Consider the following 144179-nt stretch of genomic DNA (forward strand, 5'->3'; position numbering starts at 1 on the left):
GATGTAGGAGGGTAGGGTGGTAACAAAAGGTCGTAGAATTTGATCAATATATTCACTTACAGCCTGTGTTAGATTGTCATTGCCAGATACAATGGGTCTACCTGGTACTGGCTTTCTATTCTTGTGCACCTTTGGTAATGCATAAAAGGTAGAAATCATAGGGTTTTTGTTATAGAGGTATTGGTATTCTTCCTTAGTTATTACATTAGTCTGGAGGGCTTCCTGTAGTAGGCTTTTCAGATCATTTAAATATTCCTTTGTAGGATCATTAGGCAGAAGTTGGTACGTCTGCTTGTCTCTTAGGAGTTTCAATACCATATCTATATAGTCGTTTCGATCTTGAATAACAATATTGCCACCTTTATCGCTAGGGTTTAATTATAATTCTATCATTCTTTTTTAGGTTTTCTAGGGCTTCCTGTTCTTGAATGTTTAGATTTGGTTCGATATGTTCCTTCCTCATCCGTAATGATTTAATGTCTTGCGTGACCAACTGTATAAAAGTCTCTATTTCTTGAAATTGTGTGAATTGTGGTGTAGTTTTTGATCTTGGTTTCAGCGTAGAGAAGGGGGGGTCAGGAATGATCTGATGACCTTCACTCTCCTTCTGTAATGCTTCCAACATTTCAACACATCTCCTTTCGTTCTCATATAATATACGTGCATCCTGTTCTTCTTTTTTATGTACTTTATGTAGGGCCAATTTTCGTGCGAAGAGGTTCATATCTTTAATCCAAAGGAATTTTTCGCATTGGGGGACTGGGGCAAAGGTAAGGCCCTTACTTAAAAGTAATTTTTCTGGCGATGTTAATGTGTAATTAGACAGATTAATAATTGTTTTTCATCTGGTTCTTCATCTGGTATCCTTACAGCTATTTGCTGTATCCCCATTTCTCTCGGTCCCTCGGTTGAACCCCTGTTTGTCCTAAAAAAAGGGGGGCAATATTTGTGGTCTTCTCTCCCACATTGATTGGTGGAGGATGTGCCTGGGTAGATACTTGTGATGTTTGTGTTTGGAACATAGTCTGGCCTTGAGCTAGATTCCCAAAGGAAAAGGGTTGAGTAGATGCAGATGGATAGGGTAAGGTAGATATACCAATGGGATTGGTTGCTCTGGTGTTTACGTCTGTTATGCCCTGTTTTGCTATTACTCCCCTTGGGCATGATTGAGGTTGATCCCGTCTCTCAAGGGATAATTTTCTAGGGGGATATTGTCTTTTTTTAGTTTTGCGTTTAATGCCCGTGGGACGGTTCCCTTGTCCGGTGGAGCTATAGCCTGAGCCCTCTGTCCCAGAGGTTTCTGTTTCTGAGTTCTCCCTATGTGTCCTGCGTGGATTGCGGTTAATAATCCTATTCCTCCAGATATACACTCTGTTACTTTCAAAGTCAGTACGATCTCTTAAGTACTTCACGTGTTTCCTTTCCTTTATTTCGTGTTGCAATGTTTCAATGTTTTTCTTTATTTTTTGTTCAAGGTCAGGGAATTCTGGATGTAGCGCAAACTCCTGTATCTCTCTGATCTCCTTCTCAAGTTGTTGGTCCACTTTATTGAAAAAACTCTCGTATTCAGCCAGATATTTTAATAGTCTGAGGGAGCACTCCGTTAGGAGATCTTCCCATCCCTTAGTGAACTGGGTGTCCTCCAGGTGTACGTTTGGTCTCAGAGGGATACGTAGTCCTCTATATACCATACCCTGTTGGATATATGTTTTCAGACTTGCTATCTCCCACCACGACCATATATGCTGACTATAGGTTTTATTTAGGTTCCTAAAGGCGATGTTAATATCCGTTTGCCCTAATGGAATGTGTGCATTGGAAAAGACCTGACTTGCTTCTATGGTTAGGCTTTCCAAACTCAATTTTTGTTTGAGAAAACCTGCCATTATATTTCAGGGCCAGTTTTCAAATTGCCATCTCCTATCTGTTGCAGTGTAAGCTCAGATGTATAGGCTCTGCAGGGACTAATCTATAGTGGATCAGGATAAAATGAGGTTTCAAATGAACGGCACAATATGACCTCAACTGCACCCTTATTAAACAGTAGCCAGGGAGTATGGAAAGCCCTGATGAGACGAGAGGCCTTAATGTCCGTCACTGGGACCCACATCCTCTCATAAGGACCATAAACCTCCCAATGAACAAGGTACTGAAGAGAACCGCGGACAAGACGAGAATCCACAATCCTAGAGACCTGAAATTCAAGATTCCCATCAACCATAATCGGAGGAGGAGGCAAAGGCGAGGGTACAATGGGTTGAACATAAGGTTTCAATAAGGACTTATGAAAAACATTATGGATCTTCCAAGTCTGAGGAAGATCAAGACGGTAGGCAACAGGATTGATGACAGACAGGATTTTGTAAGGCCCAATAAACCTAGGACCCAACTTCCAGGAGGGAACCTTCAATTTGATATTCTTGGTAAACAACCACACCAGATCACCAACATTCAGGTCCGGACCAAGCACACGTCTCTTATCTGCCACACGCTTAAATCTCTCACTCATTCTCTTTAGATTATCCTGAATCTTTTGCCAAATAGATGACAAAGACGAGGAGAATCTGTCCTTATCAGGTAAACCAGAAGACCCCTCTCCCGAGAAAGTCCCAAACTGCGGATGAAACCCATATGCACCAAAAAATGGTGACTTATCAGAGGACTCCTGACGACGGTTATTTAAAGCAAACTCAGCAAGGGACAAAAAAGAACACCAATCCTCTTGATTCTCCGCCACAAAACAGCGCAGATATGTCTCCAGATTCTGATTGACGCGCTCTGTCTGGCCATTCGACTGCGGGTGAAAAGCAGAAGAGAATGACAACCGAACCCCCAAGCGAGAACAGAAAGCCTTCCAGAATCTGGAAACAAACTGTGTGCCCCTATCAGAGACTATGTCTGAAGGAATACCGTGCAATTTGACAATGTGATCAATAAATGCCTGCGCCAGCGTCTTAGCATTGGGCAAACCAGGAAAAGGGATAAAATGCACCATTTTGCTAAAACGGTCCACCACCACCAGAATCACAGTCTTCCCCGAGGAACGAGGCAGGTCCGTTATGAAGTCCATGGACAGATGTGTCCAAGGACGGGAAGGAATGGGTAAGGGAAGGAGAGGACCTGATGGCCGTGAATGAGTGACTTTGGCACGAGCGCAAGTCTCGCAGGCTGCCACAAAACCCTCAACCGACTTACGAAGCGCAGGCCACCAGAATCTCCGAGCGATGAGATCCAGTGTGGCTCTTGCCCCCGGGTGCCCAGCAAGGACTGTATCGTAGTGTTCCTTAAAAATCTTGTGTCTTAAAGCAAGAGGCACAAACAACCTCCCAGGAGGACACAGATCAGGAGCCTCTGACTGGGCTGCCTGCACCTCTGCCTCCAATTCAGAAAAAAGAGCAGAGACCACCACACCTTCAGCCAAAATGGGACCCGGGTCTTCAAAATTCCCGCCTCCCGGAATACAACGTGACAGGGCATCTGCCTTCACATTCTTAACTCCAGGGCGGAACGTGACAACAAAATTAAACCTTGAAAAGAACAAAGACCATCTGGCCTGTCTCGGGTTCAGACGCTTGGCTGACTCCAAGTAAGCCAGATTTTTATGGTCAGTAAATACGGTAATAGGGTGTCTGGCTCCCTCTAGCCAATGGCGCCATTCCTCAAAAGCCAACTTGGTGGCCAACCATTCCCTATCTCCCACATCGTAATTTCTCTCTGCGGAGGAGAGTTTTTTCGAGAAAAAGGCACACGGTCGCCATTTGGCAGGAGAGGAACCCTGAGACAAGACCGCACCCACACCCACCTCAGAAGCATCAACCTCAACTATGAAGGGTAAAGAAATATCAGGTTGCACCAAGATGGGAGCGGAAGCAAAACTCTTTTTGATATTAGAAAAAGCCTTACGCGCCTCTACTGACCAAGAAGAAAAATCTACCCCCTTTCTGGTCATATCAGTGAGTGGTTTAACAATAGAGGAATAATTCAAAATAAACTTCCTGTAATAATTGGCAAAGCCCAAAAAACGCATCAGCGCCTTATGATTCTCAGGAAACTCCCACTCAAGCACAGCGCGGACCTTCTCGGGGTCCATGCGAAAACCAGAAGCGGAAAGAAGAAACCCCAGAAATTGAATTTCTGGAACCGCAAACACACATTTTTCCAGTTTCGCATATAATTTATTCTCCCGCAGGATGAGCAAGACCTGACGTAAATGTTCCTTATGAGTCTTGAAATCAGGAGAAAAAATCTAAATGTCATCCAAATACACTAATACAAATTTTCCCATCAAATGATAAAAAATGCTGTTCACGAAATGCTGAAAAACGGCTGGGGCATTCATCAAACCAAAAGGCATAACCAAATTCTCAAAATGGCCCTCAGGGGTATTGAAGGCCGTCTTCCATTCGTCTCCTTCTCTGACCCTGACCAGGTTGTATGCCCCTCTTAGATCTAATTTTGAAAAGACTTTAGCCCCAACAACCTGGTCAAACAGGTCCGGGATCAGAGGAAGCGGATAAGGGTCACGAATAGAGTTGAGCGGACACCTGGATGTTCGGGTTCGAGAAGTTCGGCCGAACTTCCCGGAAATGTTCGGGTTCGGGATCCGAACCCGATCCGAACTTCGTCCCGAACCCCATTGAAGTCAATGGGGACCCGAACTTTTCGGCACTAAAAAGGCTGTAAAACAGCCCAGGAAAGAGCTAGAAGGCTGCAAAAGGCAGCAACATGTAGGTAAATCCCCTGCAAACAAATGTGGATAGGGAAATGACTAAAAATAAAAATAAAATAAATAAAAATTAACCAATATCAATTGGAGAGAGGTCCCATAGCAGAGAATCAGGCTTCACGTCAGCCACCACTGCAACAGTCCATTGGCATATATTTAGGCCCAGGCACCCAGGCAGAGGAGAGAGGTCCCGTAACAGAGAATCTGGCTTCATGTCAGCAGAGAATCAGTCTGCATGTCATAGAAGAGAATCAGGCTTCACGTCAGCCACCACTGCAACAGTCCATTGGCATATATTTAGGCCCAGGTACCCAGCCAGAGGAGAGAGGTCCTGTAACAGAGAATCTGGCTTCATGTCAGCAGAGAATCAGTCTGCATGTCATAGAAGAGAGTCAGGCTTCACGTCAGCCACCACTGCAACAGTCCATTGTCATATATTTAGGCCCAGCACCCAGGCAGAGGAGAGAGGTCCCGTAACAGAGAATCTGGCTTCATGTCAGCAGAGAATCAGTCTGCATGTCATAGCAGAGAATCAGGCTTCACGTCAGCCACCACTGTAACAGTCCATTGTCATATATTTAGGCCCAGGCACCCAGCCAGAGGAGAGAGGTCCCGTAACAGAGAATCTGGCTTCATGTCAGCAGAGAATCAGTCTGCATGTCATAGTAGAGAATCAGGCTTCACGTCAGCCACCACTGTAACAGTCCATTGTCGTATATTTAGGCCCAGCACCCAGGCAGAGGAGAGAGGTCCCGTAACAGAGAATCTGGCTTCATGTCAGCAGAGAATCAGTCTGCATGTCATAGCAGAGAATCAGGCTTCACGTCAGCCACCACTGTAACAGTCCATTGGCATATATTTAGGCCCAGGTACCCAGCCAGAGGAGAGAGGTCCCGTAACAGAGAATCTGGCTTCATGTCGGCAGAGAATCAGTCTGCATGTCATAGCAGAGAATCAGGCTTCACGTCAGCCACCACTGTAACAGTCCATTGTCATATATTTAGGCCCAGGCACCCAGCCAGAGGAGAGAGTTCCCGTAACACAGAATCTGGCTTCATGTCAGCAGAGAATCAGTCTGCATGTCATAGCAGAGAATCAGGCTTCACGTCAGCCACCACTGCAACAGTCCATTGACATATATTTAGGCCCAGGCACCCAGCCAGAGGAGAGAGGTCCCGTAACAGAGAATCTGGCTTCATGTCAGCAGAGAATCAGTCTGCATGTCATAGCAGAGAATCAGGCTTCACGTCAGCCACCACTGTAACACTCCATTCTCATATATTTAGGCCCAGCACCCAGGCAGAGGAGAGAGGTCCCGTAACAGAGAATCTGGCTTCATGTCAGCAGAGAATCAGTCTGCATGTCATAGAAGAGAATCAGGCTTCACGTCAGCCACCACTGCAACAGTCCATTGGCATATATTTAGGCCCAGGTACCCAGCCAGAGGAGAGAGGTCCCGTAACAGAAAATCTGGCTTCATGTCAGCAGAGAATCAGTCTGCATGTCATAGAAGAGAATCAGGCTTCACGTCAGCCACCACTGCAACAGTCCATTGGCATATATTTAGGCCCAGGTACCCAGCCAGAGGAGAGAGGTCCCGTAACAGAGAATCTCGCTTCATGTCAGCAGAGAATCAGTCTGCATGACATAGCAGAGAATCAGGCTTCACGTCAGCCACCACTGCAACAGTCCATTGTCATATATTTAGGCCCAGGCACCCAGCCAGAGGAGAGAGGTCCCGTAACAGAGAATCTGGCTTCATGTCAGCAGAGAATCAGTCTGCATGTCATAGCAGAGAATCAGGCTTCACGTCAGCCACCACTGCAACAGTCCATTGTCATATATTTAGGCCCAGGCACCCAGCCAGAGGAGAGAGGTCCCATAACAGAGAATCTGGCTTCATGTCAGCAGAGAATCAGTCTGCATGTCATAGCAGAGAATCAGGCTTCACGTCAGCCACCACTGTAACAGTCCATTGGCATATATTTAGGCCCAGGCACCCAGCCAGAGGAGAGAGGTCCCGTAACAGAGAATCTGGCTTCATGTCAGCAGAGAATCAGTCTGCATGTCATAGCAGAGAATCAGGCTTCACGTCAGCAAACATTGGAACAGTCCATTAGCATATATTTAGGCCCCGGCACCCAGACAGAGGAGATGTTCATTCAACTTTGGGTTGCCCCGCAATATAATGGTAAAATGAAAATAAAAAGAGGATTGAATGAAGAAGTGCCCTGGAGTACAATAATATATGGTTAAGGGGAGGTAGTTAATGTCTAATCTGCACAAGGGATGGACAGGTCCTGTGGGATCCATGCCTGGTTCATTTTTATGAACGTCAGCTTGTCCACATTGGCTGTAGACAGGCGGCTGCGTTTGTCTGTAATGACGCCTCCTGCCATGCTGAATACACGTTCAGACAAAACGCTGGCCGCCGGGCAGGCCAGCACCTCCAAGGCATAAAAGGCTAGCTCTGGCCACGTGGACAATTTGGAGACCAAGAAGTTGAATGGGGCCGAACCATCAGTCAGTACGTGGAGGGGTGTGCACAAGTACTGTTCCACCATGTTAGTGAAATGTTGCCTCCTGCTAACACGTTGCGTATCAGGTGGTGGTGCAGTTAGCTGTGGCGTGTTGACAAAACTTTTCCACATCTCTGCCATGCTAACCCTGCCCTCAGAGGAGCTGGTTGTGACACAGCTGCCTTGGCAACCTCTTGCCCCTCCTCTGCCTTGCCCTTGGGCTTCCACTTGTTCCCCTGTGACATTTGGGAATGCTCTCAGTAGCGCGTCTACCAACGTGCGCTTGTACTCGCGCATCTTCCTATCACACTCCAGTGAAGGAAGTAAGGTGGGCACATTGTCTTTGTAGCGTGGATCCAGCAGGGTGGCAACCCAGTAGTCCGCACACGTTAAAATGTGGGCAACTCTGCTGTCGTTGCGCAGGCACTGCAGCATGTAGTCGCTCATGTGTGCCAGGCTGCCCAGAGGTAAGGACAAGTTGTCCTCTGTGGGAGGCGTATCGTCATCGTCCTGCCTTTCCCCCCAGCCACGCACCAGTGATGGGCTTGAGCTGCGATGGGTGCCACCCCGCTGTGACCATGCTTCATCCTCATCCTCCTCCACCTCATCCTCGTCCTCCTCGTCCTCCAGTAGTGGGCCCTGGCTGGCCACATTTGTACCTGGCCTCTGCTGTTGCAAAAAACCTCCCTCTGAGTCACTTCGACGAGACTGGCCTGAAAGTGCTAAAAATGACCCCTCTTCCTCCTCCTCCTCATGGGCCACCTCCTCTTCCATCATCGCCCTAAGTGTTTTCTCAAGGAGACATAGAAGTGGTATTGTAACGCTGATAACGGCGTCATCGCCACTGGCCATGTTGGTGGAGTACTCGAAACAGCGCAACAGGGCACACAGGTCTCGCATGGAGGCCCAGTCATTGGTGGTGAAGTGGTGCTGTTCCATAGTGCGACTGACCCGTGCGTGCTGCAGCTGAAACTCCACTATGGCCTGCTGCTGCTCGCACAGTCTGTCCAGCATGTGCAAGGTGGAGTTCCACCTGGTGGGCACGTCGCATATGAGGTGGTGAGCGGTAAGGCCGAAGTTACGCTGTAGCGCAGACAGGCGAGCAGCGGCAGGATGTGAACGCCAGAAGCGCGAACAGACGGCCCGCACTTTATGCAGCAGCTCTGACATGTCGGGCAAGTTGTGAATGAACTTCTGCACCACCAAATTCAGCACATGCGCCAAGCAAGGGATGTGCGTCAAACCGGCTAGTCCCAGAGCTGCAACGAGATTTCGCCCATTATCACACACCACCAGGCCGGGCTTGAGGCTCACCGGCAGCAACCACTCGTCGGTCTGTTGTTCACTTGATTTTATCGGATACTTGGTTGTGCAGGGAAGGCACGGCTCTCTTGGAGAAGAAGTGCCGGCTAGGAACAACATACTGTGGGACAGAAAGCGACATGAGCTGTTTGAAGCTGTCTGTGTCCACCAGCCTAAATGACAGCATTTCATAGGCCAGTAGTTTAGAAATGCTGGCATTCAGGGCCAGGGATCGAGGGTGGCTAGGTGGGAATTTACGCTTTCTATCAAATGTTTGTGAGATGGAGAGCTGAACGCTGGCGTGTGACATGGTTGAGACGCTTGGTGACGGAGGTGGTGGTGGTGGTGTTGGTGGTACATCCCCTGTGTGCTGGGCGGCAGGTGCCAACGTTCCTCCAGAGGCGGAGGAAGAGGCCGAGGCGGCAGCAGCAGAATAGGCCGAGGCGGCAGCAGCAGAAGAGGCCGAGGCGGCAGCAGCAGAAGAGGTAGCAGGGGGAGCCTGAGTGACTTCCTTGCTTTTAAGGTGTTTACTCCACTGCAGTTCATGCTTTGCATGCAGGTGCCTGGTCATGCAGGTTGTGCTAAGGTTCAGAACGTTAATGCCTCGCTTCAGGCTCTGATGGCATAGCGTGCAAACCACTTGGGTCTTGTCGTCAGCACATTGTTTGAAGAAGTGCCATGCCAGGGAACTCCTTGAAGCTGCCTTTGGGTGCTCGGTCCCAGATGGCGGCGGTCAGTAGCAGGCGGAGTCTCTTGGCGGCGGGTGTTCTGCTTTTGCCCACTGCTCCCTCTTTTGCTACGCTGTTGGCTCGGTCTCACCACTGCCTCTTCCTCCGAACTGTGAAAGTCAGTGGCACGACCTTCATTCCATGTGGGGTCTAGGACTTCATCGTCCCCTGCATCGTCTTCCACCCAGTCTTGATCCCTGACCTCCTGTTCAGTCTGCACACTGCAGAAAGACGCAGCAGTTGGCACCTGTGTTTCGTCATCATCAGAGACATGCTGAGGTGGTATTCCCATGTCCTCATCATCAGAAAACATAAGTGGTTGTGCGTCAGTGCATTCTATGTCTTCCACCGCTAGGGAAGGGCTGGGTGGATGCCCTTGGGAAACCCTGCCAGCGGAGTCTTTAAACAGCATAAGAGACTGCTGCATAACTTGAGGCTCAGACAGTTTCCCTGGTATGCATGGGGGTGATGTGACAGACTGATGGGCTTGGTTTTCAGGCGCCATCTGTGCGCTTTCTGCAGAAGACTGGGTGGGAGATAATGTGAACGTGCTGGATCCACTGTCGACCACCCAATTGACTAATGCCTGTACCTGCTCAGGCCTTACCATCCTTAGAACGGCATTGGGCCCCACCATATATCGCTGTAAATTCTGGCGGCTACTGGGACCTGAGGTAGTTGGTACACTAGGACTTGTGGCTGTGGCAGAACGGCCACGTCCTCTCCCAGCACCAGAGGGTCCACTAACACCACCACGACCATGTCCGCGTCCTCGTCCTTTACTAGATGTTTTCCTCATTGTTATCGTTCACCACAACAACAAAAATATTATTTGACCCAATGTATTGAATTCAAATGCAGGCCTTTTTTTAAAGACAACTAACACTATCTGGCTATCTATTTAGGTACCGTATTACACTAATACAGGCACAGCAGTAACCACAGATTTAGCTGACTATAAATTTGAGGCCTATTATTTAGGCGCTGGGTGACAGGTATAGGTTTACTGACAGAATTAGACTTGGAAATGCACAGTAGCGTGTGTGTGAAGTTATTCAGAATGACCCTATGTGCACCTTGAATCTGATATACCCTTTTAGGGATAAATTTAAAGTAGGCCTGATACAGCAGAAATCACTAAATTAGGAAATTGCTAAATTGGGAATTGTATTTCAACCCAGAACAAAAACTGTGCTTTGACGGACACTAAATAACTTGACTAGCCACACCAGTAACGACAGATTTAGCTGACTATAAATTTGAGGCCTATTATTTCGGAGCTGGGTGATAGGTATAGGTTTACTGACAGAATTAGACTTAGAAATGCACAGTAGCGTGTGTGTGAAGTTATTCAGAATGACCCTATGTGCACCTTGAATCTGATATACCCTTTTAGGGATAAATTTAAAGTAGGCCTGATACAGCAGAAACCACTAAATTAGGAAATTGCTAAATTGGGAATTGTATTTCAACCCAGAACAAAAACTGTGCTTTGACGGACACTAAATAACTTGACCAGCCACACCAGTAACGACAGATTTAGCTGACTATAAATTTGAGGCCTATTATTTAGGCGCTGGGTGACAGGTATAGGTTTACTGACAGAATTAGACTTGGAAATGCACAGTAGCGTGTGTGTGAAGTTATTCAGAATGACCCTATGTGCACCTTGAATCAGATATACCCTTTTAGGGATACATTTAAAGTAGGCCTGATACAGCAGAAACCACTAAATTAGGAAATTGCTAAATTGGGAATTGTATTTCAGCCCAGAACAAAAACTGTGCTTTGACGGACACTAAATAACTTGACCAGCCACAGCAGTACAGCAGTACCGACAGATTTAGCTGGATATAAATTTGAGGCCTAGTATTTAGGCGCTGGGTGACAGGTATACGTTTACTGACAGAATTAGACTGGGATATGGCCAAAAAATAACCACACTATTGACGGTTAAATGCACTTGGTGTGACAGCTTTACCAACCACACTATTGAGGGTTAAATGGACTTGGTGACAGGCGCAGCTTGCCCCTGATGTAGTATATGGCCAAAAAATAACCAGACTATTGCTGGTTAAATGCACTTGGTGTGACAGCTTGACCCTGATGTAGGATTTAGCCAAAAAACAACCACACTATTGAGGGTTAAATGCACTTGGTGACAGCTTGCCCCTGATTTAGTATATGGCCAAAAAATAAACAGACTATTGCTGGTTAAATGCACTTGATGTGACAGCTTGACCCTGATGTAGGATTTAGCCAAAAAACAACCACACCATTGAGGGTTAAATGCACTTGGTGACAGCTTGCCCCTGATGTAGTATATGACCAAAAAATAAACAGACTATTGCTGGTTAAATGCACTTGGTGTGACAGCTTCACCCTGATGTAGGATTTAGCCAAAAAACAACCACACCATTGAGGGTTAAATGCACTTGGTGACAGCTTGCCCCTGATGTAGTATATGGCCAAAAAATAAACAGACTATTGCTGGTTAAATGCACTTGGTGTGACAGCTTCACCCTGATGTAGGATTTAGCCAAAAAACAACCACACTATTGAGGGTTAAATGCACTTGGTGACAGGCTCAGCTTGCCCCTGATGTAGTATATGGCCAAAAAATAACCAGACTATTGCTGGTTAAATGCACTTGGTGTGACAGCTTCACCCTGATGTAGGATTTAGCCAAAAAACAACCACACCATTGAGGGTTAAATGCACTTGGTGGCAGCTTGTGCTGGCACACCACAAGACACAAAATGGCCGCCGATCACCCAAGAAAAAAGTGACTGAAAAACGCTCTGGGCAGCCTAAAAACAGTGAGCAATTCAATAGCAGCAGTTCAATCATTCACAGCTGCAGATCGATCTCTGAATGAAGTCTTTTGGAGGAGTTAATCACTGCCTAATCTCGCCCTAACGTCGCGGCTGCAACCTCTCCCTATGCTGATCAGAGCAGAGTGACGTGCGGCGCTACGTGACTCCAGCTTAAATAGAGGCTGGTTCACATGGTGCTCTGGCCAATCACAGCCATGCCAATAGTAGGCATGGCTGTGACGGCCTCTTGGGGCAAGTAGTATGACGCTTGTTGATTGGCTGCTTTGCAGCCTTTCAAAAAGCGCCAAGAAAGCGACGAACACCGAACCCGAACCCAGACTTTTACGAAAATGTCCGGGTCCGTGTCACGGACACCCCAAAATTCGGTACGAACCCAAACTATACAGTTCGGGTTCGCTCATCCCTAGTCACGAATAGTGATACTGTTCAGCTCCCTGAAATCCAGACAAGGTCTTAAAGAACTATCTTTTTTCTTAACAAAGAAAAAAACAGCGGCAACAGGTGACTTCGAGGGTTGTATGTGTCCTTTTCTCAGACTCTCAGAGATATAAGCACGCATAGCGATCCTCTCAGGTTGGGAAAGATTGTATAAACGAGATTTAGGCAGCTTGGCGCCTGGGATGAGATTAATAGGGCAATCATACTCCCTGTGCGGGGGCAAATCCTGAACTCCACTCTCAGAGAAGACATCCGAAAATTCAGAGAGAAAAGATGGTACAGTCTTAGTAGCAACCTCAGAAACAGATGTCGTGAGTAGAGTTGAGCGAACACCTGGATGTTCGGGTTCGAGAAGTTCGGCCGAACATCCCGGAAATGTTCGGGTTCGGGATCCGAACCCGATCCGAACTTCGTCCCGAACCCGAACCCCATTGAAGTCAATGGGGACCCGAACTTTTCGGCACTAAAAAGGCTGTAAAACAGCCCAGGAAAGAGCTAGAGGGCTGCAAAAGGCAGCAACATGTAGGTAAATCCCCTGCAAACAAATGTGGATAGGGAAATGAATTAAAATAAAAATTAAATAAATAAAAATTAACCAAAATCAATTGGAGAGAGGTTCCATAGCAGAGAATCTGGCTTCCCGTCACCCACCACTGGAACAGTCCATTCTCAGATATTTAGGCCCCGGCACCCAGGCAGAGGAGAGAGGTCCCGTAACAGAGAATCTGTCTTCATGTCAGCAGAGAATTAGTCTGCATGTCATAGCAGAGAATGAGGCTTCACGTCAGCCACCACTGCAACAGTCCATTGGCATATATTTAGGCCCAGCACACACACAGGCAGAGGAGAGAGGTCCCGTAACAGAGAATCTGGCTTCATGTCAGCAGAGAATCAGTCTGCATGTCATAGCAGAGAATCAGGCTTCACGTCAGCCACCACTGCAACAGTCCATTGTCATAAATTTAGGCCCAGCACCCAGGCAGAGGAGAGAGGTCCCGTAACAGAGAATCTGGCTTCATGTCAGCAGAGAATCAGTCTTCATATCATAGCAGAGAATCAGGCTTCACGTCACCCACCACTGTAAGAGTCAATTTTCATAAATTTAGGCCCAGAACCCAGGCAGAGGAGAAAGGTCCCGTAACAGACAATCTGGCTTCATGTCAGCAGAGAATTAGTCTGCATGTCATAGCAGAGAATCAGGCTTCATGTCAGCCACCACTGCAACAGTCCATTGGCATATATTTAGGCCTAGCACACAGGCAGAGGAGAGGTTCATTCAACTTTGGGTAGCCTCGCAATATAATGGTAAAATGAAAATAAAAATAGGATTGAATGAGGAAGTGCCCTGGAGTCCAATAATATATGGTTATGGGGAGGTAGTTAATGTCTAATCTGGACAAGGGACGGACAGGTCCTGTGGGATCCATGCCTGGTTCATTTTTATGAACGTCAGCTTGTCCACATTGGCTGTAGACAGGCGGCTGCGTTTGTCTGTAATGACGCCCCCTGCCGTGCTGAATACACGTTCAGACAAAACGCTGGCTGCCGGGCAGGCCAGCACCTCCAAGGCATAAAAGGCTAGCTCTGGCCACGTGGACAATTTAGAGACCCAGAAGTTGAATGGGGCCGAACCATCAGTCAGTACGTGGAGGGGTGTGCACACGTACTGTTCCACCATGTTAGTGAAATGTTGCCTCCTGCTAACACGTTGCGTATCAGGTGGTGGTGCAGTTAGCTGTGGCGTGTTGACAAAAGTTTTCCACATCTCTGCCATGCTAACCCTGCCCTCAGAGGAGCTGGCCGTGACACAGCTGCCTTGGCGACCTCTTGCTCCTCCTCTGCCTTGGCCTTGGGCTTCCACTTGTTCCCCTGTGACATTTGGGAATGCTCTCAGTAGCGCGTCTACCAACGTGCGCTTGTACTCGCGCATCTTCCTATCACGCTCCAGTGCAGGAAGTAAGGTGGGCACATTGTCTTTGTAGCGTGGATCCAGCAGGGTGGCAACCCAGTAGTCCGCACAGGTTAAAATGTGGGCAACTCTGCTGTCGTTGCGCAGGCACTGCAGCATGTAGTCGCTCATGTGTGCCAGGCTGCCCAGGGGTAAGGACAAGCTGTCCTCTGTGGGAGGCGTATCGTCATCGTCCTGCCTTTCCCCCCAGCCACGCACCAGTGATGGACCCGAGCTGCGTTGGGTGCCACCCCGCTGTGACCATGCTTCATCCTCATCCTCCTCCACCTCCTCCTCATCCTCGTCCTCCTCGTCCTCCAGTAGTGGGCCCTGGCTGGCCACATTTGTACCTGGCCTCTGCTGTTGCCAAAAACCTCCCTCTGAGTCACTTCGAAGAGACTGGCCTGAAAGTGCTAAAAATGACCCCTCTTCCTCATCCTCCTCCTCCTCCTCCTGGGCCACCTCCTGTTCCATCATCGCCCTAAGTGTTTTCTCAAGGAGACATAGAAGTGGTATTGTAACGCTGATAACGGTGTCATCGCCACTGGCCATGTTGGTGGAGTACTCGAAACAGCGCAACAGGGCACACAGGTCTCGCATGGAGGCCCAGTCATTGGTGGTGAAGTGGTGCTGTTCTGTAGTGCGACTGACCCGTGCGTGCTGCAGCTGAAACTCCACTATGGCCTGCTGCTGCTCGCACAGTCTGTCCAGCATGTGCAAGGTGGAGTTCCACCTGGTGGGCACGTCGCATATGAGGCGGTGAGCGGGAAGGCCGAAGTTACGCTGTAGCGCAGACAGGCGAGCAGCGGCAGGATGTGAACGCCGGAAGCGCGAACAGACGGCCCGCACTTTATGCAGCAGCTCTGACATGTCGGGGTAGTTGTGAATGAACTTCTGCACCACCAAATTCAGCACATGCGCCAAGCAAGGGATGTGCGTCAAATTGGCTAGTCCCAGAGCTGCAACGAGATTTCGCCCATTATCACACACCACCAGGCCGGGCTTGAGGCTCACCGGCAGCAACCACTCGTCGGTCTGTTGTTCAATACCCCGCCACAACTCCTGTGCGGTGTGGGGCCTGTCCCCCAAACATATGAGTTTCAGAATGGCCTGCTGACGTTTACCCCGGGCTGTGCTGAAGTTGGTGGTGAAGGTGTGTGGCTGACTGGATGAGCAGGTGGAAGAAGAGGAGGAGGAAGCCGAGAAGGAGGAGGTGGCAACAGGAGGCAAAGAATGTTGCCCTGCGATCCTTGGCGGCGGCAGGACGTGCGCCAAACAGCTCTCCGCCTGGGGCCCAGCTGCCACTACATTTACCCAGTGTGCAGTTAGGGAGATATAGCGTCCCTGGCCGTGCTTACTGGTCCACGTATCTGTGGTTAGGTGGACCTTGCTACAGATGGCGTTGCGCAGTGCACACTTGATTTTATGGGATACTTGGTTGTGCAGGGAAGGCACGGCTCTCTTGGAGAAGTAGTGCCGGCTGGGAACAACATACTGTGGGACAGCAAGCGACATGAGCTGTTTGAAGCTGTCTGTGTCCACCAGCCTAAATGACAGCATTTCATAGGCCAGTAGTTTAGAAATGCTGGCATTCAGGGCCAGGGATCGAGGGTGGCTAGGTGGGAATTTACGCTTTCTATCAAATGTTTGTGAGATGGAGAGCTGAACGCTGGCGTGTGACATGGTTGAGACGCTTGGTGACGGAGGTGGTGGTGGTGGTGTTGGTGGTACATCCCCTGTTTGCTGGGCGGCAGGTGCCAACGTTCCTCCAGAGGCGGAGGAAGAGGCCGAGGCGGCAGCAGCAGAATAGGCCGAGGCGGCAGCAGCAGAAGAGGTAGCAGGGGGAGCCTGAGTGACTTCCTTGGTTTTAAGGTGTTTACTCCACTGCAGTTCATGCTTTGCATGCAGGTGCCTGGTCATGCAGGTTGTGCTCAGGTTCAGAACGTTAATGCCTCGCTTCAGGCTCTGATGGCACAGCGTGCAAACCACTCGGGTCTTGTCGTCAGCACATTGTTTGAAGAAGTGCCATGCCAGGGAACTCCTTGAAGCTGCCTTTGGGGTGCTCGGTCCCAGATGGCGGCGGTCAGTAGCAGGCGGAGTCTCTTGGCGGCGGGTGTTCTGCTTTTGCCCACTGCTCCCTCTTTTGCTACGCTGTTGGCTCGGTCTCACCACTGCCTCTTCCTCCGAACTGTGAAAGTCAGTGGCACGACCTTCATTCCATGTGGGGTCTAGGACCTCATCGTCCCCTGCATCGTCTTCCACCCAGTCTTGATCCCTGACCTCCTGTTCAGTCTGCACACTGCAGAAAGACGCAGCAGTTGGCACCTGTGTTTCGTCATCATCAGAGACATGCTGAGGTGGTATTCCCATGTCCTCATCATCAGGAAACATAAGTGGTTGTGCGTCAGTGCATTCTATGTCTTTCACCGCTGGGGAAGGGCTAGGTGGATGCCCTTGGGAAACCCTGCCAGCGGAGTCTTCAAACAGCATAAGAGACTGCTGCATAACTTGAGGCTGAGACAGTTTCCCTGGTATGCATGGGGGTGATGTGACAGACTGATAGGGTTGGTTTTCAGGCGCCATCTGTGCGCTTTCTGCAGAAGACTGGGTGGGAGATAATGTGAACGTGCTGGATCCACTGTCGGCCACCCAATTGACTAATGCCTGTACCTGCTCAGGCCTTACCATCCTTAGAACGGCATTGGGCCCCACCATATATCGCTGTAAATTCTGGCAGCTACTGGGACCTGAGGTAGTTGGTACACTAGGACGTGTGGATGTGGCAGAACGGCCACGTCCTCTCCCAGCACCAGAGGGTCCACTAACACCACCACGACCATGTCCACGTCCGCGTCCCTTACTAGATGTTTTTCTCATTGTTATGGTTCACCACAACAACAAATATATTATTTGGCCCAATGTATTGTATTCAAATTCAGCGGGATATAAATTTGAGGCCTAGTATTTAGGCGCTGGGTGACCGGTATGGATTTAGTGACAGAATTAGACTTGGAAATGCACAGAAGCGTGTGTGTGAAGTTATTCTGAATGACCCAATGTGCACCTTGAATATTATATACCCTTTTTGGGATAGATTTCAAATAGCTCTGATATAGCAGGAACCACTAAATTATGAAATTGCTAAATTGGGAATTGTACTTCAACCCAGAACAAAAAATGTGCTTTGACGGGCACTAAATAACTTTCCCAGCTACAACAGGACAGCGGTAACGAGAGATTTAGAGGGATTTAAATTTGAGGCCTAGTATTTAGGCGCTGGGTGACAGGTATGGGTTTAGTGACAGAATTAGACTTGGAAATACACAGTAGCGGGTGTGTGTGAAGTTATTCTGAATGACCCAATGTGCACCTTCAATATTATATACCCTTTTTGGGATAGATTTCAAATAGCTCTGATATAGCAGGAACCACTAAATTATGAAATTGCTAAATTGGGAATTGTACTTCAACCCAGAACAAAAAATGTGCTTTGACGGACACTAAATATCTTGCCCAGCAACAACAGTACAGCGGTGGGTAACGAGAGATTTAGAGGGATTTAAATTTGAGGCCTAGTATTTAGGCGCTGGGTCACCGGTATGGATTTAGTGACAGAATTAGACTTGGAAATGCACAGAAGCGTGTGTGTGAAGTTATTCTGAATGACCCTATGTGCACCTTCAATATTATATACCCTTTTAGGGATAGATTTCAAATAGCTCTGATATAGCAGAAACCACTAAATTATGAAATTGCTAAATTGGGAATTGTACTTCAACCCAGAACAAAAAATGTGCTTTGACGGACACTAAATATCTTGCCCAGCAACAACAGTACAGCGGTGGGTAACGAGAGATTTAGAGGGATTTAAATTTGAGGCCTAGTATTTAGGCGCTGGGTCACCGGTATGGATTTAGTGACAGAATTAGACTTGGAAATGCACAGAAGCGTGTGTGTGAAGTTATTCTGAATGACCCTATGTGCACCTTCAATATTATATACCCTTTTAGGGATAGATTTCAAATAGCTCTGATATAGCAGAAACCACTAAATTATGAAATTGCTAAATTGGGAATTGTACTTCAACCCAGAACAAAAAATGTGCTTTGACGGACACTAAATATCTTGCCCAGCAACAACAGTACAGCGGTGGGTAACGAGAGATTTAGAGGGATTTAAATTTGAGGCCTAGTATTTAGGCGCTGGGTCACCGGTATGGATTTAGTGACAGAATTAGACTTGGAAATGCACAGAAGCGTGTGTGTGAAGTTATTCTGAATGACCCTATGTGCACCTTCAATATTATATACCCTTTTAGGGATAGATTTCAAATAGCTCTGATATAGCAGAAACCACTAAATTATGAAATTGCTAAATTGGGAATTGTACTTCAACCCAGAACAAAAAATGTGCTTTGACGGACACTAAATATCTTGCCCAGCAACAACAGTACAGCGGTGGGTAACGAGAGATTTAGAGGGATTTAAATTTGAGGCCTAGTATTTAGGCGCTGGGTCACCGGTATGGATTTAGTGACAGAATTAGACTTGGAAATGCACAGAAGCGTGTGTGTGAAGTTATTCTGAATGACCCTATGTGCACCTTCAATATTATATACCCTTTTAGGGATAGATTTCAAATAGCTCTGATATAGCAGAAACCACTAAATTATGAAATTGCTAAATTGGGAATTGTACTTCAACCCAGAACAAAAAATGTGCTTTGACGGACACTAAATATCTTGCCCAGCAACAACAGTACAGCGGTGGGTAACGAGAGATTTAGAGGGATTTAAATTTGAGGCCTAGTATTTAGGCGCTGGGTCACCGGTATGGATTTAGTGACAGAATTAGACTTGGAAATGCACAGAAGCGTGTGTGTGAAGTTATTCTGAATGACCCTATGTGCACCTTCAATATTATATACCCTTTTAGGGATAGATTTCAAATAGCTCTGATATAGCAGAAACCACTAAATTATGAAATTGCTAAATTGGGAATTGTACTTCAACCCAGAACAAAAAATGTGCTTTGACGGACACTAAATATCTTGCCCAGCAACAACAGTACAGCGGTGGGTAACGAGAGATTTAGAGGGATTTAAATTTGAGGCCTAGTATTTAGGCGCTGGGTCACCGGTATGGATTTAGTGACAGAATTAGACTTGGAAATGCACAGAAGCGTGTGTGTGAAGTTATTCTGAATGACCCTATGTGCACCTTCAATATTATATACCCTTTTAGGGATAGATTTCAAATAGCTCTGATATAGCAGAAACCACTAAATTATGAAATTGCTAAATTGGGAATTGTACTTCAACCCAGAACAAAAAATGTGCTTTGACGGACACTAAATATCTTGCCCAGCAACAACAGTACAGCGGTGGGTAACGAGAGATTTAGAGGGATTTAAATTTGAGGCCTAGTATTTAGGCGCTGGGTCACCGGTATGGATTTAGTGACAGAATTAGACTTGGAAATGCACAGAAGCGTGTGTGTGAAGTTATTCTGAATGACCCTATGTGCACCTTCAATATTATATACCCTTTTAGGGATAGATTTCAAATAGCTCTGATATAGCAGAAACCACTAAATTATGAAATTGCTAAATTGGGAATTGTACTTCAACCCAGAACAAAAAATGTGCTTTGACGGACACTAAATATCTTGCCCAGCAACAACAGTACAGCGGTAACGAGAGATTTAGAGGGATTTAAATTTGAGGCCTAGTATTTAGGCGCTGGGTGACAGGTATGGGTTTAGTGACAGAATTAGACTTGGAAATACACAGTAGCGGGTGTGTGTGAAGTTATTCTGAATGACCCAATGTGCACCTTCAATATTATATACCCTTTTTGGGATAGATTTCAAATAGCTCTGATATAGCAGGAACCACTAAATTATGAAATTGCTAAATTGGGAATTGTATTTCAACCCAGAACAAGAAATGTGCTTGAACGGACACTAAATAACTCGCCCAGCTACAGCACTAGGGACAGATTTAGCTGGATATAAATTTGAGGCCTAGTATTTAGGCGCTGGGTGACCGGTATGGATTTAGTGACAGAATTAGACTGGGATATGGCCAAAAAATAAACAGACTATTGCTGGTTAAATGCACTTGGTGTGACAGCTTCACCCTGATGTAGGCTTTAGCCAAAAAACAACCACACCATTGAGGGTTAAATGCACTTGGTGACAGGCGCAGCTTGCCCCTGATTTTGTATATGGCCAAAAAATGAACAGACTATTGCTGGTTAAATGCACTTGGTGTGACAGCTTCACCCTGATGTAGGCTTTAGCCAAAAAACAACCACACCATTGAGGGTTAAATGCACTTGGTGACAGGCGCAGCTTGCCCCTGATTTTGTATATGGCCAAAAAATGAACAGACTATTGCTGGTTAAATGCACTTGGTGTCACAGCTTCACCCTGATGTAGGCTTTAGCCAAAAAACAACCACACCATTGAGGGTTAAATGCACTTGGTGACAGGCGCAGCTTGCCCCTGATTTTGTATATGGCCAAAAAATGAACAGACTATTGCTGGTTAAATGCACTTGGTGTGACAGCTTCACCCTGATGTAGGCTTTAGCCAAAAAACAACCACACCATTGAGGGTTAAATGCACTTGGTCGCAGCTTGTGCTGGCGCACCACAAGACACAAAATGGCCGCCGATCACCCCAGAAAAATGAGACTGACAAACGGTCTGTGCAGCCTAAAAACAGTGAGCAATTGAGGATCAGCAGCTCAATGATCCACAGCTGCAGATCGATCAGTTAATCAAGTCCTTTGGAGGAGTTAATCTGCCTAATCTCGCCCTACTGTCGCAGCCGCAACCTCTCCCTACGCTAATCAGAGCAGAGTGACGGGCGGCGCTATGTGACTCCAGCTTAAATAGAGGCTGGGTCACATGGTGCTCTGGCCAATCACAGCCATGCCAATAGTAGGCATGGCTGTGATGGCCTCTTGGGGCAAGTAGTATGACGCTTGTTGATTGGCTGCTTTGCAGCCTTTCAAAAAGCGCCAAGAAAGCGTCACAAAAGCGCCAAGAAAGCGACGAACACCGAACCCGAACCCGGACTTTTACGAAAATGTCCGGGTTCGGGTCCGTGTCACGGACACCCCAAAATTCGGTACGAACCCGAACTATACAGTTCGAGTTCGCTCATCCCTAGTCGTGAGGCAATTCTCTCTGCAAAAGTCACTCCAACCATTTATTTGCCTCGCTTGCCAATCAATGGTGGGGTTATGTTTAGTGAGCCAGGGTAGCCCCAACACTAGAGGAGTAGGCAAACCGCTAAGGACGAAACATGACACATCCTCAACATGAGCATCACTCACAATTAAACGGATATTGTGAACTATGCCCTTTAATGATTTCTGAGAAAGCGGAGCGGAATCAATAGCAAAAACAGGAATATCCTTTCCCAAAGTGCGCACCTGGAAACCATGAGTTATTGCAAATTGATTATCAATGAGATTGACAGCTGCTCCACTATCCACAAAAATCTCACAAAAAATGCTCTTGCTCTCTAGCGCCACCCTAGCAGGCAGGACAAATCGGGAACTACAAGCAAACGGAAAACCTTCAATTTCCGCCTCAACCCTGCCAATGGTAACAGACGGAACATTTTTAAAAGATTTTTTCCTGTTTGTTTCTTTATTACTCCCAGAAAACTGCCTGAATCTCCTAGAGGGACAAACATTTGCCAAATGATTTATACCTCCACAACAAAAACAAACCCTCCCATGCGAGCTGAATCTTCTTTTGTCAGAAGCAATCAACCCCAGCTGCATGGGCTCCTGCTCGGAAGGGGCTGACAGCGACCAAGACCGCTGCGCACAGAATGAGACCGCTGCACTGTCCTGGGACTGAGTATGACAGGAAGGAGATATCTCTCCTCTCTCTCTAAGACGCCTGTCAATACGAACGGCCTGAGACATAGTAGAGTCCAAGGAAATAGGCCTCTCATGAAAGGCAAATGCATCTTTCAATCCCTCTGAAAGACCATGGCAAAATTGACTTCGGAGTGCAGCATCATTCCAACCAGTATCAGCTGCCCATCTCCGAAATTCTGAGCAGTATATCTCTGCGAATTGTTTACCCTGGCATAATAGACGTAGTCTAGACTCAGCCAGAGCAATACGATCCAGATCATCATATATCTGACCCAGGGCTAAAAATAATTTATCCACTGAGCAGAGAGGCCGTGCCCCCTCCGGCAGCGAAAAGGCCCAAGACTGAGCGTTACCCCTGAGCAGCGATATAATGATCCCCACCCTCCGTTCCTCATCACCAGAGGAATGGGGAAGAAGGCGAAAATGGAGTTTGCAAGCCTCTCTAAAACGCACAAAATTCTCACTCCCCCCGGAGAACGTATCCGGGAGCGAGATCTTAGGCTCAGAACAAACTCCATGAACGCAAGCTGAACCGGTCACCTGAAGCTGAGAAAAAGTCTTACAGAGATCAGCTACCTCCAATGAAAGACCCTGGAAGCGTTCAGCCAAAAGTGAAACCGGATCCATGCTTGAGACGGTTTTGGCGGCTTATAATGTCATGGACGGTGTACAGGAAACAAGACAATGCAACCTGCATATAATGTCACGGGCGGTGTACAGGAAACAAGACAATGCAACATGCATATATGTCTCACTGGATCCAAAGCTAAGGAACCAAAAGGGAGACCCCTGCACAAGACCTGGCACTTTCCCTGGCTGCTCAGCCTATGCAAAAATCCCAAAGGTGGATGGTTGCATATCCACGTACCTCGACTATATAACACCTGAACACCCTACAATAGTGAGGAGACACGACCACCGGCTCCCTACACCAGACACGGAGGGAGTCAGGGTCACCTGGGATCCAGCAAACAGAAAATAACAGATAAATGTACAGCACTTAACTTAGTAGCAGACTGGGAAATAGAATCAGCATGCACACACACTCCAGGAAGAAGTATAAGCCGCCCAGTAATGCATTATGGGGAGGAATTTAAAGGGAAGCAATCAGTCCAACTACATGACAGCTGAGAGAGGCTAACGAGATGAGGAACTGAACACCACAACAAAGAAAACTCAAGGAGGAGGTTCTGAAAGGCTTCTGTCAGAGCTTCTCAGCTGTCTGGTTGTGACACCTACATGCATTGAAGCAACTGCCATGTGATTGGTTGACTAGATAATCGCATTAATGAGAAATAGAACAGGTGTTCCTATTAATTCTTTAGGTGAGTGTATAGCTATGGGAAAATTTATTGTAGCCATTGATAACTAACAGCCTGGTTATAAATACACTGCAGTGTCAGATTTTTTTTTAATGAAACAAAAAATAAAAAAATGTCCAAAAATGATCATTTTTTTGTGGACGATACCTTTTTAACTGTAAAAAAGTGATCATCATTCTTCAAATTCAAAAATAATTAATTTGTGTTCAAATCCATTGTATCCAAATAAAATATACTTCAATTGCCCTGAAAATTACTATTAATAATAACATCCTCTGGTCTCTTAGGAGATAGAGAAGCTTTGATTTGAAGATTGGAATCTTTGCTAGAAACCCAAAGATATACAAATTAGCTTTCCTTCCCAAAGGAAAAACTAAGCCTCACTTCCAGCAGAAGTAAGATATGCTAATTCGATTTTTTATTTTTCAGATGTTCTCCAAAATGAGAAAGAGTATCCCCCAGTAGTGATGGCCGAACACATGCATGTTATAACAATGGCTGTATATGTAGATCGAGTGTTTAAAAAAAGCGCCATTGTGAAAATCCCTAATGATGCAATTAATTTTTTCGCGGTACACACAACTTCACATTTTATAAGATCTCATGAGATATTAGTGATTGGTGCACTGTTTTGTTGTGAGACCTTGTCACTCCAGTACAGGCCCCAAAAATTAGTCAGTAGGCATTCACCTGACAGCACACAACCTTTCAAGATTCTGTGGCTGGATGTACATTAGGTGGTCACAGGATAAAAATTTAACTGTCGGCCAGTACAGGCCCCAAAAATTAGCCAATAGGCGTTCACCTGAAAGCAAAGAACTTTGGATTCTGTGGCTGGAGGTACATGAGGCAGTCACAGGATAAATATGTAACTGTTGGCCAGTATAGGCCCCAAAAATTAGGCATTCAACAGACATAAAAGGCCTTTTATGCCACTGTATTCACATAAGACAGTGACCATGATTTGTTCTGGGTGGTGGCGGATATTTGTGGACTGTCATCAGGAATTCGTCACATGTGTTAAATTCCTCCGAGATCCATGCCTAATTCATTTTTAAAAATGTGATGTAGTCCACACTGTCGTGAGCTAGGCGTGTGCACTTATCGGTCACATTCCCCCCTGCTGCGCTGAACGTCCTTTCGGACAGGACACTGGACGAGGGGCAAGCCAACAGTTCCATGGCAAATTGTGCCAGCTCTGGCCACAGGTCAAGCTTGCACACCGAGTAGTCCAAAGGTTCATCGCTTCTCAGAGCATCCACATCGGCCGTTAACCCGATGTAGTCGGACACCTGTCGGTCTAGGCGTTCCCTGAGGCTGGATCCGGAGGACAGCTGTCGATGGGTTGGCTGCAAGAATGATCTCATATCCGAAGTGACTAACACATCTTCAAACCTCCCTCTTCTTCCATGCACTGTTGGATTGAAGGCCTGTTTGAAGAACTGTTTCTCTGTGAGTGGAAATTCCTCTGCCAGCGCCTGCAAAAGCAGAATGCAGCATTTCTCAAAGCAAGGCCTGGAAGTGCTGCATTCTGACAGCCCTCTGTGATGGTGGTAACATGTCCTCCATTTTGTGTTTGTACCGGGGGTCTAAGTACGTTGCCACCCAGTACTGATCCTTGCCCTTTATGCTTTTTATACTGGGTCCCTCTTCAAACACTGGACCATGAAGGGCCCCATTTGCACTAAACTGGAAGCAGTGGAGTGGCCTGGCTCCTGCTCATCATCCAGGATAATGTCGTCCTCGTTCTCCTGCCCCCATCCATGGACAACACCAGGGATCCCAGAAACGTTTAAAGCATGCTCTTCTTGCTCCTCCTCTGCCCCAGCATCATCATCCTCTGAATCCTCTTCAGACCCCTGTTGTTGATTTGTCTCAGATGTAGTAGCCCCCCCGGGAATTCATCAAGCATTGCGACTTTCTCATCTTCCTGCTCCTCAGCGGCTTGATCAATGACACGCTCCAGAAAGAAGGCGTAAGGTACAATGTCACTGTTGGTGCCCTGGCTGCGACTGACCAGTTTGGTTATCTCATCAAATGGCCGCAGAAGTCTGCATGCGTCACGCATGAGCAGCCACTGGCGCTGTGAAAAAAATCCAAGCTCCCCAGAACCTTTTCTGCTGCAGAGTTCGTACAGGTAGTCATTAACTGCACGTTTCTGCTAAAGCAGCCTATGAAGCATATACAAGGTGGAGTTCCATTGCATCGGGCAGTCACAAATCAGACATCTGACGAGCAGGTGGTGTCACCGCTGAATGTCAGCAAGGCGAGCCATGGCCGTGTAAGATCTTCTAAAATGTCCAGAGATTTTCTTGGCCTGCCTCAAGACGTCCTAGACCTTGGGGTATTTCGCAACGAATCGCTGCACGACTAAGTTTAGGATGTGTGCCATGCATGGCACATGTGTCATTTTGCCCTGTTTCAGAGCACTCAGCAGATTGGCACCATTGTCGCACATCACTTTACCAACTGTCAAATTGAGCGGGGTTACCTACTGATCTGCCTGTGACCGCAAAGCTGAAATGAATGCAGGATCGGCGTGGCTCTTGGCTTCCAGGCACAACAGACGCAGCACAGCAGGGCAACGTCTCACCTGGCACGTCGAATAGGTTCTGGGGATCTTGGGGGGTGCAGTGGAAGAGACGTTAACGGCAGAAAAGGAGGAGTTAGCTGAGGAGGAGAGGGAGGATGGAGTAGAAGAAGAGGCAGGCCTGCATGCAGTCCGTGGCGGTAACACCAAATCCACACGGGTGCCATGGGTTGCATGCTTGACGGCCATCAGAAGGTTCACACAGTGGGCAGTAAAAGTTATGTACCTTCCCTGCTCGTGTTTGCTAGACCACATGTCTGTGGTCAGATGTATCTTGGCACCGACACTGTGTGCCAGAGATACATTCACTTGCCTCTGAACATTGCCATATAGCTTTTGGATGCCCTTCTGGGAGAAATATTTCCTTCCAGGGACCTTCCATTGCAGTGTTACAATGGCCACAAATTTTCTAAAGGCCTCAGAGTCCACCAGTTTATATTGCAGTAGTTGGCGGGCTAGCAGTTCTGACAAGCCAGCAGTCAGCCGTTAGGCAAGAGGGTTATCCGGCGTCATCTTTTTTTGCTCGAACATTTGGGGCAAGGAAGCCTGCCTTTTGCCAGATGAACGCGACGACGGCACGGTGGAAGGTGGAGTGGAGGATAACTGGGAGAGAGGAGAAGGAGAAGAGGCAGGACAGTAATTGCCAGGAGTGTGGCTTTGTGGGTTCGAACATTGTTGCTTCCGCTGGGCTCGGTGATAGGAGGCCAGGTGCCTTCTTAAGGCTGTCATCCATAGGCGAGTGTTGGGCTTACCGCCACTTATGCGTTGACAGCAAAGGCTGCAGATGGCAACACTATTGTCATCAGCGGACACATTAAAAAAAGCCCACACTGCGGAGCCATGTGCCAGCTTCCTGGGAGCGCCAAATGTGACTGTGCATCGTGGATGTTTCGTTCCAGATACATTAGCAGTCTGCTTTTTGCCTCCTGTGCACTGTTAGTTCTGGCTGATTCTCATCCCTATCTGCTGCTCCGTCTCTCCCTCTGAACTTCCGTACTCTTCCTCTCTTGTGGGCATTGACACGTCATCATCGGATTTGTCACCTTCACCACCACTGACATTAGAGATCTCAGAGTAGGCAGCAACAACGGGGACCACCCTCCTTGGGGCTGATCTGGGAACTGTCGTCAGACTGCTGGGTGGCGGCCATTGCTACCTCCTCTTGCTCATCTGATGTCAAAAAATCCTGTGCAGTGGTAAGGTCTGTGAATGGATGGGAAAATAATTGCTCTGACTCGAGTGGAGGGGCTATGGTGGTGGTGGTTTCTTTGGGGGTGCACACGGAAGAGAGTGAAGATGGTGCAGATAGAGAGGATGAGGAGGGTGCAGAAGCGGAAGGCTGAGTGAGCCACTCAACCAAGTCTGGTGCATCCTTTGACATAATCACACGCACCTTCTGCATCTTCCCACTTAGGCTCCGGCCTGGTGCACTTGCCCAACCCCTACCACCCCTGCGGAATGGCCTGCCTCTTCCTCTGCCTGTCATTTTCAAAATGACCCTGTGACAAAAATCCCTATAGAAAAGCAGTATTTGTGGAATAAGGTATATAACACCCATGCTTCAATCAGTTTTTTGGGGGGGCAACTTGTAAATCACACCAGTAGAAATTATTTCCTCAAATAGTGTTTGTCACTCTGTGACAGAGTAAAACCGCACACAACTGCTGCACAATACAATTGCACTATAATATACTTTCTATGTTAGAAAGTATAGTATAAGTATATCACACCCCTCAGTAAGTTACACCTATCGATAGCACACCTATACCAGTCCTTAAAAGGACTTTTGTGGACCTATTAGCTAGCGATTTGTATCCCTAACAGTCTGTCCCTGCTCCACACAGCAACCTCTCCCTACACTGGCAAAACACTGAATGTAAAATGGCGCCCAGATCAGGTCTATTTATAAGGTAGTGGGTATGTCCATGTGCTGAAACGTCTCAATTGGCTGTCCTGTACCACCTGATGGATGTGTCATGGGTCAAAGTTCTTCACAATGTAAAAGAATATGTCGGGCAGGAATATCGCCATATGTTTGCAAAGTTCGCCGCACAACGACCGCCGGGCGAACCGCAAGGCCATCTCTATCCCCCAGACAATGCATATGCATATTTACCAGCAGAACCAGTGTAGCATACTAGTCCATTACTGTTGTAGTGAAAAGGGAACTCCTTCTTCAGGTCTGTCATCATAGTGACATTGCATCTTTAGTGACATAAAGATATAGGGGCGAGAAATTATGGTGGAACTGCTTTGAAGATTAAAGGTGGCCATGCATCTTTAAATATTCTTTTGGCTCACAAGTCACAACTGTCCTATACAAATGGCACACTCAAGTATGTTTTCAATGCGGAGTAGGGATTGAAGCTGCCTAACACTGCCTAATGGTACTTTCACACTTGCGTTTTTCTTTTCCGGCATAGAGTTCCGTCCTAGGAGCTCTATACCAGAAAATAACTGTGAAATCTGCCCTCTCTTTCAGGCTGTGATGAGGGCACTGTATTGATTGTACAATTTACTTTATACCCATAATAAATGTACTCTAATGGGGATCTGCAGTTTAATCAATAGATATGCTATTTTTATGGCATAGCAAATTCTATGAATTCCTCTGCGCCAAAGGAAACTCCTTCCTTTACTGTTAAGAAATGGGTCAGCAAAAAGTGCAAAGACTTTGATGAATAAGGAAAATTGTAGTAAGTCAGTTCTGAATACAAGGGCTACAACAGAAAATAAGACTAGCCACCCGCCTTTACATGAGACAATGTCAATAAATGTTTATTACAGCCACTTTTCATTTCAAATATATTTATTTTGCTGGGAGTTAATGGAAAAGTGGGTGCAAAAGGGCCCCCATGGAAGACTGTATTTGCCACTAGGCATGCATAGGCAAGATTTTGGGATGGCGGACAAAACATTAAAACATTTTTTTACGGTCGATACTATTTCAACATAGTGCTTGATATTTGCCTTCCCCAGTTGTAAACAGTATACAGAAACCGGAAAGACGGTCCACTGACATATTATGTCACAAATGACCAACTGTGATGAGTAATGCTTGTCCCACTTTCTATAGGAGAAGTCAAAAGCAGCACATAAACTCTGCTGCTATATTCTAGTCTTGTACACAGTATGCAAAGCACATGGAAATGGGACCCTGCTGGTGGCAACGTTCTTCACAGAAACTCAACACAGTGAATACAAATGTGTCCATCTTTATCTCTGCTCTTGGCTCAACATATGCTTAGACATGTGGCGCAATTTTTAAAATACGCATAAGCATTTCCTGTTACTGTGTCATGAGATGTCTGTGTTGTAGGTGTCGATGTGTGGCCACCCAGTGGATGTGATGGACATAGCAGCCTATCAAACATTTTTTTTGCATATCCTTGCTTTGAATGTCTTTCTTGAAGAACTTGCTTCCCTAACCAAATTCAAAAAAAGCTAATGGAGGACACATGTATTTGTTTGGGAATTGCGACCAACACCAATGGAAAACGCAAGAATATATATATATATATATATTTATTTATTTATTTATTTATTTATTTTTTTATTTCAAATGTGCCATGAATTTTATTTCATTACACCTACATGATCTTTATTAGCTAAGGTTTAGGTGAATTCATTTTCAGTGCATAAGGCAGCATGAAATGTAAATATGACTTTACCTACCGGGTATAAAATACTAATGTCATATCCTCAGGATAGGCCATCAATATAAGATCAGTGGGAGTCCAACTCTCTGCGCCCATGACAATGAGCTGTTTGAAGAGGATGCAGTGCTCTAGTAAATCTCACAGCCATTTCCTAGGCCTGTAATATCACGTTTAGGGATGAGCGAACCCGAACTGTATAGTTTGGGTTCGTACCGAATTTTGGGGTGTTCGTGACACGGACCCGAACCCGAACATTGACGTAAAAATTCGGGTTCGTTGTTCGGCGATTTCTATGCCGCATTTTCAAAGCCTGCAAAGCAGCCAATCAACAAGCGTCATACTACTTGCCCCAAGAGGCCATCACAGCCATGCCTATTATTGGCATGGCTGTGATTGGCCAGTGCAGCATGTGACCCAGCCTCTATTTAAGCTGGAGTCACGTAGCGCCGCACGTCACTCTGCTCTGATTAGTGTAGGGAGAGGATGCAGCTGCTGTTAGGGAAAGATTAGGCAGGGATTAACTCAGCAAAAACACTTAATGAAGTGATCTATCTACAGCTGTGAATCATTGAACTTCTGCTAGTTAATTGCTCACTGTTTTTACGCTGCCCAGAGTGTTTTTCTGTCACTTTTTTCTGGGGTGATCGGCGGCCATTTTGTGTCTTGTGGTGCGCCAGCACAAGCTGCCACCAAGTCCATTTAACCATCAATAGTAGTTATTTATTTTTTTTGCTATATCCTACATCAGGGGCTTGGCTGTGCTTATTGTCACGCCTAGAAACTCAGGATAGAATTAACTTTTATTAAGGGGTGAAATTTACTTTAAAAAAATAGCAATCCCCTAAATCTGGTTTTCCAGCTGTGGCTAGCCAAGTGTAATACTGTCTGCTGTCTGGCAAAGGATATATTTTTTTCTGGGGTGAAACTCAATTGCCAAAATAGCAATACCCTAAATCAGTGGTTTCTGCTGTTGCAGGCCAAAGTGTTAAATTACAATTACTGAAAGCATAATCCTTTAAATTTGCACGCACAATTGTGCATCTCATAGAGTATTTCTGTCTGTAAAAGGGTATATTACACTCAAGGTGTAAATACAAGTGCTGATAGGGTCATCCTCAATAACTTCACACGCTACCGTGCATCTCCAAGTGTATTTCTTTCCGTTAAAGGGTATATTACAAAAAGTGTTTAAATACAAGTGCTCAGAGCATAATCCTATATATTTTTTCACACGCTACTGTGAATCTCCAAGTGTAATTCTGTCCGTAAAAGGATATCTTTCATCCAGGGCCTAAATACTAGGCCTACAATTGATATTCCCCTAAATCTGTGGTTACTGCTGTGCCTGTATTAGTGTAATACGGTACCTAAATAGATAGCCAGATAGTGTTAGATGCCTGTAAAAAATGGCCTGAATTTGAATTCAATACATTGGGCCAAATAAGTTTTTTCTTATTGTGGTGAACGGTAACAATGAGGAAAACATCCAGTAAGGGACGCGGACGCGGACATTGTAGTGGTGGTGTTAGTGGGCCCTCTGGTGCTGGGAGAGGACGTGGCCGTTCTGCCACAGCCACACGTCCTAGTAAACCAACTACCTCAGGTCCCAGTACCCGCCAGAATTTACAGCGATATTTGGTGGGGCCCAATGCTGTTACAGGCAGGTACAGGCATTAGTCAATTGGGTGGTCGACAGTGGATCCAGCATGTTCACAACATTATCTCCCATCCAGTCTTTTGCAGAAAGCGCACAGATGGCGCCTGAAAACCAAGCCCATCAGTCTGTCACATCACCCCCATGAATATCAGGGAAACTGTCTGAGCCTCAAGTTATGCAGCAGTCTCCTATGCTGTTTGAAGACTCTGCTGGCAGGGTTTCCCAAGGGCATCCACCTAGCCCTTCCCCAGCGGTGGAAGACATAGAATGCACTGACGCACAACCACTTATGTTTCCTGATGATGAGGACATGGGAATACCACCTCAGCACGTCTATGATGATGACGAAACACAGGTGCCAACTGCTGCGTCTTTCTGCAGTGTGCAGACTGAACAGGAGGTCAGGGAGAAAGACTGGGTGGAAGATGATGCAGGGGACGATGAGGTCTTAGACCCCACATGGAATGAAGGTCATGCCACTGACTTTCAGAGTTCAGAGGAAGAGGCAGTGGTGAGATCGAGCCAACAGCGTAGCAAATGAGGGAGCAGGGGGCAAAAGCAGAACACCCGCCGCCAAGAGAGTTTGCCTGCTACTGCCCACCGCCACCTGGGACCGAGCACCCCAAGGCAGCTTCAAGGAGTTCCCCGGCGTGGCAGTTCTTCAAACAATGTGCTGACGACAAGACCCAATGGTGGGAAACATGAAGCCTGATTCTCTGCTATGGGACCTCTCTCCTCTGTCTGGGTGCCGGGGCCTAAATATCTGACAGTGGCCTGTTCCAGTGGTGGGTGACATGAAGCCTGATTCTCTGCTATGACATGAATCCTGATTCTCTGCTATGGGACCTCTCTCCTCTGTCTGGGTGCCGGGGCCTAAAAATATCTGACAGTAGCCTGTTCCAGTAGTGGGTGACATGAAGCCTGATTCTCTGCTATGGGACCTCTCTCCTCTGCCTAGGTGCCGGGGCCTAAATATCTGACAGTGGCCTGTTCCAGTGGTGGGTGACATGAAGCCCGATTCTCTGCTATGACATGAAGCCTGATTCTCTGATATGGGACCTCTCTCCTCTGTCTGGGTGCCGGGGCCTAAAAATATCTGACAGTGGCCTGTTCCAGCGGTGGGTGACATGAAGCCTGATTCTCTGCTATGGGACCTCTCTCCGATTGATATTGGTTAATTTATTTTATTTTTTTATTAATTTTCCTATCCACGTTTGTTTGCGGGGGATTAACCTACATATTGCTGCCTTTTACAGCCCTCTAGCCCTTTCCTGGGCTATTTTACAGCCTTTTTAGTGGCGAAAAGTTCGGGTCCCCATTGACTTTAATGGGGTTCGGGTTCGGGGCGAAGTTCTGGTCGAGTTCGCATCCTCAAACCCGAACATCCAGGTGTTCGCTCAACTCTAATCACATTCAACGGTCACATAGTCTACTTGTATGTGCAGTTTCGTCCAATTCAGGTGAATGGTCTTGGGTTACAATGCCAAGCATAGCCACTATACAATGTATGGTGCTGTGCTTGGTATGTTGTGAGGAAGCTGCATAGCTTGTCCAACTGGGAGGGTACTCCCACCATTATGATAATATTGACCTATCCCGAGGATAGATCATCAATATTGTACTTCCAGAAAACACCTTTAAGGTAGAAGAGAAGCAACTAGGAATGTTATTATTTAGACATGATGTCATCAATACTCTATTAGTACTCTGTTACACGATTCATGATCCAAACTGCATATTTTCTGTCCAAAAATTGTACAATCCAATAAAGAACTGATGGGAAGATCACAGACTGATTTTTATTGTTTTACTACAGTATAACAAGCTAACACTTAAATGGCACATCACAAGTGATATTTGCTCATGCAGCAGAGTTGAGTTGTATGTGTTTTATGACTCACACATGCTTTTTGGCATTAAAATAATAACAAGTAAAAGTAGGAAATATATAGTAAGAGAGCAGGTGGAAGGCAGGATTATCACCAGCTGTTTATGTAAATTCAGAACATTATAGAGGAAAATTGGATGTTTTCAACATGTCTCATGATATGTTTTAATCAGTATTCATAAGGTCATTCCTTCTTTCTCTGAGTGTTACTGACAACAGAAATGTCCAGAATAAAAAAAAAAAAACATGGTGCATGACATTTTTCTACTCATGATATTTAGCTTTTTAAACTCTACATTGTGGAGATAACAGTACAACCATCAATAACAGTCTACTTTGTGGGACGACTATGATCAATAGAATGAAGGGGCAATAATTAGTGTTGAGCGAATCAAAGTATACGAATTTGATTCTCTGCAAAGCCGAATTTCCTCGTGCTTCGTGTTATCGAATCAATTTTTCCTGAAGTGGCAGTAAAAATACAAAAAATCATACTCACCTCATCCATTTGAGTGTGAAGAGTCCACCGCAGCCATCTTGCTTGAAGATCCTGCACAAAATCTTGTGCGCTGTGGCATACGACGTCACCACGCCGGCCAGCGTGATGATGTAATCATGCAAGATTTAGCGCTGCCTCTTCACGCTCAAATGGATAAGGTAAGTATGATTACATTTTTTTATTATTAATTTCTGAAAGATGTTCCTATCAGCTATGAACGCAGCATCTGAGGGGTTCAATGATGGGAGGGGGTTGGGGGGTGTCATTCGTCACAAAGTGATTATTTTTGGTGTAAAATGCAGCAAAGCAGCCAAACTGAATTTTCAAGAACATATTTAGTAATAACTACTTGATGGGGCTGTCTTGAAATTCTTTGCACAGCATCTATTCCAAATAGTGTTGCTGAAGGTGCCATATCTTCTTTGTCCTAGTGGTCTGTGGGGGTCCTACTATTTGGATCTCCATGGTCAGTAAGTCTTAACATATTTGTAAGAAATACATTCAGAAAGTGGTTGTTATTTTCCCATCAGTTAAAAAAAATTGTGGAATACTTGTTGGATCAGTGGAAAATCTTGAGGCTGAGATTCCCACGTTCTCACAGATTCAAACTGTTCGGATAACTATTTTTTACTGGAGCATGACAATGTACATTTGCTGGTTGGCACTCATGTATGATAGGTAATTAATAAATGAATTAAACCTTTTAAGGTGAGATATCCAATATCAGATTTTTGTCTGTAGATTTCCATTAGGTTTGTGCTGGTGATATGTTTGATTTTTGAATGAAAATTTGCACAAAAATTTAACATTGTCTTTGGAATGTTTTATGCAATTGGCCTTATTGGTTTGTTTGGTATTTGGTGAGTAGGTATAGCCTAAAACCAGTACGGACCAGTGTTCCCTCTAGAAGATTGTGAGGCAGCTCTCACCTGCAGTGGTAGAATCACCTGAGGTGCACGGATGCCGCCCCTGGGTGCGGTAAAATCCAAAGTAGAAAAGAAGAGAAAAATCCAGCTCGCTTCAGATGAAGTATAATAGCTTTTATTCCAGCGAAGTAAAATCCGTAAACAGGTGTACATGAAACAATATACGCGTTTCAGACCTCTGAGGTATGTGGGTCCTTCCTCATGACAAACATGCATATGAAGTGGGAGCACCCTCTTAAGTATCCCAAACTAACCCCTGGTTGATGAATATCACCTGGGAGGAGGAGACCTGAGAGGGCGTTCCCAAGCAAAATGGCAAAAAACAGAAAACCCTTTATAACCAAAAGCAAAACAAACATGAGGAAAAAGACTGAGGTATAAATAATGTCACTAGAACAATGATCATCATAGTAAATAAAAATTCATAGAGAGCAATAATCATAGGGTCAATAAATGTATATAACAGAGAAAACGCCATGGTCTCATATCAATATTGTAAGATGAGATCATGGCGTTTATTCAGTCCGTAGGGCTGACGAGATTCTAGCTGGAAGATCTAGAAGGCCTCCCTATTAAGGAGTTTCCTTCTATGATCTCCCCCCCTAGGCGGCAAAAAGACCCTTTCTATGCCCTTAACTTGTAGATGGGACACCAGAGGTCTGAAACGCGTAGATTGTTTCATGTACACCTGTTTATGGATTTTACTTCGCTGGAATAAAAGCTATTATACTTCACCTGAAGTGAGCCGGATTTTTCTCTTCTTTTCTACTGTGGATTTTACCGCACCCAGGGGCGGCATCCGTGCACCTCAGGTGATTCTACCACTGCAGGTGAGAGCTGCCTCACAATCTTATATATTGCTTACTTGGTGACGTGCACTCCCTGTATGGACTTTTAATAACACAGCGAGGTTTTCCGTTTTTCTTCTGGAACATGGCACATATTTCATTACGCCCTGTGGAGAATGACGATGACAGGGTAAGGAAAATGAACGCCATTTTTGATGTTCCTAAGCAAGAATTACAGGATGTACCTAATATGAAAATGCAGATGTCAACACTAGAAAATCTGTTACTTAAGGAGTTACGGACATGGTGGGATGCCACATCATTGCAAAAATATATTGACAAGAAAATGATCCCTCGTGGCCTGCGGATTAAGAAGAATCCAACCACCATATATTCCGACTCCTTTGTCTCACAATGGCAAAATATTCTATCGGATTGCTCTTTTAAATTGATGGAACTGATAGTACACCATGAACAGGACACCCTCTCTAATTTGAGAGAAGAAATTAAAACAGCACAAGATCTGCTATCAGTTCATTCAAATATGCCGAGTTTTGCGGAAGCAGACAATCAATTAAAGAGCAACCTAGAGAAGGTAGAGGAGGATCTTATGCTATTCAAACAGAGCAAATTCAATAGGGACCTACTCGACTACAGCAACAACGCAGTCTATACCTGGGCCGAGATACGAAACAGCACACCATGCTCCATTCTACGCAGATCCCGCTCAAGGCAGAAAAGATCCAGCCGAGTATCGTTCAGTTCCACAGAGCGAGAGTCACAGGAGTCTTCACCAGATACCGCCAACCTCCCCACAAACAGCTTGGAAAAGGACCCCAACCCCTGCCTGACATCTGAGATCCAACACAGGAAAGATTAAAAAAACGACGGGCAGGCCGGAGGCACCGTAAAAAATCACCGCTACCCGTCCAGACAGAAAAGATAAATGAGGACATACAAGTTATCAACCTGTCGGCATCCATTATTTCATCTCAACAGATCAAGGTTCTACAAAAGGGACTTTCATTTTCACCCACGTACCATTTCAACCTGTATCGCACGATTCTAGATGTCAATAGATTCGCCCGGAACCTGACACTGAAGAAGCATTTCCGGGGGGAACCTTTGGGAGATGCACCTGACGCCGCTGTCTCTCCTCCGCCGCAAGTTTCAAGGGACTCTGTTACCAATTATGGACACAACAGTACGGCTTTTTCCACCACATGCATTAGCGATCAAAGTAGTAAGTCTGTCACTGTTAATGCTATGTCCGCACCATATGGTAATACTATGAGTTTCGCCGAACTTGTCCAATGTAACTCCCTTCAAACTGCTCTTAGGGATGAGGGGGGCTACATTAACACCTCCCTATCTTTCAAAACACACAACAGGGATTTTTATCCTATCCAATCCCGATCAACTGCTCTAGATAAATACCAGGAATTAGTGGAGAAAGAATTATGTCTTTTTTATGACACATCTAGGGCACAGAGATATTCTAATATGACTGCAGCAGAAAAAATTTCCCTGCGTGATCTAGGAGAAAGGGAGGACATCATTATTAGAGAGGCAGATAAGGGGGGGTCTGTGGTTGTACTGGACAAAGGCTTATATGGATCTTTGTTACTACTATGCTAGATGACATTGGGGTTTATGTTCGCCTGCCCAGTGACCCATTAAGGGCTTTTCAATCAGAAATGAAGAATCTCCTGGATTTGGGGCTATCATGTGGTTGTCTCAGTGACAGGGAGAGAGAATACATCTTTGTGGAACATCCTATAGCACCCATTTTCCATCCATTACCCAAAGTCCACAAGGATGTATTCCCTCCACCCCTCAGACCCATTGTGGCTGGTATAGGCTCTTATTCAGAGCGCTTTTCTGAGTGGGTGGACTCCCTGTTACAGCCACTGATACCACTCATTCCGGGCTTCCTCAAGGATACAAGGGCAGTATTACAAGCATTTGCTCACTTTGAGTGGAGGGAAGGCCATTCGTGGATAACAGCGGACATTACGTCCTTATATACTAATATTCCCCATAATCTGGCTGTTATTTCACTGAGGTGGTTTTTTTGAACATTATAGTGATTACACCCATGTACTTAGGGAATATGTTGTTCAGGTGATGGACTTCCTCCTCAGGCACAATTATTTTCTGTTTGGTGAGAATTTTTATCTCCAGGTGTCGGGGGGTGTCGATGGGGACCAAGTTCTCTCCCTCCATTGCCAAATATTTTTATGGCATGGTGGGAGGGACACTTTCTCCTCATCGACACATTTCCACTCCTGGACCGCCTACTCTGGTATGGACGTTACATCGATGACCTGCTGATGGTATGGTCTGGTGATGTAGCGTCCATACTGGAGCTCATGGAATATTTTAATTCCAAGGTGGACAGCATACAATTTGTTTTTCACACCCATCAAACTGAGATTCAGTTTTTGGATCTGTGCCTGAGGGGGGAGGTTTCCACTAACACAGTTAATACATTTACCCACCGTAAACAACTTGCTGGGAATACCATACTATTGGCCCAGTCATGCCATCCCTCTCATACCATTCACAGTATCCCCAGGGGTGAATTGATACGTGCCCGTCGGAATTGTTCCGATCAGAAGGCATTTGAAAGAGAAGCTTCCAACATAACTGAAAGATTGTTACGCAGGGACTATTCATGTAAGGACATACAACATGCCACCAAAATGGCTCTACAAATGGATAGACAGTCTCTCATCTTTCCTAGACAGCCCCTGGCACGTAGGCAAACAGTGGATACCAATCACAGCCCACAAGCAACTTATTTCGTCACACAATACAGCCAAGAATTTCCTGCCATATGTAAGATTATGAAAAAGTATTTCCATATACTCAACTTTGATGGCGATTGGTCTGATATTGTGTCTAACGGAATTAAATGTGAGGCCAAAAGAGTACCCACCCTTGGCAACATTATTAGCCCCAGCTTTTTCTCAGTAGGGAAAAAATCACAAGTCACTTGGTTACAACATAAAGGCAATTTCAAGTGTGGACACAAAAATGTATTTGTTGTCATCACATGACCACTGAGAAAACGTTTAAATCTATGAAAAATGAAAAAGTATACAACTATCCAATCTTATATCAATTGTAACACCAAACATGTGGTATATCTCATCACATGCACAATTGTGCTCCTTGCTATATGTGGGCTGTACCACCTAATCCGTTAAAGAATCGGATTCGCAGACACATATCCGATGTGCCTACATTACAAAGACCGGAATGTCTCTGCAGTCAGCCTGCATTTTGCAAGTTGCACATGCAGGTGATGTATCCCATCTACAAGTTAAGGGCATAGAAAGGGTCTTTTTGCCGCCTTGGGGGGGGGGGTGGGGGGGAGATCATAGAAGGAAACTCCTTAATAGGGAGGCCTTCTGGATCTTCCAGCTAGAATCTCGTCAGCCCTATGGACTGAATAAACGCCATGATCTCATCTTACAATACTGATATGAGATCATGGCGTTTTCTCTGTTATATACATTTATTGACCCTATGATTATTGCTCTCTTTGAATTTTTATTTACTATGATGATCATTGTTCTAGTGACATTATTTATACCTCAGTCTTTTTCCTCATGTTTGTTTTGCTTTTGGTTATAAAGGGTTTTCTGTTTTTTGCCATTTTGCTTGGGAACGCCCTCTCAGGTCTCCTCCTCCCAGGTGATATTCATCAACCAGGGGTTAGTTTGGGATACTTAAGAGGGTGCTCCCACTTCATATGCATGTTTGTCATGAGGAAGGACCCAAATACCTCAGAGGTCTGAAACGCGTAGATTGTTTCATGTACACCTGTTTACGGATTTTACTTCGCTGGAATAAAAGCTATTATACTTCATCTGAAGCGAGCCGGATTTTTCTCTTCTTTTCTACTTAGTGTTCCCTCTAAGCTGCATGTTCTGGAAAGAAAATCATTAAAACAACATAAGGATCTACTGTGAAGTAACAGATCTACCTTTTTACTCGTGATGAGCGGCATTATTCGAATTTGAAACATTTCGCAAATGTTTGGCCGAATATTCGCCATAAATTAGCAAATTTGAGAATTTGTGATCTCCAGTCATTGTTTACTTGATTGCGAAAATCGCCAATGTAATATATTCACAATAAAAATTTGCGATTAGAATATTCACGATCAACACTAAGGGGTAGGCAACTTTCCTATTGGTTGCTAGGGATGTTGCTAAGTGCTGATATTTACGATAAATTCGCTATCAACAGTATTCGTGAATACGAATATATAGCACTATATTCAAAATATTAGCAAATCTTCGAAGTGGCGATATTCGCGATTAAAATTAGCAATTTGAATATTTGTGCTCAACACTAGTCTTTACTAAAGATTAAAGAGGTTGTCCAGGATTAGGAAAAAAAAGGACTGCTTTCTTCCAAAAACATCACCACTCATTTCCACAAAGTGGAACTGAGCTACAATATCAGGCTCAACCTATGGACATTTGTGGAGCTGTCGTGGGAAGAAAACATAACATCCAGGTTTTTCTAATCCTGGGCAACTCCTTTTAGGGAACAGTAATATGGACATCTATTATGGCTTTACTTTTCATTATTGTACACCACAGGTTCAAAATCTCATTTTAGCTACTACATTGCAGCTAGTGTGTCAGCAGTAGCTCTGGCAGTGGCCCTGGGTTCTGGTATCCTGTGTGTCTATTAAAAATATTCTTCACTGAACTTCACCGAAAGAACACTCCCATAATTGTTTTCCATCCGAACCTAAAGATATCTAGTAGTATGTCAAAAAGTGTTTACTGTTGCTTCATCCCTACAAGTTTATTTTGCTGGGTCAGAGTGTTGAGGAGAAGGTAACATCAGAAGAGGTGGGCCTTGACCACCGTAATAAAGAGCTGAAGCAATGTATGGTCAGAAGAACCTCCAAAAAAAAACACCAGGACCATATCTGCTTATATTTTTATTCAATGCATGAATTGGTGATGCTGATGACACTGAACACAGACTAAACATGTGCCAGACCTAATCCAAGCTTGGCTGCTGCTGCTGCTCCTGTCTGACAGTTTTTATGGACAGTGAAATCAGAGAAAATAATGCACTATAATAATAGATGCAAGCATGAAATATCGACTAAGCACACACTCTATTGATAAAATCTGAGACACTTGGTCAATACATTTTGATCAAAACACATTTTTCTCGACAGTGCCAGAAGACAAAAACACTGCCATATTCAGGATTAAAATAAGCCTTGGGCTTTCAAACAAAAATGTATGGCACCACTGCTCTATTGCAACACATGAGATGGCATCACCGGATCCTGTGGGAACATAGACTGGCCACCAGCTAATGGAACAAGAGGGTTCTCCTTCTAAAGGTCTCCTTTGTAGCAGCTAGGCTGGATCCACATGCAGTACAGTGTCCTTTTCATTATCATCATCATCACTTACTTGTTCTCCTGCTCAGACTTCTCATCCTACTACTACACTCTATCATAACATAAGGTTATGCCAGGAAACAACTCTATGCTCCCAGCAATTCGATGTGCAAGTTTAACTCCCACCTGGTTGTTGGCAGTGCAGTTGCTGCTGTACCACTTAGTGGATCCTGCTGCCTTTGAGGAACTGAGGTGTGCACTTAGCCTTGCTGGAATATACCTAAACACCATTATTGCTCAAAAACAGCCATCCCTGTCGTGTACTGTCACGTGTCAGAGAACGCAGCTGCTTCTTGTAATTGTCTAAGTCTGGCAAGGTAAATGCTACCATGCACTAGATATGGCCTTGCGATTCGCCAGGTGGTCGTTTCGCTGCAAACTTTGCTCGTTCGCGATTCACTGAACACGCAAACATATCAAGATATTTGCATGCGCCTTTTTTTTTTTTGCATAGCGCTGAACTTTGACCCATGACACATCAATCAGGTGGGATAGGACAGCCAACTATGACATTTCAGCACATGGACACACTCCCAACCCTATAACAGAATCTGATATGGCAGCCATTTTACATTTTGTGTTTTGCCAGTGTAGGGAGAGGTTGCATTTTGGAGCAGGGACAGATAGGGACACCAAACGCTAGCTAATAGGGATATAAAAGTCCTTTTAAGGACTGGTATTGGTTTGCTATCGATAGGTGTGATATAGAGGGGTGTGATATACTTATACTTTCTAACATAGAAATTATATTATAATGTACTTGTATTGTATTTGTATTGTGAAGCAGTTGTGTGCGGTTATGCTGCGATACTGCAGCAAGATAGAGGGACAAACACTATTGGAGTGACTAATTGCAACGGGTGTGATATACCTGTTGCCCCAAAAAATTGCTTGAGGGCTGCGATATACCTACTTCAACAAAATCCTTATTGAGGGGTGCTATATACCTGTTTCCGCCAAATACTGATTAAAGGGTGCTATATACCAGTTTCTGCCAAATACTGATTGAGGGGTGCTATATACCTGTTTCCTCCAAATACTGAATGAGGGGTGCCATATACCTTCTTCCACTAAATACCGATTGAGGGGTGCTATTGCTATATACCTTCTTCCACCAAATACTGATTAAGTGCTGCAATACACCTGCTTCCACAAAATACTGATTGAGGGGTGCCATATACCTGTTTCCATCAAATACTGATTGAGGGGTGCTATATACCTGTTTCTGCCAAATACTGATTGAGGAGTGCCATATACCTTCTTCCACAAAATACTGATTGAGGGCTGCGATACACCTGCTACTACAAAATACTTATTGAGGGGTGTCATATGCCTGTTTCCGCCAAATACTGATTTAGGGGTTCTGTATACCTGTTTCCACCAAATACTGATTGAGGGCTGCGATATAACCTCTTCCACAAATACTGCTCTTCTCTAAGGACTTAGGCAGAGGGTCATTTAGAAAATTACAGGCAGAGGAAGAGGCAGACCATTCTGCAGGGATGGTAGGGGTCGGGCAGGTGCACCAGGCCAGAGCCTAAGTGGGAAGTTGGAGAAGGCGCGTGCGATAACTTCAAAGGGCGCACCAGAGTTGGTTGAGTGGCTCACTCAGCCCTCCACTTCTGCACCCTCCTCATCCTCTGTATCTGCACCCTCCTCACTCTCTGCTGTGTGCACCCCCAAAGACACCACCACCACCATAGCCCCTCCACTCGAGTCAGAGCAATTATTTTCCCATCCATTCCCAGACCTTACCGATGCACAGCCATTTATGACATCAGATGAGGAAGAGGAAGTAGCAATGGCCGCCACCCAGCGTTGTGACGACAGTACCCAGATCAGCCCAAGGAGGGTGGTCCCCGCTGTTGCTGTCTACTCCAAGATCTCTAATGTCAGTGGTGGTGAAGGTGACGATGATGACGTGTCGATGGACGTCACATGGGTGCCCACAAGAGAGGAAGAGGAGGGGAGTTCAGAGGGAGAGACGGAGCAGCAGATAGGGATGGCTCCACAGTGTGGCCTGTGCTGTCAATGCATAAGTCGTGGTAAGCCCAACACTAGGGCCGACCGCCTTAAGAAGGTACCTGGCCTCCCATCACTTAGCCCAGTGGGAGAAACGGCGTCAGAACCCACAAAGCCACACTCCCACCGCTCCACATCCTGCCTCTTCTCCTTCTCCTCTCTCCTCCCATTTGTCCTCCATTCCACCTTCCACCATGCCGTCGTCACGTTCATCTGGCACAAGGCAGGCTTCCGTGGCCCAAATGCTCAAGCGTAAAAAAAAAGTTTGATACCGGATAATCCTCTTGCCCAATGGCTAACGCACTGGCTTGTCGGAACTGGTAGCTGGCCAACTACTGCCATATAAATTGGTGGATTTGGAGGCCTTTAAAAAATGTGTGGCCATTGGCACACTGCAATGGAAGGTCCCCGGAAGGAAATATTTCTCCCAGAAGGGCATCCTGAACTATATGGTCATGTGCAGCAGCAAGTTAATATATCTCTGGTACACAGTGGCAGTGCCAAGATACACATGGCCACAGACACGTGGTCTAGCAAACACGGGCAGGGAAGGTAGATAACTTTTACTGCCCATTGGGTGAACATTCTGACGGAGGTCAAGCATGTAACCCATGGTACCCGTGTGGATTTGGTGTTACCGCCACGGATTGCATGCAGGCCTGCCTCTTCTTCTCCTCCTCCTACTCCATCCTCTGTCTCCTATTTGGCTGACTCCTCCTTTTCCACTGCTACCGCCTCTTCCGCTTCATCCCTTAAGCTCCCCAGAACCTATTCGACATTCCAGGTGAGAAGTTGCAATGCTGTGCTGTGGCTGTTGTGCCTGAAAGCCAAGAGCCACATCGGTCCTGAACGCCTTTCAGCTCTGCGGTTACTGGCCGATCAGTGGCTAACCCCACTCAATTTGACAGTTGGTAAAGTGGTGTGCAACAACGGTGCCAATCTGCTGAGCGTGCTGAAACAGGGCTAAATTACATACGTGCCGTGAATGACACATGTCCTGAACTTAGTCGTGAAGCAATTGGTTGCCAAATACCCTGGGTCCAGGAAAATCTCTGGCCATTTTAAAAGATCTTACATGGCTATGGCTCGCGTTGCTGATGTTCAGCGGAGAGACCACTTGCCCGTCAGACGTGTGATTTGTGATATGCTTGATAGACTGCACAAGCAGAAACGTGCCGTTGACGACTACTAGTACGAACTCTGCAGCAGGATAGGTTTTGGGGAGCTTGTTAACGTGCCGTTAACGACTACTAGTACGAACTCTGCAGCAGGGTAGGTTTTGGGGAGCTTGTGTTTTTTTCACCGCTCCAGTGGCTGCTCATGTGTGATGCATGCAGACTTCTTCAGCCATTGGATGACATCAACAACTGGTCAGTCGCAGCCATGGCGCCATCAGTGACATTGTACCTTACACCTTCTTTCTGAAGAGTGTATTGCGTCATGCCATTGATCAAGCCATCGAGTAGCAGGAGCTGGAAGATGAGGAAGTTGCAATACTGAATGAATTCCCGGGGGGGCTACTCTATCTGTGACAAGTCAGCAGGAGTCTGAAGAGGAGTCAGAGGAGGAGGAGCAAGAAGAGCAGGCTTTAAACTTTTTTGGGGATCCCTGGTGTTGTCCATGGCTGGGGGGAGGAGATTGAGAATGACATTCTCCTGGGCAATGAGCAGGAGCCAGGGCGCCCCACCGCTTCCAATTTAGTGCATATGGGGGCCTTCATGCTCCAGTGTTTGAAGAGGGACCCCCATATAAAAATCAAAAAGGTCAAGGACCTGTACTGGGTGGCAACGTACTTAAACCCCCAATACAAACAAAAAATGGAAGACATGTTACCAACATCACAGAGGGCTGTCAGAATGCAGCATTTCCAGGCATGGCTGCGAGAGATGCTGCATTGTGCTGTTGCGGGCACTGGCAGAGGAATATCCACCCACAGCAAAACAGGTGCGGGTACCAATCCTACAGCGCATGCAAAAAGAGGGCGGTTTGAAGATGTGTTGGTCACTTCGGATAGGAGATCATTCTCGCAGCCAACCCATCGACAGCCGCCCTCCAGATCCAGCCTCAGGGAACACCTAGACTGACAGGTGTCCGACTACATCGGGTTAACGGCCGATGTGGACACTCTGAGAAGCGAGAAAGCCCTTGACTACTGGGTGTGCAGAATTGACCTGTGGCCAGAGCTGGAACAATTTGCAATGGAACTCATGTCTTGCCCCTAGTCGATTGTCCTGTCCCAAAGGACATTCAGCGCAGCAAGGGGGATCATGACCGATAGATAAGTGCACTAGCCAAGCTCACGACAGTGTGGACTACCTCACATTTTTAAAAATGAATGAGGCATAGATATCGGAGGAAACAAAATCACAGAAATATAGTGGCAAATATGGGGGAACTGCTCAAACCCCAAACACTGTAGCGTGTTTCTCATTGTGGACTGCAGCAAACGACCATCCCCAGCAAAAAATGCATACAATGGAGGATGCCGGCACGGTCCACATGCACCACAAAGGCATCCTACACAAAACGGAGCATTGTGCGGATGAAAATATAATTATACAGTCCTGATCAAAAGTTTAAGACCACTTGAAAAATGGCAAAAAATCATAATTGGGGTCAGTAGGTGATAATAACCTCCCAAGAAAAAGGTGTCAAGACAGCATTGTATGTGGCAGACAATAGATGTCTAACCCCCCTGCCTCTATTCAAGCTTGGCTTCTCCATTTTTACGTAGATGGCCTCCTTCACACATCGTTTTGCACCAATCGGCCTACTTATCTAAAACACGTACTTGACTGTCTTCAAAGGTGTCACCTGTTTCTTTTAAATGTAAACACACGGCTGACCCTTGACCAGAGGTTTTAGCTCTTCTATGCTGAGCCATACGCTGATGTAGTTGTTGTTTTGTTTCGCCGATATACAGTTCTGAGCTTTCCTCATTGCACTGGACTGCGTACACAATGATGTCCATCTTGTGTTTAGGCGCTGGGTCTTTTGGGTGAACCAGTTGTTGCCTCAGTGTGTTGCTGGGTTTAAAGCAGACAGGAATGTGATGTTTATTAAAAATCCTTTTGAGTTTCTCAGACACCCCAGCTACATATGGGATAACCATATTCTTGCGTCTGTCATGCTTCTCGCCCTCACTGGTAGTGCTCTTTCTTCTCCTTCCTTCTGTTTTGACAAAGGCCCAATCTGGATACCCACAAGTTTTAAGTCCCCCTCTGAGGTGTTTGAATTCCTTTGCCTTGGCCTCTGTGCTGGTGGGAATGTAGAGTCTGGATGACTCCCAGTTTGTGGTCTAGAGGATGGTGGGAATCAAATAGCAGGTACTGGTCTGTGTGTGTTGGTTTTCGATAGACCTCTATTCCCAGCTTCTTTCCCTCTTTCACTGTTATAAGACAGTCCAGAAACACCAGTTTGATGTTCTGCATATCTTCCAGCGTGAAATTGATGTTATGATCCACTGAGTTGATGTGGTCGGTGAAAGCCTGTAACTCTTGTTTATGAAATTTAATCGAAGTGTCATCCACATATCTGAACCAATGACTCTTTGTAATTCCCTTGAAAGTGGTCAGTGCTTTCCTTTTTACTTCCTCCATATACAGGTTTGCTACAATAGGTGAGACTGGCGATCCCATAGCACAGCCATGTTTTTGCTTGTAGAACTTGTCCTTATACTTGAAGTAGGTGGTACTCAGACAAAGGTCCAGTAAGGCACACACTTGGTCTGGGATAAATTCTGTTCTGCAGCCTAAGGTGTTGTCTAGTAGCAACTGTTTCCTGACTGTTTCAATTGCCTCTGTAGTGGGTGTGCAGGTGAAGAGGGATGTAACATCATAGGAGACCATTGTTTCTTCTGTGCCCAATTCCAAGTTCTGGATTTTGGTGGTGAAATCCTGAGAGTTCTGTATGTGATGTTGTGTGTTTCCAACCAAGGGTGCTAGGATTCTGGCTAAGTATTTTGCCACATTGTAGGTCACAGAGTTGATGCTGCTGACAATTGGCCTGAGAGGGGTCCCATCCTTATGTATCTATGAAGTCCATAAATACATGGAGGAGCTTCCCCAGGGTAGAGGCAATGATACATGGCCCGGTCAATGATTTTGTCCTTTTCTAGTTGTTGTAGTAGTTCTAAAACCTTCTTCTTGTAGCCACTGGTTGGGTCTCGTCTTAGGGCCTCATATGTGTTGTTATCATCCAGGAGTGTGGTCACCTTGGCATCCTAGTCAGATGTAAAAAGTACTACCGTGCATCTTCCTTTATCCGCAGACAGAATGGTGATGTTTGTGTCTTTCTTCAGGGATGTAACTGCCTTCCTTTATTCTCTAGTCAAGTTTGAAGGAGGTTGTTTGGCACTGGCAGCTACTTTAAGGCAAAGTTGTTCAGCCTCACCCTGTGGTACTTGGTTGCTGTGGATTGAGGCTTCAGTGGCTGAAATAATATCAACTATTGGTATGGTTCTTGGTGTGATTGCGAAAATTCAACCCTTTAGCAAGGACATCCATCTCAGGCTGGGTGAGAACCCAGTCTGAAAGATTATGCACCCATTTCTCTTTGTTTTGCACTGTCCTTGTTTTATCCTTTCCCCTCCATGTTAGTTCCTCACTGGTATGGCTGTTTGCAGTTCGGGATAACAAAATGCAGAACTTGTTCTTCTGCCTCTCCTTGCTCATAGTGTGCTGAGCTAGCTGTGCATGTACTGTGAAATCTGTTACTTTCCTCCACGTTTCAGTGGGTAGCTGCAAAGTCAGGTCCTCTTCCAGCTGACTGATAGTTTGTTTCAAGGCTTCAACTGTGAAATGGGTCTGTCGTACCCGTTCATTTAGTAGTTGCTTCTGGGCTTTTTGTAGAATCATCTCAGCTCTGTGACCCTTCATCGAGTCCAAACGGATGCTGCATTGTACCAGCCCCTGTTTTCAGCATCTGAGGTTGAAACGCAGGTGGTTTCTATAGTCTGCCAGTCTTCTTGCTGTCTTTTCATATTCTCATACAAGTTTAAGGGTTTTCCCCTAAAAATGTGTTGCAATATGTCTGTGAAGGTTCTCATTTATCCAGGTCATGGTATATCTGTAAAATAAATCAAGACAACTGGACTTACTGTAGATTTCTTGAACTCCTTTTACTGACTCCAATTAGGATAATGGAATCAACACCTTTGACCCTATGCTGGGTATAATGACCTCTGAAACCATGCTGGTATAATTACTAGATGTTGATTCAATTACATATTTATTCCCAGAGAATTCTTGTACAGTCACTCAGAATTGAGAAAGCGCGTTGGAAGAACGAGTGAAACGTTTTCAAGAAATCTACAGTAAGTCCAGTTGCCTTGATTTATTCTTTACAGATATACCATGACCTGGATAAATAAGAACCTTCACAGACAATCTGAAGTTATGAGCAAAGAGACTTCGGATATAGCATCCAAAGATTGCTTTGCTTATCTCTAGTAAACATATTATTGATTGAAGAAATTTTGCAACAGTTTTTTTTAAAACAATACACAATTGGATAGGGTCTGTAGCTTAATATATGTGCTGACTGCTGACCTTGATACTGCAAAATGCATCTTGTTTGGTTTTATACACTCAATTGAAAAAACAAGTTTTTATCACCTTTTTTTTAAAAAAAAGTGCACTGCAAAGATGATGCTTAAAAAGTCAAAAGCCAGTACATATGATTTTTTCATATGTAAACTGGGCTGCTAGCTGGCTCCTGCACATAAAAAAGGAGTACTGTAGCTGTAAATATTTATCCAATGCAAGCAGAACCTCAATGAATGTGATTGGTTGAATGCAGCAAAGTAGCACAGCACACAATACAACAATAAATAAACTGACCCTTGTCCCACCTTTAGCAAAAATCTCTGTCATTATCATTAAAATCAATTTATCTAACTAAATCATTAAATTTCTGGACTCGGTAGTAAGTAGTGAGGTTTTCCATATGATTTGAGCTGGTAAAAATTTTTGCCTACTGATATTGAATGTGGAAATTACACAACTGTTTGCTTTATTTTTTTGCACCTGTTTGCAATATATGTGAATATGTGTGAATGAAATACCTGAAATCAATAATAAGAGGAGAGGTGTTCACATATGTTCAAACATAAAGGGGGGATTTATAATTCCTTCTATAGGTTTCTTGGCATTATAAAGTCGCAAAACTCTTGTTTTCCGTCTTTTTTAGTCGCAAGTGCCATTTTTACGCCACCCTGTCCAGTTTCTGAAAAAAAGGAGGTGTGGCGAAGGTGGCATTGTGGTTGGGGTCATCAGCCCCTAAACATTCTTAATTTTTTACGCCAGAAACTGGAGTAAATAATGACTGAAATCTACGGCAGCTCCAAGCTGTCTCATGGACTGGAACACAGACTGCCTGAGGAGTCATGTCATTTATGATAAGGCCTGTCTAGCACTTACAGATCTTAATAAATGAGGATCAAAGTATGTGTCGACTAGCATAAACTCATCAAGAATTTATTAAGCCCTGTACAATGGTTTTCTGACACAAAAAGTCACACATTTAGGCAGTCACTATATTGCACAAACATTAGCAATTTTTTGTCATTTTACACCTCCCTTGTCACTTTTGAAAAATGGGTGTTTAGGTAGGCAAATAGGTACACTGCATTTTTCTCAAATGTGACTCTCAAAAAGTTGCAAATACTGGAGTAACATTTCTAGACAAAAGTGTTAAGTTTATCTAACAAATATGACTAAATTTGGATGCAAATTATGGCAACGCAAACTCAAGCAACACTGATTTAAAGAAAATCACTCATTAGCTTTTTAAATGGGTTGGCCGGGTTCAGAGCTGAACCTGGATCTAACCCCTTCTTTACTCATTCAGCATGAATGAGTGGAGCATCGGAATATTTCATGCTTTTTCTTTACCTAGGTTGATATGTTAGGCAGAGACTTCCACCTAAAAGTGATCCCAGTGACGTCACTGGCACTAATGGGCTGTCTTTAGTGCTGCCCTAGAGCTATAGACCACCCATTAGTGGTGGTGACTTCACCGGGATCACTGCTAGGTGGAGGCCTCCACCTAGCAGTAAGAATGTAAACAAAACAGCCCTTGTTCTTTGCTGTTCAGTGCAGGGCAAGGGGGAGCACTGGCGCATGAAATGCTTCACTAATTCATGCTGAATGAGTGACGAAGGGGTTATGTACGGGTTCAGCTCTCAACCCTGACAACCCTTTTAAGTAAATTAAAGGATGGTCTCTAACTTCTTCACAGTACTGTGTTTAAGCATATTATGTATTCAGAAGTGATTTTCACACCAACACTTTGAAGCTACTGACATACTCATTATAATTATTCATTTTAATATGTATTCATTATTAGTAAGAAATGTGGTTAGAACTGGTCTGTCTGTACTGTAATTAATGCTAATTTATCTGACAGCAGGCATGATGAGCAAATTAAAAGAAGCTGCATTTAGTCTATTAATGCATTTATCACATATAGATCATTTCTTTCTCCTGGATAAATGTCAATCAAAACCACCATGTTACACTTTACTTGCAGAAATAATTGAAAACACATTTTGTTGAAATGTAACATAAATTATTCAATTTCAAATCTTTCTTGCCCAAACAAAAAGAGACACTGGGAATTTTCTGTATCGCCAGAAGAGATATAGGTACAGTATATTGTATTGAAACGTAATTTTGACCACAAAAATCCAGGAATTTGTTTGCTAACTTGGATAGAAATGGAACTATAAAAAAGTCTCATTGGCAACTTAAAAAATAATTTTTATATGTCTAATTTAGGGTAATTGACCTTGAGATGATTGGTAGGGGTGGTTTCTCATTTTTAATGTTATGGTTATCTTGAATTTGTTTTTGTTTTTAACGTTATTATGTCACCAGTGACCTCTCAATCAAACAGTTTATATAGATAAATAGATGTGGTTCACCTGATTAAAATACTGTTTTTCATTTTTTGATTTGAGGGTCATTTCCCAAGTTATGTAACTTTTTTTTTTATATGCATATTAGGCCTTTGGTGCAATGAGGGCATAATTGTTGCTGTTGTTGCACTCAAGCTACACAACTTTCTGTGTCCAGCCCCTCCCTTTGCCATTTCTTGATCCACGTCAATCAAAGCAGTGTGGGATGGGCTGGCTACAGAAAGGAGGGAAGCTTGGGTGCAACAAGAGCAATAGTGATGACTTCATTGCCCCAAAGACCTAATTAGCATATTTAAAAAAAGTGGATCAATATCATTTTTTATTCAGGTAAACCACATCTATGTTTGTCAGGGATGTTGCTGGTGACAGATTCCCTTTAAAATCTGTCTCTGTAAGGTCAGAATCAACCAACTGGTATATATTATATGATATATACTGTATATAGCTGTTTACACAGCAAACGTGTTGCATTGGAACAGTGCCATATATTGTCACACTTAGAGGGATATTGTTATAAATAATGACGTGAGAAATAAATACAGGGTCACTGTCTGGGACCACATCCAGCAAACTCTAAATCTACTCCCTGTCTTCCTTCAGTACTCTGTTTACTAAGTATAAGGCGACACCTAGGTATTCCACAAGAACCTGCTGTTAGGTCAGTTGCACTTGGCTGCTAGGGATCCAGGTTACATCTTCGACATAAGGTGGCAGCAAATTCTTACAATCTCACAAGTTCCAGACCAAGCAGATGCTAAGGAGTAGAAGGGGAGTAAAATAAGCCAGTCAAAGCCAGAAGAATCAGTAGAAGCCTAATTAGTATACAAGGAGTTAATTCTAAAACAAGCCAAGGTAAATATATAGGAAGGTCCAACAAAAATGCAGTACTAATGAGTACAAGGAGAAAACAGGAGCCAGTAATCAAACAAATTAATTGTTTTAATTGTTCTACCATTTATAAGTGTACAAATAAGTTTTTGTTTTTTTACTGCATCAATAGCAGTTTATAATTTGGTGGACCTCAGTAGATGTCCAATTGTGCCTACATAAAAAAAAAAGGCTTTGGAAATTTTCGACTGTTTACAAGTAGTGATGAGCGGCAGGGGCAATATTTGAATTTGCGATATTTCGTCAATATTTGGGCGAATATTCATCAGAAATTCTCGAATTCAAATTTTTTAAATAATTTTCTTGATTGCGCGTGCAATACAGGCGTGGGTTACTTTTGTTACCTTTTTCAAGCTGATAGAAATTTCCTGAGACTGGCAAAAATGGTTGGCACTAGTGTTGATCGAGCACCATACTGCTGGGGTGCTCGGGACGAACACATCAGGATGTTCGGGTGCTCGACCGAGCACCCGAGTATAATGGAAGTCAATGTGAGAACCCGAGCATTAAACCAGGTACCCACTGCTCTAAAGAGGGGAGGGTGCCTGGTTCATAGGAAGATGTCAGAATATTATGGAAACACCACTGAAATGATTCTGTAACAGCATGGGGAGGATGTCTGGATGCATCTTGAATTCGCAGGTCACTGCTGGGAACAATATTGTCCGAATAGTACGCCGCTTTTACAGACAAACAATATAACATACAAAACCGAATAAAAAAATTGATTTTAGAGGAAAAATTGATAGGAAACATTCTTTCCTGTATATTTACTGGTATATAAAGTCCAACTGCTGGCAACAAATTACAAGGAAGAGGCACTCTGATACAACCTATATATCATAAAGGAGGGCCTCATTCACATTGTGGTACAATTGTTCATGTAGTGGTACTCCTACACTCATAAAGCCTATGCACTAAGTGAAAAGGCTGCCAAAAATTACAAGGAACCAGCACTCCAATACACCCTTTATTAGACATAAAGGAGGGCACTATACACACCCTTGAAAAATTATGATTGATTGCCTGCTGGTGACCCTCAAATACAGTCTAACATGTAGTCAGCCATGTGTGCCAAAGTACCAACAGGCAAGACTTCGTCATCAGGAGCATCAATGTCAATCTTCTCATCCTCTTTCTCCTCTTCTGCCCACCCACACAGAACAGATGGAATAAAATTTCCATGGGTACTACCATCTGTAGCGGAGGAAACCGTCTCCTGCTCCTCCTCCTCTTCATCGTTCAATTTGCAGTAAGAAGAAGAACTGAGGGTGGTCTGGCTATCACCCCTTGTAATGTCTTCCCCAATTTCCACCTCTTCCACATGCAAAGTGTCATCCTTAATTGTGAGCAGCGAGCATTTGAATAGACACAGAAGTGGGATGGTTATGCTTATAATAGCGTTATCGCCGCTCACCATCTGTGTTGAATCCTCAAAAGTGCATAAAACCTCACATCCATGCCCACTCCTCACTTGTAAAGAGCGGAAGCTGACTGGAAAGGCGACGACCATTTGCAGCTGGTATTCCACTGCTGTCCACTGCTACTTACAAAGCCTGGCCAACAGGTGGAACGTCGAGTTCCAGAGCGTGCTCATGTTGCACAACAGCCGGTGAGCTGGCAATTTCAAGCGCTGCTGCAGCGTTGACAGACCGCCTGAAGCTGTTAGTGACTTGCGGAAATGTGCACACACACGGTGCACCATCACCATTAGCTTAGGCAAATTGGGGTAGGTTTTGAGAAACCACTGAACTGCAAGGTTGAAGACGTGGGCAAGGCATGGGATGTGTCTAAGCTTGCCGAGCTCCAAAGCCGCCACCCACCAAGTTACGGCCATTATCACACAAGCATGCCTGGTTTTAGGTTGAGTGGCAGTAGCACCTGTGCCATCCCAGGGTACGACTTGCTCCCAGCCTCCACAACAATCACCCAGTGTGCCGTCAGGTAAATGTAGCATCCCCGACTGAATTCACTTGTCCATGTGTCCGTGGTTAAGTGGACCTTCCCAGTAACTGCGTTGGTCAGGGCACGCGTGATGTTACGGGAGATATGTTGGTGTAATGCGGGCACGGCACACCTTGAAAAATAGTGGAGGCTGTGGACTGCGTAACGCGGGATGGCCGCCGACATCAGGCTGCGGAAGGCCTCGTTGTCTACTAGCCTAAATTGCAAAATTTCCAGGTCCAGTTATTTGGAAAGCTGCACAATTATTGCTATGGACTGTGGGTGGGTGGCTGGGTATTTTCGCTTGCGTTCAAAGGCCTGGGGTAAGAATATTTGGACGCTGCACTGGGACACGGAAGTGGATGTGGTCGCTGATGGTGGTTGCGAATGTCCAGGTGCAGGGCGGGAGGCATATGGGCCTGTGTCTTCGACAGGGGATTGGCCAGCACGTAACATAGGGGAAGAGGAGGTAGTGTTGGCACCCGTAGACGCAGATTGTGAACCCAGGCGTTCGGCCCACCTATTAGGGTGCTTTGATGCCATGTAGTGGATCATGCTGGTGGTGGTGAGGTTGCTAATGTTCACGCCCCTGCTCATTTTGGTACAGCACAGGATACAAATAACTATTCTTTTATCGTCCGCACTTTCCTCAAAAAAGCACCAGACTGAGGAACACCTACCCCTTGGGAAGGGAGATTCTTCTCACTTTTGCTACCCCACTGCCTCTTCCATTCTGTTGCGGTGCTGCAGATTCCTCCCCCTCTGTACTACTCTCCTTGCTCGACTTGCCACCTTCCCAGGTTGGGTCAGTGACCTCATCGTCCACCACTTCCTCTTCCACTTCCTCACTCTGATCATCCTCCTGATTTGTTGACCTAACCACAACCTCAGTGATTGCCAACTGTGTCTCATCCTCTTCCTCAACCTCTTGAGACAGTAATTGCGTTTGACTCATTGGCAAGTGTGCCTCATCATCATCCACCTCATTAAACTCTAATTCACCACCGTCATGTTCTTGTGACTGTGGATGCTCAAGAGTTTGGGAATCAGGGCATAAGATCTCATGTCCCTCTTCAAGCGTGCTTGGCGAGAGGGCCAAAACAAGTAATGGCGAAGAAAAGAGCTCCTCGGAATATCCAAATGTGGGATCACTTGTTTGGCCACACTGTAAATGGTGGGAGGAAGGAGGATCAGGGTGAGGATTGTGTGGACCAGACTCCTGGCTACTGAGACTGGACTTGGTGGAAGACAGGGTGGTGCTTATCCGACTGAAAGCAATATCTGCTGCAATCCAACTGACTGCCTGCTCACACTGTGCTGATTTCAAGAGTGGTGTCCAACACCGCCCCGGCAAACTGGGACATGAAGCTAGGACTCTTGGATGATTGTTTTTCTTGTGCTCTTGGAGAAGGCACAGTTTCTCCGCGCCCAGGGCCACGGCCTCTGTGTGCACCATCAGCATCACGGGCACTTCCCCGCTCCCTACTAACCGCCTTCTTCATTTGTGATAAGGAAACGTTATAGAGTTCACAGTGTCTAGAGAAAAACTGCACTAGATGTCACTGATATTTTAGTAATGTGCACACTTTAAACAGGAGATGTGGCGCGGATAATTTAACAGTCCGCAGCGGACACAGTCTACGAAAAAACTGCACTGGATGTCACTGATATTTTAGGGATGCGCACACTTTAAACAGTAGATGTGGCGCAGATAATTTAATAGCCTACAGCTGAAACCGTCTCTGGAAAAACTGCACTGGATGTCACTGATATTTTAGGATGCGCACACTTTAGACAGGAGATGTGGCGCGGATTATTTAACAGTCCGCAGCTGACACCGTCTATGGAAAAACTGCACTGGATGTCACTGATATTTTAGGGATGCACACTTTAGACAGGAGATGTGTTGCAGATAATTTAACAGTCCGCAGTGGACACCATCTACGGAACAACTGCAATGGATGTCACATATATTTTAGGGATGCGTACACTTTAAACAGGAGATGTGGCGTGGTCTTTCAGAGGGATTAAAAGATGCATTTGCTTTTCATGAGAGACCTGCCTTGTTGGAGTCTGCCATGTCTCTAGCTGTTCGTATTTACAGGCATCTTAGAGAGAGGAGAGACCACTCCTTCCAGTCATATTCAGCCCAAGGACAGTGGGGCTGTCTCATTAAGTACGCAGGGGTCTCAGTCTCTCTCAATCCCCTTTTAGCAGGAGGCCATGCAGCTAGTTTTGCTTGCCTCTGATAGTAGAGGATTCAGCTCTCAGAGGAGGGTTTGTTTCTGTTGTGGGGGTATAAATCATTTGGCTAATGTTTGCCCCTCTAGGAGATTCATGGAGTTTTCTGACGGTAATAAAAAAGAAACAAAAAGAAAAAAACCCTAAAAACTTTCCATTTGCTACTATTGGCAAGGTTGATGCAGAAATTGAAGGTTTGCCCTTTGCTTGTAGTTCCCATTTTTTCCTACCTGCCAGGATGGCGTTAGACAGCAAGAACATTGTGAGATTTTTGTAGATAGTGGAGCAGCTGTCAATCTCATTGATAATCAATTTGGTATAACGTATAGTTTCCAGGTATGCACTTTGGAAAAGGATATAGCTGTTTTTGCTATCAATTCCGCTCCACTTTCTCAAAGATCGGTAAAGGGTGATGCTCATGTTGAGGATATATTATGTTTTGTCCTAAGCGGATTTCCTACTCCTCTAGTGTTGGGGCTACCATGGCTCACTAAACATAACCCCACCATTAATTGGCAAGCAAGGCAAATAAATGGTTGGAGTGACTTTTGCAAAGAGAATTGCCTCACGGCGCCTCTTTAAGAGGTTTCTACCAAGACTGTACCATCTTTTCTCTCTTAATTTTTGGATGTGTTTTCCGAGAGTGGTGTCCAAGAGTTGCTCCCTCACCGGGAGTACAATTGCCCTATTAATCTCATCCCAGGCGCCAAGCTGCCAAAATCACGTTTATACAATCTCTCCCAACTTTAAAGAGTCGCTATGCGTACTTATATCTCTGAGAGCCTGAGAAAGACACATCCGACCCTTGAAGTTGCCTGTTGCCGGTGTTTTTTTTTGTTTGTTTGTTTTTTTGTTAAGAAAAAATATGGTTTATTAAGACCTTGTATGGATTTTAGGGAGCTGAACCGTATCACAATTTGTGACCCATATCCGCTTCCTCTGATCCCGGACTTGTTTAACCAGATTGTTGGGGCTAAAGTTTTTTCTAAGTTGGATTTAAGAGGGGCATACAACCTTGTCAGGGAAGGGGAAGAATGGAAGACGGCCTTCAATACCCCTGAGGGTCATTTCGAGAATTTGGTTATGCCCTTTGGTTTGATTAATGCTTCGGCCGTCTTCCAAGATTTTGTGAACAGCATATTTTAAAATTTAAAAGGAAAATTTGTACTGGTGTATCTAGATGACATTTAGATTTTTTTGTTCTCCTGATTTCAAAACTCATAGGGACCACCTACGTCAGGTCTTGCTCATTCTGCGGGAGAATAAATTGTATGCTAAACTGGAAAAATGTGTGTTTGCGATTCCGGAGATTCAATTTCTTGGTTTTCTTCTCTACGCTTCTGGTTTTCGCATGGACCCTGAGAAGGTCCGCGCTGTGCTTGATTGGGAGCTTCCTGAGAATCAGAAGGCGCTGATGCATTTTTTGGGTTTTGCCAATTAATACAGAAAGTTCATTTTGAATTATTCCTCTGTTGTTAAGCCACTCACTAATATGACTAAAAAGGGGGTAGATTTTTCCTCCTGGTCGGTAGATGCGCTTAAGGCCTTTTCTAGTATCAAAGAGAGTTTTGTTTCCGCTCCCATTTTGGTACAACCTGATGTCTCTCTACCTTTCATTGTTGAGGCGGATGCTTCTGAGGTGAGTGTGGGTGCGGTCTTATCTAAGGGTCCCTCTCCTGCCAAATGGCGACCATGTGCCTTTTTTTTCAATGAAAATCTCCTCCGCAGAGAGAAATTACGATGTGGAGATAGGGAGTTGTTGACCATCAAATTAGCTTTTGAGGAATGGCGCCATTGGCTAGAGGGAGCCAGGCACCCTATTACTGTGTTTACCGACCATAAGAATCTGGCCTACTTTGAATCAGCCAAGCGTTTGAACCCGAGACAGGCCAGATGGTCTTTGTTCTTTTCTAGGTTTAATTTTGCTGTCACGTTCCGCCCTGGGGTTAAAAATGTGAAGGCGGATGCCCTGTCACGTTGTTTTCCGGGAGGGGGAAACTTTGAAGACCCGGGTCCCATTTTGGCTGAAGGGGTAGTTGTCTCTGCTCTTTATCCTTATTTGGAGGCAGAGGTTCAGGCAGCCCAGGCAGAGGTTCCTGATCTTTGTCCTCCTGGGAGGTTGTTTGTGCCTCTCGCTTTGCGACACAAGGTTTTTAAGGAGCACCACGATACTGTCCTTACTGGGCACCCGGGGAGTAGAGCCACAGCGGATCTCATTGCTCAGAGATTCTGGTGGCCGGCTCTTCGTAAGACGGTTGAGGGTTTTGTGGCAGCCTGCGAGACCTGCGCTCGTGCCAAGGTCCCTCATTCACGGCCATCGGGTTCTCTCCTCCCGTTACCCATTCCTTCCTGTCCTTGGACGCATCTGTCCATGGACTTCATTACGGACCTGCCTCGTTCCTCGGGGAAGACTGTGATTCTGGTGGTAGTGGACCGTTTTAGCAAAATGGCGCATTTCATTCCCTTTTCTGGGTTACCCAATGCTAAGACGCTGGCGCAAGCGTTTGTTGATCACATTGTTAATTTGCATGGCATTCCTTCAGACATCGTTTCCGATAGGGGCACGCAATTTGTTTCCAGATTCTGGAAGGCCTTCTGTTCTCGCTTGGGGATTCAGTTGTCATTTTCTTCTGCTTTTCACCCGCAGTCGAATGGTCAGACCGAACGCGTCAATCAGAATCTGGAGACATATCTGCGCAGTTTTGTGGCGAAGAATCAGGAGGATTGGTATTTTTTTTTGTCCCTTGCTGAGTTTGCTTTAAATAACCGTCGCCAGGAGTCCTCTGATAAGTCACAATTTTTTGGTGCATATGGGTTTCATCCACAGTTTGGGACATTCTCTGGAGAGGGGTCTTCTGGTTTACCTGATGAGGAGAGATTTTCTTTGTCTTTGTCATTTATTTGGCAAAAGATTCAGGGTAATCTGAAGAGGATGAGTGAGAGATATAAGCGTGTGGCGGATAAGAGACGTGTGCCTGGTTATGACCTGAATGTGAGTGATCTGGTGTGGTTGTGTACAAAGAATATCAAACTGAAGGTTCCCTCCTGGAAGTTGCGTCCTAAGTTTATTGGGCCTTACAAGATCTTGTCCATCATCAATCCCGTTGCCTTCCGTCTTGATCTTTCTCAGACTTGGAAGATCCATAATGTTTTCATAGGTCCCTATTAAAACCTTATGTCCTACCCACTGTACCCTCCTCTTTGCCTCCTCCTCCAATTTTTGTTGATGGTAATCTTGAATTCCAGGTCTCTAGGATTGTGGATTCTCGCATTATCCATGGTTCTCTCCAATACCTTGTTCATTGGGAGGGTTATGGTCCTGAGGAGAGGATGTGGCACCAGTGGCGGACATTAAGGCCACTCATTTCATCAAGGCTTTCCATAGGTCTCATCCTGAGAAGGTGGGTTCTGAGTGTCCGGAGTCCACCCGTAGAGGGAGGGGTACTGTCACTGCCAGTTCTGTGAGAAGGTCTAACAGACGTCCTTCTCTACCTCTTCCATGATGTTCTTTGTTTTGGTTTCACTTTCTGATCTAATTTCCTTCTCCTAGGTTTCACCTATTTAGACTAATCCTCTTTCCTTTATATTCCCTCCCATACTGCCTCACTTTGCGGTTTATACTATTTCCTGGATTGAAGTGTTCACTACTGGAGGCTTCTGCTGCTGCTTGTTCAGATAAGACCTTTCATGTATTGGGTTTCCTTGCTGGCTTGATTCTAGGTGACCCTGACTCCCTCCGTATGAAGTGCAGGGAGTCGGTGGTCGTGTTCACTCACTATTATAGGGTTTTCAGGTGTCACACAGTCTTAGGTACGTGGGCATACAATCATCTACCCCTGAGACCCTTGTATATGCTTAGCAGTCAGGGTAAGCTCTTAGGGTTTTATAGGGCTCACCCATATGCTCCTTAGTTTGGGATCAAGCCAGTCGGACGTTTATTCATAACTTCCAGCTATCTGCAACATCGTCCGTGACATGCACAATGACGGTGTGGAGGTGGCAGCAGCATCATTAGGAAGCCACAAAGTGGCAAGGTGACATAGTGTTAATGTAGAAGCAGCATGCGTAGACCACAGAGTGCCAAGGTGACACAGTGTAGAGGTGGCAGCAGCATCATGAGACCACACAGTGGCAAGTTGACTTAATGTGGAGGTGACAGCAGCATCAGGAGACCAGAGTGGCAAAGTGACATAGTGTGGAGGTGGCATCAAGAGGCCACAGAGTGGCAAGGTGACATAGTGTGGAGGTGGCAGCAGCATCAGGAGGCCACAGAATGGCAAGGTGACATAGTGTGCAGGTGAGTGGCAATACCAGTACCAGCTTAAGATGGTGGGTAAAAGAAGGAGCACTTGGCATCAGATGTGTGGCATTAGGCGGATGGTAGCATCAGAATAGTATCTAAGGCAGGTAGCAAGAAGAAACTGGTCTTTTTTGTCAAAGTATTGATGTGGCACCATGGATGATCTAGTCTGATGCATCTGGGTGGAAATCCTGGCTGATACATGCCTGATTCCTCTTGACAAAAGTCAGTCACCCCACATTTGGACAGGCGAGTTCTTCTTGTAGTAACTATGGCCCCCGCTGCACTAAACAGATGCTCTGATGCCAGACTACTGGTCGGGCAGGGCAGCTTTTCCAGGGCAAACTTGGCTAGTTGCGGCCACAAATCCAGTTTGGCTGCCCACTAGTCCAGTGGCTCTTCAATGATGGCTGACAGTGTGCACTCTAAGTATGCCACCACCTGCTGGTTCAGGTTCTGCTCTATGTCTAGCTGCTGGTGAGTAGCTTCTTTACTAGGAGGCCAGATTTACCAGCATCTGTTTCAGGACATGAAGCAGTGGAAGGACATAGTTAATTTCGTAGTACTGGTGACTGACAAATAACGTGCCTCCTTAACCACCTCCGGACCGCCTAACGCACATGTGCGTTCCGGAGGTGGCAGCCATGCGCACAGTCACGCATATATGCGTCATCTCGCGAGACGCGAGATTTCCTGTGAACGCGCGCACACAGGCGCGCGCGCTCACAGGAACGGAAGGTAAGCGAGTGGATCTCCAGCATGCCAGCGGCGATCGTTCGCTGGCAGGCTGGAGATCTGATTTTTTTAACCCCTAACAGGTATATTAGAAGCTGTTTTGATAACAGCGTCTAATATACCTGCTACCTGGTCCTCTGGTGGTCCCTTTTGTTAGGATCGACCACCAGAGGACTCAGGTAGCTCAGTACAGTCGCACCAAACACCACACTACACTACACCCCCCCCGTCACTTATTAACCCCTTATAAACCCCTGATCACCCATGATCACCCCATATAAACTCCCTGATCACCCCCCTGTCATTGATCACCCCCCTGTCATTGATCACCCCCCTGTCAGGCTCCGTTCAGACGTCCGTATGATTTTTACGGATCCACGGATACATGGATCGGATCCGCAAAACGCATACGGACGTCTGAATGGAGCCTTACAGGGGGGTGATCAATGACAAGTGGGTGATCACGCATATAGACTTCCTGATCACTTCCCTGTCATTGATCACCCCTCTGTCATTGATCACCCCCCTGTAAGGCTCCATTCAGACATCCGCATGATTTTTACGGATCCACTGATACATGGATCGGATCCGCAAAACACATGCGGACCTCTGAATGGAGCCTTACAGGGGGGTGATCAATGACAAGGGGGTGATCACGCATATAGACTTCCTGATCACTTCCCTGTCATTGATCACCCCTCTGTCATTGATCACCCCCCTGTAAGGCTCCATTCAGACATCCGCATGATTTTTACGGATCCACTGATACATGGATCGGATCCGCAAAACGAATACGGACGTCTGAATGGAGCCTTACAGGGGGGTGATCAATGACAAGTGGGTGATCACACATATAGACTTCCTGATCACTTCCCTGTCATTGATCACCCCTCTGTCATTGATCACCCCCCTGTAAGGCTCCATTCAGACGTCCGTATGATTTTTACGGATCCACGGATACATGGATCGGATCCGCAAAACGCATACGGACGTCTGAATGGAGCCTTACAGGGGGGTGATCAATGACAGGCGGGTGATCACCCATATAGATTCCCTGATCACCCCCTGCATTGATCACCCCTCTGTCATTGATCACCCCCCTGTAAGGTTCCATTCAGACGTCCGCATGATTTTTACGAATCCACTGATACATGGATCGGATCCGCAAAACACATGCGGACGTCTGAATGGAGCCTTACAGGGGGGTGATCAATGACAGGGGGTTGATCACCCCATATAGACTCCCTGATCACCCCCCTGTCATTGATCACCCCCCTGTAAGGCTCCATTCAGACGTTCGCTTGTGTTTTGCGGATCCGATCCATGTATCCGTGGATCCGTAAAAAATCATACGGACGTCTGAATGGAGCCTTACAGGGGGGTGATCAGGGAGTCTATATGGGTGATCACCCCTCGGTCATTGATCACCCCCCCCCTGTAAGGCTCCATTCAGACGTCCGCATGTGTTTTGCGGATCCGATCCATGTATCCGCGGATCCGTAAAAAATCATACGGACGTCTGAATAGAGCCTTACAGGGGGGTGATCAGGGAGTCTATATGGGTGATCACCCCTCTGTCATTGATCACCCCCCCTGTAAGGCTCCATTCAGACGTCCGCATGTGTTTTGCGGATCCGATCCATGTATCCGTGGATCGTAAAAAATCCTACGGACGTCTGAATGGAGCCTTACAGGGGGGTGATCAGGGAGTCTATATGGGTGATCACCCCTCTGTCATTGATCACCCCCCCCCTGTAAGGCTCCATTCAGACGTCCGCATGTGTTTTGCGGATCCGATCCATGTATCCGTGGATCCATAAAAAATCATACGGACGTCTGAATGGAGCCTTACAGGGGGGTGATCAGGGAGTCTATATGGGTTATCACCCCTCTGTCATTGATCACCCCCCCTGTAAGGCTCTATTCAGACGTCCGCATGTGTTTTGCGGATCCGATCCATGTATCCATGGATCCGTAAAAATCATACGGACGTCTGAAAGGAGCCATAAAGGGGGGGTGTTCAGTGACAGGGGGGTGATCAGGGAGTCTATATGGGTGATCACCCCCCTGTCATTGATCACCCCCCTGTCATTGATCACTCCCCCTGTAAGGCTCCATTCAGACATTTTTTTGGCCCAAGTTAGCGGAAATTTTTTGTTTGTTTTTGTTTTTGTTTTTTCTTACAAAGTCTCATATTCCACTAACTTGTGTCAAAAAATAAAAACTCACATGAACTCACCATACCCCTCATGGAATCCAAATGCGTAAACATTTTTAGACATTTATATTCCAGACTTCTTCTCACGCTTTAGGGCCCCTAAAAAGCCAGGGCAGTATAAATACCCCACATGTGACCCCATTTCGGAAAGAAGACACCCCAAGGTATTCCGTGAGGGGCATATTGAGTCCATGAAAGATTGAAATTTTTGTCCTAAGTTAGCGGAATGTGAGACTTTGTGAGAAAAAAACTAATAAAATCTATTTCCGCTAACTTATGCAAAGAAATAAAATTTCTAGGAACTCGCCAGGCCCTCATTGAATACCTTGGGGTGTATTCTTTCCAAAGTAGGGTCACATGTGGGGTATTTATATTGCCCTGGCTTTTTAGGGGCCCGAAAGTGTGAGAAGAAGTCTGGGATCCAAATGTCTAAAAATGCCCTCCTAAAAGGAATTTGGGCACCTTTGCGCATCTAGGCTGCAAAAAAGTGTCACACATCTGGTATCGCCGTACTCAGGAGAAGTTGGGCAATGTGTTTTGGGGTGTCATTTTACATATACCCATGCTGGGTGAGAAAAATATCTTGGTCAAATGCCAACTTTGTATAAAAAAATGGGAAAAGTTGTCTTTTGCCAAGATATTTCTCTCACCCAGCATGGGTATATGTAAAATGACACCCCAAAACACATTCCCCAACTTCTCCTGAGTAAGGCGATACCAGATGTGTGACACTTTTTTGCAGCCAAGGTGGGCAAAGGGGCACATACTCCAAAGAGCACCTTTCGGATTTCACAGGCTATTTTTTACAGATTTTGATTGCAAAGTACTTCTCACACATTTGGGCCCCTAAATTGCCAGGGCAGTATAACTACGCCACAAGTGACCCCATTTTGGAAAGAAGACACCCCAAGGTATTCCGTGAGGGGCATGGTGAGTTCCTAGAATTTTTTATTTTTTGTCACAAGTTAGCGGAAAATGATGATTTTTCTTTTTTTTTCTTTTTTCCTTACAAAGTCTCATATTCCACTAACTTGCGACAAAAATAAAAAATTCTAGGAACTCGCCGTGCCCCTCACGGAATACCTTGGGGTGTCTTCTTTCCAAAATGGGGTCACTTGTGGCGTAGTTATACTGCCCTGGCAATTTAGGGGCCCAAATGTGTGAGAAGTACCTTGCAATCAAAATGTGTAAAAAATGGCCTGCGAAATCCGAAAGGTGCACTTTGGAATATGTGCCCCTTTGCCCACCTTGGCTGCAAAAAAGTGTCACACATCTGGTATCGCCGTACTCAGGAGAAGTTGGGGAATGTGTTTTGGGGTGTCATTTTACATATACCCATGCTGGGTGAGAAAAATATCTTGGTCAAATGCCAACTTTGTATAGAAAAATGGGAAAAGTTGTCTTTTGCCAAGCTATTTCTCTCACCCAGCATGAGTATATGTAAAATGACACCCCAAAACACATTCCCCAACTTCTCCTGAGTACGGCGATACCAGATGTGTGACACTTTTTTAATGCCAAGGTGGGCAAAGGGGCACATATTCCAAAGTGCACCTTTCGGATTTCACCGGTCATTTTTTACAGATTTTGATTGCAAAGTTCTTCTCACACATTTGGGCCCCTAAATTGCCAGGGCAGTATAACTACGCCACAAGTGACCCCATTTTGGAAAGAAGACACCCCAAGGTATTCCGTGAGGGGCATGGCGAGTTCCTAGAATTTTTTATTTTTTGTCGCAAGTTAGTGGAATATGAGACTTTGTAAGGAAAAAAGAGAAAAAAAAAATCATCATTTTCCGCTAACTTGTGACAAAAATAAATAAATTCTAGGAACTCGCAGTGCCCCTCACGGAATACCTTGGGGTGTCTTCTTTCCAAAATGGGGTCACTTGTGGCGTAGTTATACTGGGGTAGTTATACTTAACTACGCCACAAATGGGGTCACTTGTGGCGTAGTTAAGGAACCGCTTAACAACCAGATTGAACATGTGTGCCATGCAGGGCACATGGCTCAGCCCTCCTTGACGTAGCACCGATACCATGTTCTTCCCATTGTCGGTCACCATGGTTCCAATTTTGAGTTGTAGCAGAAAAAGCCAGGATTTGATTTCTTGATGAAGGACAGGGAGCAGTTCCTCCCCTGTGTGACTCCGTTCGCCCATGCAAACGAGGTGTAGAACAGCCTGACACCGCCGTGCCCTGCACATGTGGTATGCTGGAGGAGCACTGTGAATTGTCCCTTGTAGTGGAGGCTGAGGACGTAGTGGAGGATGAGGAGGCAGAGGCGGACATTGTTGCAGGACCAACGGCATGAGAATGTGGAGGTGGAAGCGGCGTCACCTTGTTGCTGGTGTTCCTGGCCAGGAACCACATTTATACAGTGGGCCGTAAAGAACATATATAGCTACCAACCAATTTTTCCGAAAAAAGTCTGTTTCACAAACAAATTTCTCCACTGAATAACTAATTGACCAAATTCAGTGTCTACAGCAAAAGGCAGTCTACAATCAACAATCAATTTTCCCCAAAAACGCGTAATCACAAAAAAATTTTTTCCACTGAATGGCTAATCAACGTAATTCGGTCCATTTAGCAAAAGGAAGTCTACAATCACTCATCAATTTTACCGTATTATTTTTCCTATGAATGCACCCCCAAAAAATAAATACAGCAATCACAATTTACCACAGAAAGGCTAATAGGGCGTACGTATCTATCCTATTAATACACTCTGTAAATGGCTGTAGCACAATGGAACTTCACAGCTGAATGGCAAATATTTTTTTGCCACTAAAACACACCAAAAAGGGCTGTAATGTTCTCACTTCACCACATAATAGCTAATAAGCCCTTTTTTTCTTTATCCCCACTAATACACGCCAAAAAGGGCTTTAGAACATGTAACTGCACCGCTGAACGGCAAATACTTTTAATGTGCCAGTAATACACGCAAAAAAGGGCTTTACAACATATAACTGCACCGCTGAACGGCAAATATATTTTTGTTTTGCCACTATTACATGACAAAAAGGACTTTAGAACATATAACTGCACAGATGACTGGCAAATATATTTTTTCTTTTTCCACTAATACACACCACAAAAGGCTTTAGAACATATAACTGAACGACAAATATATTTTTGTTTTGCCACTAATACATGCTAAAAAAGGCTTTAGAACGTATAACTGCACCACTGAATAGCAAATATACTTTTTCTTTTTACACTAATACATGCCAAAAAAGTCTTTAGAACATATAACTGCACCGCTGAGCGGCAAATATATTTTACTTTTGCCACTAATACACATCAAAATTTTTGCATTTTACCACACAAGGCTAATAAGCCCTTTTTTCCCACTAATACAAGCCAAAAAATGCTTTAGAAAATATAACTGCACTGCACAATGGCAAATAAGACATATAAATATTTCCTTGTAATAAACCCTGTTAATGCCTGTATCAAATAACACTTGCGCCCTAATAAGAATGGCTTTCTGGAATTACAGAACTGTATAATGACAATTTGGATCCCCAGTCAGTGCAGCAAGGTGTAATAGAATTGGGTTTTAACCTCTCCTACTGAACCCTGTTCAACATAAACGCTGTGGAATGATTCTTCCCTATTCTTTCCTTACACCTTGAATAATTTTTACTTACACTTGTAAATAGTTTTTTTTGCACGATTAAGTTTTTTCTAGCACTGTCCCTAGCGCCTGCACTGAGTACACTGGAAAATGGCAGAATCAAAGATGGCTGAGGCTATTTATAGGGCTGTGACATCACAGGGCTGGCTGCTGATTGGCTGCATGTATGGCAATATGGGTGATCCCAGATTTCCTTTCTCCATGTCCTCACACGTGCAGCAGCCATTTTGGGACAAAATGCGATTCTTAACCAGTCGAATCGTGAGGAAATTCGGCTTCGTTGCGAATCAAATTTTTCCTGAAATTCGGATTGAATTCCACCTTATCAACTTTGATTTGCTCATCTCTAATGGAGATATATTTTCAACATCGGCATCCCATGTGCTGTATAGGATTATGGCTGCTGCTTTTACTGTGTGTATCCGGGCTGTGGAAATCACAATGATAAGTTGAGAAGAACAGTAAGAACAGATTACAGGGCATTGCCAATCCAGTACAATAAAACTTTTATTAAAACAAGAAAAAAGAATGCAGTATGACACGTTTCCCTAGTGATCTACTGGCTTCTTCAGATACAGGTAAACAAATCAGCTATTTATCAATTATAAAGTTATAAATAAATAAAAAATAATAATAAAAAGAGAGAAAGATAAGAGTGTCTTAGGGGACCTCAGAGTGTCATACACCAGTGTCCAGGACAATTGGACCACTTTTGAGTCATGTAGAATCAATTAGGACCCAAATAAAATTTTCTGACCAATTTGTTAGAACCAGATTTTGCAAAACTCGCTTTTCTCTACAAATGAACACTAAGAACACTACACAGTGGTAATGTGGAACCATTGTACCAAGTAACTTTTTGACATTGGGCCAAACCATGAGGGCATTATTCTGCTGCCTCACTAGTATTCACCATTTAACCCATATACAAGGACGTGGACTCTCTACGGGATAGCAACCAGACTGATACCTCCTGAGATGGTTCTGGAATACTTGGCTGCTGACCCTCAGACTTGGGAACACAATCAAGATCAGGAACTACACAAAACCACAGGCACAGTCTGAAAAGGACCTAAGACTAAAACACAGGTCTCTGGAACACCACAACCAGGAGACTGGGACAAGAACGGAAACACCAGACTGAACATCAACAGAACTAAACTGGGACCAACAAGCAAGGAGCACAGACAGACTATGGCAGGAACTCAGGAAGGCAAGATCAGACATGACAATGGACATAGGTCAGAAATACAGACAGACAAACAAATGCGGATAGGGAAATGACTTAAAATAAAATACGTAAAAATAAAAAAGAATAATAATCTTGATCTAGGAAGAGGAGGTCCATATAGAGTAGGAGGTTGAGGAGGCTGTGGAGGTGGAAGCAGCGGAGGAGGAGGAGGTAGCCAACACTGTTTTTTGGTATTTTATTTTATTTTTTTGTCTAAATTTGGTTAGACCCCAAAACATTGGGAAATATTAAAAATAAAACAAAGAGAATGTGCGCTGGAGTACAATAATGGCTGGGTGAGGCCGGTATGCATGTCTATTCTGCACAAGGTACGGACAAGTCCTGTGGGATCCCTGCCTGGTTCATTTTAACGAACTTGAGCTGGTCCACATTGGCTGTGGACAGGCGCCTGTGCTTCTCTTTGATAAACCCCTCCTGCCGTGGTAAACAAACGTTCAGACAATACACTGGCTGCAGGGCAGACCAGCACCTCCAAGGCGTAAAGGGCAAGCTCAGGCCATGTGCCCAATTTGGAGACCCAGAAGTTGAAGGGGGCAGACCCATCAGTCAGTACCTGTAGGCGTGTGAACACATACATACTGCTCCACCATGTCGCACATCCCCGTGATGTCCACAATTTAATTGGATATCTTCCCTATAAACTTTCAATGTTCTTTTATGCGCCTACCATGTTGATCACGGTTATCAGTGAATCAGGGTTCCAGAAAGGGAGCGTTAGAAAGGGATAGCACATCCAAGGGAGGTCAATGGATGAAATGTGATCAAGCGGAAATGTGGGACAAATTGTTAAAGCGGAAGCATCCAAGTAAAGGAGGGGGCGCGCGGCAATTACCCACTCCCGACTCGGGGAGGTAGTGACGATAAATAACAATACAAGACTCTTAAGATGCCCTGTTATTGTAACATAGTAACATAGTAACATAGTACATAAGGCCGAAAAAAAGATATTTGTCCATCCAGTTCGGCCTGTCATCCTGCAAGTTGATCCAGAGGAAGGCAAAAAAACCCTGTGAGGTAGAAGCCAATTTTCCTCACTTTAGGGGAATAAAAATTCCTTCCCGACTCCAATCAGGCAATCAGAATAAATCCCTGGATCAACGATATCTCTCTAGTAGCTATAGCCTGTAATATTATTACGCTCCAGAAATACATCCAGGCCCCTCTTGAATTCCTTTATTGTACTCACCATCACCACCTCCTCAGGCAGAGAGTTCCATAGTCTCACTGCTCTTACCGTAAAGAATCCTCTTCTATGTTTGTGTACAAACCTTCTTTCCTCCAGACGCAGAGGATGTCCCCCCGTCACAGTCACAGTCCTGGGGATAAATAGATGATGGGATAGATCTCTGTACTGACCCCTGATATATTTATACATATTAATTAGATCTCCTCTCAGTCTTCTTTTTTCTAAAGTGAATAACCCTAATTTTGATAATCTTTCAGGGTACTGTAGTTGCCCTATTCCAGTTATTACTTTAGTTGCCCTCCTCTGGACCCTCTCCAGCTCTGCTATGTCTGCTTTGTTCACTGGAGCCCAGAACTGTACACAGTACTCCATGTGTGGTCTGACTAATGATTTGTAAAGTGGTAGGACTATGTTCTCATCACGGGCATCTATGCCCCTTTTGATGCAACCCAATATCTTATTTGCCTTGGCAGCAGCTGCCTGACACTGTTTTTTGCAGCTTAGTTTGCTGTTTATTAAAACTCCTAGATCTTTTTCCATGTCAGTGTTACCGAGTGTTTTACCATTTAATAAGTACGGGTGACTTGCATTATTCCTTCCCATGTGCATAACTTTACATTTGTCAGTGTTAAACCTCATCTGCCACTTATCTGCCCAAGCCTCCAATCTATCCAGATCCCTCTGTAGCAGTATACTGTCCTCTTCAGTGTTAATTACTTTACACAGTTTAGTGTCATCTGCAAAAATTGATATTTTACTATGCAAGCCTTCTACAAGATCATTAATAAATATATTGAAGAGAATAGGGCCCAATACTGACCCCTGAGGTACTCCACTAGTGACAGTGACCCAATCTGAGTATTTACCATTAATAACCACCCTCTGTTTTCTATCATTGAGCCAGTTACTTACCCACTTACAGACGTTTTCTCCCAGTCCGAGCATTCTCATTTTATATACTAACCTTTTATGTAGTACAGTGTCAAATGCTTTGGAGAAGTCCAGATACACGACATCCATTGATTCGCCGCTGTCAAGTCTAGAACTTACCTCCTCATGATCAATAAAAAATTGCAGGGAATGTCACTGGGGTATTTTGAATTTGGAAACGTTAGACAGGAGAGGCCCTGCTGCCACTTTATTGACTCTAGATAACTTCTGCCTGATCGCACGTCCCCGTGATGTCCACAATCCAATTGGATATCTGCTCTATCAACTTTCGATGTTCATTTTTGCGCCTACCATGATAATCAAGGGTAACGGGGAATCAGTGTTCCATGCCGGAGAGGGAGCCTGAGAAAGGGATACCACATACAAGAGAGGTCAATGGCTGAAATGTGATCGAGCGGAAATGTGGGACAAGTTATTGAAGCATCCAAGTATAGAAGGGGGCGCGCGGCAATTACACACTCGAGTCGGGGAGGTAGTGACGATAAATAACAATACAGGACTCTTAAGATGACTTGTTATTGGAATGATTAATAAAAAATTACAGGGAATGTCAATGGGGTATTTTGGATTTGGAAACGTTAGACAGGAGAGGCCCTGCTGCCACTTTATTGACTCTAGATAACTTCTGCCTAAACGCAAGTCCCCGTGACGTCCACGATCCAATTGTATATTTTTTCTATCAACTCTCAATGTTATTTAATGCGCCTACCATTGTGATTACGGGTAATGGGGAATTAGGGTTCGGTGCCAGAGAGGGAGCGTGAGAAAGGGATACCACATCCAAGGGAGGTGTCACGGCCATGGCTATGACCGTGACTCTCTAACCGCATGCGGTTGCCTGCGGTTTCATGTGGGTTAAAACCACAGGTGAGGGCCGTTGGCGTGTCGCCTATCTTGTGGTTGCCACGGGCAACTGTTTGTCTCATGTGTATGTGCAGCAGCAGTCTGAGCGTGGCTAGGCAGCGTGCTGCAGTTGCATGCGGTTGCACCTAGCAACCTTTTTGTTAGGTGTGTGTGTTGTGTGCACGGTGTATTATGTTTTGTGTGCACTTCCCCTTATATGTGTGTTTTCCCTTATGTGTGCTGGAAGGGTTAACTTCCTTCCCAGTGTGTGTGATGTCACTGGGTGTGGTTGACCGGTGGGTGTGGCCTTTTGGCCTATATAGCCTGAGTCTCTTGCAGGCTTCAGTAGGTTGCTTCAGCCCTGCTAGCTGGAGCAGCCTCCTGTGTATTTGATCTGCCTGTGAGAGCCACCACTGTGGTCATATGTTTAAGTTCAGTTTGTCTTTGTCTGTGTGATGTTCGGTTTATGTTTTCTGGTATATTTCTGTGCTGCCATGTATCTGGGTTCCGTTGTGTGGATGAGTTTGTGCTGACTTCAGTTTGCTATTTGTGGACTTCAGATTTCCTGCACACGGATCCAGTCAGCAGGGCTGTGGCAGGTGGCTGGAACTAGTGCAGCACCTGCCATATACATTGGTTTGCATTTGTGTTCCCCTTTTCTCTACAGCTTGGCCTTTGGGACTCCTGATCCTCCCTGTCTTGGAGGAGTGGGTTGTCCTACTCTGTCACCTAGGTCAGGGCCGACTTGAGGGCTTGTAGGGACTTTAGGTTCCGGCGTATGAGCCCTCCTACCATCAAGGTCGGCTCATACTGACAGGAGACAGGGTCAGCGTTAGGGACGCAATAGGAGGTGACCTGCTCCCTAATGCTGTGGTCCTGGCCAAGCAGCGACCGGACATCCTCTAACAACACACGGCTGAGGATTTCCCCCATCCTCAGTCGTGACAGGAGGTCAATGGCTGAAATGTGATTGAGCGGAAATGTCGGACAAGTTGTTAAAGCGGAAGAATCGAATGAAAGGAGAGGGCGTGAGTCAATTAAAGATGAATTTTTGAAATTTAAGTCCCTGTCAACTATGCAGAGCAGGGTTTTTTCATCAGCAAAAATAGGTTGACGTCACCCACCAATGGAACAGACTATTTTAAAAAATGTCAATGCCTGTTAACTCTGCAGAGCAGGGATTTATTGTCACCCACCAATTGAACAGACGATTTTATAAAAATTAGTTCCCTGTCACCTATGCAAGGCAAGGGTTTGTATACTGCAAAAATGGTAAAATGTCACCTGAGACTGTAACAGACAGTTTTTTGTAATTTAGGTCCCTGTCACCTATGCAGAGCAGGGGTTTATTGATGGCAAAAATGGTAAAATGTCACCCAAGAATGTAACAGACGCTTTTGCACCCTGCTGTGCTGGTGACTCTGTGCGACCACCGCCTCTTCCTCCAAACTGCACACGTCACTCGCATGACCTTGATTCCATGTGGGGTCTAGTATCTCATCGTCCTCCACATCATCTTTACTCCTGCCCTCCTTGTCGGTCTGCAGACTGCAGAAAGCCGCAGCAGTTGGCACCTGTGTTATATCATCTTCAGAGACATTCTGCTGTGGTCTTCCCATGTCCTCATCATGAAACATAAGTGGTTGAGCATCAGTGCACTCAATCTCTTCCACTTCTGGTGCAGGGCTATGTGGATGGCCCACGGAAAACCTGCCAGCAGAGTCATCAAAAAGCATAAGAGACTGCTGCATGACTTGGGGCTCAGACTGCTTGCCTGATTTGCAAGGGGGTGAGTTGAAAGACAGATGGCCATGGGCTGTAGGTGCCAACTCTGAGCTTTCAGCAGGGGACTGGATGGGAGACAATGTGAAGGAACTGGAGGCACTGTCAGCAACCCAATCTACTATCGTCTGAACTTGTTCTGGCCTCACCATTCGTACTGTCCTAAATGCAGTGTAGGCCGCAAATGTACTTTCTAGCGCAAAAGATGAGCATTTGTCACCCAACAATGTAACAGATTAGTGAAATGTATTGCCCTGTACACTAGGAAGAGCAGGGGTATATCAAAGCCAAAAATTTGGGAATGTCCCCCAACAATGTAACAGATGAATTAGTGAAATGTATTTCACTGTCCACTAGGTAGAGCAGGGGTATATCCAGGGGCGGATTAAGTGCATGATAGGCCCGGGGCTGTCTACCCAACTTGGGCCCCCCCTCCATTTTAGTTTAGTTTTTTTAGTTTTTTGTATGAAGAGGCTGCGGTGCTTTATGAGCGCCACAGTCTCTTCTTAGGCCATATGACATCTTCAGACAAAAAACTGAAAAATTTGGTCGTCAAATTTAAAATACATATAATTGTAATAAAAAAGACATGGAGGAGAATACAGCACCACATACCTGTTACATCCAGTGACATCTCCTGTCATGTAGACCTTCTATTTCCTCTTCTCCTCCATTTGACCCAGACCACCATGGCAAATTCTTTTAGCCGCATCTCGTCTCTACAGTTTGTAACACAGACACGTTAGATTTCTCAATTTTTCCATCAACCTCCTCATCCTGGTGTCCCCACAGTGTCATCCTGCCACCCCCAATACTGTGCCCGTTGTGCTCCCCAATGCCCCATGAACTATACTGCTGAAAAAATAGTGACCCTGATAGATATAATTGGGGTAATTTATCAAACTGGTGTAAAGTAAAACTGGATTTCCAAAAGAGCTGTCAAATATGAAAGGTGGAATCTGATTGGCTGCTATGGGCAACTAAGCCAGTTCTGCATTACACCAGTTTGATAAATTACCCCAAATGTTCCTATAGTGTCCACAGCAGCTATAATGTCCCCTAGAGACCCCCAGTAATAATACCACCCTCTATTGTGCTCCAGGCAATAATCCCTGTGTAGTGTCCCCAGAAATAATAGAATTGCCCCTATAGTGCCTCCCCAATAGCAACACCCCCATATAGTAATTTCAACCACACTGCCCCCACATAGTAATCCCCCCATAGTAATTTGCCCCCACACAGTAATTTCCCCCAAACTGCCCCCATATAGTAGTTTGCCCCCACACAGTAATTTGCCCCACACTGCCCCCATATAGTAGTTTGCCCCACACAGTAATTTGCCCCACACTGCCCCCACATAGTAATTTGCCCCACACTGCCCCCACATAGTAATTTCCTCCACACTGCCCCCACGTAGTAATTTCCTCCACACTGCCCCCACATAGTAATTTCCTCCACACTGCCCCCACATAGTAATTTCCACCACACTGCCCCCACATAGTAATTTCCACCACACTGCCCCCACATAGTATTTTGCCCCCACATAGCAATTTTCTCACATAGCAATTTTCCCACATAGCAATTACCCCACACTGTCCCCACATTGCAATTTCCCCCACACAATAGTTTCCCCCACATAGTAATTTGCCCCCACATTGCCCCATATAGTAATTTGTCCCCACATAGCAATTTCCCCACACTGTCCCCACATAGCAATTTGCCCCCACACTGCCCCATCTAGTAATTTGCCCCCACACTGCCCCATCTAGTAATTTGCCCCCACACTGCCCCATCTAGTAATTTGCCCCCACATAGTGGTCCCTCTCATAATAATTTGCCCCCACATAGTATTCCCTCTCATAATAATTTTCCCCCACACAATAGTTTTTCCCACACTGCCCCCACATAGTAATTTGCCCCCACATAGCAATTACCCCACACTGTCCCCACATAGAAATTACCCCACACTGTCCCCACATAGAAATTACCCCACACTGTCCCCACATAGCAATTACCCCACACTGTCCCCACATAGCAATTACCCCACACTGTCCCCACATAGCAATTACCCCACACTGTCCCCACATGGCAATTTCCCCCACACTGCCCCCACACAATAGTTTCCCCCACATAGTAATTTCCCCCCACACAATAGTTTCCCCCACACTGCCCCCAGATAGAAATTTGCCCCCACATAGTAGTCCCTCTCATCATAATTTGCCCCCACACAGCAATTTGCCCCCACACTGCCCCATCTAGTAATTTGCCCCCACATAGTAGTACCTCTCATAGTAATTTGCCCCAACATAGTAATTTGCCCCCACATAGTATTCCCTCATAATAATTTGCCCCCACACTGCCCCATCTAGTAATTTGCCCCCACATAGTATTCCCTCCCATAATAATTTGGCCCCATACAGCCCCCACATTCCCCCCCATGTAATCGATTTATCTTCCCTAGGTCCTCCTGTGTCCCCACCAAGTAGGCAAATGAAATAAAAAAAAAAAAAATGAACAAAACAATGAAAAAATAAATACTCACCTATGTCCAGGGCCAGGCGCTTGCTCGCAGAGGAAGGCGGGCGGGATGAGTCAGGCGCGTCACAGTGCTGCGTCCCGGCACAGGCGCGCGATGACGTCATCACGCACGCCTGCGCCGGGATTTCACTACCGCATAGGCCTCAGGCCTACAAGGCCTGAGGACTATGCGGTGAATGCCGGTGATCGGCGACGGGACAGGGAGCTATGCGCTCCCGTGCCCCGCTGCAGTATGTGGGCGTTCGGGTCAGCGTTGGGCCCCCCAGCAGTCCTGGGCCCGGGGCTGCCGACCTGAACGTCCCTATTGTAATCCGCCACTGGGTATATCACAGGCAAAAATTTGGGAATGTCATCCAACAATGTAACAGACAAATTAGTGAAATGTATTTCCTTGTCCACTAGGTAGGGCAGGGGTATATCACAGCCCAAAATTTGGGATATGTCACCCAACAATGAATCAGACAAATAAATGAAATTACTTAAAATAACATAAATTAATTTTTTTTAAATTTTTTTGATTTTTGTTGTTTAAACTAGGGTACACCCAAAACATTGGGAAATATAAAAAATACAACAATGAGAAAGTGCGCTGGAGTATAACAATGGCTGGATAAGGCCGGTATACATGTCTATTCTGCACAAGGTACGGACAAGTCCTGTGTGATCCATGTCTGGTTCCTTTTAATGAACGTGAGCTTGTCCACATTGGCTGTGGACAGGCAGCTGCGCTTGTCTGTGACAACGCCCCCTGCCATGCTAAACACACATTCAGACAATACACTGGCTGCAGGGCAGGCCAGTACCTCCAAGGGGTAAAGGGCAAGCTCAGGCCATGTGCCCAATTTGGAGACCCAGAAGTTGAAGGGGGCAGACCCATCATTTAGTACGTGTATGCGTGTGCACACATACTGCTCCAACATGTTGCTGAAATGCTGCCTCCTGCTAAGACGTTCTATATCAGCTGGTTGTTGTGGCGTGCTGACAAAGCTTTTCCACATTTCACCACCAGCCTTCTGAGGTGCTGGTGGTGCCCCAGCTGCGTTGGCGACCTCTTACTCCTCCTCTGCCTTGTGCTTCCACTGTGCCCCCGCTGTCAGGTGGGAATGCCATCAGCATTGCGCCTACCAGCGTGCGCTTGTACTCGCACATCTTACGATCATGCTCCAGTGACGGAATTAAGGACAGTATGTTGTCCTTGTAAGGCCTCATGCACACGACCGTTTTTTTTTAAGGTCCGCAAAAACGGGGTCCGTAGGTCCGTCATCCGTGACCGTTTTTTCGTCCGTGGGTCTTCCTTGTTTTTTGGAGGATCCACGGACATGAAAAATGAAAAAAAAATCTAAGTCAAGTTTGCCATTGAAATGATAGGAAAAAACGGACACGGATCACGGACACGGATGCTAATCTTGTGTGCATCCGTGATTTTTCACGGACCCATTGACTTGAATGGGTCCGTGAACCGTTGGCCGTGAAAAAAATAGGACAGGTCATATTTTTTTCACGGCCAGGAAACACGGATCACGGATGCGGCTGCCAAACGGTGCATTTTCAGATTTTTCCACGGACCCATTGAAAGTCAATGGGTCCGAGAAAAAAAACGGAAAACGGCACAACGGCCACGGATGCACACAACGGTCGTGTGCATGAGGCCTAAGGCATCCGTGATCCGTGTTTCCTGGCCGTGAAAAAAATATGACCTGTCCTATTTTTTTCACGGCCAACGGTTCACGGACCCATTCAAGTCAATGGGTCCGTGAAAAATCACGGATGCACACAAGATTGGCATCCGTGTCCGTGATCCGTGGCCGTAGGTTGCTTTCATACAGACGGATCCGAAGATCCGTCTGCATAAAAGCTTTTTCTGATCTAAGTTTTCACTTCGTGAAAACTCATATCCGACAGTATATTCTTTTTTTCTCAAGAAAATTTTTATTGTCTAGCAAGCATAATAAAATGTCGACACAAATAATGTGGACGCAGCCACTCAAAAAGCGATACATACACTTGAGCTAAATGTTTAGTGGACGCAGCCACCACTTATAATGCTAGACCATTTTAATAATGTAGGAAGTCCTACGGCACCCGCTCGGGTGCTGCCAACGTAGAACTTATAAAAAGGAAAAGAACCACAACAGTAGTACAGAAATACGGAAAGGGAAAAGAAAACAAAAAAAAAGGGGAAAAGCTGAAAATAAATCGGTGGTCATTTAGTTTTCCACGGATGTTAAACTAAACCAGGCCTAGTATGGCATCAATCCAGAATCTAATTGGGGAATCCCGACTAATGGGGCATAGGAAATTTTTCAAGCCAAGGGGACCAGGAGGTCTGGAAATATTCCAACCTAGCAGATCTCTGCGCCCATAGATGTTCGAAAATAACATGCGTGGAAACTCTTTCTGTTAGATCACTCAAGGAAGGAATCCTAGACGATTTCCAATGTTTAGCAATTAGGATCTTTGCTGAAAGCAGAATATGACAGGTTAAGATTCTGAACTGTGAGGGAATCATGTCTATGTCTAATGATAAGAGTGCTAAAGCTGGAGACATTGTGAAACCGCGGCCTATGACGCTTTCTATTAAGTTTTTAACTGCAACCCAGAAGGGAAGGAGTCCAACGCATTCCCAAAATATGTGTAACAAGTTACCTGGAGATGATTGACACCGCCAACATGTATTCTCAACATTAGGGTAGAACTTAGCAAGTTTGACCGGAGTGAAGTACCAACGAGTGAGAAGTTTGAGATAACCTAACCGATTCGAACATTTAGTAGCTTTGTAGGTAATTCTGATCGCACTTTGCCATTTGGTCAAAGGAAATGAGAGCTTAAGATCTCTTTCCCAGTTCAGGAAATGTGCCTTTTTGGTTAAGCGTTCATCTTTTATCACTATTTTATATAGCGTATTTGTGGGAACCCGTGGGACTCCTTGTGTACACAGCATGGCATTAAGAAGGACCACTGGAAGTTCAACATCTCTTTTAAGCTCCTTCGCTAGGAAATGAGCCACCCTAGTGAAATGGTAGTTGTAAGAGTCTGGTATGTCAAACGAGGTTTGCAAGCTCGTAAACGATTTAATAACATTTCCCTCATAAAAGTCATTCAGCACCCTTACCCCAGCTTTCCGCCAGCCATTCACTGAGAAGTCTGAGATGTAATATTGCAAAATTTCTATGGGGATCTGTATAGTTTTCAAAGGTGTCATAGGATTCACCTGCTGTAACAATAGTTTCCATGTTTGGACAGATGCTCTCATTGTCGGTGCTTTGGGTAGCGGAAAGTCCCTGTCTGTAGCATATAATAAAAGAAGGGAATGGAGAGAATTTCCATTGTTCAGATCTACCTCTATCTGTTTCCAGCTGGGATAATGCTCTTGGCTGAACCAAACCTTTAGGTGCTTGAAAATAAAAGAGTTATAATACCCCTGCAGATTCGGGACTCCTAGGCCCCCATGAGATCTATGACCGTAGAGTATTGAGGCCGCTATTCTATGAGGTCCTTTATTCCATATAAAGGAAAGCATTTGGGATTGAAATTTAGCAATGACTGAAGCAGGGACGGGAATAGGAAGTGTACGAAACAAATACAGGATCCTTGGGAGTACCATCATTTTATATATTACTACTCGCCCTAGCCAGGACAATTCTATCTTTGAGTATCTCACCAAATCCGTTTGAAGAGAGCTGTAAAGCGCATCATAATTTCTGCTGATTAACCTACAAAGAGGGAAGCAAATCTGGACACCTAGATAGGTAATAGAGTCTGCTGCCCACTGAAAAGGGAATTCCTTTTTTAACACCGCTCTCAAAGATGAAGGGACCTTGACAGCTAAAATCTGGGATTTGGACTCGTTAACTTTATAGTACGATACATCCCCAAATTCTTTAATAATTTGTGTAGCCGCCCGTAGGGATGGAATGGGGTCAGTTACAGAAAGGATGACATCATCGGCAAATAATCCTATTTTGTGTTGACGATTGCCTGCTGGGATACCTCGTATCTTATCTGATATCCGTATCATTTCCGCGAAGGGCTCCATTACCATTAGGAAGAGGAAGGGTGAGAGGGGACAGCCCTGGCGTGTACCGTTTGTAATTGAAAAAGGGGAGGATAAGGACCCATTTACCAATACCTTAGCTGAGGGGGTAGAATAAAGAGCTAGAATTGCATTCTTTATATGCCCATTAAACCCAAACTTATCTAGTACTGCTGCCGTAAATCCCCAATGTATTCGGTCGAACGCCTTCTCTGCGTCCAAAGTAAGAAGCAGAGAAGGCGTCGCTATAGCCCCAGCCTTTTGCAAAAGACCCAGGGTCCCCCGAGTACCATCTGGTGCCTCTCTGCCCTTTGTAAAGCCCACTTGATCACTATGAATTAACATAGGCAAGATTTTCAGAAGCCTATGGGCAAGTAGTTTGGCATATAGTTTTATGTCGCAATTAAGAAGGGAAATCGGGCGGAAGTTTGCAGGAGAATCAGTTGTTTTCCCTGGTTTTGGTATAGTAACAATTGTCGCTTGCAGCATTTCAGATGGAAATTGTTCTCCAGATAACACTGTATTAAAAAGCTTCACTAAATGGGGGTGCAAATTATCTGAGAATAACTGATAATATTAGTTGGAAAACCCATCTGGGCCAGGAGATTTGTTAGCTTTAAGCGATTTTATCACAGCCTCAACTTCAGAATTAGAAATTGGGGAATTTAAATCCGCCAGTTGTTGGGAGCTTAGAGAGGGCAGATTGACTTTTTGAAGAAAAGAGGCAATGTTCCCTGCGGATGGTTGGGGTGTGGAGGAGTCTTTGTTAAGGTTATATAGCTTTGAATAATATTGATTAAATGCTTCTGCTATTTTGTTCGGATGGGTGATTTTAGATATCCCATCAGGGGCTAGAACATAGGGAATGTTAACTTTTTGAGCTAATGGCTTAACTTTCCTCGCCATTAATCTACTTGGTTTATTGTAGAATTTGTAGTATGACGACCTCATAGAGTTCAGTTGACGATCATAATCTATTTGGAGGGTAGAGTGAATTTCATGTCTTAGGGACATTAATTTTTTATGGAGTATTAAAGATGGGTCTAATAATTTGTTCTTCTAGTTTAGCCTCCTCCTCTAGGAGATCATTCAGTTTGGCCTCCCTAGCTTTTTTGAAATGGGAGCTCTGTTTAATCAGTTCCCCCCTAATGGTCGCCTTGTGAGCTAGCCAAAGAGTAAATGGGTTTATATCTCCTGTGTCGTTAAGAGAGAAATACTCTGTTATAGCTGCTTTCGTACGTGTAATATATTTGGGAAGACGGAGAAGAAAAGTGTTATTTCTCCACATCCGTTGCGTGTTAACCGGCAGAATCTGGGAGATAGAACAGAAAATTGGCGCATGATCTGACCAAGATGTTTTCCCTACCGAGGAACTAGAAATCTTAGATAAAAGGGATCTGTCTGAGAGAAACAGATCGATTCGGGAGAACGATCTGTGTCTAGCAGAGTAGAAGCTATATTCTTTTGAGTTCGCATTCAAACAGTGGAACGTATCAAAGAGCTGATTGTCCCGTAACCACCGACTTAACGAGGGGGCCGATATTCTATTCGTACTGGAGGAGTCCATGAATCTATCTGGAACCATATTAAAGTCCCCGCAAAACATCAAACTACCCTTTTGTACCTTACGTATTCTTTTTATGATCTTGTTTAGAAACCTAACCTGTGATTTATTAGGAGCGTATATATTGACAAGGGTCATTGCAACTGAGCCAATCAGGCCTACAAGGATAATATATCTCCCACCCTCATCACAGAGCACTTTTTCAGCCTGAAATCCCAAAGAGCTCCTAATAGCTATAGCCACCCCTGCTTTCTTCTTATCAGAGTTGGCAAACCAAACCTTAGAGAAATCCTTGTTAGAGAAGTCTGGATGCTTGTCCTTCACAAAATGCGTTTCCTGAACACAAACTATGTCAGTCTGTGAAGAGCGAACATCTTTCCATAACGAGGACCTCTTATATGGGGAATTGAGCCCCTTGGCATTGATAGACATTACCTTAACTGCCATCGAATAGGAGAATACCTTGAGGTCGTAGACATGATACAATCTTTACATCTCTAGGTTGTACAGAGGAGAGAGGCAATCTCAAGTGACCGTCTAGATAAAGGAAAAAGAAAAGAAAAAGAAAAAGGGAGAAAAAAGGATAAGGAAAATATAACATTAGAATTAGTTCAACCTGTAAGTAAACCAAGGTTAGCAACCAGAACTTGTTATGACTGGTCTGGAGGAGGTTATGAAAAACCTTGACCAGAGACATCGGGGGGGGAAACAGTCCGGCCCTACTCCTCCATCCCTTATGCAGATAGCGAAATGGCTAAAGGGAGCCTATCAATCGGGATCAGTCCCCCACCAAGGACCAATCTGGGGCAATACGATTGTTAGATTTCTTCATAGCAGGCGTCGGCGACGTCGGTCTTCCAATATTCCAGGCTTTAAGTAACGCTTCACCCTCTTCTGGGTTTTTCATAATAACTGTTTTGCCATCTTTGTGAATCAAAAGTTTCATTGGGAACCCCCATTTGTAAGGAATCTGAAGATCTCTCAGGACTCTGGTAAGTGGGGAAAGTTGCTTTCTCGCTTGCAATGTCACTGTCACGACCCTTGGTCATGGTCGTGACTCCTTGGGTGCCGCATGCTGTTGCCCGCGGTTTTCCGTTGTCAACCGCAGCTGGGAGCACTTCGTTGTTGCCTCAGGTGCAGTTGCCGCGGACAATAGGCATGCGTGTGGTTGCCCTTGACAACGTGTTTTTGTGTGCACTCCCTTTGTCTGTTTGTTGTGCACGAGGTGGTGTTTGTATGCACTTGGACTCCTCCCTTCACCTGCGGTTGTCCACGGCAACGTCTGGTGATGTTTGCATGCTGTGGAAGTGTCTCGGCCCGTTGGCTGTTCTTGAGGACACGGTTTCCACGCATGCCGTTGCCGTCAGAGACAGGTGAGTGAGTTATGTGTGTTTTCCCTTCTGTGGTGTAGGAAGGGTTAACTCCCTTCCCAGTGTGTCTGTGAGTCACTGGGTGTCTCTGACCGTGGGTGTGGCCACCTGGCCTATAAAGCCTCAGTCCCTGGCTTGGTTCAGTAGGTTGCTCTCAGCCATGCTGGCTGGAGCAGCCTCCTGTCTCCTCCATCTGCTTGGTGGGGACCATCCTTCTGTTCATACTGTCACGGCTGGCGGCAGCATATGGTTTCCTGGGTTCCCGTGTGATGTCTGGTGTGTGCTGTGTCCTTTATGTTGCTGTGGACATTAGCACTTGTTCATGGGTTCCAGGTTTGTGTGTCTGTGGCAGGTAAGTGCAGGACTAGTCTCACTTACCTGTCATTTCCATATGTCTGTTGATGTTCCCCCTGTGTTGCTTGGCCGTTGAGACTCCTGCTCCTCCGCGCCTAGGAGGAGTAGGGCGTCTGACTCTGTCCCCTAGTTCAGGGCCGACTTGAGGGCTCGTAGGGACTTTTAGGTTCCGGCGTATGAGCCCTCCTACCACCAAGGTCGGCTCATACTGACAGGAGACAGGGTCAGCGTTAAGGACGCAATAGGAGGTGACCTGCTCCCTAACTCTGTGGTCCCGGCCAAGGGGTAACCCTATCATCTCCTGGCACCGCACGGCTGGGGGTTTCCCCCACCGCCAGCTGTGACAGTCACTTGCGAAAGATCGGCGAATATTTGAATGTCCTGAAATGGAGCTGGAAGATTGTGATTTTTCTTGATGTATGCGACTAATTCTTCCTTTATGCAGTAAAAATGAAAGCGCGCTATGACATCTCTTGGTACTGAAGCTGCAAGATGCTTCGGCTTAGGCAGATGGTGAACTCTGTCAATCAAAAGAAGTTGAGGATCTTTGTCTGGGAACACTAATTCAAGCAATTCTCTTAAGTGTTGCTGCAAGTTAGCTGGGGAGATCGTATCCGAGATCCCTCTGAATTTCAGGTTATTGCGCCTGTTCCTATCCTCTAGATCCGCCATTTTAGCTTTTAACCCCGCTACTTCATCCTCTAGGGAGTAATGCGCGTCAATGAGGTTGTTGTGGGAGTTGGTTAATTCTCCCATTTTGCATTCTATATGATTCACTCTGGAACCTAGGTCATCCACGGCAGAGGTAATAGTGGAAGCTACTTGTTGCAGCTGCGATGTGAGGGATAGGTGGACCGCCGTCATCATTGCTTTAAGTGAGCTCTCCGAAACTGTTTGCTCTGTGCAAACAAAGCTGTGAAGGGGGTCCAATATCGTAGCCCCTGAGCTTCCCTCTGTGACTGAGGTAGGTGATCGGGCCTTAACTGGGGCAGGAGAAACGCCTTTCATAGAGCCGGCTATGGTGTCACTCACCGGCAATGTGGATATCATGGCGGCCCCTTGCTCCAGCCCAGGATCGTCTCTGCGGTCGCCGCCTCTGGAGCTGTATCGATGCGGCGTGCGCACTTGCTTATTCCTCGCCTCAGGGTCGTCACAGCCGGGTGATGGATGAGGAGCGCCTCCTCTGCTTATGTGAGAAGCAGCGTCTTCTCCCTCTGTGCGGGCTGGTGAGACTGCACGTCGCAGTGGCGGGAAGCCGCCATCAGGCTCTTGAGCTGAGAAGAAGTCGGTAAGGCGTCTGATGCCCGGGCGGGATGATTTCTTCCTTGTCATCATGTCCCTGAGATGGTAGGAAACTTAGGCAGTCGAACTGAGACTCCGCTCCTCTCTTGCCAAGTGCTTTGAGACGCTTTAACAGGGATGGTATTGTGGAGCTCCTTCACTGAGCAGCCATCTCAGACGGCAGCAGGCCACGCCCCCCCGACAGTATATTCTAACACAGAAGCGTTCCCATGGTGATGGGGACACTTCTAGTTAGAATACACTACAAACTTTGTACAAGACTGCCCCCTGCTGCCTGGCAGCACCTGATCTCTTACAGGGGGATATGATAGCACAATTAACCCCTTCAGGTGCGGCACCTAAAGGGGTTAATTGTACTATCATATTCCCCTGTAAGAGATCAGGGCTGCCAGGCAGCAGGGGGCAGACCCCCCCCTCCCCAGTTTGAATATCGTTGGTGGCACAGTGTGCGCCCCCCATCGGGCCCCCCCTTCCTCCCTCTAATGTTAGAAATCGTTGGTGGCACAGTGTGCGCCCACCATCGCCCCCCCTCCCTCCCTCTAATGTTAGAAATCGTTGGTGGCACAGTGTGCGCCCACCATCGCCCCCCCTCCCTCCCTCTAATGTTAGAAATCGTTGGTGGCACAGTGTGCGCCCACCATCGCCCCCCCTCCCTCCCTCTATTGTAATAAATCGTTGGTGGCACAGTGTGCGCCCACCATCGGCCCCCCTCCCTCTATAGCAGTAACAACATTGGTGGCAGTGTGCGGCCTCCCATTCCCCCCCCCCCCATCATTGGTGGCAGCGGAGTTCCGATCGGAGTCCCAGTTTAATCGCTGGGGCTCCGATCGGTAACCATGGCAACCAGAAAGCTACTGCAGCCCTGGTTACTTAGCAATAGTACAACAGTAGAAGATTCATACTTACCTGCTTGCTGCTGCGATGTCTGTGAACGGCCAGGAGCTCCTCCTACTGGTAAGTGACAGTTCTTTAGCAATGCGCCGCACAGACCTGTCACTTACCAGTAGGTGGAGCTCCCGGCCGGACACAGACATCGCAGCAGCAAGCAGGTAACTATGAGTCTTCTACTATTGTACTATTGCTAAGTAACCATGGCAACCAGGACTGCAGTAGCGTCCTGGTTGCCATGGTTACCGATCGGAGCCCCAGCGATTAAACTGGGACTACGATCGGAACTCCGCTGCCACCAATAATGGGGGGGGGAGGGGAAATGGGAGGCCGCACACTGCCACCAATGTTGTTACTGCTATAGAGGGAGGGGGGGCCGACGGTGGGCGCACACTGTGCCTCCAACGATTTATTACAATAGAGGGAGGGAGGGGGGGGCGATGGTGGGCGCACACTGTGCCACCAACGATTTATTACAATAGAGGGAGGGAGGGGGGGCGATGGTGGGCGCACACTGTGCCACCAATGATTTCTAACATTAGAGGGAGGAAGGGGGGGCCCGATGGGGGGCGCACACTGTGCCACCAATGATATTCAAACTGGGGAGGGGGGGGGTCTGCCCCCTGCTGCCTGGCAGCCCTGATCTCTTACAGGGGAATATGATAGTACAATTAACCCCTTTAGGTGCCGCACCTGAAGGGGTTAATTGTGCTATCATATCCCCCTGTAAGAGATCGGGTGCTGCCAGGCAGCAGGGGGCAGTCTTGTACAAAGTTTGTAGTGTATTCTAACTAGAAGCGTCCCCATCACCATGGGAACGCCTCTGTGTTAGAATATACTGTCGGATCTGAGTTTCACGAAGTAGCTCATATCCGACAGTATATTCTAACATAGAGGCGTTCCCATGGTGATGGGGACGCTTCAAGTTAAAATATACCATCGGATTGGAAAAAACTCCAATCCGATGGTATAAAAGAACTCCAGACTTTACATTGAAAGTCGGTGGGGACGGATCCGTTTGACCATATTGTGTCAACATCAAACGGATCCCGCACCATTGACTTGCATTGTAATTCAGGTTGGATCCGTTTGGCTCCGCACGGCCAGGCGGACACCAAAACAACTTTGTTTTCATGTCCGTGGATCCTCCAAAAATCAAGGAAGACCCACGGACGAAAAAACGGTCACGGATCACGGACCCACGGACCCCGTTTTTGCGGACCGTGAAAAAAAACTGTCGTGTGCATGAGGCCTAATGGGAATCCAGCACCGTGACCACCCAGTAATCAGCACTAGTGATGGACGAACATCAGCCGGGGCAGTTCGCGAAAGCGATCAAATGTTCGCGAACTGCAAGTTCGCGGCTGGCCCCATTCACTTTAAAGGCAGGCGAACCTGGAATACCTTCAGGCCATATTTGCAGCCACCAAATACTTACTAGAAGTGCACAAATAGTCCCACAACATTGACAGTGACATACCAGATGTATTATTCGAATTTGCGATCTCCATTCATAATTTTTTCAATGCGAAATATTGCGCGGCCTATTACAGCAACTGGGTTTCCACCAGACCAAAGTTAGATGCGATCAGAAAAGATCGTTGGCAACAATTTTAAAGGTCATATGAGATATTAGTGACTTGTGCACTAAGTATTGTTGTGAGAACTTGCCACTGCAGTATAGGCCCCAAAATTAGCCAATAGACACTCACCTGACAGCACACAACTTTGTAAGATTCTGTGGCTGGAGGTACATTAGGCGGTCACAGGATAAAAATGTAACTGTAGGCCAGTACAGGCCCCAAGAATTAGCCAATAGGCATTCACTTGACAGCAAAGAACTTTGGATTCTGTGGCTGCAAGAATAATCTCATATCCGAAGTGACCAACACATCTTCAAACCGCCCTCTTCTTCCTCGTGCTGTTGGATTGGTACCCGCAACTGTTTCTCTGTGAGTGGAAATTCCTCTGCCAGTGCCCGCAAAAGCAGAATGCAGCATTTCTTGAAGCAAGGCCTGGAAGTGCTTCACTCTGACAGCCCTCTGTGATGGTGGTAACATTTCCGCCATTTTGTGTTTGTACCGGGGGTTTAAGTACCTTGCCACCCAGTACTGGTCCTTGCCCTTTATGCTTTTTATTTTGTGGGTCCATCTTCAAACACTGGAGTATGAAGGACCCCATTTGCACTAAACTGGAAGCAGTGGAGTGTCTTGGCTCCTGCTCATCATCCAGGATCATGTCATCCTCGTTCTCCTCCCCCCATCCACGGACAACACCATCCCAGAAACATTTAAAGCATGCTCTTCTTGCTCCTCCTCTGCCCCGGCACCATCCTCCTCTGACTCCTCTTCACTCCTGTTGTTGACTTGTCTCAGATGGAGTAGCCCCCCCTGGGAATTCATCCAGCATTGCAACTTCCTCATCTTCCTGCTCCTGCTCCTCGACGGCTTGATCAATGACACAATACAATACAAGCTCCAGAAGGCATAAGGTACGATGGTGCACTGGCTGCGACTGACCAGTTTGGTGATCTCATCAAATGGACGCAGAAGTCTGCATGTGACACGCATGAGCAGCCACTGGTGTGGTGATAAAAAAACAAGCTCCCCAGAACCTGTCCTGCGGCAGAGTTTGTACAGGTATTCATTAACTACACATTTCTGCTGGAGCAGCCTATCAAGCATATACAAGGTGGAGTTCCATTGCGTCGGGCATTCACAAATCAGACGTCTGACGGGCAAATGGTGTCGCCGCTGAATGTCAACAAGGCGAGCCATGGCCGTGTAAGATCTTCTACAATGGCAAGAGATTTTTCTGGTCTGCCGCAAGAATTCCTGGGACCCCGGCGTATTTGGCAACAAATCGCCGCACGACTAAGTTCAGGACGTGTGCCATGCACAAGCACGAGTGTCATTTTGCCCTGTTTCAGTGTGCTCAGCAGATTGGCACCGTTGTCGCACACCAACTGTCAAATTGAGCAGAGTTAGCCACTGATCTGCCGGTGACCGCAAAGCTGAATGGAGTGCAGGACCGTTGTGGCTCTTGGCTTCCAGGCACAACAGACGCAGCACAGCATGGCGACGTTGCACCTGGCACGTCAAATAGGTTCTGGGGATCTTGGGGGGCGCAGCAGAAGAGACGGTAGCAGCAGAAAAGGAGGAGTCAGCCGAGGAGGAGAGGCAGGATGGAGTAGGAGGAGGAGAAGAAGAGGCAGGCCTGCATGAAATCCATGGCCGTAACACCAAATCTACACGGGTGCCCCAGGTTGCATGCTTGACAGCCGTCAAAAGGTTCACCCAGTGGGCAGTAAAAGTTATGTACCTTCCCTGTCCGTGTTTGCTAGACCACGTGTCTGTGGTCAGATGTATTTTGGCACCGACACTGTGTGCCAAAGATACATTCACTTGCTGCTGAATGTGGCTATATAGCTCTGGGATGCCCTTCTGGGAGAAATATTTCCTTCTGATGACCTTCCATTGCTGTGTTCCAATGGCCACAAATTTTCTAAAGGCTTCCAAGTTCACCAGTTTATATGGCATTAGTTGGCGGGCTAGCAGTTCTGACAAGCCAGCGGTCAACAGTTGGGCAAGAGGGTTATGCGGCGTCATCATCTTTTTTCGCTTGAACATTTGGGGCAAGGAAGCCTGCCTTTTGCCAGATGAATGCGACAACGGCACGGTGGAAGGTGGAGTGGAGGATAACTGGGAGGAGAGAGGAGAAGGAGAAGAGGCAGGACGGTGAGCCCTGGGAGTGTGGCTTTGTGGGTTCTGATGGTTTTTCTCCCACTGGGCTCGGTGATGGGAGGCCAGGTGCTTTCTTAAGACAATCGTCCCTAGGTGAGTGTTGGGCTTACCGCGACTTATGCGTTGACAGCACAGGCTGCAGATGGCAACACTATTGTCAGCAGCGGACACCTTAAAAAAAGCCCACACAGCGGAGCCATGTGCCGGCGTCCTGGGAGCGCCAGATGTGACCGTGCATGGTGGATGTTTCGTTTCAGATATATAGTCTGATTTTTGCCTCCTGTGCACTGTAAGTTCTGCCTGCTTCTCCTCCCTTTCTGCTGCTCCATCTCTCCCTCTGAACTCCCCTACTCTTCCACTCTTGTGGGCACCCACATGACCTCTATCGACACGTCCTCATCGTATTCATCACCTTCACTACCACTGACTTTTGAGATCTTGGAGTAGGCAGCAACAGCGGGAACCACCCTCCTTGGGCTGATTTGGGTACTGTCGTCAGATTGCTGGGTGGCGACCGTTGATACCTCCTCTTCCTGATCCGATGCCAATAATGGCTGCACATTGGTAAGGTCTTGGAATGTATGGGAAAATAATTCCTCTGATTTGAGCGGAGGGTATATGGTGGTGGTGGTGGTGTCTTTGGGGGTGGACACAAAAGAGAGTGAAGATGGTGCAGATAGGGAGGATGAGGAGGGTGCAGAAGCGGAAGGCTGAGTGAGCCACTCAACCAAGTCTGGTGCATCCTTTGATGTAATCACACTCCCCTTCTGCAACTTCCCACTTAGGCTCTGGCCTGGTGCACCTGCCCGACCCCTACCACCCCTGCAGTATGGCCTGCCTCTTCCTCTGCCTGTCATTTAAAAAATGACCATGTGACAAAAGTCCCTATAGAAGAGCAGTATTTGTGGAAGAAGGTATATCACACCCCTGCCTCAATCCGTTGTTTTGGGGGGCAACTGGTAAATCACACCAGTAGAAAATATTTCTTCAATTAGTGTTTGTCACTCTGTGTAGATGCGGTGATGAAGCAAAACCGCAGACAAATGCTGCGCTACCTAAATGCACTATATAGAACATATATTATTGGTATATAAAATTCCTGCTTCAATCAGTTTTTTAGGGGGCAAATGGTAAATCACACCAGTAGAAATTATTTCTTCAAATAGTGTTTTTCACTCTGTGTAGATGCAGTAATGCAGCAAAAACGCTGAGAAATGCTGCACTACCTAAATGCACTTTATAAAACGTAAATTGTTGGTATATAAAATCCCTGCTTCAATTAGGTTTTTTTTGGGACAACTGGTAAATCACACCAGTAGAAATTATTTCTTCAAATAGTGTTTTTCACTCTGTGTAGATGCAGTAACACAGCAAAACTGCAGACAAATGCTGCACTACCCAAATGCACTATATAGAATGTATATTATTGGTAAATAACACCCCTGTCTCAATATGTTTTTTGGGGGGGAACTGGTAAATCAAGCCAGTAGAAATTAATTGTTCAAATAGCATTTGGCACTCCGTGTGGCTGCAGTTTCACAGCAGAACCACACACAACTGCTGCACAATACAATTACTATGTTAGAAAGTATATTATAAGTATATTACACCCCTCAGTAGGTCACACCTATCGATAGCACACCTATACTAGTCCTTAAAATGATTTTTGTGGCCCTATTAGCTAGCGATTTGTGTTCCTAACAGTCTGTCCCTGCTCCACACAGCAACCTCTCCCTACACTGGCAAAAGACTGAATGTAAAATGGCGCCCAGATCAGGTTTATTTATAAGGTAGGGGTGTGTCCATGTACTGAAACGTCTCAATTGTCTGTCCTGTACCACCTGATGGATGTGTCATGGGTGAAAGTTCTTCACAATGTAAAAGAATATGGCGGGCCCGAATATCGCCATATGTTCGCATGTTCGGCAGATCGCGAACGCGCAAAGTTCACCGCGAACCAACCGCCAGGCGAACCACAAGGCCATCTCTAATCAGCACAAGTTAGACTGTGGCCAACTCAGTGGTCGTTGCGGTGACACTGCAGCATTTAATCCCTCATGTGTGCCAGGCTGCCCAGAGGCAACGACAAGCTGTCCTCTGTGGGAGATGTATCGTCTGTGTCCTCTGTATCCCCCCAGCTACGCACCAGTGATGCCCAAGAGCTGGTTTGGGTGCCACCCTGCTGTGAACACAGTTCCTCTTAATCCTCCATCTCCTCTTCCTCATCATCCACCTCGTCATCCTCCAGAACTGTGCCCTGGCTGGACAATTGTGTACATGGTGTATGCTGGTGCAGGAACCCACCCTCGGAGCCACTTGTGAATGAATGGCCAGAAACCATTGTGAATGATCCCTCTTTCTCCTCCTGCTGTGCCACATCCTCTTCCATCATCGCCCAAAGCGGTTTTTTTTAAGGAGGCATAGAAGTGGGATAGTAACGCTGAGAAAAGCGTCATCGGCACTGGCCATGTTGGTGGTGTACTCCACTACCGCCTGCTGCTACTCGCACAGTCTGGCCAGCATGTGTAAGGTGGAGTTTCACCTTGTGGGCACGTCACATATGAGGGGTTGAGCGGGAAGGCCGAAGTTACGCTGCAGCACTGACAGGCGGGCAGCAGCAGGGTGAGAACGCTGAAAGCGCTCACAGACAGCCCGCACTTTCTGCAGCAGCTCTGACATATTGGGGTAATTTTTCAGGAACCTCTGCATCACCAAATTCAGCACATGTGCCAGGCAAGGGATGTGCGTCAAACAGGCTAGGCCCAGAGCTGCTGCGAGATTTCACCAATTATCGCACACCATAGAGGCTCACTGGCACCAACCACTCATCGGTCTGTTGTTCCATGCTCGTCCACAGCTCCTGCGCGGTGTGGGGTTTGTCCCCCAAACAGATATATGTTTCAAAACTGCCTGCTGTCGTTTACCCCTGGCAGTGCTGAAGTTGGTGGTGAAGATGTTACGCTGACCGGATGAGGAGGCGGTAGGGATGAGGAAGCGGAGTAGGAGGAGTTAGCAACAGGAGACAAAGAGAAATGTCGTTCAATCCTCAGTGGTGGAAGGACATGCGCCAAACTGCTATCCGCCTCAGGCCCAGCTGCCACTGCATTTACCCAGTGTGCTGTTAGAGAGATATAACGTCCATGACCATGCTCACTTGTCCACGTACCCGTAGTTAGGTGGACCTTGCTACAGATGGCGTTTAGCAGTGCACACCTGATTTTGCCCCCCACTTGTTGTGCAGGGAAGGGATGGCTCGCCTGGAAAAGTAGTGGTGGATGGAAATTATGTACTGTGGAACAGCCACTGCCATAAGGCTTTTAAAACTCTCCATCTCCACAAGACGGAATAACGGCATTTCAAAGGCCAGGAATTTTGAAATGCTGGCATTCAGGGCCAGGGATCGCGGGTGGGTAGGGGGGTACTTCCGCTTTCGATCCAGTGTTTGGGAGATAGACAGCTAAACACTTCCATGGGACATTGTGGAGATGTTTGGTGACCCAGGTGGTGGCGTTGCTGGCACATCCTCTGTTTGCGGGGTGACAGGTGCCACTGGCACTCCAGAGGGGGATGAAAAGGCCGAGACTGCAGCATAAGAGGAAGCAGGAGGAGCCAGAGACCTTTCTTGGTTTTTGAGGTGTCTACTCCACTGCAGCTCATGCTTTGCACTTAGATGCCTGGTCATGCAGGTTGTGCTCAGGTTGAGGACGTTTATGCCTCGCTTCAGGCTCTGATTGCACAGCGTGCAAACCACTCGTGTCTTGACGTCAGCACATTGTCTGAAGAACTGCCACGCCAGGGAACTCCTTGGAACTGGCTTTGGTGGTGTGCTTGGTCCTTTGGTGTGGTGGGCAGTAGCAGGCGTACTGTCTAGGGGATGGCCACTCCGCTTTTGCACCCTGCTCCCTCTTTTGCTGTGCTGGTGGCTCTGTGCGACCACCGCCTCTTCCTCTGAACTAGACAGGTCACTTGCATGATCTTGATTCTATGTGGGGTCGATGACCTCATCGTCCTCCACATCATCTTCCGCTCAGTCTTCACCCCTGTTCTCCTTGTCAGTCTGCGTACTGCAGAAAGCTACAGCATTTGGGTCCTGTGTTTCATCATCATCCGAGATGTGCTGCGGTGGTCCTCCAATGTACTCATCCTAAAAACATAAGTGGTTGGGCATCGGTGAACTCAATCTCTTCCACTTCTGGGGCAGGGCTATGTGGATGGCCTTGGGAAACCCTGCTAGTCATCAAAAAGCAGAAGAGACTGCTGCATGACTTGGGGCTCAGAATGCTTGGCTGATTTGCAAGAGGGTGAGTTGAAAGACTGATGGCCATGGGCTGCAGGTGCCAACTCTGATCTTTCAGCAAGGTACTGGGTGGGAGACAATGTGAAGGAACTGGAGGCACTGTCAGCCACCCAATCTACTATCGCCTGTACTTGTACTGGCCTCACCATTCGTAGAGCCGCATTCAGCCCTACCAAATAACGCTGAAGGTTCTATCGCCTACTTGCACCTGAGGAAGGTGTTTCACTTGTGCGTGTAGCTGGCACAGATCGACCACGTTCTTTCTCTGCAACAGGAGCTCCACCAACACCAGCAGCACCATGATCGGGGCCACGTCCCTTATTTGACGCTATCTTCATTCTCTGGGTTCATCCACCAAACTAACAGATGGTTTATGTCAGGCGACAATGTAACCGCCAATAGTCAACAATTAAGTTCACTGACAGTGTCATAAAGAGGAAAAATGTATTGAGGTCACACAGCAGTGTGACAGGCAAATTTTATACAATTACTTCAAGGTTCACAAAAAATGGTAATTTGTCAACCAACTATGTAACATCAGTATTGACTGGTTGTATTGGACTGTCAAAAATGCAGCAAAGTCCCCAAATGTATTATCTTGCACAAAATGGGTGCTTTTTTTCAAACCAGAACATAAGTATTTAACGCTTGTATTGGATTGTCACAAATGCAGCAAAAGCCGCAATTGTAGTATCTAGGACAAAATATGTGTTTTATTTTTAAAACCAGAATATAACAGCAGTATTTATTGCTTGTATTCAACTGTCACAAATGCAGCAAAGGCCGCAAAGGTACTTTATGGAAAAAAATATATGATTTTTTTCGACCACAATTAAACAGATTTAACAGATTTTCTTTCACTATCACTAATGCAGTGCAGGACGCAAATGTACTTTTTAGCAAAAAAATTATAATTTGTCCCCACAGAATCTAACAGATGGATTTACTTGGATTGTACTTTACAGAAAAAAATGTGACTATGTCACCCCCTGGGTCCCTGAACTCACAGACAGATTATTTATGTTATTTTCCCTTCCCCTGGCACATATGCAGTGCAGGTGCACTTAAAAAATGGATATATGTTGCCCTCTGAACTAAAATAACAGGGTTAAATTATTGTCCCTGGCACATATGCAGTGCTGGTGCACTGAACTTCCACAAAATGGCCGCGGACCCCCACCTAATTAACAGACGGATAAAACTTATTTTTCTGTGTCACTGGGCTCAGGGCAGGGTTCAAAAATGTTGTACTGCACCCACAAAACAAAATCTCTGTAGATCGTAGAGTTAATAACAACAAGTTGTGATGTGATATCAGATAGATTCTTTCCTATTCTCTCCCTCACAGCAGCAACATCCTCTCCCTACACTAGTAAGAGCAGAGTGACCCAGTTCGGGTTCGCGCAACCCTAGAAAAAAACTCTACATGGAACACAGAGCACTCGGCAAGCAAGGGCAAATAACCCCTGCCTTGCTCAACAGAAACAAGAGAGGAGAGCTACACAATAATCATTTGCACACCACAAAGTTTCCAGCCACCAGCCCACCCAGCATACAATGGAACACCTGAACAGAGATAAACTTCTTATTGGTTAGCAGCACTAGGGTTGGTCTGCTTATTCTGTGGGGCTGGTAACATTACAGTTACTTTCAATAAGGATTCTGGCTACCAAAAGGTTAAAAGGGATAATTTTACATTAAAATACCAAACTAAAGGGGGCGGAGCTAGCCGTGAGCTGAGATGGCCGCTTAGTCTCAGAGCTCCTCACTGACGCCGCTGCCTTTACAGCATAACGGGTGACAAAGCACTCTGAGATGGTGAAAACTACCAAGGACAGAAGCGACTCTGCCTCAGGCATACAGAAATCGAGTCACACTCAAGCAGAGATGGATCGTTTTCTTAAAAAGAGAAGTTTCTCCCCGGCACACAGATCCAAGATGGCGCCGGAGGGTGCCAGGGCTGCCGCGCAAACCGAGGACTCGGATGGAGACAGCTCATGCGCCATGTCGGAAGGGGCAGAGAATGTGGATTTGCCGCTGTCCAGAGCCTTCTTCAAGAAGACACTGTATAAAGCGCTACAACCCCTGCATAAGGACATCTCGGACATTAAGACTGAGGTAAAACAGATCGGGGGGCGCGTCTTTGCATTAGAAGAGGCTCAGACAACGTTAGTTTCCCATGGGGAAGCTGTCCGGAAGGTACTTCAAGGCCACAACTCCTACATTACTTCTGCTCTTCTCCAGTTAGAAGATCAGGAGAATAGAAGCAGACGAAAGAATGTCCGCATAAGGGGGGTCCCTGAAACTGTTCTCCCTGGAGAGATCTCTAATGCGGTTGCGGCCATTTTCACTTCTCTAGTGGGAGAGGAAAGAGCCTCCCAGATTATAATTGAGAGAGCCCACAGGGCCCTGAGGTCAAAGCCGCCGGAGAATGGCCCCCCAAGAGATATAATTTGTGGACTGCTGAATTATCTGGACACTGCAGCTATACTGCGGGCCGCAAGAGAAGCGAAGGAGACTTTATACAATGGTGCCCGATTACAGTTTTATCAAGATCTGGCCTCCAGCACGTTAGCGAAAAGAAGAGCGCTTAAACCTGTTACGGAAGCGCTTAGGTCGCATAAGCTCCCAGTGAGATGGTTGTTTCCTTTCGGCCTGGCCACTTCTAAAGCGGGACAACAGATTATAATAAGAACACCGCAGGACTTAGCGGATGCATGGGAAAAGCTGGAGATCGATCCTGTGGAGGTTCAACCCTGGATGCCTTTACCCGAAGACCTGGGTATTCCTGACCTGCCGGAGATTCCTACATGGCAGGTGGTGAAGAAGCCGAAATCTCCAAAGAACAGGAGGGTCACATGAGGTTTTGGGCGGCATTTTTTCGCTTCATCCTCCTCAAACCCATGGTCACTTAGTTCTGTTGACCGCTAAGGGTCATTTGGCGATCCTTTAATAATAATAATGATATCTGTTTCAGAGACCCATGTTTAGGTCTTAAGGTTATGTAAGCAGGTTTTTTCTGTACTCACCTAGTATCGCTGATGGTGGGGTATGTTCCCAGGCATATGATTTCTTCAGACACACTTTCCATCAATGTAGGTGGTCGGTGAGTCTGAGTTTGTTTTCATGCCCCACCCTCAGTGTCCAGTGTTTTATTATTTGCAATAGTCTTGTCACTTATAAGGGCTTTTCGCATGCCTCCATATCCTTGGTTTTTCTCCACACTTGTCTTTTGATTTCACCACCCGTTTTTATTTAAGGTGCTTTAATGATAATTCAGATGTAAGGCAGTCAGTCTAGATGCCAGAGGTTATCCCCCCCTTCCGGCCGGGGTGTGGTGTTTCTGCGGGACGACCCTGTCCTCCGAGGACTTTGTTTGAGGATGACGGGGTTTGGCCCAAGGAAACGTTATCACCTCAACTTCAGAATACACTATTTGGGCACATTTACATTAGGTTTATTGCTGATGTTTTTTGTACAAATTGGTTCACCTTAGTTACTCTTACCCTTGTGGCGCTTAAAATGCTGAGAATGTCATTGGTATTGTTGCAGAATGGCTAGCCTAAAAGTTTGGTCCCATAATGTGAATGGTCTTAATGCTCCCCAAAAGAGAAGACAGATCGTCAACCTGCTTTATAAACAGAGGGCTGATATAGTTTTGTGGCAGGAAACCCATTTCCGTCATAACCATATCCCCCATCTCCCAGAGTCCAAATACTCCCAATGGTTCCATGCCACTCACTCTTCTGCCTCTAGAGGAGTTTCCATAGCTATAAGTTCTTCTATACCTTTTCACCCTGTCAAAACCTACTCTGACCCAGAAGGCCGTCTACTTATGATCCAAGGTACTATTTTCAATTTTAAGATCACAATAGTTAACATCTATGCCCCCAATTCTCGCCAGATCCCATGGCTGATCAAAGCTTTTAAGAAAGTCAAAGATTTCTCTGAAGGCATGCTGGTAGTGGGCGGAGACTTTAACATCTCACTTGACACCCCCACGAATAAATCCTCCAACTACAATAGAAAGCATGCAGTGAAATTTATGACTGCCTTAGCGGAGTTGCACCTGATTGATGTCTGGAGGACTTTGCACCCTACAGAGAAAGATTTTACTTTTTTCTCCCACGCCCACAACTCATACAGTAGGTTAGATTACCTTTTCGTGCCGGACTCCTACATTCAATGTGTTCAGAGTTCTGAAATAGGGAATATAGTGGTCTCGGACCATGCCCCAACCCATATGACTATGTCCCTACAGTGCCTCCCACATAAGGTATGGTCGTGGCGGCTAAACACCACATTATTGGAATCTCAACTCCACCTTGATGCTTTAGGGGTCAAACTAGAGAACTACTTCAAAGATAACGCCACTCCTGATATCTCCACCCCAATATTGTGGGAAGCCCATAAAGCCTACATAAGGGGAGAACTAATAGCATTAGGCTCATATGTTAAAAGGAAATCGACAAAGGAACTATTATCCCTATTATCTCAGATACAGACGCAAGAAAAATTGCATAAATTAACCAACTTAGAAGTTTACAAAGAAGCTCTGACAATCCTTAGACGGAAAGTTAAAGACCTTCTCAATATTAAAGAGACCAAGTCCCTCCTACGCTTAAAGAGCAAAATTTATGAACACGGAGATAAAGGGAATAAAATGATGGCCCGCCTAATCAAGAAGAGAAGGGATAAGACCTTTATCTCATCGATTAGATGCGATTCCTCTTCAAAGGTCACTTCCACTCCCCTCATAGCTAAAGCTTTCCAGACTTTTTACTCCAGTCTTTATAACCTTTCTGACCCTAACACGAACCTCACTGGAGGACCAAACAGTAGCCTCATAGAAAAATTTCTGTCCTCACTTAGAGTTCCCACGCTTTCAGAAGAAGAACAGCAGACGCTCCTTGAACCCTTTTCTGCAAAGGAGGTGGAAAGGGTACTTAGCTCTATCCCCATAGGGAAGAGCCCAGGTCCAGATGGCCTCCCCATCATTTACTACAAGAAGTTCAAGGACCGGTTGCTCCCCCATTTTACAAATTTATGCAACTCTCTGTTAATGGGTGCGTCTCTGGCTCCTCAGGCCTTAAGGGCCCATATAACTATCCTTCATAAAGAGGGGAAGGACCCTGAGGAATGTGGGAGCTATAGGCCTATCTCATTATTGAATTGCGACTTGAAGTGGTGGTCTAAATTGCTAGCATCCAGGATTTCCCCTCTTCTCAATAAACTTATTGACCCAGAACAGGTGGGGTTTGTCCCAGGGAGGGAGGGGAAACATAATATTTGGAGACTGATCCACCTGATCCACAATTCCCAGTACACAAGAACACCCATGCTATTATTGGGTACTGATGCGGAGAAGGCATTCGACAGGGTTAACTGGGATTTCATGAGAGCCTGCTTGCAAAAATTTGGTTTCCCGCCTATTTTTGTCTCTGCTATTTTCTCGCTTTACTCATGCCCTACAGCACAAGTGCTGGTTAATGGGACCCTGTCGGATGCCTTCCCCATTAAAAATGGGACCAGACAAGGCTGCCCCCTCTCCCCCTCTCTATTTATTTTATGCCTAGAAATGCTCCTTCTTAAATTTAGGCAATCAGACAAGATACGTGGCATATCTTTAGGTCAATTTCAACATAGGTCTGCAGCATTCGCAGATGATCTATTACTGATTATCTCCAACCCGGAAGAAGCTCTCCCTACTATTATGTCCTTGTTTGATGAATACAGTGCAGTGTCCAATTTTAAGATAAATTTTACTAAATCTGAGGCCCTACCTATTAATATATCTAATAACGCCCTATCCTCACTTAAACGCTCCTCTGTGTTCAAATGGCCCACATCATCAATTAAGTTCCTGGGAGTAAATGTCCCCGCCAACTTACACCTACTTTTTAAACTTAACTATACCCCATTATTCTCTAAAATTAAGACCTTTGTTTCCTCTTTAAAAGTACCATATATGTCGTGGTTTGGAAGGAAAAACCTCCTTTCCACATTTGTCCTTCCGCAATTTCTATATATGTTTCAGGCCCTTCCGATACATATACCAGCTTCCTATTACGCCCAAATCAGAAGATTATTTTCTGCCTTTTTGTGGAACACTAGGAGACCCAGACTAGCTTATTCCATCCTTTCCCAGAAGAGATATAGGAGGAGGCATATCACTGCCGGATATGGCACTGTATCACAGAGCCATCCAATTAGCTAGGTGGGCGCTTCTGGTTAATGATAAAATAAACAACCCCTTCCTGGATATTGAGAGAACTTTGCTTGGGATACACAGAAATGCTATTCTATGGTCACAAGAGGCCCCTCTCTCTCTTTGTCCAAGGATGAGCGTGCTCACTAAAAGTATGATTTTAAGTCATCGCAATTCTCCCTGGGCCCCCCCTAAAGGGAACAATTTATCTAAACTAACCCCACTAGATGTCCTTCCATATCTCTTCGGTAAAATGGGTGGAACTAGTAAGAGCTGGTGGCACTCACTGGGAAGTATTAAAATAGGGGAGGTGTGGGAATCTAACCGCATGCTACCGTTAGAGAACATATTCGCTAGACTGGGTAATACGCTCCCTTCCCCAATTCAAAGTTGGGATTTTAAAAATACATGTAAAAGAATGGAGAAGAATTCCGATTTTCTGCTCTTGGATCCGACATGGTTGGAAAACCTATCTTTATTACCTAATCCTCTTAAGAGGTCTTTGTCCATCATGTATGACAGTCTTTTAAAATTGTCTAGCAGAACTAAACCATATTTCATACGCCTATGGGAGAAAGATTTAGGGAGAAGTTTCACGGATTCTGAAACTTCACATATTTTATCTCATGCCAATGGCTTCTCCACATGCACTCGCTTCCAAGAAAACTCCTATAAAACTGTCACAAGGTGGTACAGAACCCCAGCTTATTTGTTCGCCATTGGTCTCTCCCCTAGTGACAAGTGTTGGAGATGTAATGCGGATTGCGGGTCCATGGTTCATATTTGGTGGTCTTGCCCCCTAATTACACAATTTTGGAAGGAGGTTGAAAATTCTATTAATAGGATCTGTGCCACCTCTATAACACTCTCCCCTGAGTTAGTATTGCTGTGGGTCCCCACTACTGATCTACGCCCTTCTAAGCACAATCTCCCTACACATATGATTGCCACAGCTAAATTACTTATACCCACTAAATGGAAGGACACCAACCCTCCTGATATTAAGTTATGGTATGATAGAATGCACCAATTACATAGGTTGGAAGAATTGATGAGTTGGGCTAGAGGTAATAGGAACAAGTATCTGGAGGTTTGGTTGCCTTGGAAAAAAGCATTGGAGGAGAAGGATATTGTGATTTTGAACCAGTTGGGGTCTGATACATCCCACCAGGGGTAACAAGACTTCACATTGTTGGGAACAGTAAAATGATTTAGCCTTCTATATACCTTCCATCAGTGCCATTGTAACCTTATGTAAACACCAATACCTTTTTGGGTTGGTTATTTGCTTAATTTCTAGCGCCTTCCTTTCCCCCCCCTCCCCCTGTCTCCTTTCCCCTCCCCTCTCAATATGTTGTACCCCTTGTTCAACACTACTCTAAGGTTGTCAGATATTCGTGATATGTCCCTTTCCATATATTGCATATTCTGTAATACTGATACCGAATGCCTTGTAACTGATTATGGATTGTCATATTGTGAAACCTTTCTCTTTGATATGCTGAAATAATAAAAAGAGATTTGTTAAAAAAAAAATAAAAATACCAAACTAAAATACTCTACAAACAAGTTGCACAATAAGTTCCACACCAAGTCCTGTGATCGGGCGCATATAAAAAAATTCGGAGTAATTTAAAAAAAAATGTTTTCAGTTTGGATGCGTTTTCTCACCACACTTTTGCAGAGTCAGATAATCAATCATTTGTATTTATTTATTTGGCTAAAGCCTACCTGGATCTCAAAATCTTCCACTTGTAGCTCCCTCTGTTTCCTTGTTACAGCCACATCGCTTCCACTTCTAATGCAGTACCTCTGCCCTCACAGGTCGATTTTCATCGAAGATGTAGGTAATTAAATCTGTAAATACAAGGAGTACAAACTGTGTGGAATATGAGAGGCCACTTCCCTTCCACATTAAATTCTTCGGCCCTGGACAGGCGAAACCAGTCCGCCATATGTGGTTTTATTAAAGCGCTTGATGTTTTTAATCTTGTGAGCATAACACATAAATGTGGAGAATTAAGGGCTCTTTCACACTTGCGTTCTTGTCTTCCGGCATAGAGTTCCGTCGTCGGGGCTCTATGCCGGAAGAATACTGATCAGGATTATCCTAATGCATTCTGAATGGACAGTCCGTCCTTCAGGATGCATCAGGATGTCTTCCGTTCCGGTACGGAACGTTTTTTGGCCGCAGCAAATAGCGCAGCATGCTGCGCTTTTTGCTCCGGCCAAAAATCCGGAACACTTGCCGCAAGGCCGGATCCGGAATGAATGCCCATTGAAAGGCATTCATCCGGATCCGGCCTTAAGCTAAAACGTCGTTTCGGCGCATTGCCGGATGCGACGTTTAGCTTTTTCTCAATGGTTACCATGGCTGCCAGGACGCTAAAGTCCTGGCAGCCATGGTAAAGTGTAGTGGGGAGCGGGGAGCAGCATACTTACCATCCGTGCGGCTCCCGGGGCGCTCCAGAGTGACGTCAGGGCGCCCCAAGCGCATGGATCACGTGATCGCATGGATCACATGATCCATGCGCATGGGGCGCTCTGACGTCATTCTGGAGCGCCCCGGGAGCCGCACGGACTGTAAGTATACCGCTCCCCCGCTCCCCCGCTCCTACTATGGCAACCAGGACTTTAATAGCGTCCTGGGTGCCATAGTAACACTGAAAAGCATTTTGAAGACGGATCCGTCTTCAAATGCTTTCAGTACACTTGCGTTATTCCGGATCCGGCGTGTAAATCCGGCAAGTGGAGTACACGCCGGATCCGGACAACGCAAGTGTGAAAGAGGCCTTAATTGATAATTTTAGTCGCTGCCAGGAGACTGGACAATTCACTGTTAAGGTAATTCTACAGCTTGCATCTCCCATGATGAACTTCAAACTTCTGGCAGGAGATGTGATCGGCATCTTCATTGTAAAAGCAAAATTAACTCTAGAATAATTGTTTCCCTTTCTTAAAAACGTATCAGACTCTTCTATTTAATTTTGGCTGTGATAATAAATAATAGCAATAATTATAATTTATGTTTTACTAAATTAATTTTAAAGTACCGTATTCTAAACATAGCCTTTATTCTTCATAATCCCCTTTTTATCTAATTATTTGACATTATTGCCTACCTTTCTACAACATTTGGAAACATTGTAAAAGATTGAACACTTCTCTCCAGCATTATCTGCAACATATTTATTCAGTGAAGGCGTCATGGCCTTATGTTGATATAATGCCTAAATGATCTAACATTGACTTGGATATGAAACTTTCCTTGACGTTTTAACATTGGCACCCTTAATTAAGTTTGTGTCTTATTATATTTCGGTACTAAGAAACCACACTGAGCTTTATAGATCTTTTTGTACTTGTTTTAATGTTTACTGTCTCTGGCGCTAAATGGAAGTATTCCCGGACATCATTGAGTTCTCATGTTTTCACTTTCCTTTCCAAATCATGGACTCCAACTGGAGCTTATTTTCTGTTTTATATTATATAGTGAAGGATTGTGTACATAGTAAAAGCAATGCGTTTTTTACTTTTGTTAAATAAAAGCGCCTTTGCTAAACTTTATTGAAATTCAACTGCCTATTGGAAGATAAATCTCTAAAAAAGACTGCCATATCACCATTATTCTACAGAGAAAAAAGTTTGCATAATGGACTAAAGAGTTTCAGCAAAAGCTTCAATATTTATTGATGAGGTTCTGTGAAATTCTGAAAGGGGTCATCTCAGCCCGGGGTGGAACAAGATCTCTTGGTTCCAGCAGGGACTTCAGAGGGTGTGCTTTCACTCTTATCCCTGGCATGATACCTGTTACACAACTGCCATGCCCTCTGTACTTTGATTGACAAGGCCAGGCAGTGAAAACATTTATCACACCTGGCTCTGTCAATAAAAGTGCAGAGGGCGCTGCAGTTGCAGAGAGAGCAGAGCCTCTAGGTGTAACTGCAATGCCCCGTTGCTCCTAGAGGCTCATTTGCATACAGTAAAACATAATTTTTGTCAGCAATGCGGGCACATATGAACATGGGATCAACACAGATGCCTTCAGCTGCCAAGTTCACAGCAACAGGTCACCCAGTTTCATAAGTACAAATCTGCTGACAGATGCCCTTTAATATAGATCAGCATGAAAAGCAAATTACCTTTGTCATTTATTTTCTGTCACAAAAATGCTCCAGTTTTAAGATATCTTTACTTCATTATAATAGTGCCCCCTGTGTTTAATCTGTATAGTAATTTGCACATCCACCTTTTGAGATGGACACACAAGCTCATTTCCATCCTTTAACTGCCACCAGCCAGATCCTCTTTTAGAAGCTGTTACATTTATGGGGAAAGAGCTGCAGCAGGAAGGACACATCACCTGAGCTGTTATATGGAGAGCTGCAGCAGAGAAGACCTACCCGCTGAGCTGCTAGCATGAAGAAAATCAGAAAAATAGGAGCACTTGGAGCAATCAATGGGGAGATCTTTGGATCCATGTGAGGTACAGGGCTGGTTGTATTGTTGGAGGGAAATCAGGTCCCTCCAACAATATTTGGAGAATGGGGATATACCAAAAGGTCTCCTATGTAATAAAATCCCTGCACAAGATTTGATTGGCGACAAATTTGAAGAAGAATGGAATGCCTTATTGACTTTACATTCAATGTCGCTTATCAAATTAATTATTAAAAGAAGAATGGAAATATTGGGTGATCTTAACATTAAAATTACAACCATTAAAGAACAGGTTGAGAAATTACCAAAAAATGAGGAATTTGAGAATTGGCAAGAAAGATTATGTAGGGGTCTGGACAGGATAGAAAATGAAATAATAAATAGAAAAGGAAGGAAACATCAAAATTCCCAGAAAAATCACCAAATAGAAAGAAGTAGGGACCACCCAAATGTATGTGAGGAGAATCCCTTTAATAATAAAGAAAGAGAGGAAGATAATATACATAATAGATATGCGGTAACGGTTAATAACAGATACGACCAACTATCCAATGCACATCACAAGACACGAATAAGACACAGAGAACACACTCCCCCAACCCACATTCAGGAATCACCGACACACAGATACAACCTGAGACACAAGAATCATTATCCAACACAGGAGAATCACCAACATCACAACCCCCAAGGCAGAGTTTACAACACATATCCCTTAAGGAACCAAAGGGACTCCAGGAAAAACTATCACCAAGATCACACGGAAGTAAGAAAAAAACCAGAAGAAGTTCAAGAAAGAACAAGATACCACAGGAGACATTAGTAAATAAAAACACGACAATAATCAACTTAAGTTCAATTAATCTTAGTAATTCACAAGTAAAATTATTGGAAAAAGGTCTGAAATTTGCGCCAACTGAAAAACTAGATAAATTTTCCGCATACATAGGGATCCAAAAATATATAAGAAACATATGTTTAAAAAAGCATTTTTTTAAAAATCCAATAATGAAGAATACACCGACACAATCAGATAGATCCATTTAAAAAAATAAATCCACCTTTTTTCCCAGACACGAAATTAGTGCTGAAATGGCCACGTTCCAAAAAAATGTGGAAGAAGATATACGAAAATTGAAAGTAGGATTTACATACCGGGATAATCTAACAAGACAGGAACATCATGCTATTAGACAATTACAAAAAAATGAAGCCATCACAATACGACCCGCAGATAAAGGGGGGGCAGTGGTCGTTTTAAATACTGCAGATTATAATGAAGAATGCATACGTCAACTAACTGATAGCGAAACATATATTCAGTTGAAAAAAGACCCTTTAGATGGCTTTGAACAAGACCTGAAACTATTGTGTTTGAAAGGTCTTGAACGTACAGTAATTTCTAAACAAGAACACGATTTTATTTTGGGGACACAAGGGAGACTACCAGTCTTCTATTGTCTCCCCAAAGTACACAAAAGTCTGGATAAACCACCAGGCCGACCGATAGTTTCGGGCATTGGCTCAATATCGTCTAATTTATCTAAATATATAGATGTACAGATGCAACCGGTAGTGAAGAAAACAGCCTCCTACATTAAAGATACAACCCACATAATTAAAACATTGGAAGAAATGCAAATTGAAACAGGGTGGATTATGGGCACTCTTGATGTCCAGTCACTATACACTGTGATTGACCATCAACAAGGCACATCAGCAGTAGGGGAACAACTAAGAAGAGATGGAACAATGGACGAAGCTTGTATTGAATTTATTCTAGAGGGTATTAATTACATCTTGACCCATAACTATTTTTATTTTGAAGGTAATTTCTACCTACAAAAGTGTGGAACCACCATGGGAACCAGATTCGCCCCCAGCTATGCCAATCTGTTTTTGGCAGAATGGGAATATAATGTCATCAAGCCCCGGCTGGGGGTGGATCTGGTCCTATGGCGGAGATTCATAGATGATGTCATCTTTATTTGGAATAAAAGTAGAGAAGAATTAGATCTTTTCCTAGAAGAAATTAATCACAACCAGTTAAACCTGAGATTTACTGCAAATATCGCCAATGAAACAGAATTTTTGGATCTTAAAATTAGAACAAAAGAACAAAGGTATATTTGCAATACATTCTCGAAGCCTACCGCAAAAAATAGCTTCATACAGTTTTCCAGTTGCCATCTGCCGACTTGGTTAATTAATGTGCCCTATGGCCAGTTCCGTAGGATAAAAAGAAACTGTACACAAGATGAAGATTTCGAGGAGGAAGCGGTTAGGATGAAAGATCAATTTATGGAAAGACAATACCCTGAAAAAATAATCAACCAAGCTTTGGAAAAAACTAGGAAACTAGATAGAAGTACCTTTTTCACGAATAAAATAAGGGAAACTGAGGCAATACAAGATAGTGAGGTTATTAATAATAAAATCATTCTTCCATTTAATAACAGCCATAAACGGCTACAGAAAATCATCAAAACCCATTGGCATCATATTTTAAGTGACAAAAAGATAGGCCACCTACTACCAACTAACCCGGCATTAATATTCACCAAAGTGCCTAATTTAGGTTTAAAAATAGCTCCATCAATTAAAAACCATAAAATAATGAAAAAGGAGAATACCATTCTAGGCACTTGGATGAATCTAAAGGGTTTTTTTAAATGCGGGAAGTGCATGGCGTGCAAGGTTAATCCCATGTGTAGAAAAATTACTACCATTTCTTCAACACAAAATAAATATACATGGGAGATTAAAGATTGTCTAACTTGCAACACAACAGGAGTCGTCTATCTTATCCAATGCCCCTGTAGGAGACAATATATAGGGAGAACCAAACGTCCCCTGAAGACCAGGCTAGCTGAACATATAGCTAATATCAAAAAGGGATATGACAAGCATTGTCTATCAAAACACTATAAAGATGTACATAACAAAGATCCCACAGGCCTGGTATTCATGGCATTGGAAAAGGTAGACAGACACTGGCGGGGTGGAAATTACATTAAACAGATGTCTAGGACAGAATCCAAACATATTTATCAATTTGGATCCCTGCTGCCAATGGGTTTGAATGCCGAACTAGAGATTTTTGGATTCTTGTAGACTGGGTGCCCCCAGTCCGACTCTTGCGACTCAGTCAGGCCGTTTATCGACACTGAGTCGTGGACTCGGCTGTGGGCCCCCAGTCGTATACCCTAGCACTCGAAATTTACATTCAACATCTGTATAGTCTGATTGAAACGTGCATTTTTATCCTAATACAAATTATTTTAATATTTTCCTCGCTCAATAGCCTTTTTTTATATATTTTTTCATATTTTATATTTTAAAGTGTATGTTATATTTTATCAACATTATCTATTTCAACTACATATATGGTATACCATTATTTTCATCTATCCATTATCTTAAATTGTTAAAACCGGATATTTAAATGATTGACGGGTTTTAGATGAACATATGTATCAAGAAAAAATGAAGAAATGGTATCTATATATAGTAATTTCATTTTTATTATTGAAGTTTTAGCACAAATATTACTATTGCAGTACTATATGTCACTTGTCCAGAAAAATGACAATATCTTGCATACGCAACTTGCAATTTTAAATCAGTTTTTTGCAGAGTATAGAAAATGCTAAAAGGAATCTATAACATGAAAAACGCATGTATGCGAAAAAAACCGCACCAAAAATACATATAAAGAAACGCATGCGTTGAGTTGAGAAATATTCCAGTTATCCAGGATTTGGTGCAATCTTTGGACATAAAAAGCGGAGAAACACAGGTGTTGGTGTACCACTGACGAAGGGATAGAGTTCCCGAAACGCGTCTGGGCACACACCTGTGAAAGAAATCTCCGCAATCTATGCATGGCCATGCAAATATTACTATAAGCAGAAGAATTTGAACTATCGAGACGCCGAGCACAGAATCCTGTGTATCATTCAGGACGTATACCTCCTCCGAGACCCCGCGAAATCCCGCGAGATCAGAGAACAGCACATCACAAGAGCCACAAGCCAGACGCCGGAGCTGCTCTCTGCCGCTGAATTATCCAACACGCTCACAGAAGCGTTCGTATGGCTCGGAGTGGAAGGTAGGAACATTACAATTGTATCCTGCTAAAGTTCACACGGCACTTGATTAAAACCATCGGTATTTTAGATACCAGAGTACGTGTCCACACAGGAACTGTTTGATTCGTCTGCTGATCATTTTCATTGGAGTGATATCTGTGAACTGTTCTGAGTTGCACATGAAAATTGAGGCACATTTTTTGCTACTAACTACCCAAATTGGATACATTTGCACGACCTGACCTATTCGCTCAATACCAACCTTGGAGCGATATCTATGAACTATCTAAAGTGCACATGGAAATTTGATATGCAAGTTTGTCATTAACTGCCCAGATTGAGTGTATTTATATCAGTGACTTCGGATTTTAGTAACAGTTTCTCATATATGTGAATTGTTATTTATTTTATTTTTATTTCATTTTATTGGAAGTTTTTTAACATATATTTTGAATATACACGTTATCTTTGTGATTTAATAAATATTTTATTCATAACTAACTGGTGCCAAGTGGTGAGTGCTCGCCCTAATTTTGATTTTGGTTGTAGCTGTGTTAGAAGAGACTGTCATGTACTTTATGATGTTTGATTTTGATTTTTACCTCCGTCTTAGCTTAACTCCTTTAATTTGTTATGATGCACAGAGCTAGAAAACAGGGTAAGTCAAGGGGACAATTGCCAGCGGACCATCTCCACCTCCATCCTATGGAAAAAAATGAAAAATTCTGGAGGCAGTTAAATATTTCACAGCATATATTTGTAGCATCTTGTCTGTGCTTCTTACCTCTGTTCCCCAATTGTCACATCCTCAATATCTCTAAAGTATCATAACTAGTCTAAGCTGCCATCATCCACTTTGAATTAAAGATTTTGACAGCTTCAGGTTTTTGAATGATCATAACAGTTGACAGCAGACAGTTATTGCTTTCTCATATATAGATGAAGTAGGGCTGAATTTGTCATTCAAATCTATGGGGAAAATGTCAATTTCTGTTTAAAACCACAAAATAAATATGATCTTGTGGTATAGTGAAAATGTCAGCTTTACTACCTTTTACGTTTCCTATTGAAGTTGCAAATGTTTACTCAACCAGAGTAATTGATATTTAACTTTGTTTATTGCTAATCTGCTTCCTAAATTCAAAATCTACTTTCTAGTAGAAGTAGTCTTCCGTAAATATTTCCTATGATTTTGCTGCTGTAGAGTTTGTGCAACTCATGTACATAGCTGGCTATATTGCGGCTTCTAAAAGAGGTATATCAGTTTGTTGCTCTCTCTACTGTCCATGTATCTCCTCTCAGTGTTAGAGATAGCAGCACTGAGGAAGGGGAGGTTATAAAACATACAGGTCCTTCTAAAAAAATTAGCATATTGTGATAAAGTTCATTATTTTCTGTGAAGTACTGATAAACATTAGACTTTCATATATTTTAGATTCATTACACACAACTGAAGTAGTTCAAGCCTTTTATTGTTTTAATATTGATGATTTTGGCATACAGCTCATGAAAACCCAAAATTCCTATCTCCAAAAATTAGCATATCATGAAAAGGTTCTCTAAACGAGCTATTAACCTAATCATCTGAATCAACTAATTAACTCTAAACATCTGCAAAAGATTCCTGAGGCTTTTAAAAACTCCCAGCCTGGTTCATTACTCAAAACCGCAATCATGGGTAAGACTGCCGACCTGACTGCTGTCCAGAAGGCCATCATTGACACCCTCAAGCAAGAGGGTAAGACACAGAAAGACATTTCTGAAGGAATAGGCTGTTCCCAGAGTGCTGTATCAAGGCACCTCAGTGGGAAGTCTGTGGGAAGGAAAAAGTGTGGCAGAAAACGCTGCACAACGAGAAGAGGTGACCGGACCCTGAGGAAGATTGTGGAGAAGGACCGATTCCAGACCTTGGGGGACCTGCGGAAGCAGTGGACTGAGTCTGGAGTAGAAACATCCAGAGCCCCCGTGTACAGGCGTGTGCAGGAAATGGGCTACAGGTGCCGCATTCCCCAGGTCAAGCCACTTTTGAACTAGAAACAGCGGCAGAAGCGCCTGACCTGGCTACAGAGAAGCAGCACTGGACTGTTGCTCAGTGGTCCAAAGTACTTTTTTCGGATGAAAGCAAATTTTGCATGTCATTCGGAAATCAAGGTGCCAGAGTCTGGAGGAAGACTGGGGAGAGGAAAATGCCTGAAGTCCGGTGTCAAGTACCCACAGTCAGTGATGGTCTGGGATGCCATGTCAGCTGCTGGTGTTGGTCCACTGTGTTTTATCAAGGGCAGGGTCAATGCAGCTAGCTATCAGGAGATTTTGGAGCACTTCATGCTTCCATCTGCTGAAAAGCTTTATGGAGATGAAGATTTCATTTTTCAGCACGACCTGGCACCTGCTCACAGTGCCAAAACCACTGGTAAATGGTTTACTGACCATCGTATTACTGTGCTCAATTGGCCTGCCAACTCTCCTGACCTGAACCCCATAGAGAATCTGTGGGATATTGGGAAGAGAAAGTTGAGAGACGCAAGACCCAACACTCTGGATGAGCTTAAGGCCGCTATCGAAGCATCCTGGGCCTCCATAACACCTCAGCAGTGCCACAGGCTGATTGCCTCCATGCCACGCCGCATTGAAGCAGTCATTTCTGCAAAAGGATTCCCGACCAAGTATTGAGGGCATAACTGAACATAATTATTTGAAGGTTGACTTTTTTTGTATTAAAAACACTTTTCTTTTATTGGTCGGATGAAATATGCTAATTTTTTTAGATAGGAATTTTGGGTTTTCATGAGCTGTATGCCAAAATCATCAATATTAAAACAATAAAAGGCTTGAACTACTTCAGTTGTGTGTAATGAATCTAAAATATATGAAAGTTTAATGTTTATCAGTACATTACAGAAAATAATGAACTTTATCACAATATGCTAATTTTTTTAGAAGGACCTGTAGATCAGAGAGTAGAGAGGCAGAAAACTTGGGGGGGGGGGGGGCTATACTGTATCAGAGAATCGGAAGTTTATGAAAAATTTGATTCGCCCCCTATATATTGGATAGGGAGAGTGCAGGAACAGTGCAAGTTGAATGTAATCGCCATGTGCATCTTGTTTACCTGCTGCCACAATTACAGTTAAAATTTTAATTTATATGTAGAATTATTGTTCTTCAGTATTAAAGTGTGGTCTAATATATCGCTGTCTGCATCTTGTTGAACTGCTGGAACATTTGCAGTTAATTTCTTATTTTATATATAGAATTATTGTACCACAGTATTAAAGGGCGGTTTAATATATTGCCGCATGCATCTTGTACAACTGCTGCCACAATCCCTGTAAATCTTTTAGTTGATATATAGAATTACTGTGCTGCAGTACAAAAGGGCAGTCTAATATATTGCTGTGTGCATCTCATTTAAATGATGCAAAATTCATAGTTAATGGGTTACTTTACTGGTACAGTTACTGTATACTATGGCCACCAGACACTTCCCTTGGCCCTCCAAAGGAACCGCTGCATCTCCAATTGGCCCTTACCCCCTTTCCAGTAGTAAGGGCTCGTCAACGTCAGCAGAAGAAAGCTGTAGTTCCTTCCCATGGACTTCAATGTTGTCTATTGCTCCTGATGCTCCTCCTTTTGCTCATCGTTACTTGTTTCGAGAGCAATCGATCACCGAGGTGATTGCAAAAAAGGCAACAGTATCTGAACAACAAGATACTCCTCATATGTAGCTTTAGGATGCAAGGTTTAACGGTAGGTATAACTTTATTTAGTAGGTAAAATGTATATATGGTTCAACTATTGGCCTCATGTAGCCCCTTTATGTAATTCTCATACAAATGGGCTTTTTCAGAAGATTGCAGGCCACAACAGCAATAATTAGCATATTGTGCCACACACCTAACTAGTCAAACCCAATACCAGCAACAGCCCCTGTTTGGCCAACATATTAAATGGCAGCTACTAATTTTCAGGCTCCTTTCCCTTATGGCAATAATCCTGCTGCCATGTTTTATCCATCCACCATCCATGTTCAGACCATCTGGTATTAACTGTAATAGATATTTAAAGCAAAATACCATCCTGTTCATAGTATATATTTGTATAGTTTTACATTTTTCTCAATATTGAAATCATTATTTTTTTTAAAGGGATTTATGTCTTCAGAGTTAAAAAATAATTTATATTCTTTCAGTAGTTTACCATTTGACAGATCTGAGCCATTTACAATTTGAATGTGTACATTTTTGTTCTCAGTCCATTCTTCAAAGTTATTAATTGTTTGTATTGTTTTCAGAGCATATAGTATGGGGACCATTTTTGTTTTTGCATTTTACTTTTTCATCCCAATGATCCAATAGCATAACCTTTTTTTATATAGCCATATAAGGGCTTATTTTTGGTGGGATAAGTTGTACTATTTAAGAGTACCCTCCAATTTACCAAGTCTGTTATTGTAAAATGTCTGTCATATGGCTACTATTTGAATTTTGGGGCACTTCAGGGTGATACATTTAACCTTTCACTAACATTGACCCATAATAGTGACACACAGTGATTTGACAGCTAACAGAAGGGATTAAAAAGCATGTGTTTGGACTGCCATAACATGCATTAAAATAACTTTATTTTTCTCCACTACTTCATTGGCGCTGCCTCCATTTCTTTATTTTGTTCCACTAAGAAACCATTTAGACACAGCTCCTGCTATATGATTTTGTTTTTGTTTAACAGAAGGGATTAGTATTTTGGTGCACCTTGTTACTGCCACTGCTGCTGATGACTCTTGGAGCACTGCACAGTTACTGCCACTGCTGCTGATGACTCTTGGAGCACTGAACAGTTACTGCCACTGCTGCTGATGACTCTTGGAGCACTGCACAGTAACTGCCACTGCTGCTGATGACTCTTGGAGCACTGCACAGTTACTGCCACTGCTGCTGATGACTTGAATCTTGGAGCACTGCACAGTTAAGTGCATGGCGATAAATTAAACCTGACACTTTTATTGACCTGCAATACTGACACAGATTAATTTTACAGCTTACAAAAGGGATTATCTATGAATCTTGGTGCCCTGCAATTTTGTAGATTGCGATAATTTACAAAAGCATGTAATACTGACAGAATAAAACCTACAGAACGGATTAATTATGAATGTGGGTGCACTAGAATGTAATGCACACAGGGAAACACTTTCCCTGCAGTTTAAGTTCCAAGCCTTCACACTGAGATTGGGCCACCAAGTGGGATGAATATGGTTAGGCAGAGGGGCCTGGGTGTACCTAATTTATTGTGATTTGTGATAAATTAATTCGGAAATAGTGTTGATCAAGCATCAAAGTGCTCTGGCTGAACACATCGGGATGCTCGGGTACTTGAGCACAATGGAAGTTAATGGGAGAACCCAAGCATTAAACCAGGCACCCGCTGCTGTGAAGAGAAGAGGGTGTCTGATGTACAGAAAAAGGTTAGAAATTGATGGAAACACCACCAAAATGGTTTGGAAACAGCATGTGGAGGACATCTGGATGCATCTTGGACTCCGATTACATATGACATACAATAGACAACCACACAAAGGCTATATACCAAAAGCCGGGTATGTGCAAGCCAACAATCTATGAGACAGATACAGTCAGCACACCTTACAATGGCAGCCTTGTGCACTTTGAGACATTCAAAACCAGCTCTCATCTGACTCATCAGCCAGTAAGTCTCAAAATTGCTTCATATCTGTTGGATGGCTTGGGTGAACCTGCGCACCTAGATAATTATTATTAGGGCAACAAAAAGTTTTCTGATTGTCCTAACATAATATTCAATAACCTTTCTATACAGTTTTGTCATGTAAACTCATTATCATAAATATGGGCATATGGGAAAGACATGAAAATGAGCAGAATCTGCCTTGTTTTTCAGCTGAAAAACCATTAGCATTGAAAATTTGCGATAAAAACTTGCGATTATAATATTTGTGATCCACACTACTCATGAACAGCGCCATCTATTGAATTCATAGTCTTGTCATAAGACTATAAAACCAATAACCTATAAAGCATCATCAATCCTTACATAAAGACACACTACCATGATAATACATGACAATAAATCCACATGAACTCCAAAATGAGACACTGTACACCTCCAGGAATACCTATAATAAAAAGAAAACTTTAAACCACATCACATGTATAGAAGGGGGAGGGAAATGTTTAGGAAAATGATTATTGCACTGTCTATATGTGTTTTATCATATTTTTTTTTTTTTACTGCACATATCTGGAAAAAGGAATATGACCTATAATTCCAATATGTACCTTTGAATGTAAATGTGCAAATTATATCAAAACCTAATAAAATGTATTTTAAAAAAAGACTATAAAAACCAATAGATGGAACTGTTCATGAGTCATGAACAGCGCCATCTATTGGATTTTTATCATTTTGGTGCCAAAGTGGCCTCTATTAAATTCAGGGGATGCAGGTACCAACATGCATGATGAGCCCACTCTATACCTCTCCTGGTGCCAAATTGCTTCCAATAAATACAATGAGAGTCCACTCTATACCTCTCCTGGTGCCAAAAGGCTTCCAGTGAGTGCAGGGAGAGCAGGCTACAGCCTGGCACCAAAAATATAAAAAGCAGAGTAGACCTAGCATGCATGTGGGACCTGCAATCTCTGAATTTTATGGTGGTCGTTATGGCACATAATAGGTAGCATTTAGAGTTAGGTTCCCGTTTTACAGAGATCACCTTGACGTGTGGCAGATGGGCCCAAATAATTTTGTACAAAATGTATTTGCCAAGAATCTATATTTTACAAATTAAGCGTAGCATTAGTACCAGAATATTTTCTATTACTATGGGATTATTGTACTTTATTTGGTTGGCAGAGTGCTGTTGCATTGTGGTTTATTTTCTTTGCGTTTCTAGCCATGGCAGCATGCACCTGCGCATTGGGATGTGCTGACTGACCCCCTTTTTCTTAGCTATTTATCAAATATGCTATGGTTGTTTTTTGAACATTTTTGCACGCTGCATCCTTTTTTATGATTTTTATGTTAAGTTTTTTTTCCCCATGGAGAATGAAAGAAAAAATACCTGACAAAACATAATTGATTTAACATGCTGTATTTAAAGGGAACCTGTCATCATGAAAATGAGGATTAATCATCAAGCAGCATGTTATAGAGCAGGAGGAGCTGAGCAAATATATAAATGCACAGGTGCTGAAAACCATCACTAAAGAACTATGTGCAAATGCAACCTTAATCTGTAATTACATTTGCACACAGGGATAGATCCGTCAGTCACAGGAAGCTGTGCAGTTAAGGGCAGCGGTCCATTGTACACATTTACTTGATCAATCAATGGATGTCGTATATCTGGACTTCTCCAAAGCATTTGACACTGTACCACATAAAAGGTTAGTATATAAAATGAGAATGCTCGGACTGGGAGAAAATGTCTGTATGTGGGTAAGTAACTGGCTAAATGATAGAAAACAGAGGGTGGTTATTAACGGTACACACTCAGAATGGGTCACTGTCACTAGTGGGGTACCTCAGGGGTCAGTATTGGGCCCTATTCTCTTCAATATATTTTTTTAATGATCTTGTAGAAGACTTTCACAGTAAAATATCAATTTTTGCAGATGACACTAAACTGTGTAAAGTAATTAAAACGGAAGAGGACAGTATACTGCTACAGAGGGATCTGGATAGATTGGAGGCTTGGGCAGATAAGTGGCAGATGAGGTATAACACTGACAAATGTAAAGTTATGCACATGGGAAGGAATAATGCAAGTAACCCGTACATACTAAATGATAAAACACTGGGTAACACTGACATGGAAAAGGACCTGAGAATTTTAGTGAACAGCAAACTAAGCTGTAAAAAATAATGGGTTGGATCAAAAGGGGCATAGATGCCCATGATGAGAACATAGTCCTACCACTGTACAAATCACTAGTCAGACCACACATTGAGCACTGTGTACAGTTCTGGGCTCCTGTGAACAAGGCAGAGATAGCAGAGCTGGAGAGGGTTCAGAGGAGGGCAACTAAAGTAATAACTGGAATCGGGCAACTACAGTACTCTGAAAGATTATCAACAATAGGGTTATTCACTTTGGAAAAAAGATCACTGAGAGGAGATCTAATTACTATGTATAAATATATCAGGGGTCAGTACAGAGATCTCTCCCATCATCTACTTATCCCCAGGACTGTGACTATTACGAGGGGACATCCTCTGCGTCTGGAGGAAAGAAGGTTTGTACACAAACATAGAAGAGGATTCTTTACGGAAAGAGCAGTGAGAATATGGAACTCTCTGCCTGAGGAGGTGGTGATGGTGAGTTCACTAAAAGAGTTCAAGAGGGGCCTGGATGTATTTTTGGAGCGTAATAATATTACAGGCTATAGCTACTAGAGAGGGGTTGTTGATCCAGGGAGTTATTCTGATTGCCTGATTGGAGTCAGGAAGGATTTTTTTCCCCCCTTAAGTGGGAAAAATTGACATCTACGTCGCAGAGATTTTTTTTTGCCTTACTCTGGATCATCTTGCAGGATAACAGGCCGAACTGGATGGACAAATGTCTTTTTTCAGCCTTATATACTATGTTACTATGCTATCAGATAGAGAAGAATGGATGCAATTAAAGGTTCTCTGTAAAGGAACACAATTTTTTTGCCAGTCTGTAGGATTTTCTTTGTATGTTCCTGAAACAGGCTCACGAAGAATACAGGTTTATTTTCTCCTGATCTCATAAATGATGTGCTTATATGTGGTGTAAGGTTCATGTAACATGAGTACTTTCTCCTACCCATTCTTGGCTGCCAAACAGAGGAGGGCTGCTTCAAGCTGAGCTGAAATATACCTGTCTCAAATAGCCGATAGAGCCATGAGAAAGGCTCCTTCTGCAGCCAGTTGCATTACAGCCAGACATATGATTATGTAAGGGGTGGCTACTGTGGTAAATATTACATGGACAAAAATTCTTTTTTGAGTTTTGGTGACAAAAAATTAATAAAAAGAACCGAGGAGCTATATATATATATATATATATATATATATATATAATGTTTTGTTTATTGAATACTATATTAACCTTAGGCCTCATGCACACGACCGTTGTGTGCATCCATGGTCGTTGTGCCGTTTTCCTTATTTTTTTTCCGCGGACCCATTGACTCTCAATGGGTCCATGGAAAAATCCGAAAATGCACCGTTTTGCAGCCGCATCCGTGATCCGTGTTTCCTGTCCATCCAAAAAATAGGACCTGTCCTATTTTTTTGACGGACAACGGTTCACGGACCCATTTAAGTCAATGGGTCCGTGAAAAAACACGGATGCACACAAGATTGGCATCGTCGTCTGTGGTCCGTGGCCGTAGGCTACTTTTACACAGATGGATCCGCAGATCCGTCTGCATAAAAGCTTTTTCAGAGCTGAGTTTTCACTTTGTGAAAACTCAGATCCGACAGTATATTCTAACACAGAGGCGTTCCCATAGTGATAGGGACGCTTCAGGTGAGAATATACTAAAATAACTGTGTACATGACTGCCCCCTGCTGCCTGGCAGGTGCTGCCAGGCAGCAGGGGGCAGACCCCGCTCCCCCTCCCCTGTATTTAACACATTGGTGGCCAGTGCGGCCGGCCCCCCTCCCTCCCCTGTAGTTAACTCATTGGTGGCCAGTGCGGCCGGCCCCCCCTCCCTCCCCTGTAGTTAACTCATTGGTGGCCAGTGCGGCCGGCCCCCCTCCCTCCCCTGTAGTTAACTCATTGGTGGCCAGTGCGGCCGGCGCCCCCCCCCTCCCTCCCCTGTAGTTAACTCATTGGTGGCCAGTGCGGCCGACCCCCCCCTCCCTCCCCTGTAGTTAACTCATTGGTGGCCAGTGCGGCCGGCCCCCCCCCCTCCCTCCCCTGTAGTTAACTCATTGGTGGCCAGTGCGGCCGGCCCCCCTCCCTCCCCTGTAGTTAACTCATTGGTGGCCAGTGCGGCCGGCCCCCCCTCCCTCCCCTGCACTTAACTCATTAGTGGCCAGTGCGGCCGGCCCCCCCTCCCTCCCCTGTAGTTAACTCATTGGTGGCCAGTGCGGCCGGCCCCCTCCCTCCCCCTCCTAATTAAAATCTCCCTCCTATCATTGGTGGCAGCAGAGAGTACCGATCGGAGTCACATTTTATTCGCTGGGGCTCCGATCGGTAACCATGGCAACCAGGATGCTACTGCAGTCTTGGTTGCCATGGTTGCTTAGCAATTTGTAGAAGCATTATGCTTACCTACGAGCTGCGATGTCTGTGTCCGGCCAGGAGCTCCTCCTACTGGTAAGTGACAGGTCTGTGCGGCGCATTGCTTAATGATCTGTCACTTACCAGTAGGAGGAGCTCCCGGCCGGTCAGACATCGCAGCTCGCAGGTAAGTACAAACCGGATTCCAAAAAAGTTGGGACACTAAACAAATTGTGAATAAAAACTGAATGCAATGATGTGGAGATGGCAAATGTCAATATTTTATTTGTAATAGAACGTAGATGACAGATCAAACGTTTAATCCGAGTAAATGTATAATTTTAAAGGAAAAATACGTTGATTCAAAATTTCACGGTGTCAACAAATCCCAAAAAAGTTGGGACAAGTAGCAATAAGAGGCTGGAAAAAGTAAATTTGAGCATAACGAAGAGCTGGAAGACCAATTAACACTAATTAGGTCAATTGGCAACCTGATTGGGTATAAAAAGAGCTTCTCAGAGTGTGTCACGAGGGTATCGAGAACCACGCCTGACTCCGTTATACCCGGGGTCAGGAAGTCGCAGCGGTTGGCTGCACGCTCTATTTAAGATAGGGCTGTTTTCCTTATGGTAGCTTTCTGGGTTTGCTTTGCAAACCCTTTTGGCTCACTCAGGGATCCGTAGCTCCTTCTCCTCAGCTGTTCCTTGTCCAGCACTCCCAAACCTCCTTATATTCCTCTCTCACACTTCTCTGGTTGCCAGAGATAGAGCTTCCTGCCTGGACATCTATTCTGACCCACTGGAGCTGTGTTGCTGCGTTCTCTGATTGTTGCCTTAGAACGCTACCCTCCGGATCCCTGTTGGACCTTTGTGCACTGCTGTAGTCGCCCACCTGGGTGTTTGTGTTTGTCTCTCCTCTCCCTAGTGTTTTCCTCTTAGTGTCAGTGGTGCGGACTAGCGATCCCACCGGCCCGTTCACTATCTAGGGCTCATTTCAGGGAAAGCCAGGGTTTTGGCACGTGATCGCCGCACGGGTTAGGAACCCGTCTAGGGACGTCAGGGCAGTCAGGTGCCAGCCGCAAGGTGAGTTAGGGGTCACCACCTTTCCCTCTCCCTTGGGCAGGGCTTTCCCTGTTTTCCTCCCTGTGCGTGACGCCGGTCAGAGTGGCAGTGTCTCTCAGAAGTCAAGATGGGTAAAGGATCACCAATTCCCACAATGTTGCGCAGAAAGATAGTGGAGCAATATCAGAAAGGTGTTACCCAGCGAAAAATTGCAAAGACTTCATCATCAACTGTGCATAACATCATCCGAAGCTTCAGAGAATCTGGAACAATCTCTGTGCGTAAGGGTCAAGGCCGTAAAACCATACTGGATGCCCGTGATCTCCGGGCCTTTAAACGACACTGCACCACAAACAGGAATGCTACTGTAAAGGAAATCACAGAATGGGCTCAGGAATACTTCCAGAAACCATTGTCAGTGAACACAATCCACTGTGCCATCCGCCGTTGCCAGCTGAAACTCTACAGTGCAAAGAAGAAGCCATTTCTAAGCAAGATCCACAAGCTCAGGCGTTTTCACTGGGCCAGGGATCATTTAAAATGGAGTGTGGCAAAATGGAAGACTGTTCTGTGGTCAGACGAGTCACGATTCGAAGTTCTTTTTGGAAATCTGGGACGCCATGTCATCCGGACCAAAGAGGACAAGGACAACCCAAGTTGTTATCAACGCTCAGTTCAGAAGCCTGCATGTCTGATGGTATAGGGTTGCATGAGTGCTTGTGGCATGGGCAGCTTGCATGTCTGGAAAGGCACCATCAATGCAGAAAAATATATTCAGGTTCTAGAACAACATATGCTCCCATCCAGACGTCATCTCTTTCAGGGAAGACCCTGCATTTTTCAACAAGATAATGCCAGACCACATTCTGCATCAATCACAGCATCATGGCTGCGTAGGAGAAGGATCCGGGTACTGAAATGGCCAGTCTGCAGTCCAGATCTTTCACCTATAGAGAACATTTGGCGCATCATAAAGAGGAAGGTGCAACAAAGAAAGCCCAAGACGATTGAACAGTTAGAGGCCTGTATTAGACAAGAATGGGAGAGCATTCCTATTTCTAAACTTGAGAAACTGGTCTCCTCAGTCCCCAGACGTCTGTTGAGTGTTGTAAGAAGAAGGGGAGATGCCACACAGTGGTGAAAATGGCCATGTCCGAACTTTTTGGGGATTTGTTGACACCATGAAATTCTGATTCAACATATTTTTCCGTTAAAATGGTACATTTTCTCAGTTTAAACTTTTGTTCCGTGATTTATGTTCTATTCTGAATAAAATATTAGAAGTTGGCACCTCCACATCATTGCATTCAGTTTTTATTCACGATTTGTATAGTGTCCCAACTTTTTTGGAATCCGGTTTGTATAATGCTTTTACAAATTGCTAAGTAACCATGGCAACCGGGACTGCAGTAGCGTCCTGGTTGCCATGGTTACCGATCGGAGCCCCAGCGATTAAACTGGGACTCCGATCGGTACTCTCCGCTGCCACCAATGATAGGGGGGGAGATTTTAATTAGGAGGGGGAGAGAGGGGGGGCCCATTGGCCATTAATGAGTTAACTACAGGGGAGGGAAGGGGGCCGGCCGCACTGGCCACCAATGAGTTAACTACAGGGGAGGGAGGGGGGGCCGGCCACATTGGCTACCAATGATTTAACTACAGGGGAGTGAGGGGCAGCAGGGGGCAGTCATGTACACAGTTCTTTTAGTATATTCTAACCTGAAGCGTCCCCATCACCATGGGAACGCCTCTGTGTTAGAATATACTGTCGGATCTGAGTTTCACGATCTAACTCAAATCCAATGGTATATTCTAACAGAGGCGTTCCCATAGTGATGGGGACGCTTCAAGTTAAAATATACCATCGGATTGGAGAAAACTCTGATCTGATGGTATAAAAAGGACTCCTGACTTTACATTGAAAGTCAATGGGGGCGGACACCAAAACGACTTTTTTTTTCATGTCCGTGGATCCTCCAAAAATCAAGGAAGACCCACGGACGAAAAAAACGGTCACGGATCACGGACCAACGAAACCCCGTTTTGCGGACCGTGAAAAAATACTGTTGTGTGCATGAGGCCTTAAAGGGGTGGTTTACTAAGGCGAGGTGAGACACAGTCCCCACCACCTACCATCTGGGAAACAGCAGAGCTCTCCGGCAGGTGCATGAGAGCTATGGAAAACTACATAAAACAGCAAGCTATGCTGTTTCCCACAGAAAAAGCATAGCTTGCTGTGTTATGCTGTTTCGTAGATCACTTGTATAGCAACGCTCTACTGTTTCCCAGCTGGGGAATGGTCGGAACGGTGTCTCTTCTCGCCTTAGTAACGACGAGATGAGACAACCCCTTTAATTACTTTGTATAACTTTGTTATGCAAAGATTACATTCACTTTACTATTGTGCAGTAATAGCAGCAAAAGAAAATCTTTTAATCTGGAAGTTTCAGCAGTATCTAACTTTTTTGACACATCCTTTATTTGTAATGATCTTGCTTCCTGTACAATTTAATTGAGCCTGGCTATTATGTCCTTACCTGCTCCTTTCTCTTTTCCTCTCGGCAAACAAAGCTGTCTTCTACAAGTGGCAAAGGTCCGTGGATAAATGACTTGTCATTTCCCTCTCTCCCTTTCTCAGTGCTGTTTTTGTTCTTTATTTCTTTCTGTAAGAATTAGCCGTGGTGTGCTCTCTGAGAACCTGCTCTGTCGTTCCAATTATTTAAAAGAAAAACGGAATGTTTGTCAAGGTTTTTAAAAGATGATTTGCCTGGTTAAAGGGGTCCTCTTATGTGGTAGGATTTGTGCTGGAATAATGGTGTTTTTTTTTCCGTAATATACTGGACCAAGTTTTACACTTCAGGTTCTTTATTTTTCAGCACCATTCTAGAGCACAGCACTTTACAGAGGATGTCGCCAATCACTTCTCGTCTCAAAAGGGACTCACAATATTAACACATATAGGCTACTCGTGTTTTGTGCAGATCCGTCATGGACATATCCGTTCAGATATTACAACCGTCTGCATCAGTTCAGAACGGATCCGTTTGTATTATCTCTAACATAGCCAAGAAGGATCCGTCTTGAACACCATTGAAAGTCAATGGAGGACGGATCCGTTTTCCATTGTGCCAGATTGTGTCAGTGAAAACGGATCCGTCCCCATTGACTTACATTGTGTGCCAGGACGGATCTGTTTGGCTCAGTTTCATCAGACAGACACCAAAACGCTGCAACATTTTGGCGTCCGTCTCCAAAGCGGAATGGAGACTGAACGGATGCAAACTGATGCATTCTGAGCGGATCCTTTTCTATTCAGAGTGCATTAGAATGCAAACTGATCCGTTTGAACCGCTTGTGAGAGCCCTGAATGGATCTCACAAACGGAAAGCCAAAACACGAGTGTGAAAGTAGACTTAAGATTCTACACATATACACCCTAATGGCTTATGCACACGACCATATTTAGTTTGTGGTCCGCAAAACATGGATCTGCAAAAAAAAAAAAACAGATGACATCCGTCTGACCTCCATGTTACATCCGATCCATTTGTACAATGCCTATCCTTGTCCAGAAGACGTACAAGAATAGGATGTTCTATTTTTTTGTGAAACAGCCATGTGGACATATGGAAACAGAATGCACAGTAATTTCCGTCTTTTTTGCGGACCAATTGAAGTGAATAATTCCACATACAGGCTGCAAAATAAGAGAATGGACAAAAAATATCTTCGTGTGCATGTGCCCTTTTGTAGGAAGCCAATTTACCTACGTATAAGCGTTCATGCACACAAACATATTTTGTTTCCGTGTTCTTTCTGGGGTTATTTTGCGTATAGGATGCAGTCCCCGGCCATCCGTATGTCCGTTTCATAGCTCCACAAAAAAAGATAGAACAGGTCCTATCCTTGTCTGTTTTGTAGAAAAAGACATGCATTCTTACAATGGATCCACCAAAAAATGGATGCAAAACAAATGTCACATGAATGTTATTCATATTTTTTGCAGATCTGTGTTTTTGCGGACCTCAAAATACATACGCTCGTGTGCGTGAGCCCTAAGTTTATTTTTGATATGTTAGTGAAAACTGTAAAGCCCAGTTAGAAACCCTGGGACCATATACAGTCCTGATCAAAAGCTTAAGACCACTTGAAAAATGGCAAAAAAATCATATTTAGCATGGCTGGATCTTAACAAGGTTCCAAGTAGAGCTTCAAAATGCAACAAGAAGAAATGGGAGTGAGACAAAACATTTTTTGAGCATTCAATTTAATGAAAACACAAATAAAAAGCTGATCAAAAGTTTAGGACCACACCTCCAAAAAAAAACTAACCCCCCCAAAACAGAAATCCAACTTCCAAGCATGAACTCAGTAATGAGTAGCTCTGCCGTTATTGTTTATCACTTCCAAAATTTGTTTCGGCATGCTTGATGCAAGCGTTTCCATGAGGTGAGTGGGAACATTTCTTCAAGTGGTGAAGACGGCCGCACGAAGGCCATCTACTGTCTGCAACTGTTGTCCATTTTTGTAAACTTCCCTTGCCATCCATCTCCAAAGGTTCTCAATTGGATTTAGATCAGGGGAACATGCAGGATGGGCCAAAAGAGTGATGTTATTCTCCTGGAAGAAGTCCCTTGTCCTGCGGACATTGTGTACTGTAGCGTTGTCCTGTTGAAAAACCCAGTCGTTACCACACAGACGAGGGCCCTCAGTCATGAGGAATGCTCTCTGCAACATCTGGACATAGCCAGCGGCCGTTTGAATCCCCTGCACTTCCTGAAGATCCATTGTTCCACTGAAGGAAAAAGCACCCCAGACCATTATGGCGCCCCCTCCACTGTGGCGCGTTGAAAACATCTCAGGTGGGATCTGCTTGTCATGCCAGTAACGTTGGAAACCACCAGGACCATCAAGGTAAAAAAAATTCTCATCAGAGAATAAAACTTTCTTCCACCTTTGAATGTCCCATGTTTGGTGCTCTCTTGTAAAGTCCAAACAAGCAGTTCTGTGGCGTTCAAGGAGACAAGGTCTCTGAAGATGTTTTTTGTTTTTGAAGCTCTTCAATCTCAGATGCTGTCTGATGGTTATGGGGCTGCAGTCAGCACCAGTAAGGGCCTTAATTTGGGTCGAGGATCGTCCAGTGTCTTAACGGACAGCCAATTGGATCCTCCGGCTCAGTGCTGATGAAATTCTTTTGGGTCTTCCACTTGACATTTTTGTTCCCTAACCCTCAAGATCATTTAAGAAATTCCAAATGACTATCTTACTGCGTCCCACCTCAGGAGCGATGGCGCGCTGTGAGAGACCCTGCTTATGCAGTTCAACAACCCAACCACGTTCTAAAAGGGAGAGTTTTTTTGCCTTGGCCATCACAACGTGTGACTACCTGACAGAAGATGACAATGAATCCACATCTTTGCACAGATTTGGCCTTTTAAAGGCATGTGGTCCTAAAATGTGGATCAGCTGAAAAACAGCCTGTTTCAGTTTAATCATTATTTTCAATTAATTGAATGCTCAAAAAATGTTTTGTCTCACTCATTTCTTCTTGTTGCATGTTGAAGCTCTACTTGGAACCTTGTTGCATGTTGAAGCTCTACTTGGAACCTTGTTCCAACAAAGTAAAATATGATTTTTTGCAATTTTTCAAGTGGTCTTAAACTATTGATCAGGACTGTACAAAATCGATGCAAATTTTGCTCCTGTTGAGATTTTAATCTAAGACTATATTATTGCAAGGCCATAACATTTTGTCAGAGGGCCGAACTACTAATATAAGATAGAGAATAACAAGTACAAGCAGCTCTTATCAGACAAGCACAGTTCTGTGTCTGCTTACCTTTCATCTGCTCTCTTTTCTTACTGTGTATAATTGGCCTAATTTTATATTGGAGAGACAAATATCAAACTTTTGTTGTTGCTACTAGTAGTGTCTCCCCATATATTTCACCATTTTACCATTATATAATTGTATAATTTTAATTAGATGTTGGGAAAATCAACCCCATGGCATGGGGTCCCCATCTCCATACTTGATGTTTGGAGTAGTGTTTGCTAAATAATACAAAGAGTTAGGTCTGCAATGCACAAAGTGGAAGTTTGATGGTATTGCATGTGCCAGTTTAATCTGAAGTTCGTTGGAGTAAGATGCAGCAAATGTATTAAGAGGCGCACATCTCTAAATAAATTTGACATACCTTGGAATGTCCTAAAGAGAGAAAATTAAATCTATCTTCTATGAGCAGGTGTAAATTTGTGCTGCTTTCATTAAACCTGTTGGAAAGATGCCATCCAAACACTCTCCTGGTTATCCAGGCCAACTTTGCATTATTCAGAACCGGCGTGTGACAGCTAAACGAAAGGTCTCAAATGTAGCACACATGTGGAACGCACTATCATTGTAAAGTATTTATACCAAAATACTTTAGCAAAGCACTTGATAAATTTCCTAAATGGCATTTTAAATTTTGGTAAAAAAGAAAAAATTTTGTTTCATCTCATCACATTCTACCTGAGTCACTACAACTTTCTAGCTTTCCGTGCTTTGATAAAGTTGACTGTCTGGTGTTCCTCTCATAAGTCACATTTTGGATAATTTATTAAAGAATATCATTTTATGACAGTCTTTGATATCCCCTGCACCACCAGAGGATACACATCATTTATTAGGAGGCGCACCTCTTGTCATAGATAGTGATGAGCGGCAGGGGTCATATTCGAATTCGCAATATTTCGCGAATATTTTGTAGAATATTCTGCGAATATTCGCGAATTCTAATATTCGTTATATTCTATGATTTTTACTCGAAAAATTGACAAGGTAATGATCACGTAATATGCAAATTTTCGTATTGCAAATTTTTATCACTAATTTTTCAATTGCAAAGCAAAAACATGATTCCTCCCTGCTTCTTGCTTATAATATTCTAAAACAAGAATATATAGCAATACAGCGAATATTCGGAAAAAAAAACGAATGTAGAGCAATTTAGCTAATATAGTGCTATAATCTTTATTTTTTTATAGTTGTAATTTTTTTCCAATCTGAACTTCAGATGAGAAAAAAAATGACAACTATTCAGGGGCATCACTAGGTTAAAACATTCGGGGATGTTTTGTCCCATGCCCGAATGTCCTGCCTGCCTGCTAGATACAACTGTATTGCCGTACACAGAACGGCAATACAATTGAATCTAATACACTGGGAAGAGCTGAAGGACCTGTGGTGACATCACAGGTCATGTAATCAGCAAAACAGGCTGTGATAGGATGACCTGGATGATGTCACCATCATGTGACCAGTGCAGGATTGGACCGGAGTGAAGAGGAGAAGGAGCCTAATGGTGATGTCTGTACATGAGAAAAGGTAACTGAAGGTAGAGGCAGAGCAATGCTGGGAGTTGTAGTTATTTAACTGGGATGTATGTTAGGGCTGAAGGGAGTGATGTTATTGACATGGAACTGTGTGCTTGAGGTGACTGGGGGAGGGAGTGATGTTACTTACATGGGACTGTATGTTGAAAGTGGATAATGGGGGGTAATGATGTTTATGTACATGGGACTTAATGTTTAGGCTACGTTCACACTTGCGTTTGGGGATCCGCTTGTGAGATCCGTTTCATGGCTCTCACAAGCAGCCACAAATGCATCAGTTTAACCCCAATGCATTCTGAATGGATGCGGATCCATTCAGAATGCATTCGTTCGGCTCCGTACGGCCCCCCATTCGGTTTTGGAGGCGGACCCCAAAATGCTGCAAGCAGCGTTTTTGTGTCCGCTTGGCCTTGCGGAGCCAAACGGATCCGTCCTGACTTACAATGTAAGTCAATGGGGACGGATCCCTTTGCATTGACCAAAAATTGTGCAATTGTAAACTGATCCCCCATTGACTTTCAATGTAAGTCAGGACGGATCCGTATTGGGACTTAGAAATTCAAATCTAATACAAATGAATCGGTCCTGAACGGATGCATTTGTTTGTATTATCGGTGCGGATCCGTCCTGTACAAGTACAGGACAGATCTGCACGAATGCAAGTGTGAAAGTAACCTTAGGGGGTGATGTTTACATGGGATTGTGCGTTGGAGGCGGCTGGGGAGGAGGTGATGTTATTTACATGGGACTGTCTGGTGGAGGAAGGATTATAACTGCAGGGGGCACTGCAGATCCAGGGGACATTATAGGCGGTCTTATTACTACTGGGGGCTCTATAGGAGGGTCTTATAGATCCGCCTTATTTCTACTAAGCGCACTATGGGGGCCTTATTACTACTGAGGCGTCTGTAGGGAGCTTTATTACCACTGGGGGAACAATAGAAGGCCTTATTTCTACTGGGGACTCTGTGAGGGTATTATTAATATGGGAGGGCTCTTCTAATAATGGGGGCATTGTTGAAGAGCATTATCAAGGTTGGGGCAGTGTTACTAATGAGGGCATTCTAGAAGGGAATTACTATTGGTGGGACTATGAGGAGCACTATTACTATGGGGGGCAGTAATGTTTCTTCAGGATAGTATTTGGGGGTATTGTGGGGGGGGGGCAGGGGGCGTAACTAAATTGCTCTATATTTAGTTTTTTTCGAATATTCGCCATATTGCTATATATTCTTGTTTTAGAACATTACGAATATTCAAAAAATATATATTCTTTTTTTGAATATTCGTAATAATCTAAAACAAGAATATACAGCAATATAGCAAATATAAAAAAATACAAAACAAAAACAAATATAGTGCAATTTAGCTAATATAGTGCTATAATATTTTTTTTCAATATCGGTAATTGAATTTTTTTTCCAGGCTGAACTTCAGATGATAAAAAATTGCAACTATTAGACAAAGAAGATTATAGCACTATATTAGCTAAATTGCTCTATATTTCTTTCTTTTTTTCAAATATTCGCTATATATTCTTGTTTTAGAATATTACGAATATTTGAAAAACGAATATATTAGTTTTTTCGAATATTCGTAATATTCTAAAACAAGAATATATAGCAATATAGTGAATATTTGAAAAAACGAATATAGAGCAGTTTAGCTAATATAGTGCTATAATCTTTTTTTTCAATAGTTGAAATTTTTTCCAATCTGGACTTCAGATGAGAAAAAATTTTACAACTATTAAACAAAGAAGATTATACCACTATATTAGCTAAATTGGCCCACAAGCAAGAAGCAGGGAAGAATCATGTTTTTACTCAGCAATTGAAAAATTTGCCATAAAAAGTTGCATTACAAAAATTTCAAATATTCAAAATTACAAATATATATCACTATATTCTAAATATTTGCATATTTTCGAAAGTACCTATATTCGCAATAAAATTTTGCAATTCGAATATTCGTGATCAACACTAGTCATAGATTAGATTCATCTTCCAACAGTCCATGCAGTAAATGTTATGTGGGGGGTTCAATCAGCACAACCCTGTATGCAGGTGCACATTGCTATGGCGAAATACAGATGCAAACGCAAAAACACAAATGCAATCGCACTCTGCAACCAGCACTCTGCCCTGCCTCTATGCTGGATGTTGAATGAGGCATTGGTGTACATTTTGGCCAAAGCGTAATAAGCCACTCACCACGTCACGGTCGCCTCCATGAGTGGTCCCTAACACTAGTTCCTACCTGCTATGGGCCATGACAGCCACACAAAGTACAGGGAGCACAGGTACAGCATGCACACCAAGCACATTCTGCTTTTAACCCCGTCCGGTGCCATTACAGCTTTCATCAGATCCAAGGATGCAAGTACCAACATGCATGCTGAGCCCACTATATACTTCTCCTGGAGCCAAATGGCTACTGGTAGGTGCTATGAAAGCAGACTCAGTTTTATACTGACTTTTAAACCAGCCTCCAAGGCAGACTAACTGGTCAGGTGTGCATGACCTGACACATCGAATAGGTTCTGGGGAGCTTGGGGGGTGCAGCGGAAGAGGCAGTAGCAGTGGAAAAGGAGGAGTCAGCCGAGGAGGAGATGAAGGATGGAATAGGAGGAGGAGAATAACAGGCAGGCCTACATGCAATCCTTGGCGGTAACACAAAATCCACACGGGGGCCAGGGGTTACATGCTTGATGGCCGTCAGAAGGTTCACCCATTGGCAGTAAATGTTATGTACCTTCCCTGCCCGTGTTTGCTAGACCACGTGTCTGGTCAGATGTATCTTGGCACTGACACTGTGTACCATAGATAGATTAACTTGCCGCTGAACGTGGCCATATAGTTCAGGGATGCCCTTCTGGGAGAAATGTTTCCTTCCGGGACCTTCCATTGCGGTGTGCCAATGGCCACAAATTTTCTAAAGGTTTCCGAGTCCACCAATTTATATGGCAGCCTTTGGGCAAGAGGATTATCCAGTGTCATCTTTTTTTACGATTAAACATTTGGGCCACCTTGTGCCAGATGAACATGACGACGGCACGCTGGAAGGTGGAGTGGAGGACAAATGGGAGGAGAGCGCCGGGAGTGTGGCTTTGTGGGTTCTGACGGCTTGCTACAACTGGGCACGGTGATGGGAGGCCAGGTGCCTTCTTAAGGCGGTCGTCCCTAGGTGAGTGTTGGGCTCACCGAGACTTATGCGCTAACAGCACAGGCTGCAGATGGCAACACTATTATCAGCAGCTGAAAAGTTTAAAAAAAATCCACATTGCAAAGCCATGTGTCTGTGTCCTGGGAGCGCCAGATGTGACCGTGCATGGTGGATGGCTCGCTCCATATACATTTGCAGTCTGCTTTTTGCCTCCTGTGCACTGCGAGTTTTGCCTGATTCTCCTCCTTCTCCTCCCTATCTACTGCTCCATCTCTCCCTCTGAACTCCCCTCCTATTCCTCTCTTGTGGGCACCCATGTGACGTCCATCGACATGTCATCGTCGTCACCTTCAACACCACTGATATTAGAGATCTCAGAGTAGGCAGCAACATTGGGGACCACCCTCCTTGGGCTGATCTGGGTACTGTCGTCAGACTGCTGGGTGGCGGCCATTGCTACCTCCTCTTCCTCATCCAATGCCAAGACTGGCTGTGCATCGGTAAGGTCTGGGAATGGATAGGAAAATAATACCTCTGTCTCGTGTGAAGGGGCTTTGGTGGTGTCTTTGGGGGTGCACACAACAGAGAGTGAGGAGGGTGCAGATACAGAGGATGAGGAGGGTGAAGAAGCGGAAGGCTGAGTGAGCCACTCAACCAACTCTGGTGCACCCTTTGAAGTTATCGCACTCGCCTTTTCCAACTTTCCACTTAGGCTCTGGCATGGTGCACCTGCCTGACCCCTACCATCCATGCGAAACGGTCTGCCTCTTCCTCTGCCTGTTTTTTCTAAATGAACCTCTGCCTAAGTCCCTAGAGAAGAGCAGTATTTGTGAAAGAAGTTATATCGCAGCCCTTAATCAGTATTTAGGGAAGCAGGTGTATCTCAGCTCTCAATCAGTATTTGGTGGAAGAAGGTAAATAGAAATAGCACCCCTCAATCAGTATTTTGTGGCAGAAGGTATATAGTGCCCCTCAATCATTATTTGGCGGAAACTGGTATATAGCACCCCTCAATCCGTATTTGGTGGAAACAGGTATATGGCACGCCTCAATCAGAATTTTGTGGAAGAAGGTATATAGCACCCCTCAATCAGTATTTGGCGGAAACAGGTATATAGCACCCCTCAATCAGGATTTTGTAGAAGAAGGTATATAGCACCCCTCAAACAGTATTTGGCGGAAACAGGTATATAGCACCCCTCAATCAGGATTTTGTAGAAGAAGGTATATTGCAGCCCTCAAGCAGTTTTTTTTGGGGGCAACAGTTATATCACACCCTTTTCAATTAGTTACTCCAAATACACTATAATATAATTTCTATGTTAGAAAGTATATTATAACTATATCACACCCCTCTATATCACACCTGTCGATAGCACACCTATATCGGTCCTTAAAAGGACTTTTGTGGCCCTATTAACTAGCATTTGGTGTCCCTAACTGTCCCTGCTCCAAAATTCAACCTCTGCCTTCCCTGGCAAAACACATAATGTAAAATGGCTGAAACATCTCAATTGGCTGTTGTGTCCCACCTGACGGATGTGTCATGGGTCAAAGTTCGTCGCTATGCAAAAAATTATGGTGCGTGCGAATATCGCCATATGTTCGCATGTTCGGTGAATCGTGAATGAGCAAAGTTCACCGCGAAACAACTGCCAGGCGATCCAATGACTCCTATTTTTTTTTCTTGACTATATACTGTAGTCTAAAGTTGATCAAAATGGATGATTTCTACCCAAAAGATCATTCGTTGGGTGAAATTTAACAACAGACTATTGTTTTAGCCCATCGATTACAGATCATCATTAGTATTGAGCGCGAATATTCAAATAGCCGATTTTTATTTTGAATATCGCAACTTCGAGAATTCGCGAATATTTCGAATATAGTGCTATATATTTGTTATAGCAAATTTTCGTCAATTTTTTACCATCTGAACACATGACTTTAGATGGAAAAAATGACGAATATTCTAAAAAAACGAATATATAGCACTATATCGAATATATTAGTTTTTTAGAATATTCATCTTATTTTTTTCAATCTGTACAGTTGTTCCATTTCAGCATACTCCTCCCCAACAAGCGTCCCCGTCACCATGGGAACACCTGGGGGTTAGAATATACCATCGGATCTGAGATTGTGAAAACTCAGATCCGATGGTATATTCTAATCCCCAGGCGTTCTCATGGTGATGGTGACGCTTGTCGGGGAGGAGTATGCCTAAGTGGGAGTTGGGACAACTGTACAGATTGAAAAAAAATTACGAATATTCAAAAAAAACTAATATATAGCACTATATCGAATATAGTGTTATATGTTCCTTTTTGACCCACGCCTGTATGGATCACGTAATATTTGCATATTACGCGATCATTACATTGCCGATTTTTCGAGTAAAAAAAGTTGAATATAACGAATATTTGAATTAGCGAATATTCTATAAAATATTCACGAAATATCGCAAATTCTAATATGACCCCTGCCGCTCATCACTAATCATCACCGACTGAAAACAATTCTCAGCCAGTAGTCAGACTAAAGATCTTTTGTTCAAATAAATATAATTTGTTGACAAAGGATCTTTCTTTGAAAGATTCTTCCCTGACAGATCTGTTGACCATCACTTACATATATGACCAGTTAAAAAAACTGTAAAGGCCAATGTGTACTAAAATGTGTATGTCTGTGTCTTCAAAACAATTGTTCACCAGATGATTGTTATTTCAACTGCTGTTCAGCCATCAACCATCTATCTAATGTATATGGCCACTTTTAAGGGTAACTGCACACAATGTAGATTACATACGTTTTTTTTCTCACCGATTTTAATGCATAAAAAACGCAGTGTAATACAGTACCAGCAAAGTGGATGAGATTTGACACATCTTATGTACACTTTACTTTTTTCTTTCATGTGGAAATTGACCTGCCGTTTGGATTTTAAAATCTGTAGCATGTCAATTGTGCGATTCTACTCCTTCTATAGTGTTTTTTTCCCATAGACTTCGATAGGGTTGTTAACATAAGCCGATAATCCACAACAAAATCTGCGCCAAAATATGCATAAAAACCACACAAAAAATGCATGATAAATAGTGCAGATTTATATCCTGTTTTGGTGTGGATTTCTTGTGGATTTTCTGTACCATGTGCAGGTATCATAAGGGTGATTTAATGGTCCAAACTCGCAGGCAATTATCAGGTGGGGACAGTTTCTTCCTGATAATTGTCTGCTCGTCAGTGATGATCACTTCTAACAGTATGGGCATCAGCGATGGCTACTGGGTCCTCATACAGATTCATTGTTTTTGCACAACCTGCTGTCCAGAAACAATGATTGAGGTTTTATCCGATGAACAACCATTTTGGTCCCTATATTCTTCCTGACAATTGTGATCTGTAAATATATCTTTATTGTTTTTCCTTTGTATGGGAGTATACTCAGAACGATTTACCTCTTATCAGGAACCAACATCTGATTTGTTTGATAAGGTATGAGAGTGTCTTCATGATATACATGCAGAAATAAAACATATATTTAAAAAATTATTGAAACTGGAAAAATATTGAATCCACTGGGGGTCTATTACTGGGGGGCGGGCTGGTTTCTGGATATAAGTAGCAAAATAAGGTGAACTGTCTATCATCAATTTTGTTCATTAAATCATTGTACTTTGTATTGTTGGTTGGAATTGAGGTTGCTTCCATATTATGACACTCAATAATGTCACCATTATGCACTTGGATGCAGTATGAGTAGGTGTGTTATTCATTGCAGTCTCGTACTATGCACATTACTATTACAATGTTGCATTTTGAAGTATGCTTCCTTCTTAATGACATGGTATACTATATGGAAAATTAAAGTAAGGGGGTTATAGCCATGTGTGATAAGCAGCTGAGTGGCTCAGCAGTATGTTCTCCCCATGCTTGTGTAAGTTTCCTCCAGGTACTCCAGTTTCCTCCCACACTCCAAAAACATACTGATAGGAGAGAGGAATAGGGGGAACTTTAGTTCTTTAAATGGTAATCTGCAGCACAGAGATGGGCAAGATAATAACATAAAAAATAACTAGTTCTAATTTATTGGGGCATCTCCTAGTCATTGCTCACAGCAAATATACTGTAGGCATTTTTCTACATTTTTATTAGCTCAAAATAAAACTTTAAAAAGCTTAGAGACTAAGCATGATAAAACTAGTAAAATTTCTGCTCAATAATTACTGATACTTATGGCACTTGCTGAGTACTATAAAAAAAAAAAAAGGAGGCAGCACCCGCATTTGCAAACATGGTGAAGAAAAGGTGAAGACATTTAATCCATAAAGATTGCATTTTTTGCAAATATGGGTGCTTCCCCCTTTTTTGGGGGGGGGGGCATGCACTGAGCCTTTCTGGGTTTTTTTCTTATTATTGTCGCACTATGAAACTTAAACTTTTCAGTAACACCAATAGAATTATATGTAGCTAAATAATAAATAACTTGATAATCACACTTTCAACATAACTGTACCATACATTTTTATTCAAAGATATATTAGCAAGATGATTGGCATACACAAAAAGTTTGTGGCCAGAAATCGGGATAGAAACTAGTAAAGTGCAAAAATACTAAGGTGGTATTATAAATACATCATAGCAATGTAACTGTGGAAATCCATGAATTATACTAAATGGAAGAAGTAAAGTGTAGTACAAAGTGTAGAAAGAAACAATTAATTATACCAACCAATATGTACAGTCCCTTCACAAGTCAGACCACCACCACACCCCTGACGCACGTTTCACCGTCAGCTTTCTCAAGGGGTAGTAGTTGGTGGGAACATAGCAGATATTTATAGTATTAAGGGTGGAGTATTGCTCAGTTGGAGTCATCAATTAATTACAAATGCCCCAATACCTAGCATCATTCAATTGTAAGAGCGTCCCAAGCCAAGTTATACCCAATTATACAGGGCCCTAATTACCTGTTTCCACTTAGCTATTGTAATAACCTAGAGGGGAGAATCGTGGATGGTCGGTACATCTTACTGAGTATGTATTCCTCAGTGATATAATACCAGGGAAGTAGTAAGCCAGTAACATTAGGTTGCTGGGAGGTTTTGATTAAAGTGTATTTTGGGTCGGGTTTTAGGAATGACCAGAGAGTTTGGGTGGGACAGGTGACTCCCGTACTCCATCCAGTTTTTTTTCCCTAAGGCTGAGTTCACACGAGCGTGACAGATTTGGTCCGGATGCGTTCAGGGTGCGTTCAGTTAAACTCGCACCATTTTGCAAGCAAGTTCAGTCAGTTTTAGCTGCAATTGCGTTTAGTTGTTCAGTTTTTTCCGCGCGGATGCAATGCGTTTTGATGCATTTTTCACGCGCGTGATAAAAAACTGAATGTTTACAAACAACATCTCCTAGCAACCATCAGTGAAAAACGCATTGCATCCGCACTTGCTTGCAGATGCAATGCGTTATTAACGCAGCCCCATTCACTTCTATGGAGCCAGGGCTGCGTTAAAAACGCAGAATATAGAACATGCTGCGATTTTAAAGCATTGCAGAAGTGATGCATGAAAAAAAATGCTCATGTGCACAGCCCCATTGAAATGAATGGGTCAGGATTCAGTGCAGGTGCAATGCGTTCACCTACTGCATTGCACCCGCGCGGAAATCTCGCCCGTGTGAACTCAGCCTAAAGGTGTGGTTAAAGAGGCTGGGGAGATCTCAGTTAGGGAGATCAAGTGTGGATGGGCTATCTGAAAGCTGAACAAGCTGGGCTGGGTGTTGGTCTCAGAAAGATCACAAAGAGTGGTGAGATTCTACTGTTTTGTTACCCTGCTTGGACTGAGCCCAGAGTGTGGGACTTTATGTTATGACATATGTGTGGGCTGAAGAAAGCTTAAAGGGAACCTGTCACCAGTTTTATGGTGTCCTAACTAAGGGCAACATAAATAAGTGACTGATTCTCTTAGCAAAATGCTGGGTCACTTTCTTTAATTGACCCAATCTGCCAACATCTTGTATTGAAAAGCTCCAGCTCATAATGATGAGTCCTGAATATTCATGAGCTCCTGACTCTTCCTGCCTACCTGCTGCTGATTATTGACAGTTATTTTCCATATGAATCAGCAGCAGGTGGGCAGGGGAGTGGCTATAGCTCTGAATTAAGAAAACGCTGGACTCACTGACATCACGCTGGACTCAAATCAGCTCATTAGCATGTGGAATGTGGCATCTTTGTGTGTATATTATGAGGTAACCATCTGTCACACCAGTAAGTGAATACATCTAAGGCACTTTTTAGTAGTTAATGATTGTATATAATTAGTTAGATTATAATCAAATAGCCACATGACAGGTTCACTTTAAAGCTAAAGCTTGGACATGTTTTTTATTGTTTGCTGGAATAAACTCTGCCTGTGGTGAAGACTAAATTGACATCTGTGTGTGTGAACAGTGACTGAGTTAAGACCCCCACACTATTAATTATGTCGCTTCCCATTATATGGGGTGCCATCTTCTTAGCACGCCACCGCCATGAGACGCTGCTGCAGCACCCAAAAGACATAGATAATAACCAAATTATGAGTAACTGTCAAAAAGATACATTTACATAAGGACTAACATATATATATATATATATATATCTATACACCAATATATGTCCAAGTGCATAAGAAATATATATATATATAAATACGAAAAAGACGTGTGCAAAATTAATAAATGTGTATTACATATTAAAAAATATAATAAAATATTAAGAAATGCAAGAATAAAATAAATTAGGCACGTATGTATGAAGAATAAACTATGGTGCAGTAAAAAATACAAATAAAATAATAAACACATGATTATGTAGAAAAATGAAATGAACTAATCCAATGTAATATAGATTATAAATTGGATAAAAAATAATTTTATAGATTTAAATAAGTTCTTGATTGTGGAAAAAAGAGAAAGGTTGAAAAAAAATTGTTGTACATTGTGATGTGTACATAAATAGAAAAGAGTTTTAGTGTGATATAGCATGTTTAGAGAAGTTAAAAAAACAGTTTTTCACAGATCCGTTGTTCTGCATCTGAATTTTTTTTCTCTGATTTAAGTCCGTTCCGTTATTCCACAAAACATATCCGTATGGTTTCCGTATGCAATCCGTTTTTTGCGGTTTGGAAATGGAAGCAGTAACTTAATAATCACCAAACGCATGAGCATTATGGGCTGGGCATAGCATTTCTACAGTATGGATCCGCAAAATACGTATGAAATACGGATGTGTTCCGTGTGCGTTCCGTAATTTTTGTGGACTCCTCTGAGCGTAATTTGCAGACAATAATAGGACATGCACTACTTTTTTGCGGAACGGAAACGGAATGCACATGGAGTACCTTCCGTTGTTTTTGCGGATCCATTGAAGTGAATGGTTTCACATACGGTCCACAAAAAAAAAACGGAACGGAAAGAAAATACGTTTGTGAGCCCTATTGTGAATGGACCTAGAAAATATGCTGAAAAATAGTGAGTATGGGTGATGTGAATAAAAAACAAAAAAGACAAAAAAGGGAATATTAGCCCAATAGTAAAAATATAGAATATATCTAAAACCATGAAAACAAAAAAATCCCATTTGTTTCCAAATACTACTTATTAAAAAATATGATAAACAAAAATAAATATAAAGAAAAAACATAGTAGTCCAAGGAGTCCTGGTTTTTGTACCCTTTCACACGTTTAGATTAGTACTTCCAATTATAATTATAAACATTTTTTCTTCGTCATATATGCTACCGTTAACCACCAAACAAAAAAGAGAAATTCATTAAAAAAAATTAAAAGACAAAGACAAAAATACTATTTATATTAGATATGATGCGAAAGGAGTTTTGTCATTGAGGCCTCTTAGTACCTGTGTTCTCAACTTTACTATCCATTTGCACTCAATGCGGTCCAATATTCTGAGAAGATCTCCACCTCTGGATCACAAAGAAATCCTATCAATGCCACAAAATTTCAAATCCTGCCATCTGTTGAGGTGTTTATCGCAAAAATGTTGAGGTATGAGCTTCAACTTTTGTTTATCTTTTAGAGTGAATGTGTGAAAGGGTACAAAAAACAGGACTCCTTGGACTACTATGTTTTTTCTTTATATTTATTTTTGTTTATCACATTTTTTTAATAAGCAGTATTTGGAAACAAATGTGATTTTTTTTTTTGTTTTCATGGTTTTACACATATTCTATAATTTTTACTATTGGGCTAATAACCCTTTTTTTTTAATCTATTTTTTTTTTTTATTGACATCAACCCACATCGCAATGTACCACTTTTCTTTTTCAAGCTTTTTCTCTCTTTTTTCCACAATCATGTATTTATCTTAATCTATTTAATTAATTTTATCTCATTTATAATCTATATTACATTGGATTAATTTATTAAATTTCTCTACATAATCATGTGTTTAGTCATATTTTTTTTTTTTATTACTGTACCAAAGTTTATTCTTACATACTTGCCTAATTTATTTTATTCCTGCATTTCTTAATAATTCATTCACTTTTTCAAAAGCGTACGGTTCTGGACATTCACGGAGGCACAGATGATATAAAGAAAGTTCACGTCACTTTTATTTAGGGGTCGATTTCAGGAGGTTTACATCAACACATGCTTTTTAGTGGAACCCAGGATTTCCAGTATTGCAGTAACAAATTACAAAACAAAAGCCTTCCCGTCTGGGACTAACTAATAACACAAAGAGTTTGTCTCACCTAGGCTACAGTTGGTAGGCTGACGTTCACACAGCATGTATTTTGCACACTGGTCCTCAGTATTCACAGCACCGTGTGCTGTCCTTGCTGGCCTCTTCTTAAGTGAGCCACAGCACTCTATATATAGTAACCTAACGAGGTTAACTGCCTTAAGGTGTTTCAGAGCATACCAACAAACTGGCCTGGAATGAAGGGAACGGTTGCTCCCTTTGCCAACCTTAACAACCGTTCCGCATAATCCAGGCCCTAAGTATTTACAGAAAGAATCCTGCTTAAACAACTAAGTTTGTTCAGGCCACAGCACTCCCTGGATTACACTTAATTCACCCAGGTTAGAAATCTGGGTGAAATATGCCTTCCTTCCACCAGTATTCCACCGGCATGACCACATATCCCCCCCCTCTTCTCCAGACCGGAGGACTGGGTACCTGTTCCCCACATGCAATGCACCCTTGACAACGCATCTGAATTTGTTTGTAGTTTCCCTAGCCTATGTCCCAACACAAAATTACAATTTTGGAGAGACAGGAACCACCTTGTGACTCTGGCATTTCTCTCCCGGTTTTGTTTCATCTATGTTAGGGGGGCATGGTCCCAGAGCAACTAAGCCATCAGTTAATAATATTTAAGGGATTCCAGTGCCCATTTGACCGCTAAACATTCCGTTTCAACTATTGCATAGTTTTTCTCTGCTGGGGTCAGTTTAGTACTTAAATACATAACAGGGTGCTCTTCCCCATTTAGCTTTTGGGACAGCACCACCCCTAATCCTGAGTCAGAAGCATCCGTCTGAAATAGGAACTCTTTTGTAATGTCCGGGGTCACCAGTACCGGCTGTTGACAGAGGCTAGCCTTCAATGTCTGGAATGACATTTTGGCTTGGGAGGACCACTTTATCATTACGGACTTTCCACCCTTTGCTAGGTCTGCTAGGGAGGCTGCAATGGACGCAACATTTTTCACAAACTTCCGGTAGTACACGGCGATGCCTAAGAATGCCTGGGGACAGTTTTGAATGGCTCCCACCTTATTCAATTGGGGCTTAATCAACCCCCGGCCAATAATGTATCCCAGGTACCTGGCTTCCTCTAATCCAAAGGCACATTTCTCGGGGTTGATGGTTAGCCTTGCGTCACTTATAGAGTCCAGAGCTTTTTGCACATTTTTTAAGTGACTCTGCCAATCTGCGCTATAAGTGACCACATCGTCCAGATATGCAGCCGCATATCCTCGATGTGGTCGCAGGATTCTATCCATCAATCTCTGGAAAGTAGCTGGAGCCCCGTGTAACCCAAACAGCATTATCACATACTGAAATAAACCCTCTGGCGTTAGGAATGCTCTTTTCTCTTTCGCCTCTGGTGTTAATGGGATCTGCCAATAACCTTTGGCAAGGTCTAAGGTTGTAATGAATCTAGCCCACCCTAGATTTTAAATTAGTTCAAGCACCCTAGGCATGGGGTATGTATTGAATTTAGAAATTTCATTAAGTTTCCTAAAAATATTACAAAACCTCCAGGTCTCATTGGGTGTTGGGATTAAGACAATAGGACTGGCCCACACACTCCTAGATTCTTCTATCACTCCCAACTCCAACATTCTCTTTACCTCCTCTGACACAGCCTTCCTTAGGGCTTCCGGGATACGGTAAGGTTTTAAGTTTACGATCTTACTGGGTTCAGTGATAATCTGAACGCTAATCAGATTGGTTCATCTTGGTAGATCAGAAAATTTCTCCTGATTGTGTTGTAAAAACATTTTTGCCTCTTGTTGTTGTTGTTGTTTCCCTGACAGGGTCTCACCTATTTTCACAGGAGGAATGGGGTGGGATTCCTTCTCAATTTTTTGGGGAACTTCTGCCAATAGGGACTCCCTATCCTTCCAGGGTTTAAGAAGGTTAATATAATACACCTGGAAAGGCTTTCTTTTCCCCGGCTGATGTATCTTATAGTTAACGTCACTTATTATTTACACTACCTCATAGGGACCTTGCCATTTGGCGAGAAACCTACTTTCCACTGTGGGAACTAATACCAAGACCCTATCCCCAGGGTTGAAACTCCCAATTTTTCTTGGAGAGCGATTATACACCCTACTCAGGGAGGCTTGGGCCCTCTGCAAATGCTCTTTCACTAAGGGCATTACCATCTCAATATGCTCTTGCATATGGGTTATATGCTCAATAACACTTTTGAAAGGGGTAGTTTCAGTTTACCATGTTTCTTTGGCTATGTCAAGAAGTTTCCGGGGTTTTCAGCCATAAACTAACTTAAATGGGTCAGGAGTCGGCCGAGAGATCGCTGCACCATTCAGGGTATGTCTATTTCTGTTCTTTCAACCAAACCTCAATTTTCATAATCGCCTCCTTTGTACTTTGTTTGGGGCGTTGCTGTTATGAGGTCTTGTGGTATGTTTTTTTAGCTAGTACTCTTTTTTCCCTGTCTTTTGGTGCACTGGTCTCCCGGCCTCTCCTTGGGTCCTGCTCCTCATCTGTGTGTCCCGCCTTGTGCTGCCTTTTTTATTATGCATGTATGTATTGTTCATATGTATTTATAATAAAGTTTTATGGATTTTCATATATTTGAAAGTCAGTTTCATTCATTTTTTGGTGATTAACTCAAATGGGGAAAACCCTGTGGAGGCTTGGGGTTAATCCCAGATTGTGAACACGAGGTAAGGTAGTAGGCAATCCAAATCTCAGCCATCCCTTTCTACCGCTTTATTCAACATCTGTTTTAGCGTTCTGTTAAATCTTTCAACTAAGCCATCAGTTTGAGGGTGATACTCCGAAGTGCGTAATTGCGTAATTTTGAATAGTTTGCACATATCCTTCATAACCCCAGACATAAAGGGAGTTCCCTGATTGGTAAGGATCTCCTTGGGGACTCCAGTCCTAGAGAACATAAAAAATTACTCTCTGGCAATAGTTTTTGAGGTAGTGTTTTTTTAGATGGACAGCTTCCGGATAACGAGTGGCATAGTCAATCACAACTAAAATATATTGCTGTCCCCTAGCGGATTTTATTACTGTCCATGCAATTCAAGAAATGGGGGCACATCCAATAAAAAAAAAAGAGTGCCGGCTCACGGTATATAATGCACAATATAGCGAAAAGAAAGAAAAATAATACAGAGACAGGAGCCGCACATCTAAAATATGAAAAATGTATTCAAGGAAACAGACACAACACAAAATAAGTTAAAATCGTTGTATACAACAATCCAAGGCCATGTGAACCATATTTCGGCACATGCCCATCTGACTCACCACAAACTCATAGACACACCCCCACATCCATAAGCATATAACATTATAAAGTGCATGTAATCCATCAACAATAAATAAGGCTCAAATACTTATCATAAAAATGGCATGATGGGGGGGCATGCGTGGTGGTCAGAAGAAAAGCCCAACGCGTATTGCCAGACTTGCTGGCTTCCATATATATTTATATTTGATTATGGGCTACCAAGGATTAGGCACTCCTGAGGAAGCCAGCAAGTCTGGCAATACGCGTTGGGCTTTTCTTCTGACCACCACGCACGCCCCCCCATCATGCCATTTTTATGATAAGTATTTGAGCCTTATTTATTGTTGATGGATTACATGCACTTTATAATGTTATATGCTTATGGATGTGGGGGTCTGTCTATGAGTTTGTGGTGAGTCAGATGAGCATGTGCCGATATATGGTTCACATGGCCTTGATTTGTTGTATACAACGATTTTAACTTATTTTGTGTTGTGTCTGTTTCCTTGAATAAATTTGTCATATTTTAGATGTGCGGCTCCTGTCTCGGTATTCTTTTTCTTTCTTTTCGCTGGATTTTATTACTGTCCCTATGAGATCCATATCGACTCTCGAATGGAATTTCGATAATCTGTAGCGATACCAGGGGACATCTGAAATGAGACACGGGTACACTCAACTGACACATGGGACAGGAGTCTTTTACTTCTCGATAGAGCCCTGGCCAAAAAAAACGCCTGAGAATTCTCTCCTTTTTGTCCCCAAATGCCTCGCCATAGCATGACTGTGAGCTATGTCTAAGACTATGCGTCAGTAGTATTGAGGCACCAAGAGCTGTTCAACCACCTCTCCGTTACTCTGGGTAACTCGGTAAAAAAGATTATTATTCACGGCAAAATGGGGAAATTGTCGATCAGCCTCTGGTTCCTGAGGTACGCCATTGATTACCTTAACATCTTCTCGGGCATGTACAAGGGTGGGATCCCTTAATTGCGCAGTGCCCAAAATTTCCCTAGCTACTCTTAAGTCAGACAATACTGGCTCATAGGAGGAGTCTTCCTCATCTCCTGCCAGTACCTGTAAAGGAAAACTATTCTCCTCAGGCCCTTTTGGCAACAATTCCGGCTCAACCTCAGACAATTCTTCTACAAACGACTGCTCTGCAGCTCTAAGGGGTCGGCCCATCCCCCATAACTGCCAGAAGTAGGGAAAGTTACGCCCGGGGATGGCATTATGCATGAGGTTTTCCACCACACCTACATTATGATCAATACAGCCAGAGGTAGTTTCAAAAGTCACCATGGCCACGGTATATGCCTTAACATCCTCGTGGATACACAGCATACTCTGGTTACATAAAAGGCATGCACCAAAGGTACGAGACTTCCTGAGTCTAGTAGTGCAGTTGCAGATTGACTATTCACCAGTACGCTGCAGAACTAGGGTTCAAGTTTCACCTCCGGGGAAGCCACACAGACCGGTTCAGCAAACAAGGACATCCATCGGCCAGCCTCGCACTCCATTGGTTCAGAAGTGAGGAGACATTTAGCGACCACATGCCCCACTTCCTGGCACTTCCAACATCGGGTAGGTCCTGTTTTCATAGAAGAAAATTGGGGCACGCTTGGGGAAAATCGCTATGGACTCTCCAGTGCCATTTTTCCTGCTTCACCTGTTGGGGAAGGCATTATCCCGAAGCACAAGGGAAGGCATTATCCCGAAGATAGTCTTCCATGGTGAGATAACGATCAACCAGGTTCACCAGCTCATCCAGGTCTTTGGGGTCTCCCCGCCCCACCCAGCGCTGTTATGTCCTAGGTAATGCAGTCGTAAATCGATCCATTACTACCTGTTAAGTTATTTGGGCTGCTGCGCTCGTCTCAGGTTCCAGCCACTTTTTCGTGAGGTGAACCAGGTCGAACATTTGGGACAGAGTAGGTTTGGTTACATCAAAGCGCCAGGTATGCATGCTCCAGGCCCGAACAGCAGGGGTTACGCCTAACCATGCCAGGATTTTCGCTCATAGCTTAGTATAGTCCCGGACATCCTGTTGGCCAAGATCATGGTGCCTTCTGGGGCTCCCCTGATAGGAAAGGTGCCAAGACATCGACCCAATCGGCTACCGGAAGGTGTTCCAGCTCTGATGTGCCCTCAAAAATGGTTAGATATGTCTCAATATCGTCCTCCGGGGTTAACTTCTGTAGCGACTGTGGCACATTTTTCTTGGGACTCCGGGGAGATGTTGGAGCGGTCTGGGAAACAACCGTCAGAGGTTTTGTAAGGGCGGCCATTTGTTCTGACAAAAGGCGGTTCGTCTCCTGTTGGCGTAGGTTCGCCTCAGCCTGCACTGGGTTATGGCCGCTTCTATATTAGTGCACGACTCCTGCAGGCCGATAGTGGGCTTTACCCA

General features: G+C 44.3%; 1 pseudogene; it reads right to left on the reverse strand.

The window, feature by feature from the left end:
* Positions 1-45812: 45812 nt before the first annotated feature.
* LOC122931845 lies at positions 45813-48256 on the reverse strand (annotated as a pseudogene).
* Positions 48257-144179: the final 95923 nt, after the last annotated feature.

The sequence above is a fragment of the Bufo gargarizans genome, chromosome 3 (genome assembly GCF_014858855.1).
Source record: "Bufo gargarizans isolate SCDJY-AF-19 chromosome 3, ASM1485885v1, whole genome shotgun sequence".
In the NCBI taxonomy this organism is placed as follows: domain Eukaryota; kingdom Metazoa; phylum Chordata; class Amphibia; order Anura; family Bufonidae; genus Bufo; species Bufo gargarizans.